The following is a 144,179-nucleotide window of genomic DNA, read 5'->3' on the forward strand; positions in this document are numbered from 1 at the left end:
TATCGGGTGAAATTACAAGATTTTTGGGTTTACAATTTTTGGGAAAATTGAGGGTTTTGGGTATCATCTCTGTTTCTGTTGGAAAATTATATATATGATTAAATTATAATATAGATATGACCGTACCTTTAATTATGTTAAACTGTATTTTCAGAGTATCTAATTTGAGATTATTTGTTTATCCAAATAAGTGTGGTATGAGCTGGTAAATTGAAATGAGTTGAGTTATGAAATCGTGAAATGAGATATAGGAACGGTGGTTCCAAAATTGTTTTCAGGAATCTGTGGAAAACAAATACTGGTTAAATACTGAGGATTCTATGTGGTGATTGTTATTATGTGGTGAGCATCCGGTTTAATTATCGACGAGCTGAGCATTCGATTTAATTACCGAGGAGCTAGGGCATCCGGTTTGCTATCGATGGGCCGAGACATCCAGTTAAATTTCAATGGGTCTAAAATCCGATTTTAATTCTGATGAGTCGCTCATCTGGGTTGTTACCTATGAGTTGGACATCCGATTTAATTCCAATGTGAATGTGTGTTATGAAATGTATAGTAATGACCTGAAGAATAATGATATTTAAACAATAGAGAAGAAGGGAAATGGAAATACAAACAGAAGGAGGCAGTAGACTTTACGTTCGTTGACGACGTTGCACTTTGGGATGCAATTACCAAGAAAATTTATCATGTCCTTGTCGAAGAACACAGGGAATTTGTCAACAAGGGTATAAGAGGGTCTCATCGACGAAGACAAGTTTCATTGACAAGAAGATACCGAGAGAGGATTTTGGGGAAATCTGAAATTCATCGACGAATGTGCAGGTTCATCGATGAATTTTCTACAGGATTCGTCGACAAGGTGACGTGTCTCGTCGACGAATCTAGCCCTATAAATAACCCAAAACTCAGATTTAAACGCAAAAATTAAGAAAAATCACTCCCTTTCTCTCTCTCTCTCTCTCTCTCTCTCTCTCTCTCTCTCTTTTTCTCCCTTTAGTTTATCTCTCATCTCTCTTTGATTTCGGCTCTGTCATTCGCCAGATCGACGATTTGAGACCACCACGACGCTCCTGGGGAAGTTCTCTCCAAATTTTCCAGAGCGGATCGTTGGTGGAAGTAAGTTGAAATTCATCCTTGAGTTGAGGTAAGACATTTTATTCAGAATTTGGTCTTTTCACAGTTGAAGGAAATGATATACTCGAATAAATACCGAAGTTTAGTTCTGCGAGTTATTGTTTTCAGGGAGTTGAACAGGGAACCCTGCGAGTACAGGACTGAAAATTTAGAGGGTTTCTTTCAGTGTGAGGTAAGGGAATAAACTAAAGCAGTTATTTTCCATGCAACTTATTATTATTTATCAGTAAATTTATTTTTAGGAAAGCATGTATTATATCTGTATATTATGAAGGAAATGCACATTTGAAGAAAATACTGCTATTATGTTGAAATGTATACATATGTATGAGATACCAGAAATTATGATTTTAGAATATAATGTATGATTTTATACAGCAAATGTGTGGCATGAATATTACTTTACATGAGAAGTGTTATGATATGACAATGCTATGGATGAAGTATGTTTTTTAGAGATTATGAATGAGTATTTGGAGCAAGGCCGTGATTGATAGCCGGCGTGAGGCCTCATTTTACATATGATTTCAACGCGAGGCCGTATTTATGAAATGTTCGGCACGAGACCGTATTTATGAAATGTTCAGCACGAGGTCGTATTTATGAAATATTCGGCGTAAGGCCGTATTTATGAAATTATAGAAATGCTATCAATCTATTTATCTTAAATGTTATATTATCATGTACTATATGTTATCAAAACCTCGATGTTAGTTTAGTTCTGTTTCAGGAGCACGGTATTGTAGCTTATAGATCAGATATCTTTGTTCATATTGGAGCTAACCACCCCACGAGGGGGAGGGAGATGGATAGTCGACGTGGCTTTCAGTGTAGAGTTGTAGACGTCCACCTGGTAGTCCGGACCAGGGTGTGGTGGGCCCATCATACTTACAGACATTTTTGACTCGGTAATGGTCGACCATCCATTGTCGAGTCCCGTCTTTGGGCTGCACAACCCGTCATGGGGGGTAATACATGACATCAGCTAGTTATTCATCATAGGTATGCTTTCAGTATTATTAGCTATACCAGACAGTTATGATTAGTATGATGTATTAGAAATATGAAAGTATATGTTTTTGCAATTATTAAATGATGAATGTTTTCTGGTATGAAGTTTATACTGTATATCTATATTATCATTAAGTATTCATGTTGCCACACAACTTTATTTAGTTTATTTTCCTTTACTAAGAAATGTCTCACCACCGAACATTAAATGATTTTCAGGAAACCTAGAGAGACCAGCAGGTCAGGGCCATCGCTGAGTGAGTTGAGCTTCCTTGTTAGAAGGGTAAGTGTTGATCTAGGATCAAGAGATTTTTGTTGTATGATCCTAGGTTTATTTTGATGTTATGGAGATTGTATATAAACACAGTATTTTGGTGATATAGTAGACTCTGATATTATGTAATTATTGGTTGATAATGGTGATTTACATTTACTGCTGCCTAGGTTCTGTTGTGTATGACAGGTGTCCCCGCTACCCACGGGTTCGAGTTGACTATTTTATTTATTATGTTTTATTATATGTTAAGATAAGCAGGTCGTTACAGTTTGGTATCAGAGCAAATGGGTAGTTACCCTCGATCCTCGAGATCTCTCACTTATGAATGATTGTGGCCAAGTAAGACTCTCCGCCCGGGGGCTTGCTGAATTGAGGGATGGCGATACATAACGCCTCAATCTCAGTGAGTGCTCTAATAGGTACTTGTTGTTGCCACAGGCGCAAGGCCCATAAGGAAAGTGACAACGTCCGAAAAGGGGACGTTACATGTACTATGTGTTGTGAATTCACTGTGTTGTGAACTATACTAGAACTGTGTTGTGAACTATACTGGAACTGTGTTTTGAAAACACTGGAATTGTGAAGTATTATGTTTTACTGCTGAAATAACACTCATGTACCCACACAATGATATAACCCGATTCTCCCTTACTGAGAGGTGTCTCACCCCTATCATACAAATGTTTTTCAGGTCCTTTGAGTAGCCGACTCTAGCGTTCTAGCTTTTCAGGAGCGTGGGTGTTGGTTAGCACTGTTTAGGCACTGGAGTAAGTACTGAACTGTGGCCGGGGTGTCATTTTGGGTTATGTAGATAGCCAGGGATTATGTTTTGTATTTTGGGACTAGATCCTGATGTTGTATAGACTCTGGTACGGTGTTATGAATGTATTAGGTTAAATTATTCTACGACATATATATATTATGTATGTGATGATGTACAAGGTATACGTGAACCCTAAGAGGTTGGACCCTTATATTGTGTAGTATCATGAATGGTTGTATGATACAGGGACAAATTAGGTTACTAAATCACACCCTAGGTCCCGTTTTTGGGTTCGGGGCATGACAGCTTGGTATCAGTGCTAACCAGGTTGTTAGGTCTTGTAGACTTGATTAGGCATGATTATGTGAACATACCAGAGTATAGGATGTACGGAATGGGTAGAGTACGTCAAGGGTTGTCTTGTAGCTAGACAAGGACTCATTGACGGTGTTCTGTGTTTTTCCTAGAATGACAATTTCAGTAAAATCACAGCAAGCCATTGACGGTTTCATGTTTGTGCGGTAAGGCAGACCTAGACTTGAGAGTCTAGAAGTTTACATGATTATCCTGCAATGATTGTATTAATTGTGCAATGATATAGGTATGCTAATTTATTCCTATAGTATTTTTGGAATGGAGCCCAAGGATATCAACTGGGATAGTAGCTCAGAGGGGACTATGAGTGAAGGGTCTCCTTCTGTGCTTCAGGGTTTGACCAAACATATTATGCAAAAGAATAGGCGAAGTGTTAGGGGACGGGAGCTTCCACCTACGGCTGTGGGTTGCACCATTGAGAAGTTCACTCGCATGCATCCTCCAACGTTTACTAGAGGATCTGACTCGATTGTGGAGGAGAATTGGGTGCAGAAGACAGAAAAGATACTAAAGGTTTTGAACTGCACCGATGAGCAGAAAGTTCTCTATGCTACGTTTCAACTGGTAGGAGAAGCTGAGAGATGGTGGATGGTTGTAAGTATGCTTGAGGAGCATAGGTGTAATGACCTGAATTAAAAATGAAATTTTAATGATAAAAGAAAGGGAAATTGGAAAAAGAAACAGAAGGAAGCTGCCAAACTTCATCAACGAACACAGGGTTTCGTCGACGAAGGCTTAAGAGAATTCGTCGACGAACACAGGGCTTCGTCGACAAGAAAATACCGAGAGGGGTTCTGAGGTAGCCTGAATTTCATCAACGAATACAGGGTCTCGTCGACGAAATTTGTGAAGGACTCGTCGACAAAGGTCGGGCTTGTCAATGAATCCTGCTGTCTATATATATGAAAAATCCGATTTTTATTTCATTTGAAGCTTCCTCTCTACTCTCTCTCTCTCTCTCTCTCCTCTTCAGCTCTCTCACTCTCTCTCTTTGATTTTGGGCTAGTTTTATGTCGGATCGAAGATTTGAGGCTACCACGACGCTCCTGACGGAGTTCTTTACAAGTTTTTTGGAGCGGATCATTGGGAAAACGAAGTTGGAAATCATCCCAAAGTTGAGGTAAGGCTTTTTAAGTCAAATTAGACTTTATGGTAGTTATAAAAATTGATGTACGCATGAAAATATTGATGTTTAGTACTGGGGGTTTTGAGTTTCAGGGTGTTGATCAGAAAGTCATACGGGGGTTAACCTAGGATATTTTGGGGGCTTTCTCAGTAGTCAGGTAAGACAATAAACTAAAGCAATTATTTTCCATGCATGTTATTATTAATTATGAGCACATTTATTTTTAGAAAAGCCTATGCTATCTTTGTATATTACATATGAAATGTGTGTTTGGAAAATACTGCTATTATGATGAAAATGTATATGTATGTATGAGATGCCAGGAATGATGATTTTAGAATATGAAGCATGACTTTAAACGGCATATGTGTGGAATGAACATTATTTTTATGTGAAGTGAATCATGATATGAAGGATTTTACAATCAAAGCATATTTTCAGGTATTTTGAAAGACGAGTTATGCTATACTGAGTTTGACGAATAAATGATAAATGAGTTATTTTCAGAATGTAAATACCTGAAACGTATCTGGTGCGAGGCCATATTTATATTATCGGCACGAGGCCGTATTTACGATTTTGGCGCGAGGCCATGTATTTATGCTATCAGCACAAGGCCGTATTTATGATTTCGGCTCGAGGCCGTATCTATGTTTTCGGAACGAGGCCGTGATGGTGTTATGTATGTTCATGTATTATATGTTATTACAACCAGGATGTTAGTTTAGTTCAGTTAAGGGCTCGGTACCGTAGCTATATGTGTAGATCAGATATCTACGTCAGATTAGTGCTAACCATCCTACGAGGGGATGGGAGATGGATAGTCGATGTGGCTTTCAGTGGAGTGTGGACGTCCACCTGACAGTCCAGACCAGGGTGTAGCGGGCCCATCGTACTTACAAACATATTTGATTCGGTAGTGGTCGGCCGGCCATTGTCGGGTCCCGCCTTCGGGCTGCACAACCCATCATGGGGGGTAATACATGACATTAGCTAACTATTCATCCTAGGTAAGTTTTCAGTATTTTCAGTATTACGGTTATAACAGATGGTTATGTATGTTATGATTTATTAACAAATATGGAAGTACATGATTATCTAGTATGATATTATGATTATTTCCAGAGTTATGAAATGTACTGTATATGTATAAGCACTTTAAATGTTCATGTTGCCACACAACTGTATTTATTTTATTTTCCCTTACTGAGAAGTGTCTTACCCCCAACATTAAATGATTTTCAAGAAACCCAGAGAGACCGGCGGGTCAGGGCCGCCGTTGAGTGATTGGTGCTTCCCTAATAGAAGGGTAAGCTATGTATTAGGATCAGTAGATTTTTGTTATATGGTCCTAGTGTCATTTTGATATTTTGAGGGTTGTATATGTATGTACAATATTGGGAGATGTAGTAAACTCTGGTATTATGTTTCTAGCATTATGTTTTATTATGGATGTTTGGATCTTATGTTTACTACTGCGTAGATTTCCGCTGCGTTTGACAGGTGTCCCCGTTACCCACGGGTTTGGGACCAGTTTTGATTTATTATGTTATATTTTATTGAGGGTCGCTACATTTGGTATCAGAGCCTAGGATACTAGGTTCTGTAGACTCTAGAGTGCAGTAGTAATAATACTAGAGTATAGGATAAGTGAATTTGAGGTCTGGTTTTGTAGGCTAGATGCAGGACTTCCATGGTGGTTTGTATGGTTTTCCTGGGGTGACGATTTCAGGAAAGTCATTGTAAACTATCGTCGGGTTAGGTATCTTGGTTGTATGATTGAGCCTTGAATAAAAATCAGGAATGACGAGTTAATTAGGAGAAAAATATTATATGAGTTGAGTGATAAGTATATAGAAGGAGGTTTTGAGTTAAGTTACTTGTTTTCAGGATGGACCCTAGTGGCAATAGTGCCCACGCCAGTGGGAATGAGGGTGCTGGACCCTCAGGCACTGTGGGTAGTGATTCAGATGCCGTTTTATGCAGCGTAGCACAGCAAGTGATGGCAGAGATTGCCAGAAGTTCGAGGGAACAGGGTGGTCTATCTGTAGGCCACTGTAGTACAATTGATAAATTTCTAAAGATGAGTCCTCCAGCTTTCTCAGGAGGGACGAATCTTGAAGTCACTGAAAATTAGGTGCAGGAGATGGAAAAGATATTTGCAGTACTGCAGTGTTCAGAGGAGCAAAAGGTGTTGTTTGCCACCTACAGACTGACTGGAAAGGCTGAGAGATGGTGGTCAGCAGTGAGATTGTTAGAGCAGCAAAGGACTATACCTGTAGAGATGATGTGGGAATGATTTAAAGAGATATTCTTCGACAAGTATTTTGCCGCCTCTTCTAGGGAGGCTAAGATTGCGGAGTTCCTGAATCTGAAGCAGGGACAGTTGTCAGTACAGCAGTACGCGGCGAGGTTCATTGAGCTATCTCGCTTCGCCCCGTACATCATTCCAAATGAGGTAAAGAAGGTACGATAGTTTGAGAAGGGAGATATACAAGCAGGTATCGATACTGAAGTTGCAGGACTTTGCTGAGCTGGTTGACCGAGCCACTATAATAGAGATTGGTGAGCAGTCGGAAGCTGAGGAACAAAGACAGAAGAAGAGATTCGCACCTTTCGGTTCCCAGCAGGGAGTTGGTCGCACTGCGTGGAAGAGAGGTGGCTATTACAAGGACCGGAGATAGGAGACCGGGAATTGTGGTTTCCAGGGTGCATAGCCATCTCCAGCTTGCCCATCTTGTAGGAAGAGACACCTAGGGGAGTGTCATGCCGGGCAAGGTGTCTGCTACAGGTGCGGGGAGCCAGGACATATGATGAGAGAGAGTCCGACACAAATTGGCACGGCTCTTGCTCCTAGACCTACACGAAGAGGTCACTAGGCACCATGAGGAGGCCAGCAGAGGAATACGGCCCCAGCTAGAGTTTTCGCTTTGACGCCTGGCGACGCTGAGGCGGCCGGCGATGTGGTGACAGGTACTATTAGTATGTTTTCATTTAAAGTTAATGCACTTTTTGATTCTGGTGCTACACATTCGTTTGTATCCTTGGAGTGTATTAAAGTATGTAGGGCAGAAACGCAATCATTAGATGTCGAGCTATTAGTGGCTACACCGACCGGGTCAGTGGTGAGATGTAGAAGGGTACTTTATGGTTTCCCAGTTGATGTCCAGGGGAAGATTTTATCTTCTAATTTGGTGGTATTAGATATGCACAGGTTTGACATTATTTTTGGCATGGATTGGCTAGCGGCTAATTCTGCTATTATAGACTGTCGTACTAGGGAAGTGATATTCAGACCTCTAGGGAAACCAGAATTTAGTTTTATAGGGTCACGAGTGCAATCCTTACCTCAGATGGTCTCAGCAGTTTAGACAAGGAGGCTGCTTCAGAATGGCTGCCTGGGATTTGTGGCTTTTGTGAAAGAAATGTCAGAAAATGAATTGAAACTTATCAATACGCCTGTGGTGAAAGAATTTACAGACGTGTTTCCAGACGAATTACTAGGTTTGCCGCCTGATCGTGAAGTAGATTTTTCCATTGATCTACTTCCAGGTATAGCGCCTATTTCTAAAGCACCATACCGAATGACGCTGGCAGAGTTGGCGGAATTGAAAGACCAATTGCAGGATTTATTAGATAAAAGCTTTATACGACCTAGTGTATCACCGTGGGGAGCTCAAGTGCTGTTTGTAAAGAAGAAAGACGGGACCATGAGAATGTGTATAGACTACAGAGAGATTAATAAAGTGACTATCAAGAACAAGTATCCTCTACCTAGTATAGATGACTTGTTTGATCAGCTCCAGGGTACACGGGTGTATTCGAAGATCGATCTCAGATTAGGTTACCATCAGGTGAAAGTAAGAGCAGAAGATGTATCGAAGACTGCTTTTAGGACTAGGTATGGGCATTACAAGTTTCTTGTTATGCCATTTGATCTGACGAATGCTCCTGGGGTATTTATGGACTTAATGAATAGAGTCTTCCACCAATACCTAGACTAGTTAGTGGTTGTTTTTATTGATGATGTACTGGTTTATTCGAGGAGCTATAAGAAGCATGAGATGCATTTGAGGCGGGTTTTATAGATGCTTAGGGAGAAGAAGCTGTATGCCAAATTCAGTAAATGTGAGTTTTGGCTTGAGAAAGTTGTATTTTTGGGGCATGTCATCTGAGGAGATGGAATTTCCATGGATCCCAGTAAGATTGAGGTGGTGGTGAACTGGGCTAGACCGAGGAACGTCCAGGAGATTAGAAGTTTCTTGGGTTTAGCCGATTATTATCGTCGTTTTGTCTAGGGGTTCTTAGCTTTATTAGGGCCTCTAACACGATTGACGAAGAAAAATGCCAAATTTGAATGGGACGACAGCTGTGAGCAGAGTTTTCAAGAGTTGAAGCGGAGATTAGTCACAGCGCTAGTATTGATCATCCCATCTGGGGGTGAGGGGTATACTATTTACAGTAATGCGTCCTTGAAGGGACTTGGCTGTGTGTTGATGCAGCATGACAGGATAGTGGCATATGCATCTAGACAGTTGAAGGAATACGAAAAGACCTACCCTATCCACGATCTTGAGTTGGCTGCAGTAGTACACGCACTAAAAATTTGGAGGCATTATCTATACGGCGAACAATGCGAGATTTTCTCTGACCACAAGAGTTTGAAATATTTCTTCACCCAAAAGGAATTAAATATGAGACAGAGAAGGTGGTTAGAGTTAATTAAAGATTTTGATTGTACTATCAGTTACCACACAGGGAAAGCAAACGTGGTAGCTGATGCACTGAGCAGGAAGTCTGGAGTATCAACGTTGGCAGCTATGGAGATCCAACATCCAATCATGATGGATCTGGTGAGACTCGGCATAGAGTTACTAGAGAGTGATCTCCCAGTATGTATTTCCAGCCTTGTGGTACAGCTTACTCTACAGGAGAGAATTAAAGCTGCCCAGAAGGAAGATCCAGAGTTAGTAGAGGTGATAGACAGAGTACAGAGTAGGCAGGGGGAGGAGTTCAGTATGGCAGATGATGGAGCTTTGCGGTTCTGTTCCAGACTGTGTGTTCCTGCTGATGTTGACATTAGGAAGACTATTCTAGATGAGGCTCACATATCTTTGTATACGATTCATCCCGGTAGTACAAAAATGTACAGGGATCTGATAGAGTTTTACTAGTGGAGCGGAATGAAGAGGGAGATTGCTGAGTATGTAGCCTAGTGTTTGACGTGCCAGCAGGTAAAAGCTGAGCACTAGAGGCCGGCAGGGCAGTTGCAGCCGTTATTTATCCCAGAGTGGAAGTGGGATCATATTTCGACGGACTTTGTGTCAAGACTACCGATGGCGTTACATGGACGGAATGTCATCTGGGTGATTGTTGATCAGTTGACGAAGACTGCCCACTTTATACCTATCAAGATTAGCTATTCCCTCAGTCGATTAGCAGAGATTTACGTCTAGGAGATAGTTCGTTCTCATGGGGTGCCTGTATCTATTGTGTCAGATCGAGACCCATAATTTACATCACGATTTTGGAGGAGCTTGCAGGAGGCTCTGGGGTCTCAGTTATCGTTTAGTACGGCATTCCATCCTCAGTCAGACGGTCAGACTGAGAGGACGATCCAGACACTAGAAGATATGCTCCGTGCATGTGTTCTAGATTTTGGGGGTAGTTGGACTCAGTTCATGCCATTAGTAGAGTTTGCGTATAATAACAGTTATCAGTCCAACATTGGCATGGCACCGTTTGAAGCCTTATACAGTAGGAGATGTCGTTCTCCTTTATATTGGGATGAAGTGGGTGAGCGGTGAGTTGTGGGTCCAGAGTTGGTACAGCAGGCATACGATAAGGTTCGGCTTATTAGGGACAGGATCAGTGCAGCTTAGAGCCGACAGAAGAGTTATGCCGACAATCGTCATAGGAATTTAGAGTTTGACATGGGTGATCACGTATTTTTGAAGATAGCTCCATTAAAAGGAGTCATGAGGTTTGATAGGAAGGGTAAACTTAGCCCTACGTTCATCGGTCCATTTGAGATTTTAGAGAAAGTGGGACGAGTGGCCTACAGGTTAGCTTTACTACCTTCATTATCCCGCATTCATGATGTATTCCACGTATCGATGTTGAGAAAATACGTCTTAGATCCTTCTCATATCATTAGTTATGGTGAGTTGGAGCTCAGTGATTCACTGGGGTATGAGGAGGTACCAGTGCAGATTCTGGATAGGAGAGAGCGGGAACTACGCAGTATGAAAAATCCGATTTTTATTTCATTTGAAGCTTCCTCTCCACTCTCTCTCTCTCCTCTTCGACTTTCTCACTCTCTCTCTTCGATTTTGGGCTAGTTTTATGCCGGATCGAAGATTTGAGGCTACCACGACGCTCTTGGCGGAGTTCTTTACAAGTTTGCTGGAGCGGATCGTTGGGAAGACGAAGTTGGAAATCATCCCAAAGTTGAGGTAAGACTTTTTAAGTCAAATTGGACTTTATGGTAGTTATAAAAATTGATGTACGCATGAAAATATTGATGTTTAGTACTGGGGGTTTTGAGTTTCAGGGTGTTGATCAGGAAGTCATACGGGGGTTAACCTAGGATATTTTGGGGGCTTTCTCAGTAGTTAGGTAAGGCAATAAACTAAAGCAGTTATTTTCCATGCATGTTATTATTAATTATGAGCACATTTATTTTGATAAATGCCTATGCTATCTTTGTATATTACATATGAAATGTGTGTTTGGAAAATACTGCTATTATGATGAAAATGTATATGTATGTATGAGATGCCAGGAATGATGATTTTAGAATATGAAGCATGCGACATATGTGTGACATGAACATTATTTTTATGTGAAGTGAATCATGATATGAAAGATTTAACAATCAAAGCATATTTTCAAGTATTTTGAAAGACGAGTTATGCTATACTGAGTTTGACGAATAAATGATAAATGAGTTATTTTCAGAATGTAAATACCTGAAACGTATCTGGTGCGAGGCCATATTTATATTATCGGCACGAGGCCGTATTTACGATTTTGGCGCGAGGCCATGTATTTATGCTATCCACACGAGGTCGTATTTATGATTTCGGCTCGAGGCCGTATCTATTTTTTTAGCACGAGGCTGTGATGGTGTTATGTATGTTCATGTATTATATGTTATTACAACCAGGATGTTAGTTTAGTTCAGTTAAGGGCTCGGTACCGTAGCTATATGTGTAGATTAGATATCTACGTCAGATTAGTGCTAACCATCCTACAAGAGGATGGGAGATGGATAGTCGATGTGGCTTTCAGTAGAGTGTGGACGTCCACCTGACAGTCTGGACCAGGGCCCATCGTACTTACAAACATATTTGATTCGGCAGTGGTCAGCCGGCCATTGTTGGGTCCCGCCTTCGGGCTGCACAATCCATCATGGGGGGTAATACCTGACATTAGCTAACTATTCATCTTAGGTAAGTTTTCAGTATTTTCAGTATTACGGTTATAACAGATGGTTATGTATGTTATGATTTATTAACAAATATGGAAGTACATGATTATCCAGTATGATATTATGATTATTTCTAGAGTTATGAAATGTATTGTATATGTATAAGCACTTTAAATGTTCATGTTGCCACACAACTGTATTTATTTTATTTTCCCTTACTGAGAAGTGTCTCACCCCCAACATTAAATGATTTTCAGGAAACCCAGAGAGACCGGCGGGTCAGGGCTGCTGTTGAGTGATTGGTGCTTCCCTAATAGAAGGGTAAGCTATGTACTAGGATCAGTAGATTTTTGTTATATGGTCCTAGTGTCATTTTGATATTTTGAGGGTTGTATATGTATGTACAATATTGGGAGATGTAGTAAACTCTAGTATTATGTTTCTAGCATTATGTTTTATTATGGATGTTTGGATCTTATGTTTACTGCTGTGTAGATTTCCGCTGCATTTGACAGGTGTCCCCGTTATCCACGGGTTCGGGACCATTTTTGATTTATTATGTTATATTTTATTGAGGGTCGCTACAAGAGGGCCAACCCATCTGGGATGATGTGGAGTCATTTTAAGGAGGTATTCTTCGAGAGATACTTCCCAGCTTCTACCCGTGACGCAAAGACAGACGAATTCTTGAGTCTGACTTATGGGACCCTAATGGTGCAGATATATGCAGCTAGATATATTGAGCTATCTCACTTTGTTCCATGTTTGATCTCAAACGAGTACGAGAAGAATAGAAGGTTCGAGAAGGGTCTAAAGAAGGATATTCGTAGGCTACTAGGAATGCTACGAATTCGGGAGTTTTCTGTTCTGGTGGATAAGGCCGCCGTGATTGAGGCTGGTCTCTGGGAGGACGAGATGGTGTAGGAATTGAAGAAGAGGCCAGTACCTTCTGGTTCTTAGATTGGTTCTCGTCAGGGATAATGGAAGAAGAGGAACTACGGTATGGGTAATCGCTAGGGTGCAAAACCACGGGGTCCACAGGGGGATCAACCTCACGAGCGTTGTACCTAGTGCTACAGGTGGCATAACGATGAGTGCCAGCTCACGGGTAACTATGACCGATGTGGCATACTGGGCCATGTATCCTGAAACTATTGTACGCTGATGAATGACGCTCCTACACCGAGTTAGAATCGGGGAAAGAACTAGGTGCCTCGGGGAAAATTTTAGGGAAACACAGCTCAGGCGAGGGTGTACTTACTTACTCCAACCAATGTAGAGCATGTTGGCAACGTCGTGATAGGTACCATGTTACTGCTTTCAAATAGAGTTGTTGTCTTATTTGATTCAGGAGCAACCCACTCCTTTATATCTGCAAATTTTGTGAAACTGTGTGGGGTTGAAACCTAAGTGATGAATGAGGGGTTGTTTGTGGCTACACCGTGTGGAAGTGTGGTGATCTATAGGAAAATTTTAGGAGACTACTTAGTGGTAATTCAGGGAAGATTGCTACCGATGAATATGGTAGTATACGACATGTACGGGTTTGATGTTATATTGGGGATGGATTGGTTATCCTCCAGTTTTGCTGTGATTGATTGTCATAGGAAAGTGGTGGTGTTCAGACCTCCTAGAGAACGAGAGTATGAGTTCATAGGATCGTGTATGTGTTTGACGCCATAGATTCTGTCACCAATGCAGGCGAGAAGGTTACTCTTGGACGGTTGTCAGGGGTACCTAGCTTGTGTGAAGGAACCACCTCTAGATGATCTGAAGCATGAGGATATTTGAGTGGTTAACTAATTTCTGAATGTATTCCCGGAAGACTTACCTAGTTTACCTCATAATCGTGAGGTGGAGTTAGCTATTGATTGCTACTAGGCAAGGCGCTGATTTCTAAAGCTCCATACTGGATGACTCTAACTGAACTTAAAGAATTGAAGGAGCAATTGCAATAACTACTGGATAAATGCTTTATCAGACCTAGTGTTTCATCTTGGGGAGCTCTAGTATTGTTTGTGAAGAAGAAGAATGACGGGTCAATGAGAATGTGCATTGACTATCGTGAGATTAACAAAAGGTAACAGTGAAGAACCGATACCCGTTGCCACGTATAGATGATTTGTTTGACCAGCTATAGGGAATGCAGGTCTTTTCGAAGATCGATTTACGGTCAGGGTATCATCAGGTGAAAGTTAAGATTAAGGATATGGCGAAGACTGTTTTCCAAACCAGATATGGTCACTACGAGTTTCTGGTCATGCCTTTTGGGTTGACTAACGCTCCAGTGGTATTTATGGACCTAATGAACAAGGTTTTCCATGAATACTTGAACCAGCTCATAGTGGTATTCATTGACAATATTCTTGTATACTCTAGGAGTCCAAAAAAGCATGAAAACCATATGAGGTTGGTGCTTCAGGCACTACGGGAAAAGAAGTTGTGTGCCAAGTTGGAAAAATGTGAGTTGTGGTTGAAGCAGGTTGCATTTCTTGGTTATGTCGTGTCAGGAGGTGGTATCTTAGTTGATCTAGGTAAGATAGAAGCAGTGGTTAACTAGGTAAACTTGAAGAGCATACAAGATGTTTGGAGTTTCCTAGGACTGCTTGGGTACTACCAGCGGTTCGTGGAGGGATTCTCTAAGTTGTCTGGCCCTTTAACATGGTTAACAAGGAAGGATGTGAGATTTGATTGGACCAACGAGTGTGAGCAGAGTTTTTTCTAGGAGTGTGAGTAGTCGCCTGCCTAAAATACCACAAACTCTTCTATAAACCTTAGATATGGAGAGAGAGAGAGAGAGAGAGAGAGAGAGAGAGAGAGAGAGAGAGAGAGAGAGAGAGAGAGAGAGAGAGAGAGAGAGAGAGAGAGAAACTCTATAGAAAATTAGGGAAATTCAGAGAAAAATTAGTAGAAAATATAGGAAATTTTCAGAAGGAAACTTAAACCTAGTTTGAAGAAGCTGAAAATCAAGGTAGGTGTTATTAATTTTCATTTGTTCATCTAGGCATTTTGGGTATTCAAAGGAAATAGAGGTGGAAGCTTGCATGGAACTAAATCCTAATAAGGAAGATTTAAGCTTGCTGTTTCTAATTACTTGATATGGCAGCATATATGTTCTCTTTGGTTGTCATAGCTGCATATTTAATTTAGTTGGAAACTTTTCGAGGGATGATGGTTTTATTTGGCATGGCATAGCTTGTGTATGCATATGTTGAATTGCTATTGTGTGAAATAGTTGGCGTTGTTTGTTTTTTGTGGATGTGATATTGTGGAATTTGAGTAAGTAGGGATTGTCTCCTATGGGTGAAAGGCCCAAAATCTCCATAGGGTATTTCCACATTAAGTAGTGGTTGGGTAAGCTACAATTTGGCACTTTTTCAAGATAAAAATTGCATTTGTTTAAGATAACACTGCTATGTCGGAAAAAACATCAAAATTCATGCGATTTGAATGTTTTGTGATGGTACCTTTGGATGAAGAGATTGCTTACGATAAGGGTGTGTTCATGCACATGGCTTAGAATAAAGAGAGTATTCATGCACCATAAGATTATGCATGCATATAAGAAATCATTTATTAAAATATGGAAATCCTTATTTGAATGAGGATTAAGAATGTCTACTAGGCTTGTGGTTGCTCACCCTACTCCATAACAATTTTAGGTTCAAACTGAATAAGAACCCCACCAGTTAAGTTTTCCAAGAAATTGCCATTTTGACATGTACTGTAGGCTGGCAAGAAGATATTATAGATATTAAGCATGTATTTTGTTGGCAGACATATATTTAGTCTAGGCTGTGTAAAAAATGATGTATGTAAAGAACAACCCAATGTAAAGAGCTTGTCAACGAAGGAAAAACTTTTTGGTTGCTTCATCAAATATATATATTTGTGTGTGTGTGTGTGTCCAAGTGTAGGCATAAAATGATTCATGTAACCAATCCTACCTAGTGGGACTTAAATTTTATTGTTTTTGTAGACTTTGTATGTGGTACACATGCTTACCAAATCTAGCAATGTTAAATTGAATTAGGACAAAATATAATAGAAAATTATATTAATTTTATCTAAATTCAGACAAATTTAAATCCAAAACATGAAATCTTCGAACAAAAATAGCAATGCATGTAGTTTAATCTTTTATGTAATTAGATGAACTGACACTCACATCCTTATCAGCTGCCTGTAATATTAGATCGAGCTTGTCTTGTATAGGAAAATTATATCTTATGTCATAAAGTTTGAACTTTAGTTTAATAGATGATACTTCTAGACTGCATGTTTGGATTGATATATCTTGTGAACTGCATGCTGGTAGTGGACATTAGGACTGCATGCTTGATTGGAACGCCACCTACATGGCTGATGCAGTGATGTGTATTGCCTGCTAGTAGATACTTTTAGGTTGTTGCATGTCTTAATCTAAATGGTATTTGTATGATGCAAAAATATTGTGAATTGCATGCTTTTGTGATTTGCAGGTTTGGGAAATGTTCTATTTATAAATGGCATACTGCCAAAAATTTGTTGGCGTTTTCCCAAAATAATCATGGTCATATACCATATGCTCATATGGTTATAGTGTGCTGAATATTAAAACATTTTTGAAAGAATGAGTGAACTTCAAATGAACTTTGAACTTCATCTCTAAATTTACTTCTACATATTATGCTAAGTGAAAACTCTATCAATCATGGACTCATTTGCATTATTTGTTATTATAGTTGTTTTAGAGTCCTATGGAAGTCATGTAAACCATAAATATCACATTCTATTTTTTCATAGAACTATATTCTGATATATATTGTTTATGGGATGCATGAACACGTTACATTATTTAATACTTATTATATGAAGCTCTTGTGCACTCGTAAAATCCATTACTGGTTGGATTATTGTGAACTGTTTATTGTAAACACCTAGGTTTGGAGCATATTTTTATGGAAAATGTCATATTTACAGGAGAAATGTTGCCAAAATTTTTCAAAAAGTGTATACTAATTTTTTTAACTTTCTTAATTTATAAGGTTTGTAACTATCATAACATTAGCACGATGCCATGCACTACAGATGCAGGTTTTTTTTTTTTTTTTTGTTATCTAAACAGATGAAATTTCTATATTTGAATTTGAATTTGAATTTGTATAATGTATTTGTATTTAAATTTGAATTCATATAATATATTTGTATTTGAATTCGAATTTGTATAATATATTTGTATTTGTATTTCAATTTGAATTTTGAATTAGAATTAGAATTTTAAATAATTTATGAATTTTTTTAGCAATTATGGTGTAATGTTATGTATACGAAAATGTAATTACAGATTTTTACAGGAATTAATAATTGGGGAAAAATTAATTTAACATTATTAGTGACGATTTTAAAATCGTCACTACTAATTGTCCAATTAAGTATTAGTGAAGGTTTTAAAACCGTCACTAATAGTATGGTAGTGACGCTTTTATTCGTTACTAAAGCCTTATTATTAGTGATGGTTTCAAAACCGTCATTAATAATTGCCTTTTTAAAAAGTTTTAGTGAAGGTTTTCAAACTGCCACTAATAATAAGGCTTTAGTGACGTTTTTAAAACTGTCATTAAAGTCATACTATTAGTGGCGGTTCCTGTGAGCAATAGTGACAATTTTAAAACCGTCACTAATAATAGAGCATTAGTGATGGTTCCTTTAAGCAATAGTGACGATTTTCAAATCGTCACTAATAATAGAGCATTAGTGACGAATTTAAAACTGTCACTAATACTATGGCTTTAGCGATGATTGTTTATCAAGCCGGAGTAGAATCTATAGTGACGGGGCTTAGGTTTTTAGTGACAATTTTAATCCATCACTCATACTCTATTATTAGTGACGGTTTGAAAATTCGTCACTAATAAGTATTAGTAGCGGCAAATATAGCGACTAATTCAAAACCATCACTAATAACCTTATTTTTTGTAGTGCAACTTTGGCACTGTCGTTTAGGTCATTTGTCAAATAAAAATTTGTCTTTTCTTTCCAATAAATTCCCAAAAATTTGTAGTTCCAATTCGGATCCATGTTTAATTTGTCCATTGGCAAAATAAACCCATGCACCTTTTCCATCTAGTTCTATTTCTTATCTTAAACCTTTTGACTTGTTGCATGTTGACATTTGGGGGAGCATCGTGTCCCTTCCACTAGTGGTGCACACTATTTTCTCACCATTGTTGATGACTATACCCATTGTACCTGGGTTTACTTAATGCTCCACAAATCTAACACACGCCCTATTTTGCAATCCTTTATCCACCTTATCGAAAATCAATTTTCCACCACCATAAAAATCATTCGAAGTGATAATAGGCCTGAGTTTGACATGCCTTCATTCTATGCTCCCAAAGGTATTATGTATCAAACCAGTTGTGTCAACACTCCCTAACAAAATGGAGTAGTTGAACGCAAACATCGTCACCTTCTTAATGTTGCCCGTGCATTAATTTTTCAAGCTCATATGCCTAAACACTTTTGAGGGGATGTCGTTCTTAACGCAACTTATCTCATTAACCAAAATCCTTCTCCTATTTTAGGTGGTTTGTTTCCTTAAGAAAGATTGTATAATATCAAACCAACATATAGCCATCTGCGAGTCTTTGGATGCCTATGTTTTTCTTCCACTCACTCGCAAAATCCATCTAAATTTGATCCTAGAGCGACACGATGTGGTTTTCTTGGTTTTCCATATGGCCAAAAAAGCTACCGACTTTATAACCTTGCAACACATAATATCTTTGTGTCTCAAGACGTTCTCTTTCATGAAGATTCCTTCCCTTTTGCTTCATCTACTCTTGACCTCGTTTTACCCTGTCTTATTTCTTCTCTTGACATCACTAAAGTTCCACCTTCATCACCATCTTCACCACCAAACTCTCCTCTATCCCCATCTAATATTTTACCCTCTTCTCCACCTCCCCTACGATCTAGTCGTCCTACTTAGCCACCGACATACTTGTAAGATTTTCATGTGGAACAAATTTTACCATCTCGGCCCGCTCAATCATTTTAATCTACAAAGGTTTGTTCGTCAAGTAGCCCTTATTGTCTGACTGAATTTTTTTTAATCTTATTCCCGCTTATCTCCCTCTCATCAAGTTTTCACCACAACTCTCTCTTTTGCTAAAGAGCCACAGTCATTTTTACAAGCCATGACAGATCCCAACTGCCGTACTGCCATGCGTACTAAAATTGATGCTTTCGAGTTCAACAACACTTGACACCTTACTCCTCTTCCTCCTGGCAAGAAACCCATTGGCTGCAAATGGGTATACAAGATCAAATACAACCCTGATGAATCCATCGAACGATACAAATCTTGCCTAGTTGCCAAGGGTCGCAGTCAACATGAAGGCATTGACTACACCAAGACATTTGCTCTAATTGCTAAAATGACCATCACCCGTACCATTTTGACTCTTGCTTCCGCTCGCAATTGGCATATCCATCAACCTGATGTCAATACTGTCTTTCTCTATGGCGACCTTGATGAAGAAGTCTATATGCAGCTTCCTCCAAGATTCCAATGAAAGGGGGAGACTAGAGTTTGCAAGCTTATTAAGTCTTTGTATGGTCTAAAACAAGTTTCAAGGCAATGGCATGCCAAACTTTCATCTACTCTCATTGATGCAAGATACAAACAATCTAAGGAAGATTATTCACTATTCGTCTGATCCCATGAGGGTAATTTCACTATCATTCTAGTCTATGTGGATGACATTATTGTTGTAGGAAATAGCTTGGAGTAGGTCAATGAGATCAAGAAATATCTAAGCTATCATTTCAAACTCAAAAATCTTGGAATTCTCAAATACTTTCTGGGAATTGAAGTGACTCGTTCAGTCAAAGGAATATTTTTATCCCAAAGGAAGTATGCACTCGAGATATTAAAAGATACGGGCTTCCTTGGAGCTAAACATGGAAACTTTCCCATGGATCAAAATCTGGCACTTAACGAAAGTGATGACGAACTTGTCTCAGATCCTTCGTCATATAGGCGACTTGTTGGATAATTAATTTATCTAACCATCACAAGACCCGACTTAGCCAATTCAATGCATGTGCTAAGTCAGTTTTTGGACAAGCCACGAATACCACACTTGGATGCAACACACAAAGTCTTACGATACCTTAAGAAAACCCCAGGTCAAGGAATTCTCTTATCTACTTCTAGCAAAATGCAGCTCTATGCATACTGTGATGTAGATTGGGCATGATGCAGGGATACCGGATGATCAGTCATCGAGTATTGCATCCTACTCGGAAAATCACCCATTTCCTGGAAGACCAAAAAACAAAAAATAGTTTCACGCTCCTCAGCCGAAGCAGAATATAGGTCTATAGCCTCCACATGTTGTGAGGTCACTTGACTAAAGTCTCTACTCTTAGACCTTGAAGTAATGCATTCTCAACCAATCAGTTTATGCTGTGACAACAAGGCCACTATACATATAGCTTCAAATCCAATGTTTCATGAACGAACCAAGCATATTGATATAGACTGTAATGTTGTTCAAGTGAAACTTCAGAGTGGCATCATCCAAATGGTCTACATGCATACAAGCCAACAACCTACTGACCTTTTTACCAAAGCTCTTAGATTCGCACAATTTAATTATTTACTAAACAAGTTGGGTGTTATAAATATCCATGCCAACTTGGGGGGGAGTGTTAAGGAATGCCGCATTTCACGACATAAATCGAGTGTTGAGAAATGTCACAATCTGCGGCATGAATCAAGAAATCAAATCATGACTAAAATCACGTAAGAAGAAAAGTCGGCAAATCTTGGTGAGCTGAATGTTCTTTTGCTTTCTTTTGCGTGTTTTCTTGCTAGAAACTTAGATTTGACCGATTGATTGAATAGAACTTAGGGAACAGGTCGCTGGAAATTGCAAGCACTGTTCATCTGAAACTTACCCAGAAAATTACAGTCATGCTCCTAATTTCTAAACCCTAATTTCAAGGCATCATTTCACAACAACTCCTTCATCATCACAGATAGACCCTACCAAAACCCTCTTCCCTGCAATTTCACCTTCACCCCAATTAAGGGTGTTCCAGCCGACCTCCTTCTGAAAGCTCAAATCTGCCAGTATTCTCTCAACACATGACCGCCGCTATTCAACTCCCCAACCCTTGATCTACTGCCTGCCAGTGTTTCATCACTGGAGGAGCCTTGCTGGTGGTGCATGCTCCCCATGTGCCAGCAACCTGCGAGTGGGAATATCCAGACTGTTTTCTTGCTTCCAAAATCGCGAGAAATCGCCTCCAGGCACCACAAATTGGGTTTTCCTTTGAGATTTTGAAGCAAAATTGAGGAATATTTAAGTGCTAGTGCAAGTTATTTCGAGGATAATTTCAGCTTCAACACTGTATTCTGACTTCATTTTGCTGCATTTTGTAGGTTTTTATTTTGTGGAGACTTGAGAAATTGCGGAGTTGGCTTGAGATATTGGACTACCAACACAAATTTCAGGGTTTTGAGGCCATGCCAGCATTCAGATTGACGCCCAGCTACTGTGCTGTTTCTTGAGGATCTGAGAATGGGAAGTTGAGAAATCGCTTGACTTACCTTGAGAATTTGATGGTCAACTCAATTTGTGCTCAAAATCTTTGGCGAGGTAACCAAACTCTCACATTTTCTTGACTAATGTTTGCATGATTAGGGAAAATCTGTGATTGTATAATTCCAAGTTTCTTGTTACCATTTTTTTTTTAAAAGAAATTTTCCCTTTATTTTGTAAATTCCCCTAGTTATATCATTATTGTTCGAATCCTTGTTCATACCTATACCTAGTCATACCTTGTTGTCATGTCATGCGAGACCATGTCAATTCCACATGCACTATGTTCGATAGCTTCATGTTTGTGCATCCTAGTAATGTTAGGATTTATATCACTTGTAGTAGTCCAGTCTTTCTCAACATCATTGTACCATATTGCATTACCCATGGTTACCAACAAAAATGTTGAAACTACTCCCACTGAACTTGCATTGAAATAATACCCAATCTTTGTCTATCCAATTAGACACTCTTCATGAGTTAATGAATGGAAATTTTGAGCACTTTGCACAATAGTTTGACCAAGCCATGAAGTTGTTAGGTAAATGCCCTGTTAAAAGATATAGAGCCACCAGTTAGGCACCCTAATGAGTCCACATATTAAGTAGGGTCGACCTAAGGTATTCTCCAAAAAGACTAGTAGACAAATTTAGCCCCTCTAGCCTCAAGTCAATCTAGGGTCTAGGCTTGAGGAAGATTACCTCAAGAAGTTTAATGATGTAGGGTATCAACCTAACCCTAGGCAGGCTCCGTATTCCCCTAGGAAAAATTGGGAGGACTATGGAGATGCTTCGAAAAGGGTCAAGGTAGACATGCGTGCCAATGATGAAAAATTAGATCCAAGCTCCTTTAAGATTGGATGGTAGAGATAAATGATTTCTTTAATGGTACTATCTATGGGGTGAGAACAAAGTTTGGTTTGCCAAGATGAAACTAGTAGGACCAGCAAAGAAGTATTTTCAAACTGTGCAAAAAAACACTAGAATAGTTAGGTGAACCTCCTATTACCTAGTGGGAACTGGGAAGTGATAAGACAATGATTGAAAGAAAAGTATATCCCTCCTTCCTTTAAGGTCTAATTGTTCAATGAACTTTTAAACCATAAATAAACCACTATTGTAGCCGGCTATATTGATCATTTTAAGGAGTTGATGCTTAAAAGTGATATTGTTGACGTCGTACCTTATAGTATGGTTAGGTTTGTGAATGGTAATAAGGAAGATATTGGCAAGAGGTTGAATTGTTCTCTCCAGAGTCTTTAGAGGTAGCTTATCAAAAAGCTCTTGCCATTGAACAGTACCTCAAAAACTCTTGTAGGTATTTATCTCAGGTGAGTGAGTCTCGTCATTCCAAATCCTTTTTTCAATCTAAGTCTACCATTCCTCAATCTACCCCTAGAGAGAGTTCTGCAAATCAAATAGATTCACGTCATGTTGTTTGCTTTAGTGGACCTAGTATTCCTCAACCTAGTTGCTTATATGTGCAATGTCATCATTGCCACACTAGAGGTTACATAGTTGCCTGTTGTCTCCAATGAGCCTTAGCTTTAGAGCATGAAACTAATAACCTACTTGCCTGATTATAAGGATCAGGTTGTAGATGCTATTAAGTACTCGGGAGATGAGGGTGAGCTTGTTGATTATTTTGAGGAGTATGATTACCATGTTATTGTGGTTATGTGTGTCTTATCTGCTGCCATGGATAGTGAGATGTGGAAACTAACCACTATTTTCCACACTTTCATTCGTTGTGGAGATAGTACATATAAGTTAGTTATTGATGGGGGGTAGTAGCATGATATGGTCTTAAAGGCTACTCTAGGAAGATTGAACTTTGGGGAGAGCCAAACCCTCATCCTTTTAAGGTGAATTGGGTAAACAAGATAAATCTACTAGTTACCGAGAGGTGTCTTGTACCCATCTAAATGGAAGATTATAAGGATGGGGTCTATTATGGTGTATTACCAATGAATGGAGCCTATCCTATTAGGGTGACCATGGTTATTTAATCACGACGTAACCAATCATGGCAGGGAGAGCACTTATATGTTTAGGCACATTGATAAGAATATCATTTACACCCCTACCAAGCCAACTAAGTTATGGAACAAGACAACCCTTTAAGTCTCAATTCAAAGAAGCATTCACTTGCTTGATCTATTGATCATAGGGCTTTTGAGCGAGAGAGTTTAGAAAACAAGTATATTTTAGCAATCATTTCTCGAGAGGTTCCTTCAAAGGATCGAGAGTTTTCATGTGATTACCCACCTAAGGTAGGAGAGTTGTTGGTTAAGTTCTTTGATGTTGTGCCCAACGAGTTACCTACTGAGCTATCATTTATGCGAGATATTCAGCATGCCAGAGGTCTCATTCCAGGTTCACAATTACTTAACTTGCCTCATTATAGGATGAACCCTAAAAAGCGTGCTGAATTGAATAAGCAGCTAGGAGAACACCTTGATAATGGCTTTGTGAGACATAGCCTTAGTCCTTGTGCAATACTAGCTTCTTTAACTCCAAAAAAAGGATGGATCTTGGAGGATGTGTGCGGAATATAGATTCATCAACAAAATCACCATCAAGTATTGGTTCCCTATCCCTGGACTTGAGAACATGCTTAGCATGCAAGTTGGCTCTAGTTGGTACTCCTAGATTGACTTGTGCAGTGGGTATCCCACATTGGTTGCACATGGGAAGGGAATTAGTTTCCCTTCCTATAAATACCAACTCCACCCCCTCCTTTTCAGCCTTCAACTTTACAAGCTGGGCCCATGTTTTGGGCATGGGTTGTAGGCCCAAGGCTCAAAATTTTTTTATAATTTAAAATTTTAAAAACTAAAGTTTAACCAAATCAAATTAGAAAATCGGCAGTTTACGGTTCGGTATTGGTTTATGAAATTTTAAAATCGAAAATTTTGGCTCGGTGTTCAGTTTTGTTAATAATCGAACCGAATAAAAACGATTGCAACCCTATTGTCAATAAGCATGATTGTAGATATTGAACTTGTCGAATCTGAAAGTTTTGCCTCAACATATGATGAAGAAATGTCTAAATGTGGGCCTATCTTACCCCCAAGAGCTGACATGCAAATGCAGCCAATACTTAAAGAATCAACAAGTTGGTAGCAAAATGCAGACAACCAATAGGTGGCTAAGGCAAAATTTTCACTTAAGGCTTTCTCTTCAGCAAGTTCTCCCAACTCCTAGCTAGCTACATTTATAAGTGGGGACAAGCTAGATTATGAATCCTTTTTCACAATCTCGCTTGCTGAAAGCTCCTCTAAATCTTAACTAGCAAAATTTGGAAGGGTGGATGAGCTAAAAATTGAAGCGCCTTTGAAAGTGTCTCCAAAGTGATGCCCATTATGATAGGAGAGAGGTCCCTTTGCATTGACTTTTTGAGTCCGATCCCTGTTTTGATACTGACAAAGTACAAGTTACTTATGTGTGTATTTAGTGATTGAACAGGTTATAATTCAACACACACATAAGGTGATTGGCAATGGAAGTCTTGAAGGATGTAAAGACTATACTCTCAGACACATTCCACGATATCAAAAGAGCAAAGAAGAAGAATTATTTGATTTAATTTGTAATGCATTTAAGTTTTTATTATTTTGGTATGTAATAATGCATGCATTTGCATGGTATGGATTGAATGCTCAGATGGACATAGATTGACCTTAGGGACCTAACCACTCATATAAAACCTTTTTCCAAATTGCCTAAATCACACAAAAGGTTTTCAAATTAATTAAGATTCAAAATTAGGGCTTACTTCGGTCAACCGACTTTAGGTTTTCAGGCTTAATTAAAAGCCTTGGGAGACTGACCGATTTATGTGTTATAGCCCTCGGTCGACTGAACACACTTTTGGCCAAAAAGTTAAATAGTTGACTGAAGCCTTGAGCGACCAAACCAAAAATGAACGTAGCGTCGACAGTCGACCGAATCCTAGTAATTGATTTTTCCACTGTCCCCAGCCGCCCGAACTTATAGTTCAAAATCTCCCTGAGTGACCAAATTGTGAGGTTTGGCAAACAGAACTACTCACTAGGCGACTGAAAGCACAAACAATTGGGAAATCGCCTTGGCCTTAACCGACCGGTCGTTGCCCACATTCAACCAAACCCAAAAATTTCTTTTACTCTTTGTGAGTGTTCGGGTGACCGACCCCAAGGATCGAGCGACCGAACTTCTCGGGTTCATTAAAATTAATAGTGGTAATTAGGGTTAAATTTTAATTAAACTTTTTCATATTCCCCAATAGGTCCTCAACGGTCATATTTTTGAGAAAAACTATAAATACCCCCTCATTTGTTTTGATTAGCAACTTTGATTAGCAAATAATTTTCTCTCAAATATTTTTAATTCCTTGTTAATCAAAGTTCCCCCATACTGATTTCATTGCAAAAATTTTTTCCTTGGGGTAAATTTTTAAACTCTGCTACTCTCTTTCCTTTCATTCTTTTGACAAATCTTTTTGAAAGAAAATATTTTATTTGGACATTTATTTCATTGAAGTGTTTTTAACTCTCTCTTAACTTGCATTTTTTAAAAACATTTTTGAGAGCAAAGCATTAAGTTTCTCCCAACTATTCCTTTGATAAATATTGTTGGAGAAATATTTTATAGGGTTAAATCTTTGAAGTGTTTTATAATATATATCATCTTTCAAAGATTGGAAATCTATTTTAAGAAAAACACTCTTACTCTACTGAGCACATATTTCATATCATATTAGAGTGTGCATTTTATGAGCTTAAATGTGTACATCCCAATTTATTGTTTGAAGCATGTAATATGTACAAAAATGATTTTTATTGTATCGGTTGGGTTCAACCTATAATTGAACTAGAAAGTTTCAACCTCGTAAGTGAGATCGGTTGGGTTCAGCTCGGGAAATTAAATTGGAGAGTCTCAGCCCTATAAGTGAGACAAGTTGAGCTTAGTCTTATAATTGAGTTGGGGTTTTCCTCGCCCCATAAGGAGAGGATGTAAATGGCTTCTACTTCGTCCGTTTAAGTAAGTAGGGATAATGTAATCCTTGAGGGATAAGTCCAAGGCGGGAACGTAGGCTGGTTTGGCTGAACGTCGATAACAAATCTGTCTGTGTGTGTGTGTGTGTGTGTGTGTGTGTCTCTCTCTCTCTCTCTCTCTCTCTCTCTCTTAAATTCGCGCACTTTAATTTCCGCATGTGTATGATTTCATTTTTCGTTATAATTATTTGCATGCACACCTTTATTTTAAATGAGATGTGTTTCACATGTATGCTTTTTTTTTTTTATTGTTTTATTAATTTACTTCCACACGTGAAAATGGGATATGATCTGTGGTGAATTGGCGTAATTTTTTAATTTAGCCAAAATATTTTTAAAACCCAATTCACCCTCTCACACCAATTCTAACACTTTGCAAATTTCTCAAACAAAATTATGCAAGATAGACCTTTAAGTCCTCGATTTGATTTAGCTGTGGATAATTCACTAGCAATTGTGAATGACACAGAAGATGAACAACCTGCATGTATTCACCAAGAATCTGAAAATGATGAATTAATGGCAAGCCATCATGACGAAGAAGTTGCTGAGCAAAGATTAAGTTGATCATAAGGTGCTTATCTTGTTCTCTAATTGGGGGTTATGCAGTGTTTATTTGCATCTTATTGATGTCTACCTACATGCGTGTGTATATTTTGTTAGAATTTGGAAGAGGCATGTAATAAAGCAAGTGGATTTGTGTAAGCAAAGACAGTCAGCTGCAAATCCTGCTCTTAATTTCCTATCATTGGGCCCACCTATTCAAAAGGATAAATATGTAAGTACTTCTTCTTCTTTCTTCTTTTTTCCTTTGATTCTCTTCTTTTGTAATAACGTGATTAGCATCCCTTGTGGATCTTGTTTATTGCTCTCTGGCTTTGTTTGAACACAAAGATGAAAAAAAAAAAAAATCGTATTAAACTAAAACAAGTGAACCTTTTTTTTGACCTCATCTTCTTCTCCTCTTTTAACAACAACAATGACGACGACGATGACAAAAAGCCTTATGTTCCACTAGGTGGGGTCTGCTACATGAATCCTTCCCCGCCAATTCACCCGATCTCAAGTGTTTTTCTCTTTTAGACTAAGGACTATTAAATCTTTCTTCACTACCTCATTGCAAGTTATTTTAGGCCTACCCGTACCCCTTTTCATGTTAGAAATAATGACTAACTCACTCCTCCTTACAAGTGCTCTACTAGGCCTGCGTTTCAAATGCCCAAACCATCTAAGCCGCCCCTCTTTTATTTTATTTTCAACTGGTTCTATACCTAAAAATGTTAAACCACTCATCCACCTTAACATACGCATCTCAACAACTTTCATTTTTTGTACATATTGTTTCTTAGTTGCCCAACATACTTAACGATAAAGCATAATTGACTTTATAGTTGTCTTATAAAATTTCCTTTTAATTTTAAGGGTATTCTACGATCATACAACACACCTGACGCACTCCTCCATTTTAACCAGCCTATCTTAATTCTATGTACTACATCTTTTTCAATTTCCCCTTTAGCTTGCATAATGGATCCAAGATATCTAAATCTAGCAATGCTATTAATCTCTTGATTATCTAGTTTAATCTTCTCTCTATTGCTACTCCTTACATTACTGAAATTACATTTCATATATTCTGCTTTATTACTACTTATCCTAAACCCTTTAAACTATAATTTGGCTCTCCAAAGTTCTAGCTTAGATTCCACTCTACTTCTACTATCATCAATCAACACGATATTATCTGCAAACAACATACACCATGGGATCTCATTTTGGATATTCCTGGTCAATTCATCAATTACTAAAGTAAATAGATAAGGACTCAAAGTAGAACCTTGATGTACACCTATTATGATTGGAAACTCTTTAGAATTGCGTCTTATGGTCCTAACACTAGTCACTACTCTATTATACATATCCTTAATAACCTCTGTATATCTACAGCAAACTTCCTTCTTTTCTAATACCACCAAAGAACTTCCCTAAGTACTATGTCATAAGCTTTCTCCAGGTCAATAAAAATCATATGCAAGTCCTTTTTATTTTCCCTAAACTATTTCATTAAACTTCTTAAAAGATAAATAGCTTTTGTTGTTGATCTTTCAGACATAAAATCAAACTGATTTTATGAAATCTTCATTTCTAATCTTATTCTATGTTCAATTACCTTTTCCCATAATATCATTGTATGACTCATAATTTTAATTCCACAATAGTTATTATAGTTTTGAATACCGCCTTTGTTTTTATATAAATACTTTTCCTCCATTTTTCTGGCATTTTCTTAGTTTTTCTAATAATGTTGAATCGATTAGTTAACCAAATAATTAATTTATCCCTGAAAATTTCCAAACTTCTATTGGTATTTTATTTGGTCCTATATATTTGCTACTTTTCATCTTTTTTAATATCATCTTAACTTCAAGGACTCTAATTTTGTGTGTAAATCTCCTATTTTTAGTCTTCTCCTCATTTGTCATTTCCAAGTTCAATCTTTCATTTTGGTTTTTATTAAACAACTTATCAAAGTATCTCCACCACCTCTCTTTTATGTCTTCTTCTCTAATTAAGACTTTATCATTCTTGTCCTTTATACATTTTACATCACTTAAATCTTTACATTTTCTTTCTCTAGCTCTCATAAGTCTATAAATGTCTCGTTTTCCTTTTTTTGTTTCTAGTTTTATTATATAAAGTATCATAAGCTTTTTGACTTCATTGATAGTCTTTTCTCCTTTTTTTTTTTTTTGTATTTTTTCTTGCTTCTTTATATTTTTCAAGATTTTCTATATTTATACAAGTTTTCCATATTTTATACCAATTTGTTTTTGTCTTAAAAACTTTTTGGACTTCTTGATCCCACCACCAACTTTCTTTACTACCATAGTCTCTTCCTTTGGACTCACCTAAGAAAAAACTCTTTTGCTATCCTTACAATAGAATTTGCCTTTTATTTCAAATAGTATTTGTATCAACCTTATTCCCTACTGTCCAATCACACTCTTTGTTCATTTTATCTTTAAATTTTACTATATTATCTCCCTTCAAGTTCCACCATCTAGTCATCTTTTTCTTCCACCAACAGTCGCTTTGGCCAAGTGGTTGAGGCATATGCCTACTAAGTACATGGGGTTTTCTCGCGCGAGTTTGAATCTCTCAGGCATCGCCTTTTATTTTAAACTCTGCCTGTGATGCACTTAATGTGCAATTTTTTTCACACATAACTGGTCCCAAGCCTGGGTAAAGGAGGAGGATTGCGTTAGGTAGTTGACAACTAGCATAAAATTTGTCAGATCACTATGATATAAATCCTTACCAAATATTTGTTGGGGTGTCCCTTACGAGTGACGTGTTGTACTTCTACCATCCGGGTGTAGAGAAAAGTGTGTGAGGGTGGGCTAGGTCGTTGACTTGAAACAACGCACCGTGTTGGCGCCCGGGTATGGTGTCAAATATGTTAAGGTTCCTACATCATTCTAGACGTGGCAGGTAAATACGTTAGTTCAGGAAACTAGGATTAGATTAGCAACTTGGAATATAGGGACACTTATGGGTAAAAGCATGGAATTGTGGACACAATGATCAGAAGAAGAATTAATATAATTTGCCTTCAAGAAACTAAGTGAGTGGGAAAGAAAGCTAGATAAATTGGTAAATCGGGATTTAAACTTTGGTACACTGGAAAAGAAAAACATGAGAATGGAGTAGGAATTATTATAGACAAAAAATTAAAAGATAGCGTTGTTGATGTAAATAAAGTAGGGGATAGAATTATAAAAATCAAGATGGTATTAGGACAAGAGCTAATAAATATCATTAGTGCTTATGCTCCTCATGTCGGCTTAGCAGATCTTAAAAGACAATTTTGGGAAGATATGGATAGGATTATACAAGGCATACCCGGGACTGAGAAAATATTTACAAGAGGAGATCTGAATGGACATGTTGGAAGGGATAATAAAAATTATGAGATGATACATAGAGCATATGGATATGGAGACAAAAATGAGTCTGGGGAGATGATCTTAGACTTCGCTATGTTATATGATTTTAGTATAATGAATACTTGCTTTAAGAAGAGAGATAACACTTAATAACCTAAAAAGTGGACAAAGTAGAAGTCAAATAGTTTTTTTTTTTTTTTAACTAGGAGGGTAGATTGTTTATCATGCAAGGATTGTAAAGTTATTCTAGGTGAAAGCCTAACCACAACATCAAGTCTTAGTGTTAAATATATGTATTAAAAAATGGAAGAAAAATGATAAAATAAACCATTGTAAGAGAACTAGGTGGTGGAACCTAAAAGGAGAAAATATAATAAAATTTAAAAATAAATTGATCAAAGATGGAGATTGAACTATAGAGGATGGGATAAATACAAATACTCTTTAGAGTAGATTAGCTAGCTCTATTAAAAAGATAGCAAAAAAGATTTTAGGTGAATCAAAGGGAAGATTCTTGAAAAACAAAGAAAGTTGGTGGTGGGATAAAGATGTACAAAAAGTCATAAAGACAAAAAGAATTTGGTATAAAACGTGGCAAAAATGTAAAAACAGGGATAACTTTGAAAAGTATAAGGATGCGAAAAAAGATGCAAAAAATGTCGTTAGTGAAGCTAAATACATATCATTTAATAGTTTGTGTGATAGATTAGATACAAAAGAAGGGGAAAGAGATATTTTTAAACTTACTAAAGCTAGAGAAAGGAAGAGTAAAGACTTAGGAAATGTAAAATGTATAAAAAGTGAGGATGATATTGTCTTGGTTAAGGGTGAAGACATTAAAGAAAGATGGCAAAATTACTTTAGTAAGTTGTTTAATAAAAACCAAATAGAAGGCCAAATGAGAAAAAAGACTAAAAATATGAGATTTATTCGTAAAATTAGAGTAAATGAAGTTAAGTTTGCACTAAAAAAGATGAAAAATGGAAAAGGTATGGGACCAAATAACATCCCAATTGAAGTTTGGAAATGTTTAGGTGATAACGGAATTATATAGTTAACTAATTTATTTAATACAATTATAAAAACTAAGAAAATGTTAGATGAATGGAGGAAAAACACTTTAATACCTATATACAAAGATAAAGGAGATATTCAAAATTATAATAACTATTGTGGAATTAAACTTATGAGTCATACAATGAAACTATGGGAAAGGATCGTTGAACAAAGATTAAGATTAGAAATAAAGGTTTCAGAAAATCAATTTGGTTTTATGCCTAGGAGATCTACCACAGAGGTTATATCTTTTAAGAAGATTAATGGAAAAGTTTAGGGAAAAGAAGAGGGACTTGCATATGATATTTATTAATCTTGAGAAAACATATGATAGGATACTTAGGGAAGTTCTATGGTGGGTTTTAGAAAAAAAAAAAAAGGTGTATGTAGTAGGTATACTGATGTCATTAAGGATGTGTAAGATGGAGTAATGACTAGCATAATGATTATAGATGGAGAAACTAGAGAATTTCCAATTATCATAGGTGTACATCAAGGATCTGCTTTGAGTCCTTATCTTTTTGTTTTAGTGATGGACTAACTGACTAAGAGTGTTCAAAAGGAGGTTCCATGGTGTATGTTATTTGTAGATGATATTGTATTAATTGATGAAATTAGAAACGGAGTAGAGGCTGAGTTATAATTATGGAGAGATGCTTTGGAATCTAGAGTCTTTAAGATAAATAGAAATAAGATAGAATACATGAAATGTAATTTTAGTAATGATATGAGGAATATTGGAGATAAAGTTAAACTTGATGATGAAGAAATAAATAGCACTTGTAGATTTTGATACCTTTGATCTATTATGCAAGCTGAAGGAGAAATTGAAGATGATGTAATGCATAGAGTTAAAGCATGTATGGTAAAATGGAGAAGTACTTCAAGTGTGCTCTGTGATTGTAGGATACCCTTAAAATTAAAAGGGAAGTTTTATAGGATAGCTATAAGACCAGTTATACTATATGGATCGGAATGTTGGGCGACAAAGAAACATAATATCCAAAAAGTAAAAGTTGCTGAGATGAAAATGTTTAGATGGATGAGTGGTATAACATTAAAAGATAAATTAAGGAATGAACATATTCGTAGTAAGTTAGGTGTAGCTCCTATAGAAGATAAGATAAGGGAGGGACGACTCAGATGGTATGGACTGTAATAACCTGAAAAAGAATATATATATATATATATATATATTAAATTTAAAAAAAATAAAATTATTAATCAATTAATTAATTAAACATTATTAAATTAATTAATTAAATAAACAAATAAAAGGAATAGTATGGAAAAGAAAAAAAATTGAAATAAAGATATATATATATATATATATAATACTAAAATAATATAATGAATGTATTAAATGTAATAGGATGGATTGGATTACAATTTGAAATCCATTTCCATCTTCTTCAAGAGTTGTCTCTCTGCATTTTATTTCATTTTACTTTTCTCTCTCAGTTTCTTATTTCTTTCCTCGTCTCCGTCTCCCTTTCACCTCGATTTTCTTAGCCAAATGTGCATCAATCGGAAAAAGGAAGGTACTGTTGGGTTCCATTCTCTGCCACCTTCGATTTAACCAAAGCGGATTTTTCATAAGAACATCATAAGCACCACTCCTGTGGTAAGGTAACATTTCTCTATTTTCTCAATTTCTTCTTAAATTTGCAACTAAACCGACAATCAGGCACTACCAGAGGGTCCTGATCTCGATCGTCATCATTTTGACCAAAGTAAATTTTTAATTTAGATTTCCTAGGCATTACTCCAAAGTGAGAGTGAGATTTAAAGAATTAAGTAAATTAATTATATTTGAGGGTATAATTATTTATTTGAAATTTATGAGCTTAGGAAATGTTAAAATAGTATTTTATTTAAGATTGGTTTAATGGAATTAGGATTTTTGAACTAGGGTTCGGGTGAGTGTTACATACGTCTTTTGGGGATTCGTGTTGGCGTAGTTCAAGAAAACAGGTAAGGGGGAATACATATTAAAATAGATTTTTATGAATTAATTAGAAAAATGAAATATGTTATAAATATATGTGTATATGTTTTTGTATGGGTTTAAAATGTTAATTGTTTAAATTATATTTTCTGAGTTTAGGACTGTTTTATTAGTTACGTACATGTGAAAAATGGAATGAGGAAAGTGAAATATTTTTTAGGATAATTATGTCAGAAATGAAAAGTATATTTTCAACATATAAATATTAAATGTAGGTTGGCATATTTTACGGGATATATATATATATATATATATAAATTTTACTGCTAAATAGTGTGACATGAGTTAAATAGAATTTTGTGTGGAATTATGTTATATGTATGAGACACAGGATATACAGGAAATGAACTGAGTATGAAAATGATATATGAAATATGTTGCATGTGAGTGTTAATGCAACCATGGAAACAAAAACAATTAAAAGATGCTAGGGACTAATACAAAAACAGCTGAAAGATGCTAGAACTAACATAAAAACAGCTTAAAGATGTTGGGTATATTATGAAATGAAATGAAAATGAGAATGAAATGGAAATGAAATGTGAAATGTGAACAATGAGAAATGTGAAAGAGTCATGTAAAGTAAAATGTTATAAAATGACAAAGCTGAGAACATGAACAGATGAGAATTACAGAATAATGACATACAAAATAATGTATTATGGTGGTATCATTATTTATATTTGTAGAACATGTTACATTTGGGTGGGGCAAACTCTTCGCCCGACGGCTTGCTGAGAAAGGCGAGTGCCCTAGTTAGTATCAGGTGTAACAGTAGGCTACATAACACACTAGGATAAAGGGAACTACTTGTATGAGTGGGTAGATTTCCTTATTCTTGGGAGCCTTTTCTGGTAAACCTTTGGATGAATTGTATGAGTACGAGACTACTTCTTCACCTGAGGGCTTACTGAGTAAGGTGAGTGCTCTGGTAGGCTTTAGTTGTGACCTTCGGGTTGCCTAAAGTTTCATAGTAGAGGGGTGTTACTTGTATGGGCAAGTAATCACCCAAATCCGTAGGTATTCTCATTGGTAAAATATCTTGCATGTGATTGATTAGGTTCAGAAAATGATTTTAGAAATTATGTTAAAGATCTGCAAATTTTGAATATTATGTTGATTATAATCTCATGTTGGTCACACGCCGATTTAATATATTGTTTCTTCCCTTACTGAGATGTGTATCACCCGAATACAAATTTATCTTTTTTAGGACCTCCACGAGATCGAGCTTAGAGAGCTTGGGGCTGTTATATTATTTTTGAGTTAGAAAGAAATGGTATAAGCTTGATGATATTTTTAAACTGTATTAAGTTTTTATGTTTTATGTTTTATGTTTTAAGTTTTCTAAATTATGGATGGTTATGAATATTAGATGTTGGAGACATGTATATATATATGTAGATGCAGGTTGATGGATGGATTATTTGGGATGTTATAGTTAGAAATTATGGTATTTTATTGTTGGAAGATTGTATTTATGTTTTTCACTGCGTAAATGATAATAGAATTTCAGGTATCAAGTAAATGAAAAGATGACATGGCACCCGGGTCCCACCAGGCGAGTTTGGGGTGCCACAAAGCACGGTTTATTCAGGTATAACGTACCAAACTGGGTTTACGGGTTCGGGGCATTACATTTTGGTATCAGAGCATTAGGTTTTGGGTTTTGTAGACTTTAGAATGGATTAATACCAGAGTATATAGGGATGGGTAGATTAAGATACCGTTAGGAATTTTGAATTATGTTTCATAAGCTTGAGGGCAGAAATCCCTTGATGGTCTTCTGTGTTTTTCTGAAAAAGTAGCTAACTTCAGAAAATCATAGTAAATTGATCGATGGTGATGTTTCCGAGCAGAGAAATTAGAACTTGGGATTTGAACTCGAAGATTAAGTTGGTTGATTTGTGAAGAAAAAAAAAAAAAAATCTTTGAATGAGAATAATTTAGGTGATGTGATTTAATGTTTGTGGTCAAGTTGGGTGTTTAATATTTAAATTGAAGTATATGGAAATGTGTGATATGAGGTTGGGTAGTTGATTTCAGAGGTTATGGTATCGAGAAAAACCAACAAGTACCTTTTGGTAGAGGTGGACCAGCACAAGTGTACTCGTTGATTCCGAATGAGGCAGATATTGCCAAGGGCGTAGGTATGAGTTTGTGATTAAGATAATAATGATTTAATTTAGTTATGGATGAATGGAAAGTTTATATGATGATTTTATTTAATTATGTATAATGTAGGAATTTATATAATGATATGTATTAGATTGTGTGAGATAGTTAGTTAATAATTTTTTTTTTTTTTTAAATGTGAACAATGATCGGGTAGCGAATTTCGAAAACAAAATTCTTTTAAGGAGTGAAGAATGTAATAACCCAGAAATGAAATATATATATATATATATATATGTATGTATATATATTAAATTAAAACAAAATTAAATTTATTAATCAATTAATTAATTAAATAAACAATAAAAGGAATTGTGTGGAAAAGAAAAAAAAAATTGAAATATATATATATATATATAATACTAAAATAATATAATGAATGTATTAAATGTAATATGATGGATTGGATTACAATTTGAAATCCATTTCCATCTTTTACAGAAGCCGCCTTTCTGCATTTTATTTCATTTTACTTTTCTTAGTTTCTTATTTCTTTCCTCGTCTCCCTCTCTCTTTCACCTTGATTTTCTTGGCCAAACATGCGCCGATTGGAAAACGGAAGGTACCGTTGGGTTCAATTCTTCGCCACCTTTGATTCAACCGGAGTGGATTTTTCATACAAGTGTCGTTGGCACCACTATTGGGGTAAGGTAACATTTCCCTATTTTCTCAATTTTTGCTCAAATCTGCCGCTAAATTGACGATCGGGCACCACCATGGGATCCTAGTCTCGATCGTTGTCATTTTGATCAGAGTAAATTATCAATTTGGGTTTCCTAAGAACCACTCCAAAGCGAGAGTGGGATTTAGGAAATTAAGTAAATTGATTATATTTGAGGGTATAATTATTTATTTGAAATTTATGGGCCTAGAAAATGTTAAAATAGTATTTCATTTAGGATTGATTTAATGGAACTGAGATTTTTGAACTAGGGTCCGGATGAGCGTCATAGGTATCTTTTGGGGCTTACTATTAGTCTAATTCAAAAAAGCAGGTAAGGGGGAATATATATTAAACCATATTTTTATGAATTAATTGGAAAAATGAAATATGTTATGAATTTATGTGTATATGTTTTTGTATGGGTTTAAAATTTCAACCTTTTAAATTACGTTTTCTGAGTCTATGGCTGTTTTATTAGTTATGTATATATGAAAAATGGACTGAAGAAAGCGAAATAATTTTCAAGATAATTATGTAAAAAATGAAAGGTATATTTTCAGCATATAAATGTTAAATATAAGTTGGCTTATTTTCATGAAGTTTACTGCTAAATAGTGTGGTATGAGTAAAATAGAATTCTGTGCGAAATTATGTTATATGTATAAGATGCGGGATATACAGGAAATGAATTGAGTATGAAAATAATATATGAAATATGTTGGATGTGAGTGTTAATGCAACGATGGAAACAAAAACAGCTGAAAGATGCTGGGTAGCAGATTAGCGCATTTCTACGTGGACTAACACAAAAACAGCTGAAAGATGCTGGGACTAACACAAAAACAGTTGAAAGATGCTAGGTATATTATGAAATAAAATGGAAATGAATGAAATATGAAATGTGAACGATGAGAAATGGGAAAGAGTCACGTAAAGTGAAATGTTATGAAATGACAAAGTTGAGAATATGAACAAATGAGAGTTACAAAATAATGACAGACAAAATAATGTATTATGGTAGTGTCATTATTTATGTTTATAGAACATGTTACATTTGGACAAGGCAAACTCTTCGCCCGAGGGCTTGCTGAGAAAGGCGAGTGTTGTTGAGATTACAGGTGTGGAGTCGTCGGCAGCAGCACCTCCCTTGCAGCTTACATTGAAATAGAGACTTGCAATAAATGGAGACCAACAGCCCTTAACCAACCTTGCGTACCATGGCTGACATTAAGCCACTATGTTTGAATTTTTTGCTAACCACTCCCCCTCCCCATGTCTTTATATAGCAGTGTGCTGTGTTGTAGTGTGTGTAGTGTGTGAAGTGATGTGTGTTGTGTTGTGTGCAGAGTGTGTGTGCAGAGCAGAGAGTTGTGGTGTGAAAGAGAGCAAAGAGTTATGGTGAGAGAGAGAGAGAGAGTTGAGTTGAAGGCAGTAGCCTCTTCCTCCCTGTATTGTTCTCCCGGTTATAGTGAAATTGGTGTGTGCTCCGTGGACGTAGTTCGATTCGACCGAATCACGATTTGGTAGTCCATTGTGGTTGTTTATTTTTCTCGTGTGTGATTATTGCATCTAAATTCACCCCCAACAATTGGTATCAGAGCGAGGTTGGAGCAAAATCGCCGGATCGGAGAAAAATTCCTAGATTGGAGCCTCTGTCCAGTAGGCCAAAACTCAGTTTTGAGGCCACTGTCGTGTTCCTCTCGTCAAGACGAAGCCAATGGTGGCAACCGGAGCTTGAAATGAGCTCATACGACACTGCACTCGCCTGCACTTCCACGCACCGCCAACGTCCAGACGACGTTTCCACGCGCTCCCATGTGCCTTCACATCCCGGTAGACAGTCAGCAGGTCATCCCACGCACGTCCACGTGTCGACAAACGAATGGCGAATGAACGGAAGGTAGAAGACGGTCCACGTCAGTGACATATCATCAAACATGTTAGTGGGGCCCGTGCCGCATCAGCGCCCAGTCAGTGCAAAGTCAGTTTGCTGCGTCAACGCCCAGTCAGTCGCCACGTCACCACGAGCCCCACAACATGTCAACTGACACGTCATCAACTGGGACCCACAGTGGGCACCACAATAACACGCCAGTAGGTGGGCCCCATAAAGCCATGTCAGTAAGGGGTCCCACACTACCACGTCAGCAAACAAAGTCAGTTAACGGTGTCATTAACATCGTTAGGAATATTCCGTTAAGTTTGACTAGAGTTTGACCGAAAGTTTGATCGGGCATTGCGAAGCCATTTCGGTCCGTTTCTTAAACAACTTGAACCATTTCAAAGGTTTTCAGTTGTTTCAGATCCAATTGTGTTGTCCATTTAAGCAAATTTCATCTTTATATTAGTGAATCGAGATGTTGAATGAAAAGAGCTGACAGATCGAGATGTTTAATGGCACAACTTTTGGTTTCTGGAAAATGCAGATTGAAGACTACTTGTTTGGTAAAGAGTTACACTTACGATTGAAGAAGAAGCCAAAATCCATGAGGGAGAACGAGTGGGGGTTGCTTGACCAAAAGGCTCTCGGAGCTATCAGAATGACATTGGCAAAGTCTGTTGCCTTCAACATCGAGCAGTTAACAACCACCAAATCCCTTACGGATGCGCTATCCAATATGTACAAGCAGTCATCAGTCGCAAATAAGGTACATCTAATGAAAATATTGTTTACCATGAGCATGTCTGTAGGTGAAAGTTTTAGGAGACACTTGAATAATTTCAACAAGTTGTCGGATCAACTCGCCTCTGTTGGAATTACATTTGACAGTAAGATTCGTGCCCTACTGATTCTTAGTCAGCTGTCTGAGAGTTGGAAAGGTATTGTTATTGCGATCAGTAGCTCCGCAGGAAAATCGAAGTTAAAGTACGATGAGGTCATCAACATGATTTTGACGGAAGAGATCATAATGCAGTCGAGCAATGCCTCCACTTCAAGTTCAGCCTTGAATGTGGAAAGCTGAGGAAAAGGAAGCAGACATGGACAATCAAACAGTCGCGGCAGATCTAGGACTAGGCGGTCTAGATTCAGAAATCCCAGAGGTTCCTAAGGCACAAAGAACATTGAGTGCTAGAATTGTGGAAAGGTCAGGCATTTCAGAAACTAGTGCAAAAGTCTAAGAAAGGAATCTGAGGCGAAGGCAAAAGCAAATCTCGCCTCTTCCTCAGGAGAAAAAGATGCATTGATATGCTCTCTAGAGAGCAAGCAAGAGTCTTGGGTCTTAGACTCCGGAGCCTTATTTCATGCCACTTGCAGCAAAGGTTGCCTAGAGGAGTACACACTAGATAATTTCGGTAAGGTGTACCTTGGCAACGATCAACCTTGCGACATAACTGGCAAGGGAGTTGTGAAGATCAATATAAACGGGTTAGTATGGAAGCTGAAGGATGTCAGATGTATTCCAAACCTGAGAAAGAATTTGATCTCAGTTGGTCAGCTGGCAAATGAGGGATACACAACGACATTCATTGGCGATGAATGGAAAGCTTCAAATGGTGTACTAACGATTGTGCGAGGTAAGAAAAGCGGAACACTTTATCTTAACTCCAATGCCTCCATGTCTATTTCAGTTGTTGCAAGAAATGACAACAACAGCATCTGGCACCAACGACTCGGTCACATGAGCGAGAAAGGACTCAGGGTGATGCACTCAAAGGGAAAATTGAGTGGTCTACAGTCAGTGCAGATTGACATGTGTGAGGATTGCATATTTGGGAAACATAAGAGGGTCAATTTTTAGACAAACACTCATGCCCCAAAGAAGGAGAGACTAGAACTAGTCCACTCAGATGTATAGGGACCGACGCCCGTCTCATCCATATACAAAGGGAATTACTTCGTCACGTTCATTGGCGATCATTCTCGGAAGGTATGGATTTACTTTTTGAAGTATAAATCGAAAGTATTTGATGCTTTCAGGGTATGGAAAGTTATGGTTGAAAACGAAACTGGTTTGAAAATTAAGGAGCTGAGAACAAACAATGGTGGTGAGTATCAAGACACCGGGTTCAAAAAATTCTACTATGAGCATGGTATTAGGATGAAAAGAACTACGTCAAGTACGCCTCAACACAACGGCGTAGCAGAGCGGATAAACCAAACGTTGACAGCTAGGCACATGCGTATACAGATAGGCTTACCATTGCAGTTATGAGCAAAAGTCGTTGGCATAGCAGCGTACTTGATTAATAGGGGTCCATCAGTAAATTTGGACCATTATATACCAGAAGAGGTATGGAGCGAAAAAGAGGTGAGACTTTCACATTTGAATGTTTTTGGTTGTGTTGCATATGTACATATCAGTGATCATGTCAGTAACAAGCTTGATCCTAAGTCCCGGAAATGCACCTTCGTCGGTTACGGTGAAGAAAAATATGGCTATCGCATTTGGGATGATGAAAACAAGAAGTTAATTAGAAGTGAAGACATGATTTTCAACGAAAAGGTGATGTACAAAGACAGGCACACAACAAAATCCACCGAACCAGTTCAGAGAGAGTCAACCTATGTAGATATGGATGATGTCCCAGAATGTGTCGAGACGCAACAACGGAATGTCGAGAATCCTCCGGTGGAGGAACCAGTGGAGCAGATTGTCGCACCATCCCCTCCTACTCCAGCTCCAGAGCTTAGGAGATCTTCTCGGCCCCATATACCAAATAGAAGGTATATAGATTACTTACTTCTTACATATGGAGGAGGGCCCGAATGCTATGATGAAGCATGTCAAGTGACAGATACGAGCAAGTGGGAGCGTGCGATGAAGGAAGAGATGAAGTCCTTAACCTCCAAAAAACACGTGGGAACTAGCTAGGTTGTCCAAAGGTAAGAAGGCCTTTCACAACAAGTGGGTGTATAGTATCAAAGAGGAGCATGATGACTCCAGAAGGTACAAGCCTCGACTGGTAGTCAAAGGTTTTGAATAGAATGAAGGGATTGACTACACCAACATCTTTGCACCAATCGTGAAGCTGACAACCATCATATTAGTTCGCAGGAATCTAACAGACAGGAAGGTGGTGACTATAGAGAATCTGAAGTTGTGCTCAACTTTAGTTGGTTTTCATGCTTGAAGATAGACATGAGCACATCATTTGCCTATACACTGGTTAAGATGCTGCCTCCGTCTCCAAGTGGGAGATTATTGAGATTGTAGGTGTGGAGTCGTCGGCAGCAGCACCTCCCCCACAGCTTACGTTGAAATGGAAACCTGCAATAAATGGAGACCAACAGCCCTCCACCAACCTTGCCTACCATGGCTGACATTAAGTCACCGTGTTTGAATTTTTCGCTAACCACTCCACCTCCCCATGGCTATATATAGCAGTATGTTGTGTTGTAATGTGTGCAATGTGTGAAGTGGTGTGTGTTGTGTTGTGCACAGAGTGTGTGTGTGTAGAGCAAAGACTTATGGTGTGTGATAGAGAGAGAGCAGAGAGTTAACGAAAAGGTGATGTACAAAGACAGGCACACAACAAAATCCACCGAACCAGTTCAGAGAGAGTCAACCTATGTAGATATGGATGATGTCTCAGAATGTGTCGAGACGCAACAACGGAATGTCGAGAATCCTCCGGTGGAGGAACCAGTGGAGCAGATTGTCGCACCATCGCCTCCTACTCCAGCTCCAGAGCTTAGGAGATCTTCTCGGCCCCATATACCAAATAGAAGGTATATAGATTACTTACTTCTTACATATGGAGGAGGGCCCGAATGCTATGATGAAGCATGTCAAGTGACAGATACGAGCAAGTGGGAGCGTGCGATGAAGGAAGAGATGAAGTCCTTAGCCTCCAAAAAACACGTGGGAACTAGTTGGGTTGCCCAAAGGTAAGAAGGCCTTTCACAACAAATGGGTGTATAGTATCAAAGAGGAGCATGATGACTCTAGAAGGTACAAGCCTCAACTGGTAGTCAAAGGTTTCGAATAGAATGAAGGGATTGACTACACCAACATCTTTGCACCAATTGTGAAGCTGACAACCATCATATTAGTTCGCAGGAATCTAACAGACAGGAAGGTGGTGACTATAGAGAATTTGAAGTTGTGCTCAACTTTAGTTGGTCTTCATGCTTGAAGATAGACATGAGCACATCATTTGCCTATACACTGGTTAAGATGCTGCCTCCGTCTCCAAGTGGGAGATTGTTGAGATTGCAGGTGTGGAGTCGTCGGCAGCAGCACCTCCCCCACAGCTTACGTTGAAATGGAAACCTGCAATAAATGGAGACCAACAGCCCTCCACCAACCTTGCCTACCATGGCTGACATTAAGTCACCATGTTTGAATTTTTCGCTAACCACTCCACCTCCCCATGGCTATATATAGCAGTATGTTGTGTTGTAATGTGTGCAATGTGTGAAGTGTTGTGTGTTGTGTTGTGCACAGAGTGTGTGTGTGTGTAGAGCAAAGACTTATGGTGTGTGAGAGAGAGAGCAGAGAGTTATGGTGTGTGTGTGAGAGAGAGAGAGAGAGAGAGAGAGAGAGAGAGAGAGAAAGAGTTGAATTGAAGGCAGTAGCTTCCTCCTCCCTGTATTGTTCTCCCGGTTATAGTGAAATTGGTGTGTGCTCCATGGACGTAGGTCGATTTGACCAAACCACGTAAAATCTGTTGTTCCATTGTGGTTGTTTATTTTTTTCGTGTGCGATTGTTGCTTGTAGATCCACCCCCAACAAGTGCCCTGGCTAGTATCAAGTGTAGTAATAGGCTGCATAACGCACTAGGGCAGAGGGAAACTACTTGTATGAGCGGGTAGATTTCCCTATTCTAGGGAGCCTTTGATGGTAAACCTTTGGATGAACTGTGTGAGTACAAGATTACTTCTTCACCTGAAGGCTTACTGAGTAAGGTGAGTGCCCTGGTATGCTTCAGTTGTGACCTTCGGGTTGCCTAAAGTATCAGAGTAGAGGGGTACTACTTGTATGGACGGGTAATCACCCTAATCCTTAGGTATTCTCGTTGGTAAAATATCTTACATGTGATTGATTAGGTTCAAAAAAATGATTTCAGAAATTATGTTAAAGATCTACAAATTTTGAATATTATGTTGATTATAATCTTATGTTGATCATATGCTGATTTAATATATTGTTTCTTCCCTTACTGAGATGTGTCTCACCCGAATACAAATTTATCTTTTTCTGAACCTCCGCGAGATCGAGCTTAGAGAGCTCGGGGCTATTATAGTATTTTTTGCGTTAGAAAGAAATGGTATAAGCTTGATGATATTTTTTAGAGGTATTAAGTTTTTATGTTTTATGTTTTAAGTTTTCTGAGTTATGGATGGTTGTGAATACTGAATGTTGGAGATATGTATTAGATGCAGGTTGATGGATGGATTATTTAGGATGATATAGTTAGAAACTCTGGTATTTTATTGTTGGAGGATTATATTTATGTTTTTCGCTGCATAAATGATAATAGAATGTCAGGTATCAGGTAAATGAAATGATGACGTGGCACCCGGGTCCCACCAAGTAAGTTTGGGGCACCACGAAGCACAGTTTATTCAGGTATAATGCACCGGACTGAGTTTACAGGTTCGGTGCGTTACATGGATACTTGCAACGTAGGCCACATAGTGTACCAGTGAGGAAGAGTGAGTTAGTTACTGTGAGGGGCAGTAGAAGGGCTAGGGATAGACCTAAAATAACTTGGGAGGAGAGAGTGAATAGAGATTTAAATCTCTGAATCTGTCAAAGAAATGGTCCATGATCGCATAAATTGGTGGAAAATGATTCAAATAGTCTACCCCACCTAGTGGGAATTAAGGCTTGGTTTTGTTGTTGTATCTAGTACCAAGATTATGTTGTGTAGCCAAACTTTCACCTGGAATAACTTTACAATTCTTACAAGATAGACGATCCCCGTTCTTAGTTAGGAAGAAATCTATTCGGTTTTTATTATACCCACTCTTGAAAGTTATTAAGTGTTCTTCTCTTTTTATAAAGCAAGTATTCAATATAACCAAATTGTAAGATATGACAAAATCTAAGATTATATCACCGACCTTATTTTTATTTTCATATCTATGATTTCCATGTATCTTTTAATATCCTATATTATACTTACTAATGCGACCTTTCAAATAAGCTCCTATGAATGTCTTTTTAGACATAGGTGTCTCTTGGAAACAATACTATCCATATCTTTCCAAAATTATCTTTTCAAATTTTCTGCTAAGCCTATTTGGGGAGCATACGCACTAATGACATTCACTATCTCCTGACCTAAAGCTATCCTGATTTTAATACCTTCTTAACTCTCTATAAAAATTACACTTTCTAGATATTTATTTAAGAAGACTCTAGAAATTATAATAATTACATATGATAATTGCACCTTCTTGATCTTTTTTTAAGAAGACTCTTAGAGATAAAATCCACTCAAGTGTCCACATAATATTCACATAAGCACCACACCACTTATGAATTGACTAATGTACACCTAGACATTGGTGAAGAAGGATAGAAATTAATTTAGGAAATGGACAAAGAGCCCCCTTATATTCTCTCATAATTTACAATATTGCATAATGCTAATGACTAAATTAAGAATTTGCAAAGAAATATTACCAGCATTGTTCTTATTTTATGTTAATATAATGGCTAAATATGGAATACTATATTATTTTAATATATTTTTAAAATAAAAATAACAAAAAGCAAAACATTATGTAAAGAAATCATATTAAAACATCTTTTTCATTTGAGCAAAGGAGCATAAGGTAAGTCAAAATGTCGAAGGGCTCTATAAATGTCAATCACACATTTGCAAATATCTGACAGCAATTATGAATAATAATAATAAATTCTGATGACCCTATAATAATAATTATTATTATTATTTATCAAATCGATCTCTACTGCTTTAGGAGACAAATATCATATAAATAGAGGTAGAAATCTCATTTACAAGTATCCAAAAAAATTAATTTCTACTATTTTTCTTATTTCTTTCATTTATAAGCAAAGGAAATCAATGGTGAGCATCAAATTTTAGTAGATATAAAAATAAGTGAGAATCAACATTGGAGGACTAGTTTTAAATGATTCAAAGATTTACTCAAGTAGATTCTAATTCCATGATATGCTTTTATAGATTTAGCTTTAGAGTCTAAGAGTCCACTTGTCTAAAATCAAACCTTTAACGAACCCACTAAAATCGATTTAGAACTAACCTACTAACCCAAATTGATCCAAGCCTTCTTTTAAATTTCAGTATATATATATATATATATATATATATATATATATATATATATATATATGTTGATTTATAAAATGTATGTTTTCCATCTGAAGAGTTGCATAATGCTGTTAATTGGGAATAATTGAAACGCTGGCTAAAATATGCATCAGAAATATTAATTCTATTTATTATTTAGTGTTATTATTAACATTATTTAAAATTTCAACGAGCACAATTGAACATAATTAAAATTAAAGTGGTAATTAATTTATTAATCGGATGATATTAAAATGTCAATAAAAAATTCAATTAACATAAATATTAATTAGTTTGTTAAATTAGAAAATATAAAAATATTAATTATAAATATCAATGTGAATTATTAATTAAAAATACTAACATAATTTAATAATTAAATGTTCTTTTGTTTTATATTATAATATATTAATTACTTATTGAAATATAATAATATTATTCAAATGATAATAATACAAATTTAAACAGAAAACTTATAATAAAGGTGGTATTCAAATACTATTTATTTTGTTGCATTTTAAGATAATCAATTAGTACTTACAATTTTTAGTATTTTCTCATTTCAGTATTTTTTTTTAAAAAAGGAGGACGATACCTCTTATCTTTATTAGAAAACCTCTCACTTATGGCGAATGAATACCGTGGTTCCAACCTTAAGATTTGGCAAAAACAAAATCAAGCACCAAGAATTTAAAACTGACTTTACCAACTTATTCAAAACCATTAAACCAATTACCAACAACAAAACAAATAATAAGAACTAAACAACCCTTAAGTGGAAAACAAAAAAAACTCCAAAAGATCTCGAGGAATAAACCAATCACTCCAATAACCCCTTAATTGATAATTATTTGGAAATATATGATAGAGAATTACGTAATTGGGATGCTAGTGATAGTAATAGCTTTTGAGAAGGGTTGGATTGCCTAGTGAGACGATATTTAGAATATGCTAGAAAAAAAGCATATTGTAGCCTCAACTCATTCACACTAATCTATCGGATGCTGAAGATCTTCCTTCAAATATCCTCTCCCTTGCCAGTGCTGCCTGAAATATCAACACACCCAATGAAGAAACAGTGTTATTTGCATTATTACATTTGTAGCTCTTGGGAAAAGAGATATAAATGGTGCTGTATGCGTAAAGGAATGGCCAAAAGGCCAAGTGTTAGGGAGTGACAATATAAAGGGGTAAATGGGGAAGAGAGAGACTGTTCTAATTGTATTCTCCAGGGATGTATAATGAATCTTTGATTGCCTTTGTTAACGTTTGTAGGGTTATTCTCTTGGATGTGAATGATATAAGTAGTCCTTTTCATTATGGTATTTTGTTGTCTTGAATTGTGATATATCTTATTGCTTAGTACTATTCCGTATATAAATGTCTTTGCTTGTGTGACATCCTATCATTTCTAGTTTTTCATGGATATTGAGACTTATCTGGTGCTCGTGCTTGAAAGCGTGAATGTGCGACTATTGGCTAACTTGTCGGACTAGAACTCTCCACAAGTGCCACACGGCCCTTGAGTCCTATTTTGGGGTCAGTGACACTAAGCAAAATCTTATAAAGAACCCATTAATGTATAAAATGATATGTACGTAATTCCTTATTAACCTTCCCAGGGACTCTACTTTGTGTCCATTTATTGAGTGCTTCATTCAGTAGCCAATAAAAATAAGAGGAGAGAGACAGCATTTCAATCATGGAATCATTCTGCATTAAACTATTCATAATAAGATCAAATTTTTTTCATTCCTCTGCCTGTCTTTACAGCAATCAAGCAAGCAAATGGGAGTTGGGTCAAGACTAAAAGTTTGGAAACACAAGAAAACAGAGTAAAGAATGGGGGGAGAACCTGTGTTTCCCAATCTGTACAACTTGTTATGGTGCAGAGCATAATTGTTTGCAGAAGAGCACCAGCTTGTATTCCAATCCAGAGGCCCTTTCCTCTTAAATGTGCCCAGAAACCCAGTATGGCAGCAAATGGAATTCCGAAGAGATAAAACGCCCCAAGATTGACATAAGCACCTATATGCTGCCACCCACATCCCCTAGCAATACCTGTTTTGAAGAAATGCTGAATAGCTTTAGCAAATGTTTTATCTTGGAGAGATCGCACATTCACGTGATTTTTGGTGGGTGGGGGGAAAGGACAACCAACCTGAGAGGACACCTTGTAAGCTGTCCAGTACAACAGACAGACAAAGCAGCGGGGCAATGTCTGTGACATAGTCCACAACTTCCCTCACATTGCTGAAAGTGTAACCAAAAACATGCCGGCTTGCATAGAGGGTTGAGCTAACCAGAATTGTCTCTATGATTGCAAGAAACATCACAGAATAAACAGCCACGCGAGCTGCTTGAGGGTTCCCCGCCCCTAATTCATTTGAAACTCTAGTGCTGCTCCAAATACACAAATGAGGAATAAATCTTCACCAAGAAAGAGAAAATAAAAGCATGTTTAAGCAAATTAGTAATGAGCATCTATGAACATGCATATTTAGACAAACCTTACAGCGGCACTGAGCCCATATGGTATTGCATAGAGTGTTGTAATGGTTGTTAGACTGTTCAGATAAATCAATAATTGATAAGTCATTATCTTCCTCCGAAACATAGATCTTATTTATTTGGATTGGGTTCAAGAAGAAGAAAATTCAAAAGACAACAGCCATTAATTTATATATGAGCTAACAAATCTGAATATAGAAAAACACTAAGGGCCATACCATACAGATAGTACTGAGGTTTCAAGCTCTGGATTTGGTAAAAGCCCAGAAAACAAGATGATCAGCTCAAATGACCACCACTCAAGGCTGCACTCATCAAGATTAATAAATAAATAAAGTGTCTTAGGAGTAACACTTGAAAGCTACACATTGATAAAAGAGAACCATACGTTGTTTGAGAGAGAATACCATATCATTACAGCAGAAGGAATAGCAAAGCGAAAGAACTCTCCAATCCCATGGAAAATCTCTGTAGATACCATGACACGCGTTTTTGCACAGGCTGGGGAGTAGCTCATGTACAAGGTGAGGAATATCACATTCAGCCAATTTGAAATGCTTAATGCTAGGGCTGCTCCAAGTTTCCCTAGTCCAGACTTAAATACTAAGACCCAGCAGAGAGGCACATGTAAAGCGAGAGTGAGACATGAGCTTATGAGCATGGGAGTGACAAAACTCTGCGTTTGGAAGTATCGGAAAAGTGGTTGAAGAACTGCATAAGCAAAGAGTGCAGGAACAAGCCATGTTGTGAATTTTCCGGCTTCAAGTGAAATCAAAGGATCTTGACCGACAAAAATGAGCAATTTTCCCATGTAAATCCATATGAGAGAGAGAGGAAAACAGACTAAGATGAGGGAGAAAACAGCAGTGGAGGTTTGAACCCCAAGTTTTCGATACTGATGTGCTCCATAGGCCTGCCCACATAGAGTTTCCAATCCACTAGCCATTCCCAACTGTTTAGCACACACAAATAACAAAACCCATTAGCTATCCAAAAATGAACAAATCAAAACCAACTCAGGCTCATCTTTATGTATGTGTGGATGTACACACGCACACGGTACAGAAGCAGCCATATGGTGCCCATAATTTTTTTAAGATTTTTGATTACTTGGCCAAAACTCGGAAGAAAGCTGTAAGCAACTACACTGGGTTCTCAAAAGTATCATCCCCATGTATCAGCCTCATTTTTTGTTTTGCAGAAAATGGTTATTATTCAAAACTGCAGCTCAACTTGCTTTGTGTTTAGGTGCTTATTGTTTCGGTGCTGGTGGTGAGCATGCTAGGCAGAATAGAGATATCAAATTATATATTTAATTCTTTCAAGCTATTAGAAACGAAGGGAGTTTGCAGTAGATATACACATGTCATTAAGGATATGTATGATAGAGTAGTGACTAATTTTAGGAATAGTGACAAGTGTTAAGACTGTAGGAGGAGATTTTAGAGAGTTTCCAATCATAATAGGTGTTCATGCATCAAGGTTCTACTTTGAGTCCTTACCTTTTTACTGTTGGGTTTTTGTGGAGCCTAGTTATGTTTTGATTTGGATGACGACCCGACCTCTATTTAATTAGAGATTTCTATCCTAAGGCTTAGTCCATGGAGCGAAGGCTTGGGCCGTAGCGCTCATGGACTAAGCGGTACAAGCCGTACTCGTTGCCCCCGGGGAAAATTTTTTGGAGCCCATTCGGAACGGAACCCTAGGCGCAACATATAAAAGGGTGCTTTCGGGTGATTAGGGTTTCGGTGGTTGTATCCGCGAGAGAGAACGAGAGCGAGAGAATTGTATCGCCACACTCTCTGTGATTTCTTCCTGATAATATTGAAATCCCTGCAACTCCGTGGACGTAGGCAAAATTGCCGAACCACGTAAATATTGTCTTGTGCGTGTGATTGAATTTTTCTTTGGCGTTATTCTTTCTCTATTTGTTTCTCACAGGTTTCGGAATTTGATCGTATATTCCTAACATTTACTTTAGTAATTGAAGAACTAATTAGGAATTTCCAAAATGAGACCTCTTGGTGTATGTTAATTGCAGATGGTATCGTGTTGATTGATGATAGTAGAAGTGGAGTGATATTAAGCTAGAACTTTGGAGAGTCACGTAAGAGTCTAAAGGGTTTAGGATAATTATGAATAAGACAGAATATATGAAATGTAATTTTAATAATATAAAAAGTAGTAATAAAGAGAAGATTAAACTAGATAAGCAAAAGAATAATAGCATTGATAGATTTAGGTATCTTAAATTTATTATGCAAGTTGAAGGAGAAATTGAAGATGTAGTAGATAGAATTAAGACAACGTGGTTAAAATAGAGGAGTGCATCAAGTGTCTTGTGTTCATAGAATACCATTCAAATTAAAAAAAAAATGTTTTATAAGAAGATTGTAAGGCCAACTATGTTTAATGGTTCAGAATATTAGGCAACTAAGAAATTTGTACAAAAAATGAAAGTTAATGAGATGCGTATGTTAAGGTAGATGGGTGGTTCAATATTAAAAGATAAAAAAACAAATGAGTAATAATTTATATATAACACTGATTGAAAATGAGATAAGAAAGGGGCAATTTAAATGATTTGAGCATTTGAAACACAGACCTAGTGAAAACCTGTGAGCACAAGTGAGTTAGCATATATATATATATATATATATATATATATATTTCAAAAACATATTTTACCTGCTTCCTCAGGCCCTCTACTGTTTTAAATTCAATGATTTTTTAAAGTGACAGATGCAATTCCTCTCATGCAACTAGGCCTCATTTGGAATTTGAAAAAGTAATTAAAAAAAAAAGGACCCTTTATTTAATGAATCTCGACGAAAATAAAATGTATATTATATGTTATAATTTTTAATTTTCCTAACTGTTTAATGCTGTCTACAGAAATTTTCTTTCCTAACAATATATGAGTTGGTGAGATCGCACCCACATGTGACCTACTGTGATTTGATTTCTCCATCATCGAACTGTAAATGCAAAGCAGATTTAAGGGGGAAAAAAAACTGAATTTCTTCACTGAATTAAATGATTATAAAATCAAAATTTGCACAATCTGACGAAAGCAAAAAGGGCGTATGCTAATAAATTCGGTTTGATTTATAGAATAAATGGGTTGGTAAGAAAAGAGAAGAGTATTACGAGAAGGCTGAAGCCGGAGACGTTGGCGAGGGAGAGGGCAATGGCGGTGCTGGAGAGGGCGAGCTCGCCGAGATGCCCAACCATCATCATGGAAAAAACTTGGGTCAGGTACTGCGACATACTCACCGCCACCAACGGCGCCGCTATCAATCCCAATCTCTTCACCTCCCCACTCACCGCCCCCCATCTCTCTATTATTCTGATTCCCACACTAGAAATTCCACCATCGTCGTCTTCTTCATCTTCCTCCCTCTTCTTTCCTCTCCGCTCCACCTTTGAATTCGATAACAGACCTTCCATTAATGATCTCGCTGAACCCCCGCCCGCCTCTGCAAATTGGATAATGTAGAAGAATTCAGAGACCTCTGTCCATTTCTCTCTCTCTCTCTCTCTTTCACTCTCTCTCCTGTGTGGAATTTTGGGTACAATGGCAGTAGTTTTTTCCTTTTTTTTATTATATTTTATATTACAGTAGTGCGGTGAAACTTTATTTCTCCGTTCGGAATGATTCAATTTTTAAACAAAACTTGCAACATATTTTAAAATAGGAGGACTGCTGATTGACGCGCAGCAGTCAAATCATGCAGCGAATACTTCAGCAATTCCTTCACACTTTTTTTCCAATTTATTATTAATTTGTAATAATATATTAAATAAAATTTTGTTCAAAAAAATTATTTTCGAAAATAATCTCTTTACTTAGTATTGTTTAACGTGTGGCACCCAAATCTCACCGACGATTCAAGCGACTTTGGCATGTGACGAATTATGCTTCTCTCAAATCCTTCACCTTCTTCCCCCTCTGTCACGCTTCGAACCCAGAAACAGGAATCATGGATGAAAATGTAACCTAACATGTCTCTGTATCGTACAAATCATTCACAGATACAGTACAAAGAATGAGAGTTTGATCTCATGAGAATCTCAAGCACCCTAAACAGCATCCAAACACAACAGAATATATGAAGCGGAAAAATGTCATTCTATATATACATATGCAGTACCATACCAGAGTCTATACCAGAACAGACACAGACTCTACCAAAAACGTACAAACGGGTGCCCAAATACTTCTCAAAATGACAACTCGCCAAAACAGTCCTACCACTTACCCAAGCGTTAACCGCAGTACACCGGCCACTACGCTCCCTACACCAGGACGCTAGTTCCAGTTACTCGAAAGACTTGTAAAAATGTACATACAGCAGGGGTGAGACACCTCTCAGTAAGGAAGAACACAAGTTATATCGATGTGTGACATTCGAGTGTTATCATGACATCCTAGCATGCATAGTTCGATAGTTAAAACAATCAAAATCAGTTCCAATATTTTTATAAAATAAGCAATACAATCTGGTGTCATCACACCCTTCGACTCGAAGCCAGATTGTCTGGTGGTATTTCACACCCTTCGGTAAAAATCGGCAATCTGGTGATATTTCACACTCTTCGGCAAACGCCAATAGTCTGGTGATATTTCACACCCTTCAGCAAATGTCGATGCCCCCAATAACCTGGCATAGCATCAGCATTGAACCAAAGCAGATATGGTGTTCACACATCCTTCGGCTCGAAAGCGGGCCAATCTAGTGGTTGTTAGAATTGGTGTATTCCCAAGAGGGAGGGGGGTGAATTGGAATTTTAAACTTTTATCTCCTATGTTAAATGAGATAGTCGTATAATACAACCTAGGGTCTTTCTATGTAGTTCCAAATGCGCCAATAAATATAATATGCTGAAATTTCAATAATGCGCATCATTCACACCATAATATACATGTGCGATAAATATAAAGTGTAGAAGTGTAGACAAGGCACACAATATGTTATCGGGGTTTGGCCAACTGTGCCTACATCCCCGCCTCTAACTCCCAAGCCCAAGGATTCCACTAATAGCTCGCTTAAGGGTGGAGCGACATCGATTACAACCAGGTCAATTAGCACAGGGCTGACCTTAACCTTAACCAGGTCAATTAGCGGGGTTGACCTTAACCTACACGCTTTAACAGGATGATGCACATAACTTTTCTAACCAGGTCTAAGCCAATCTAAGACTATTCCAGGGCTAGTCTCCCTCTTCAGGCCTGTTCCTAGAAATACAACAGTATTTGTATCACAATCAAATGGTATAGTGATTATACTTTCATATAAAGCAGATGTATACCCAGTTACGTTCAATCACATACACCACAATATGATTCAATATGTAAGTTCAGTGTGGTCTAGATAGTTCAACTCTCAAAGGTATTTTCTATCAGTGTAATGCGTACGTGAGAGTGTCAAACAAACAATCTTTGTTTCACAATATATTCAGCCAATAAGCTCACACAAAGATGTCAGGTCTCAAGTATTTCAATCAGCGGGATATCTCAAGCATGTAAGTATCAAATGAAGTATATGCTTGGTTTGCAAAAGATGTGTAATATTTGTATTCAGCAAGTAATATGTGAGAGAGAATATTGCAACAAAGTTCACAATCACACAACCAAATATTTCTTCAAATATTTTTCAAGATAAAGCACACTAGATATTTGAAAGTATTTGAAAATATTTTGCAACCAAAAACAAATACAATCTTCTCAAGATATTGTAATAAAGGTGCAAGCTTAGAAGATCTATCAAAGTCTTCTTAGGATAGACTTATCAACAAAGTCCCCTAAGAATCCTTAGGTTTGGCTCTCAAGAAAATCGTGTCAATCAAATAGAACAAGGAGAGTAAATCTTTCCATTACAGATGATGTAGGCACTAATAGAGGGTAAGCATGAGTGAATGAAGCTAAAAAATGAGTAGTATAGGCTTTTGAATTTTCAGAGAATTCTCCCATAATAAAAGTAGCTAATCCCTACCTAATTTTCACAAATGATCTCATATATATAGACATGGGAGGAAATATGATCGTTGGGGACCCATTGGGTATTATTAAGAAAGTTTAATGATGTTTCAAATATTTTAACCTTGTTTAAAAAATGTTTAACTGTGGTAAAAATCTGGGCAACCCGAGAGGTTCGGTCGACCAGAAAGGTTTCGTTCGACCAGGATTTATATGGTTCGGTCGACTAGGAGGTTTTGTGCCTTTCCAAAGGCGATTTTCCATTTTTATCAAGGTTCGATCAATCGGACCAATTTGAACTGGCTGGTTTGGTTGACCAGACCGTTGGAATTTTTCCCGAGGACCCTCGGTCGACCAGATAGTTGGAGTTCATTTTTGTCTCGGTCGACCAGATGGTTAAACATTTGACCCCAAGGGGTTTCGGTTGACTGGGGCTTTTTGAACTACCTGGTTTGGTCGACCAGGGCCTTGGTCAATTGTTTGACCCAAGCCTGTTTCGATTGACCAGGGCAAAATGAACTGTCTGGTTCGGTTGACCAAAAGTGCACAATGTATGCATTTTGATCTTGTTATGCATCACACAAACCCTAATTGAGTGTCTATCAAACATAGGTACAAATGTGTGTGTCTTAGGGTCATTTATGTTTTATTTTGAAGACATCGAAAAAGTTTAGTGTTGGTCGACCGAACCCTAAGGTCTTTTTATGGTCAATTTTAGTTTGTATTTGGTTTAAGCTTACATAATAAACCATGCATGTGTTGTGTGTGCTTATTACAAACCAAATATCCTAATTATTATTATAGACCAAATTTGCAAATGAAATATATATATATATATATATATATATATATATATATATATTACAACATTGGATATAATATTGGTCTTCAGTTCTTCATTTTCTCCATGTGCATGTGCATTATGATTTTGACAGTTTTGGTTCCTGCACATAATCTCAAACACCTAGTAGATATATAATGAGTATTTGTCATAATCAAAATAGGGCGTGACCTATAAGGTCAACAGTGGTATTGCGCACTCTTCGGCTAAAGCCAAATTTTCAAACTTGGAACAATTCGGAACGTCGTTCCTATTTCACCAAGATACAACATATGCATGCTCATATAACCAAACATACCACACTCATTTGGTAATCTAAAATCACGGTTTTCCAAACACATACAGTTTAAACAGGTCAAGGCATGACCATCCCTATAACACAGTATAAATCAACATATATATTTGGTTTTCAACAAAACCAAGGATACGGCCCCTCGCCTCCTTTTTCCCAAAATTGTAATTATGAAAAACCCATAGTTTTTCCCATTAGATCCCCCTAAAATGAGTAACCAAAACACACACAGGACTGTAAACCACAGTTCTAACAAGTCCGATTTAAAAAATAACTGATATAAGCACAGTTCCCCTTACCTTTATCCCCGAATAACAAATCCCGAACTCCAAGGCCCCTAAATAGCGAATCGAGTTCCAAAACCTAAAATTCATTTTATAGAATATACTCACAAGACAGTTCACTACAAAACTACTGGATCATAAATGAAAACCGAGCCTTACCTCGATTTTTTGTCAAAACCCAAAAATCTCCGAAACGGGATTCCAATCTATAGAACTTGTAGAGAATCCTTCCACGATCCTCATGGTAACTTTAGATTCAAAATTCTAGCAATGAATAACGAATAAATCTAGAGAGAGGAAGTGTAAGGAGAGTTCTAGAGAGAGAGATATTTGAGTTTTCTTAGTTGAGAAGTAAATAAATTTCTATTTATAGCCCCTTTGACCCGGGCAAACTCGTCGACAAGATGGTGTACACGTCGACGAGGCTCTATAGTCCTCTCGTCACTGATACGGAGGATTCGTCGATGAATCCTGATATCACCAGTCCCGAAACTCCTCGATTTCTCCTCGTCGATGAGCCTCTGAACTTCGTCAATGAGAGATGCATGGCCTTCGTCGACGAACTCTGGCTTCGTCGACAAAGCTTATTCAAATACCAATTTTACCCCTCTCTTATTTATTTAAACCCACTTATCACGGTTCGAGTTTTATTAATTTATTGTAATTATTTTTATTAATTTCCCATAGCTGTTCGTGAGGGAGCTCCTGAGCAATGCCAACCTTGACAACTCCTACACGCTGAGATGGACTCTGTGGAACTAAAACGGAGGAAAGCAGAGAGATGTATGATATCCACTATTTTTATGAGTGTTGGAACTGAATACTAATGCTCTTTTTGTTTAAGCAGTTGCTGCAGTTGTTGCAATTGTTGATGGCTTAAAGGCATAGGAGACACTGAAAGGGAGACCTCATGACATAGACCTTATATTAGTAGAAGTGGAGTTGCCATTGATATCGCGATTTGCAATTCTTTCCTTAGTTACAGAGCATGAAATTTGCAAAAAAAATCCTATTTCTATCAGCCAACTGGCGATCATTATGTGTTATTTGCGGCTCTTATGCTTCTGTTTTGATAAGAAAAGAAGGAAGGAGGAAAAGCATGAAGGGGCTAGCACAGCAAGACTCGTTGATGAGGAGCCTATGCTTGTCGATGAGGGAACTGTAGAGGTTCATCGACGAAGGTTCTGAAGCTCGTTAATGAATAATTATCGAGAGTAGGAAATTTTTAGACGTATGGTATCGTCGGCGAGAGGCTTGTATTCGTTGACGAAGGGTTTTCTTGGTCTCGTCGACGAGGCTTTGTGTTCATTAACGAGAGACGCCTAGGCTGCAATAGTTTTTCTGAATTTTGAATTTTTGAACGTTGTGTGGTTGGGAAAACGGGGGGAAACCTCTGAGGAAACTCTATATATGTCATCTGGGCATATTTTGAGAGTGAGAGTGATCATTATTGAAGTGTATTGTGTATAGTAAAATTTGTGTGCCTTTTTGCTTCTATGGATGTAGGCTTTGTTGAACCACGTAAATCTTTGTGTTGATCTTGTTCTGGTTGTGTGTGTTATTTAAATTCACTTGTTGTTGTTTATTCCACTGTGAATCTTCATTATACAATCCATATCACAACAAATTGGTATCAGAGTTAGGTGATTATGGCATCAAGAGCATCTTCTGCAAGATTTGACATTGTCAAATTTGATGGAACCAAAAACTTTGGTTTATGGCAGAGGAGAGTGAAGGATATTCTAGTGCAACAAGGAATGGATAGAGTATTGCTTGATACTCAACCGGAAGGAATGGATGAGGCAACATGGTTAGATTTGAAAGCAAAGGCAGCATCGACAATACGCTTGTGTTTGGTCGACAAAATTCTCTATCGGGTAATGAAGGAGGATTCTCCAGCAGCTATTTGGTGAAAGTTAGAAAGTTGGTACATGTCTAAATCCCTCAATAACAAATTTTTTCTTAAGCAGCATTTATATTAGCTTAAGATGGTAGAAGGATTTAGTCTAGATCAACACATCAATGCATTTAATCCAATCATAAGTGATCTTATCAAAGTTGATGTGAATTTTGATAAGGATGATAAGACTTTGATGCTATTAAATTCTTTGCCCTCAACTCATACCTATGAAAATATTGTGAATACTCTTACGTGGGGAAAAGAAACACTTGATTTGGAAGAAGTAACAAGTGCTTTGTTAAATTTTCATCAAAGGTTGAAAATATGTGATGAAAGAGAAGGACTTGTGGTAAACAGTCGTAATAAGCAAAGCAAAGGAAAGTTTTAAAATGGGTCTAATGAAAAATCTTGAAGTCAATCCAAGAAGAAAAAAGAAATATGGTGTTATAAATGCGGTAAAAAGGGGCATATGAAACCAAAGGGTCTGGATTAGAAGAAGGGAAATGTTAATAAGCATAAGGGGATTTTCTAAATCTGTGAATGTTGTTCAAGAAGAGGATTTAGCGGATGGTGATGTTCTATCAGTTTTAGCGGAGTCGGATAATCTAACGGACTTTTGGATGTTGGACTCATCATGTTCTTATCACATGACTCCAAACAAGGAGTGGTTTAGCACTTATAGGTTAGTAAATTCTAGAATAGTTCTTATGGGTAATGATGCTTCTTGCAAGATCGTTGGCATAGGAAATGTAAAGATAAAAATATTTGATGGTGCTGTAAGAACATTGTGTAATGTACGACATATACCTGAGTTGAGAAAGAGTTTAATATCTCTTGGCACTTTGGATTGTAATAGCTATAATTACAAGTCCAAAGGTGAAGTCTTGATGGTATGGAAAGTAATCCAACTGTGATGAAAGGGCAGAAAATGGATGAGAATATTTACACGTTGCTGGGAACTATCATTGTAATGACCCAAAGAATAATGGTATTTAAATAACAAAGAGAGAGGGAAATGGAAATAGAAATAGAAGGAGGCAGCAGACTTCATCGACGAACATGAGCGTTGCACTGTGGGCTCGTCGACGAGGGCGTCCTTCATCGACTAGTTGCCTTGTTGACCTCGTCGACGAGGTGACGTGGCACGTCGACCACAGTAGAAATAGTGTTAAATGAGGATTTTTACGTAGAAATTCAGCAGAACTCTCTCTCTCTCTCTCTCTCTCTCTCTCTCTCTCTCTACAGTTCCTCTTCCCTTTTCCTTTGATTTTGGTCCTATCGTTCACCAGATCGGCAATCTGAGGCCACCACAAAGATCTTGGGAAAGTTCTCCCTAAGTTTGCTGAAGTGAATCGTCGATGGGATGAAATTGAATTTCATCCCAGATTCAAGGTAAGGTTTTTTTGTCAAAGTTTGGCTTTCCTGCAGTTGTAAGAAATGTAGTACGCAGGGAAATAGTGATATTTTGTTCTGAGATATTTGATTTTCAGGGTGTTGAGTAAGGAGCCCTGTGGGTGTATGACCCGTCACAGTAGGGAATTTTAGCAGGAATCAGGTAAAGGAAATATTCTATGCTAGGCAAACCTATTATGATTTAGTATAAATTATGTATTTTTAAAAAATTATTATTCAGATTATTTATGCAGTTTCGGAGCCTGATAATGTTGATATTTAATTGTGTGGCGTGACTTAGTATTAGCTCAGTATAAGGTTTCCATAATTTTCAGAATACCATGATTTTCAGCATACGTGCATAAACTTGTATTCGGCAGTAATTTCATAATATTATGATATACCTATTTCAAAATCATAACATTCACTTCATACAGTAAATCAGATATTTCAGTTATACAGATACGCATATATCTCATAAACTCAGTTATTACAGTTTACTTAGCAATTTATATGATGTTATGGTTATTTCAGATGTAATAGAATCGTGGTAAAAATAGTATTTTTTTAGAAATATCAGTTACATATGTAGTATCATACCCTGATGGACCTTATTCAACAGCAGAGTATGGTATCATAGCTATATTCAGTTCAGAGTGCAACCCCTATTCAGATAATAAGTGGTATTCGGAAGTTGATCGTGCCTATGTTGTGGACAGGCTCCCCATCAGATATGGGTTGAGGGGGTCGATATGACTGTCAGAGTTCAGTTAACTTACCTTGGTCAGCTAGCCAGGTTAGGTCCCGCCTTCCGGTCGCACAACCTTGTCATAAGGGGTTAATTCATGACTTCAGTTATCCATCCGGGGAATTTTCACAGTTATTATTTATATATATTATGAACAGATTTACAGACGACAGTTATACTTATAAGTATTATCCGTATTACGAATAGAACATTTTGACTATTCAGTTCATGTTAAGCTACGTAAGCATGTTTTATATGATAACAGGTATACAGGTTTCCTTAGTTTTGTTATATATGGTATTTCTTGTTTAGATCAGATTTTCCAAGTATATGACTCACTTGCTACACCCTATTAATAGCACGTTCCTTCTTCCTGAGCGTCGCCTCATCCCATTTAATTGATATTTTTTAGGTGATCCATCTAGGCGAGCAGATCAAGCTTGCAGGTAGAGGGGCTACAGTGCTACCCTACTAAGAGGGTGAGCATTTTGGGAAAGAGGGCATTTTTTTGTAGCCCTAATTCAGTTATGTAATTATATTTTTGAAGTATTTAGCACTCTGGTATTGTATTGTATATGGATATGGTTGTGGATGCTTGACTTCAACCTCTCGCTACTTAGGTTGATGTTTTATTCCATCAAGAGTTATCAGTGCAGTTTAACTTAATATATCGCTACTTAGGTTGATGTTACAATTTGGTATCAGAGCCTAGGTTGCTAGGTTTTGTAGACTTTAGAGTGCAACTGAAGCAATACTAGAGTATAGGAAATGATTTGAGGTTTGTTTTATAGTCTGGGTATGGGATTTTCCATGGTGGTTTATGTGTTTGTCCTAGGGTGAAGATTTTAGGAAATCCATAGTAAACTATCATCAGGTCGTGTGCCTAGGTTGTAGAACTAGATTCTAAATTAAGATCAGGGAAGGTAGTTAGTTATGAATATGGGATTTGAGTGGAATAAAATAGATTAGGTCTGTGCAGGAGAGAAGATTCTTAAAGTATGTTCTTTGTTTTCAGGATGGACTCAGGAAGCAGTGGCACAAGTGCTGGGGGAGACAGGCCAAGACCTTCCAGCATGGGTGGTGGTGATATAGATGCAGTATGATGCAGCGTCACCCAGCAGGTGATGGCTGAGATGGCCAGGAGCTCAGGGGAGCGTAGCTGCATGATTGAGCAGTTTACACGGATGAAACCCCTATCCTTTACTAGAGGAGATGACCTGTTGGCTGTGCTTCCTTGTATGGATGATGAACAGAGGGTGGTATTTGCAGCATTTATACCGACAGGAGAGGCGAAGCGCTGGTGGAGATTGGCGCGATTGATAGAGGAGTAGAGTTCGGTTTTGGTGCCAGTGACTTAGGATTGATTTAAGGAGTTGTTCTTCAAGCAATATTTTCCCTCGATAGTTTGGAGAGCAGAGGCGGCAAAGTTTATGCACCTGGTACAGGGGAAAATGACCGTATCTCAGTACGCGGTTCAGTTTATCGAGTTGTCGCATTTTGCTCCACATATAGCACCTGATGAAGAGAAAAAGGTAAGGAAGTTTGAAGAGGGACTGAGACAGAACTTGTTTGAGCAGGTGATTGGTTTCAGGGCTCAGACATTTACAGAGGTTATAAATTAAGCTGCGATCATTGAGAGTGGTATAGAGAGGGGTATAGCGGCCTAGAGTCAAAGGAAGAGGTATGCGCCTCAAGGTTTTCAGGCTGGCTCCAGTAAGGGTTCATGGAGAGGAGGTCATGATAAAGGAGATCAGAGGCAGACGATAGGACCTCGGAGAATAAGGGTGCGCAGATGTGATACCCCATGGATGAAAGATTTAAAAGGATTAGATATTACTACCCATATCAACAAGGTGCACCTTTTTTTTGTCGGAGCTTTCTCAAAAAAACTCCATAGTTAAGCGTACTTGGCTTGGAGCAATCTTGGGATGGGTGACCTATTGGGAAGTTTTCTCAGGAAGTGTGTGAGTGAGGACAAAACATACTGAAAAGGACACGTGTTGATCTATGGGGCAAGTCATTTGTCTGATAAGACCCGCCCCTATTGTCTGGTCCAGGTGGAGGAGGAAAGACGCAGTGCTCCCTACAGACCCAGGTTGGGGTGTTACAAATGGTATCAAAGCCAACACCCAGCCGGAAGTGTGATAAGATTCACATCACTTGGGTTTGGGAATATGGGTTCACAACGAGGACATTGCGTTCTATAAGTGAGGGAGAATGTGATGCCCCATGTATGAAAGACTTAAAAGATTATATGTTACTACCCATATCAACAAGGTGCATCTTTCTTTTCGAGTGCTTTCCCATAAAAACTCCATAGTTAAGCATGCTTGGCTTTGAGCAATCTTGGGATGGGTGACAACCTAGGAAGTTTTCTCAGGAAGTGTGTGAGTAAGGACAAAACACACTGAAAAATACATGTGTTCATTTATGGGGCCAGTCATTAGTCTGATAAGGCCCACCCCACAATTTTTTGGTCCAGGTGGAGGAGGAGAGATGCAGTGTTCCCTGGCAGACTCAGGTTGGAGCATTACATCAAACCTTCCCAGTGTGTCAGACATGCAGATAACATCATTTGGGAGTGTACCGAGCAAAGAGAGATGTATGCTATCATTGTGGGAGACCTGGCTACATGGCACGTGCATGCCCAGGTCCACTAGACCAGGTCCTAGCTTCCAGGCCCTATCGAGGAGGATATCAGGCTCCTTGTGGAGACCAGCAGAGGAATGTGGCCCCAGTCAGGGTTTAAGCTTTGACGCCAGGTGATGCTGAGGCTGCTGTGGATGTGGTGATAGGTACTTTTACTGTATTATCATATTCCATTATTGTTTTATTTGATTCAGGTGCTACTCATTTCTTTGTCTCTGCATCATATGTTAAATTATCTGGAAGTGAAACCCAATCATTAGATATAGAATTATCAGTAGCTATACCATCAGGGTCAGTAATGCGGTGTCAGAGGGTGCTCAGGGTCTATCCAATAGAAATTTAGGGGAAAGTGCTACCAGTAGATCTGATTGTGTTTGATATGTGCGGGTTTGATGTAATACTGGGTATAAATTGGTTGGCAATAAATCATGCCAATATTGATTGTCATCATGAGGAAGCAATTTTCAAACCCCCTGGTAAGCAGGAATTTAGATTTGTTGGCTCACGCGTACGTGCTCCATCGCAGCTAGTGTCAGCCATGCAGGCAAGTAGATTGCTCCGAGATGGAAGTCAAGGGTTTGTGGATTTTATAAAAGAAGCGTCAAAGAATGAATCAAAGCTCGACAGTACCCCGATCGTATGAGAATTTCCAGATGTTTTTCCAGAGGAGCTACTAGGGTTGCCTCCCGAATATGAGGTGGATTTTGCCGTAGATTTACCTCCAAGAGCAGCACCGATCTCTAAGATTCCTTACCATATGGCTCCAGTTGAATTAGGAGAATTAAAGGATCAATTTCAAGACTTATTGGATAAGGGATTTATTCCAGGATCGACCTCAGATCAGGTTATCATCAAGTAAGAGTAAAGGCAAAGGATATTGCGATGACAGCCTTCAAGACTAGGTACACTATGAATTGCTCGTTATGCCTTTTGGTTTGATGAATTCCCTAACTATGTTCATGGAGTTGATGAATAGAGTTTTTCATCAGTATCTAGATCAGTTTGTGGTGGTTTTTATTGATGATATATTGGTGTACTCGAAGAATTTTGAAGATCATGGGATACATTTGGGGCTAGTACTACAGACACTCAGGGAGGAAAAGCTTCACACCAAATTTAGTAAGTGTGAGTTCAGGCTTGAGAAGGTTGCATTTTTGGGTTATGTGATCTCAGAAGATGCTATTTCAGTGGATCCTAACAAGATTGATGCAGTGGTGAATTAGGCCAGGGCAAAGAACGTGTAGGAAGTTAGAAGTTTCTTGGGACTGGCAGGTTATTACCATCGATTTGTTGAGGGGTTTTCAGCTTTGTCAGAGCCTCTCACACGTTTGACCAGGAAAAATTCCAGGTTTGTGTGGGATGAAGAATGCGAGCAGAGTTTCCAAGAATTAAAGCAGTGGCTTATCACTGCACCAGTACTGACGATTCCATCAAGAGGTGATGGGTATGTGATTTATAGTGACGCGTCTTTGAAAGGGCTCGGTTGTGTACTGACACAGCATGGTAGGGCGATAGCTTATGCTTCCACATAATTGAAAGAGTATGAAAAGACTACCCTACTCACGATCTGGAATTGGTTGCAGTGATCCACACTCTGAAGATTTGAAGGCATTATCTATATGGTGAGAAATGTGAAATATTTTCTAATCACAAAAGCCTAAATTACTTCTTTACACACAAAAAATTGAATATGCAGTAAAAGAGGTGGTTAGAACTCATTAAGGATTACGATTGTACCATTAGTTACCACCCAGGTAAAGCAAATGTGGTGGCTGATGCTTTGAGCCGTATATCAGAAGATACAGCACAGTTAGCAGTAGTAGTCCGGCACCCAATCCAGATGGACTTGGAAAGGCTTAGCGTGGAGCTAGTGGAAAATGATCCTCAAGCACTTATTGTTAGTCTGGTTGTACAGCCTACACTTTATGAAATGATTAAAGCTGCTCAGGGGAATGATCCAATATTAGTATAGGTGATAGTTAGAATACAAGATGGTCATGGAGAGGAATTCAACATTTCTGACAATGGAGCTCTGAGATTTCGCACTAGATTGTGCTTACCTGTAGATGGTAGTATTAGGAGAACGATTCTAGAGGAGGCTCATAAATCTCTATATATTGTTCATCTTAGCAGTACAAAAAAATATAGGGATCTATGAAAATATTTTTGGTGGAGCGGCATGAAGAGAGAGATTGCAGAATTTGTACAATAGTGTTTGACGTGCCAGCAAGTTAAGGCTGAGCACCAGAAGTTGGCTGGTCAGTTGCAGCCACTTTTCATTCCTGAGTGGAAGTGGGACCATGTGTCCATGCATTTTGTTATTAGGCTACCGCCGATGCCGCATGCTCAGAATGTCATCTGGATGATTATTAACAGGCTGACAAAGACGGTGCATTTTCTGCCCATTAAAGTTAGCTACACTTTGAACAGGTTAGTAGAGATTTACATACAGAAGATTGTTCGAACCCATGGAGTGCCAGTATCCATAGTCTTGGATTGTGATCCACATTTTACATCGATATTTTGGAGGAGCTTGCAGGAGGCATTGGGGACTCAGCTAGCATTCAGCACCGCTTTCCGTCCTCAAACAAACGGTCAGACAGAGAGAACGATTCAGGTACTTGAGGATATGTTGCGAGTGTGTGTATTGGATTTTGGGGGTAGTTGGACTCAGTATATGCCATTGGTGGAATTTTCCTACAACAACAGCTACCAGGCTAGCATTGGCATGGCTCCTTATGAAGCACTCTATAGGAGGTGTTGTTCCCCTTTATACTGGAGTGAGTTGGGTGAGATGCGAGTTTTGGGACTAGAAATAATACAGTAGGCGTACGATAAAGTTCGATTCATTCGAAATAGAATCAATGCAGCGTAGAGTCGGTAGAAAAGCTACGCGAATGCTCGCCGTCGGGAACTAGAATTTGAAGTGGGTGATCATGTATTTCTAAAAATAGCACCATTGAAGGGGATCATGAGATTTGGGAAGAAAGGTAAGTTGAGCTGTAGGTTTATTGGCCCATTTGAGATACTCGAGAGGATTGGGTCAATGGCTTATCGGCTAACTTTACCACCATAATTATTCAAGATTCACGACGTGTTTCATGTTTCTATGTTAAGAAAATATGTCCCAGATCCTACCCATATTATTAGTTACACAGAATTAGAGCTCAGTGATGTTCTGGCATATGAGGAAGCTCTAGTACAGATCCTAAATAGAAAAGAACATGAATTGTGCAATAAAAAAATACCTCTAATAAAAGTCCTGTAGAACAATCACATGATAGAAGAAGCCTCGTGGGAGCTTGAAGATAAGATCGGACAAAAATATCCCCATTTGTTTAGTGGATACAGCAGTGATATATAATTAAGATAATAGTAATTTTATTTTGTTTAGCACAGTGGAGTTGTAATGTAATATATAGGATAGGTAGTATTTTAGTTTTGGGGGAATTTTCTTTTATAGTTGTAATCTTCCAGAGCTACCTATGTAACCATGGTATTCCTCCGCCATAAGTGAGGGTAGGTAATAAAATAAGTTGACCATTTTGCCCTTAAGGGATGACGAGTTATATGAATAGTAAATTTCAAGGACGAAATTTTATAAGAAGGGGAGAATGTAATGACCCAATGAATAATGGTATTTAAATAATAAAGAGGGGGGGGGGGGAGGGGAATGAAAACAGAAACAGAAGGAGGCAGCAGACTTCGTTGACAAACGTGACGATGTTGCACTTTGGGCTCGTCGACGAGGGCGTCCTTTGTCGATGAGTAGATATTGAGAATATATATGGGCGACTCTGAATTTCATTGACGAGGGGGGAAGCTTGTTGATGAGTTGCCTTCTTGACCTCGTCGACGAGGTAACGTGGCTCGTCGATGAAGGCCACAACATAAATAGTGTTAAACGAGGATTTTTACGTAGAAATTCAGCGAGACTCTCTCTCTTCTCTCTCTCTCTATAGTTCCTCTTCCCTTTTTCTTTGATTTCGGCCCCATCGTTCACTGGATTGACAATCTGAGGCCACCACGATGCTTATAGGGAAGTTCTCCCTAAGCCTGTCAGAGCGGATCGTTGGTAGGACAGAGTTGAATTTCATCCCAGATTCAGGGTAAGGTATTTTTGTCAAAGTTTGGTTTTCTAGCAATTTTAGGAAATGTAGTATGCAAGGAAATAGTGATATTTTTTTTTCTGGGATATTTGATTTTTAGGGTGTTGAGTGGGGAGCCCTGCGGGTGTAGGACCCATCCACAGTAGGGGATTTTAGTACGAATCGGGTAAGGGAAATATGCTATGCTAGGCAAACCTATTATGATTTAGTATAAATTATATATTTTCAGCAAATTATTATTCAGATTATTTATGCAGTTTCAAAGCCTGATAATGTTGATATTTAATTGTGTGGCATGAGTTAGTATTAGTTCAGTACAAGGTTTCCATAATTTTCAGAATACCATGATTTTCAGCATATGCGCAGAAACTTGTATGTTGCAATATTTTCAGAATATTATGATATACCTATTTCAAAACCATAACATTTAGTGCATACAGTAAATCATATATTTCAGTTATGCAGATACACAGATATCTCTGAAACTCAATTATTACAGTTTATTCAGCAATTTATATGATGTTATGGTTATTTCATATGTTGCAGAATCATGGTAAAAACAGTATTTTTTTAGAAATATCAGTTACGTATATAGTATTAGACCCTGATGGACCTTATTCAGCAGCAAAGCACGGTAGCGTAGCTATATTCAGTTCAAAGTGCAACCCTTATTCAGATAATAGGTGGTGTTCAAAAGTCGATCGTGCCTATGTTATAGACAGGCTCCCCATTAGATATGGGTTGAGGGGCTTGATCTGACTGTCAGAGTTCAATTGAGTTACCTTGGTCAGCCAACTAGGTTAGGTCCCGCGTTCCGGCCGCACAACCCTGTCATGAGGGGTTAATTCATGACTTAAGTTATCCATCTAGTAAATTTTCACATTTATTATTTATACATATTATGATCAGATTTACAGACATTAATTAGACTTATAAGTATTATCAGTATTATGAATAGAACATTCTAAATAATCAGTTCATGTTAAGCTACGTAAGCATGTTTGATATGATAATAGGTATACAGGTTTCCTTAGTTTTGTTCTATATGGTATTTCTTGTTTAGATCAGATTTTCCACGTATATGACTCACTTGCTACACCCTAGTAATAGCATGTTTCTTCTTATGGAGCGTCGCCTCATCCCATTTAATTGATATTTTTTAGGTGATCCAATTAGGTGAGCAGATCAAGCTCACAGGTAGAGAGGCTACAGTGCTACCCTGCCAAGAGGGTGAGCGTTTTGGGAAAGAGAGTATTTTTTTGTAGCCCTAGTTCAATTATGTATTTATATTTTGGAAGTATTTAGCACTATGGTATTGTATTGAATATGGATATGGTTGTGGATACTTGACTTCAGCCTCTCGCTACTTAGGTTGATGTTTTATGCCATTAGGAGATATCAACATAGTTTAACTTTATATATATATATATATATATATATATATATATATATATAGAATTTTTAGCAGGTCGTTACAACCGTTGTAGGTGGAGTTGCAATCATGGATGCTGAATCAGATAAGACCATCTTGTGGCATAAGCACCTTGGACATATGATAGAACATGACATGAAAGAACTACACAAGAGAAAATTTTTGAAAGGTTTAAAATCATGTCAGTTAGCATTTTGCAGATATTGTGTTCTTGGAAAATAGAATAGGGAAAAATTCAGTTCAGCTACTCAAAAGATGAAAGGAATTCTTGACTATGTACATTCAGATGTTTGGGGCCCAGTAAAAGTTGCATCAAAGGATGGACATGTGTACTATGTGAGTTTCATTGATGATTACTCACAGAAGGTTTGGGTTTACTTCATCCGTCACAAATCTAGTACATTTGCCAAGTTTAAGATTTGGAAGGGTGAAGTGGAAAACCTGATAGGAAGGAGAATCAAATACTTAAGGTTGGATAATGGGATCGAGTACGATGATTCTCGGTTTATGGAGTTTTGTATGGAAGCAAGGCATTAAGAGACATTTTACAGTTCATCGGACACCTCAGCAAAATGATGTGGCAGAACGGATGAACCAGACTCTTGTTGATGGGGCTTGGTGTCTTAGATTGAATGCAGGGCTACCAAAGAACTTCTGGGCCGAGGCGGTTAGTATGGCTTATTTTCTGGTTAACCGATCACCAAGGGCTTCACTAGCGGGTAAAGTGGCAAAAGAGGCTTGGACGGGAAATGCAGTAGATTACTCCAAATTAAAGGTATTTGGGTGTCCAGCCTATGTTCACATGTCTAGTGAGGAGAGGTCTAAGCTTGACCCGAAGTCTCATCGTTGCATCTTTTTGGGATATCTAGAGGGTGTGAAGGGGTATAAGTTGTGGGACCCAATGGCAAACAAGGTGGTGATCAAAAGAGATGTAGTCTTTGATGAGAAAGCTATGGTGAAGCGTACTCAAGAGTTTGATGAACAGAAACAGGAGCCAGAAAACTGGGGGCGGTGATGAACATATCGTGCAGATGGAGTTGGAAGCTCAAGGCAATGGAAATAATCATGGTCCCATGGTTGAAGGAAGCTCTAGCTTGGAAAGCCCACAAGTCGACGATATTCTATTAATAAGATCCAGATGCACTATTCGGCCTTCGCTAAGGTATGGTTTTGATGAGTTACTATCTTATGCTTTCCTTACTTATTGCAACGATCTAACTTCTTTTCAAAAGGTAGTGCATGACCAGGAGAAAGATAGGTGGATGGGAGCAACGATTGAGGAAATGGAATCACTGCATAAGAACAAAACTTGGGGAGTTGGTGGAGCTTCCAGGTGGGAAGAAACCGATTGGGTGCAAATGGGTGTACAGGATGAAGGAGACAATATTAGAAAAGGAAAGTAAGAAGTTCAAGGCACAGTTGGTGGAAAAAGGATACTCACAGAAAAATGGGATAGATTATGATGAGATCTTTTCTCCAATGGTCTGATATACTTCTATCAGAGTTGTGTTGGGGTTGGTAGCCTATTTCGATCTTCATTTTGAACAAATAAACGTGAAGACAGCATTTCTTCACGGTGACTTGGAGGAACAAATTTACATGGTATAGCCGGAGGGTTTCATTGAACCAGGGAAAGATAATTTTGTTTGCAGATTGAAGAAATCTTTTTATGGGCTAAAATAGTCTCCAAGGCAATGGTATAAATGGTTTGATTCCTATATGATGAAGATTGGCAACAAACGGTGTGAGTATGACTATTGCGTATATGTGAATAAACTTGATGATGACTCACTTATTTTCTTGTTATTGTATGTCTATGATATGTTGATAGCTACAAGAGATTTAACTAAGGTGAATCAGTTAAAGGACCTGTTGCATAAGGAATTTGACATGAAGGATCTTGGTTTAGCCAAGAAAATACTTGGGATGGTGATTTGCCGAGATAGGACTACAAGGAGATTATAGCTATCTCAAGGCGGTTATGTTCAGAAGGTGTTGGAGAGGTTTAGCATGGCTGATGCAAGACCAGTGTGTACACCTCTAGAGAATCATTTTAAGTTGTCTACTACAGATTGACCAAGTCCAGATGAGGAAATTCGGGACATGTCAAAGGTCCCCTATGCTAGTGCTATGGGGAGTTTAATGTATGTCATGGTATGTACGAGGCCAAATTTGGCTCATGTGATAAGCGTGGTGAGCAAGTTCCTCTCTAATCTAGGAAGGTAGCATTGAGAAGCCGTCAATTTGATACTTAGATACTTGCGGGGTACATCGAGATATGACATCATGTTCGACAAGCTATAGGGTTGTCCTTTAGTTATGGGGTTTGTTGATGCAGATTATGTTGGAGATATGGATGACAGAAGGTCTACCACGAGATATGTGTTCACCCTTGTAGGAGGACCAATATGTTGGAGATATACGGTATAGTCTTTGGTTACACTGTCCACGACTGAGGTGGAATATATGGTAGTTGCCAAAGCTACAAAGGAAGCCTTATGGCTTACTAGTTTAGTCAAAGAGCTGAAGTTACAGCAAGATGGTGTGGTGCTGCATTGTGATAGTTAGAGTGTCATTTACTTGGCGACGAATCGAGTATACCATGTTAGGAGCAAGCACATTGATGTGAGGTTCCACAGAGTACGGGAATTGATTGCTTTAGGTGAACTTATGCTGGAGAAAGTTCACACATCTGATAATGCAGTAGATATTTTGATCAAATCAGTCACTTCAAATAAGTTCAAGCATTGCTTAGACTTACTCAATGTCTCCAAGTGTTAGAAGGGAGACATACCCAACCCAGCGTTTTCAAGTTCAAAGTGAAGCAGCTCATGTTTTTGAGATTCTCCAAAGGGGCGTATAATCGCCAAGGTGGAAATTTTTATTTGTGACTCTTATACTTCTATTTTGATAAGAAAAGAAGGAAGGACGAAAACATAAAGGGGGCAGCACAGTAGGACTTGTTGACGAGGAGCCTATGCTTGTCGACGAGGGAACGACAGAGGTTCGTCGACGAACGTTCTGAAGCTTGTCGACGAACAATTACCGAGAGCAGAAAATTTTTAGAATTTTGGCATCGTTGACGAGAGCCCTTTATTCTTCGACGAAGGGTCTTCTTGGTATCGTCAACGAGCCTCTGTGTTCGTTGACAAGAGTTGCCTAGGTTGCGGAGTTTTTCTGAATTTTGAATTTTTGAACGTTGGGTGGTTAGGAAAACGAGGGGAAACCTTTGAGGAAACTCTGTATATGTCATATGGGCATATTTTGAGAGTGAGGGTGATCATTATTGAAGTGTATTGTGTACATTGTGATTTCCATCATGAAATTTGTGTGCCTTTTTGCTTTCGTAGATGTAGGCTTTGCTGAACCATGTAAATCTTTGTGTTGATCTTGTTTTGGTTATGTGTGTTATTTACATTCACTTGTTGTTTATTACGCTGTGCATCTTCATTATATGATCCATATCACAGCATTATACTTGTCAAAAGTTAATTGCTGCTCAAGATGGAGTTGATGCCACTTATGAAAATGACGCTACAAGCAATCATCGAGTGATTGTGTCGGAGTCATCAAGGTTGGCATTGCTCAAGAGCTCCCTCCTGAACAGCTGTGGGAAATTAATAAAAATATTTACAATAAATTAATTAAACTAATTAATTCAGTTACATGATCATTCACATTTCTCCAGCGACCCTTGCGTGCCTAGTCGTGACGAATGGCATCACTGCATTCCTGACCAATCTCTAGTGCCTCTCGCCTCACATCGTGGTGTTCGTGGATGGCGAAAGGTGGGCGGATGCAGGCTGGTGCACATGAAGAAGAAAAAGAAAAGGGGCGGGTTAGTGCAAAAATCGCTACTTCAGACATGGAGTCTCTCACCGGCGTTGATTTGCCCCATTGGGGTATGGAATACAAAGTATGGGTCGTAATGCTTCAATCAAGGAAAATAGGAATGGGTTGTCATCGATTCAGTCCATTTTCATGTACGCCGATCACATTTATTTTCTATTGATGGCTCTTGGTTTCCTTGAGGCCATCAGGGATGGGTTCTCTATGCTAGTGGTGTTGGTGTTCACGGGCAAAATAATGAACAATTTTGGCGGTGGTGGCAATGGCGGTGCCTCCATCGCCTACACCTTCAAACATAAAATCAACAAGGTCCTCTCTCTCTCTCTCTCTCTCTCTCTCTCTCTCTCTCTCTCTCACTCTCTCTCTCTCTGTGATAAAGTTGATGCGTGACTGAGTTTGTTCATGTGGGGACATAGAATTCAATGACTCTACTGTACATAGCTCTTGGGACGTGGTTTTTCTGTTTCCTTGGTGGGTCTTGCTTTGAACTTTTCTGATTTGATTCATATTTTTTCAGATATTGAAAGATTTTGATGTCTCTCTCTCATACCATTGTCCTCTGTTGCTTGAGGAGTTTCACTACTGTCCACCATCTCTTGGCCTCTCCAATCAGTTTATACGTAATGAATAGCACCCTTTGCTCCTTAGTACACTGTAGCACTGCAAATACTTTTTCAATCTCCTACACCCACTTTTCAGCGACTACAAGATCAGTTCCTCCTAAGAAAATCAGAGGATTCATCTTAATAAACTTCTCAATCGAACTTTCATAGCCTGCAGATGGACTACTCTGCTCTCTCGAATTCCTAGCAATTTCATTCATGACTTACTATGCCACGTTGCGTAGTACTGCATCTGAATCACAACCCACAGCGCCTGAGGACCCAGCACCATCATTACCACTAGCATGCGCGCCACTACCTCCAAGGTCCATCCTGAAAATACAATGAACTTAGCTTAGGACCCTATCATCGTAACATATCATCTAACTAGTATATTATATCCTTAGCTAATTCATCATCCCTAATCTTAATTCAAGGCTCAATCCTGCAACGTAGATACCCAACCAAATAATAGTTTACCATGGCTTTCCTGAAATCGTCACCCCAGGAAAAACACCCAAACCATTAGGGAAGTCCTGCATCTAGACTACAAAACTAGACCTCAAATTCCCTTTTCCGATACTTTGGTATTATTACTGCTGCATTCTAGAGTCTACAGAACCTAGCATTCTCGGCTCTGATACCAAACTGCAACGACCTACTTAACTTACCACATAATATATCATATTTACCACCCTGATACCATTAATTAGTCATATAATAAAATCAACCCAAACCTATGGGTAATGGGGATACACCTGTCATTCACAATGAAAACCTAAGCAGTAGTAAAAATAAATTACATAACCATCTCCAAACCATAAAGTGCATAATACCAGAGTTATCTACACCACCATAATACTGTATATGTACCGTTCTCTAAACATCAAAAGATACATCAAGGATCTTTTAGTAAAAACCTACTAATCCTAGCTCAAAAACTTACCCTCCTACCGGGGTAGTACAAACTGCCTCAATAGCGGCCTCGGTCCACTGGTCTTTCTGGGTTCCCTGAAATGGTTTAAGCTAGGGTGAAACACCTCTCAATAAGGGAAACAAACTAAATACAATTGTGTGGCAACATGAATATTTAGTATTATAATAGATATACAGTACATGTCACATACTTGAAAACACTGTAAAAAGCATAATTGAGTAAACATATAGTTTCATAATTCTACTAGATCATACTATTCATAAATTATCTGATATAACTAGTAGTTCTGAAATTTACCCAGGATGAATAGCTAGTTGATATCATGTATTACTCGCATGACCGATTGTGCAGCCCGAAGGCGAGACCCGACAATGGCTGGCCGACCAATGCCAAGTAAAAAATGTATGTAAGTACGATGGGCCCCCTGCACCCTGGTCTGGACGGCCAAGTGGACGTCTACAACTTTACACTGAAAGTCACATCGACCATCCATCTCACACCCCCACAACTAGTAGGGGCGGTTAGCACAAGTCTAAACTGAACTGAACTATATAGCTATGGTATCGTAATCCTGAAACTGATCTAAACTATCATCTGGGTTCTGATAACATATAATACATGATAATATACTGTTTAACGTAAATAGATTAATAGCATTTTTTATTTTTGTAATAACATAAATAAATGCGGCCATGCGCTGATTACATTCGTAACTATGGTCTTGTGCTGAAAACATTAATAATTGCAGCCTTGTGCCGAATACATACATAATCCACGGCCTTGCACCAGCTATCAATCACAGTCTTACGCTGAGCATAACTTACATATTGATCTGTATAAATGTATTATTTATCATATATTCTAAAATTATAATGTATTGCATTATCCTGTTATTTCTGAAAATCACTGAAACATGCTTTATTTATAAAATTGACTTAACATAATACAATGTGCGTAAAATTAATATTCATGCGACACAATACTAAATAAAGTCATACATTCTATTTTGAAATAATATTTCCTGTATAACAGCAGTATTTTCCCAAATATACATTTTCTCAATAATTCTCATATATAATACATGCATTCTGAACATAAATCTAGTAAAAAATAATAATAATTTTCGTGGAAAATTACTACTTTAGTGACTTCTGAAAAGCTCCTATAATAACTAATCTTACATCCATAGGGTTCTCCGTTCAATACCCTAAAAACAACATCTCTTAAAACAAAACTTCAGTATTTCTCTGTGTACCACATTTCTTATAACTATGAAAAAGTCAAATATTGAATAAAAGTCTTACCTTGAATTTGGGATGAAATCCAAGGCAGGCCCACCAACGATTTACTCCAGCAAACTTGAAGAGAACTTTCCCCAGGAGTGTTGTGGTGGCCTCGGATCATTGAATCAGCAAGAATTCGGCTTGAAATCCTAAAGAGGAGAGGGAAGGGACGAATAGAAGAGAGGAGAGAGAGAGAGAGAGAGAGAGAGAGAGAGAGAGAGAGAGAGAGAGAGAGAGAGAGAGAGAGGAGGGTTTGTGCGTGAGAATTCTGCTGAAAAATCAAGTTTAGGTTATTTATACACTAGCCTTCATTGATAAGACACATCACTTCGTCGATGAACACTTATTCCTTATTGATGAAATTCATAACTGAAAAATAGCCTCTCGGTATCTCTTCGTCGACGAGACACATCCCTGTCGACGATCCCCTTAAGCACGCTCGTCAACGAACTCACTATGTTCGTCGACGAGTCCCTATTTAAATTTATTCTTTTCTCTCCTCCTCTTATTATTAAATTACGATAATTATTCGGGTCTCCACATTCTCCACTCCTTATAAAAATTTCATTCTCGAAATTTACTATCCATATGATTCATTATCCCTTAAAGGTAAATAGTCTACTCATTTTATTACTTACCCTCACTTATAGCGGAGGAATACCGTGGTTACATTCCAAGTTCAGGGAGATTACATATATAAAATAAAATTTCCCCAAAACTAAAATATTACTTACTATCTAAACTACTATATGTACCTGTAAAAGAAACATTACATAAATATTTACACTTTACCCAGTTAAAACTAAACTTCTTAGAACAATTGCGGGTATTTCTTCCTTATCTGTTCCTTGAGCTCCTAAGAAGCTTGTTCTATTGCATGATTTCTCCACAAAATCTTTACTAGAGTAATCTTTTTACTACGTAATTCATGCTCTTTTTTGTCCAGAATCTATACTGGTCCCTCCTCATAAACTAGAGAATCACTGAGCTCTAATTCACCATAACTGATCACATGAAAAGGATTTGGGATGTATTTCCTCAACATGGAAACATGGAATACGCCATGTATCCTAGACAACACAGGTGGTAAAGCTAACCTATAGGCAACTGGCCCCACTTTCTCTAGAATCTAAAACAGGCCAATGAACCTAGGACTAGGTTTACCTTTCCTTCCAAATCTCATAATCCCTTTTAACGGTGCTATTTTCAAAAACACATGATTACCAATATCAAACTCCAACTTCCTGTGATGGTTATCAGCATAACTCTTTTGTCGGCTCTGAGCTGCATTGATTCTATCTCTCATGAGACGAACCTTATCATACGCTTACTATACTAATTCTAGTCCCACAACTCGCCGCTTATTGATCTCATCCCAATATAAAGGAGAACGACATCTCCTACCGTAAAGTGCCTCAAATAGTGTCATACCAATGCTGGTATGATAACTGTTTTTGTACGCAAACTCCACCAGCGGCATGAACTGAGTCCAACTACACCCAAAATCCAACACGCATGTTCGAAACATATCTTCTAATATATGTATCATCCTCTCAGTCTGCCCGTACTAGTGAGGATGGAATGTCGTGCTAAAAGATAACTGAGACCTTAGAGCTTCCTGCAAGCTCCTCCAAAATTGAGACATGAAACGCGGGTCTCGATCTGACACTATAGACACTGGCACTCCTTGAGAATGGACTATCTCCTAAATATAAATCTCTTTCAAATGGTTAAGGGAGTAGCTAATCTTTATAGGAAGGAAATGGGCAGTCTTAGTCAAATGATCTACAATCACCCAAATCGCATTCTGGCTATGCAATGCTGACAGCATCCCTAAAACAAAATCCATGGATATATGATCCTATTTCCACTCTGGATGAAAAGTGGCTGCAACTGACTTGTAGACCTCTGGTGCTTAGTTTTTACCTGCTAGCACGTCAAACACTGCGTTACATACTCGACAATCTTATTCTTTATACCACTCCACCAATAAGACTCTCGCAGATCCCTATACATTTTTGTACTGCTGGAATGAACTGTGCATAAAGATCTGTGAGCCTCCTCTAGGATGGTATTTTTTATATCAGCATGAGCAGGAACACACAATCTAGAACGGAACCACAAAGCTCTGTCATCTATAATGCATAATTCCTCTCCCTGACCATTCTGTACTCTGACCATTACCTTTGCTAATTCTAGATATTACTTTTGAGCAACTTTAATCCTTTCTTACAGAGTAAGCTGCACCACTGAATAGGAAATACACACCTGAGGATCACACTCGACCAACTCTATGTTGAGTCTCTCCAGATCCATCGTGATCGGATACTGAATCTCCATAACTGCCAACACTGGTCCCACAGGTTTACTGCTCAACGCATCAGCTACCATATTTTCTTTTTTTGGGTGGTAAGTGATAGTACAATAAAAATATTTAATAAGATCCCACCATCTTCTCTGTATCATGTTTAGTTCCTTCTGAGTGAAAAAATACTTTAGACTCTTATGATCGGAGAAGATTTCACATCGCTCTCAATACAGGTAATGTCTCTAAATCTTCAGTGCATGTACTACTGCATCCAATTTAAGATCATGGGTAGGGTAGTTCTTTTCATATTCTTTCAACTACCTGGAAGCATGCACTACCACCTTGCCATGCTGCCTCAACACACAGCCAAGTCCCTTCAAGGACGAATCACTATAAATAACATAACCCTTACCCCCTGACGGGATGATCAACATTGGTGTCGTGACAAGCCTTTACTTCAATTCCTGAAAACTCTGCTCACAGCTATCGTCCTATTCAAATCTGATGTTTTTTCTATTCAATCGTGTTAGAGGCCCTGAAAACACTAAGAATCCCTCAACAAAATGACGGTAATACCTAGCTAGCCCTAAGAAACTCTGTTGGCCTAACTGTGCTTTTCAATCTTGTTTTGATGATAACAAAATGAGGGAGGCTTTAACATGTGGTGTTGAATGACGTGTTTTAGGTAAAATGACTCTCAAGGTTGATAAGATGAAGTTCAATGTTAATCTAGTGGAAGCTCCTTAGAATATTGAAGTCAATGAACAACAAATGAAGAAGTTAAAAGGGCTAGCAAATCTTAAAGTCAAAAGTGAACCTCGAGAGGCTGAAGGAGGTTGAAGGACCTAATGCTTAAAGAAGATCATGATTAGAAGGATTGTTGAAAGTACTTCAAAGTCAAATGCTATTTAGATATGTGAAGCTCTCATAAATCAAAAGAAATTAAGAAGCACCTTGTTAAAAGAGCTTAAAATATGTTTTTTTTTTTTTTTTCATTTTGAAGTTCATTAGCCAAAGAGACTTAGAGACCTTAGTTTAAGTCTTGGAACACATTTTTCAAAGTTAAACAAGTTAATATTTCAAGATTAATTAAGCAAAGAAGAGTTTAATTCAATAATTTAATTAAATGAGGAAATTGTTCTTTGGAAAAATTTGAATTTCAAAATTAATTCAACAATTTAATTCAATGAGGAAATTGTTCTTTGGAAAAATTTTGAATTTCAAATATAATTCAATAATTTAATTAAATGAGGAAATTGTTCTTTGGAAAAATTTTGAATTTCAAAATTAATTCAATAATTTAATTAAATGAGGAAATTGTTCTTTGAAAAAATTTTTAATTTCAAAATTAATTCAATAATTTAATGGTACCTAATTAAATAAGAAAATTATTTTTTGAAAAATTTTGAATTTCAAAATTAATTTAATAATTTAATGCTACCTAATTTAATGAGGACATTGTTCTTTGAAAAAACCTATAAATACCTCTTTGGGTAATGAAAAATAAGACATAGAATACACAAGAAAAGTGATCAAACAGTCAATATGCTGAAGTTTTTCCTGCGCTGAAGTTCTCCTTGAGTTTCATTTGCTCACATCTTTCGTTGAAGAGAAATTCTACAATTTTGGTAGATTGAAAATATCAAAGCTTGGTTCCAGGTTTCAATTCATTTTTTTTTAAAGAACCATCGGTGACTTCTAAAACTTTAGAGCTTCACATGTTTTATATTGCTTTGGTTTTTTGAAATACAATTTAGAACTCAAATTTGTACAACCTGCTCTAAATTTTGAGAGTATTTTTTGTACGCAGATCTACTTCCATCTTCTTGTACTTTGAACGATTCAAAAGGTTGATTGGATCATTAGACCAAGCATAGGCTGGTGCTTGGGGAGGTTTTTCTCTTCCTGAAAAAGAGGGTAAATTGTGTAAGGTTTTTGTTCCACCTAGAAGGAACAAGATTTAGTAAATTCCTTAGGTGGTTGACCTAAGGCGAGGATGTAGGCTGGGGTAAGCTAAACCTCGTAAAAAGTGGTGGTGTCACTCTCTTCTCCTTACTCCTTTTTTAATTGTGGCAATGATATAATCTACGTGAATGTTTTAATACTTGTAATCATAAAGTAATACATATTGGAATTTAAGTAAACCCAAAAAGCATAATTTGTCTTGGGCTTGCAGAAACCAAAAGAGAGTACTTTGGTTAATTGATCTTTTGTAGAAACTGAAAGGAAGTACGTTGATTGGTTAACACCCAAAACCTATTAGTTGAAAGTTTAATTAAGTTCTGATATTGAAAAGGTGTTTGGATTTATAAGTAAACAACAAGAATTGTATATTCATATACAAGACCTCTAAATATTCCAAATTGATTTCTTGTTATGTGGTTGTTGTGTTTGAATGGTAAATTAATTGATTGTGTTTGTTGATTGTGGATTGATTAGAAGAAATAGAAGTTAGTGTGGATTGCCTAATTAACAGAAATACAAGAAAACCTTAAGAGATTGTAAAAAGGAATAAGAGCTCTTAAAAGGGATCAAAGAAATTTTTAATAAACCCAATTCACCCCCCCCCTCCCTTCTTGGGACTACACCTTAGGTTTCAATTGGTATCAGAGCCCAGTTATAGCAAAACCTAACAAGTAGCTATATAAAGATCAAAATGGCACAAATAGGAGTAACTCCCTTTGGTGATAGTCAATCCTCGACTAGGCCACCCATTTTTTGTGGATTAAATTACACCTTTTGGAAGCAAGGAATGAGAATTTACCTTCATACAATGGACTAGAAGGCATGGAATGTTGTCACAAATGGAAATTTAATCCCCACTAAGCTAGTTGATGGAAAAGAAGTACCTAAACAAGATAAAGAACTAAATGACTAAGATTACAAAATGTTGCAAATTAACTCAAGTGCAATAAACGCCTTATACTGTGTACTTGATGCAAATAAATTTAATAGAGTAATGACGTGTAAAATAGCCAAAGAGATTTGGGATAAATTGGAAGTAACCTATGAAAGCACGCTAGATGTTAGGGAAAGTAGAATCGATATGTTAACTAGTGAATATGAAGCTTTTAGGATGAACTCCGATGAAAGTATAACAAGCATGTACACTAGGTTCACCCATATCATAAACTCACTAAGTGCCGTAGGAAAAACTTATTCCACCCATGAGATGATCCGTAAAATTCTAAGAGCACTTCCACCTATTTGGAAACCAAAAGCCACAGTCATTATGGAAGGAAGAATTCTTAAAACAACTTCCTTAGATAAACTCGTAGGGTCTCTTCTAACCTATGAAATAATGTTAAAAGAAAGAAGCATTGAAAACAAAAATAATAAGTCCATAGCTCTGAAAGCTTTGAAAGAATATTCAAGTGAGGAAGATAATGAATCTAGTGAATTAGAAGATGAGGACTTAGCTCTCATAACTAAAAGACTTGGAAAATTCTTAAGAAGAAACAAAAAATTCGCTAGAAAATTTAATGGATCAAAAGCTGAAAAAGGAGAAAGCAATAAAAAAAGAATACAAAAACAAATATGATCCTCCCACTTGCTATCATTGTAAAAAGGTCGGGCACATCAAACCAGAATGCCCACAGCTCAAGAAGGAAAATAAGAAAAAGAAGCCTACAATGAAGGCAACTTGGGATGACACTAGTTCGAGTGAATAAGATAGTGAGTTAAGTGATCGAGAAGTAGCAAACATGTGCTTCATGACGCATAACGAAGAGGTAAACTCTTATTATTCTCTCTCTAAAGATTCGTGTAATGAATCTTGTAGTAATTCATGTAAGATTATGCCTTCTTACAAAGAGCTTCAAGCTGAATTACTCTTTCTACGTAACAAGTTTATTAAAATCTCAAAGAGGAACACAAGCTTGAAACAACAAAATGAAGCACTTAGAAATCAACTTGAATCTTCAAAACTGGTTGAAGAAGAAAAAGAATTAAAGATTGAAGAACTTGAGAAGAAAGTAGATAACTTATCTCAAGAATTAGCTAAGTCTCAAGTAAATGAAGATTGTAAGAAAGTGCACGAAATAAATGATCTTAAAATCAAATTCAAGAGAAATAAAAGATCATCTACAACTTTACCAAAGGTAAGGATAACTTAGAAAAGATGGTAGGACAACAAAGAATGGCAAACAACAAAGAAGGAGTTGGTTATAATGGAGCACCAAACAAAAGAAAGAAAAACTTGTTTATGGGATATTTTGTAAATCAATCTAGACATTATGCAAGCACTTTATCAACAAATATTCATGAGCACACCACTTGCTACATGTGTAAAAATAAAGGACACATAATGTTTAATTGTCCACTTAGGAAAAAGTACATTAAAGTAAAAGATGAGTGGATGATAAATGCCAAAACTAGACAAGATTTAAAGAAAGCTAAGAAGGTTTGGGTTTCAAAAGTAACAACTTAAATCCTTTCTTGTAGGTTTGCTTTAGGACCACACTGTTTAAGGATAAATGGTACTTGGACAGCGGATGTTCAAGGCATATGACGGGAGATAAATCTAAGTTCACCTCTCTTATACAAAAGGATGGAGGATTTGTTACCTTCGGTGACAATGCAAAAGGCAAGATCATTGGAATAGGTAAAATCGGTAAAGACTCTTCACTTACTATAGATGATGTCTTATTGGTAGATGGTCTAAAGCATAATTTGCTAGGCATTAGTCAACTTAGCGACAAAGGATTTGAAATAATATTTAAGAAAGAAAAATGTGTAATTCAAGATTCTAAGGATCAAAAGACACTATTCACCGCACTTAGAATGAACAATGTATATTGCATAAACCTTGATAGCTTAATCTTTCAAGACATAACTTCCTTAGCAGCCATGAGCAAGAATAGTTGACTTTGGAATAGGAGGTTAGGACATGCAAGCATGGATCTTATATCCAAGTTCTCTAAAAAGAATTTAGTTAAAGGCTTGCTGAACACCAAATTTGTTAAAGATAAAGTGTGTGATGCTTGACAATTAGGAAAACAAATCAAGAAAAACTTCAAAAAGAAGAATCATATATCAACTAGTAGACTCTTAGAACTCATACACTTAGACACTACAAAAAAAACTGGTTTTTAGTGACGAAATTGAATCTGTCACTAATAGTTCGTCACTAAAAACCCAAAAAAAAAACGCGCGAAAATATTTTCGGCGCAGAATTTATCCCGAGAAAATATTAGTAGCGATTTTTGTGATATTAGTGACGAATTAAATCCGTCACTAAAAGGTAAACTTTAGTGATGATTAAATAATCGTGACTACTATTATTTTAAATAAATAAAGAAATTTTACTTCAGAGTAGTAGTGACGAATTTCTCAATTCGTCACTACTGGCCCATTTTTAGTGACAGATTTTGTAATCGTCACTAATACTTCTACTTTTTTAAATATATATATATATATTTACTTCACAGTATTAGTGACGAATTTAGAAATTCGTCACTATTAACCATTATTAGTGACGGATTTGTTGATCGTCACTAATACTTCCATTTAAAAAAAAAAAATTTTACTTCGCAGTATTAGTGACGAATGTTTAAATTTGTCACTATTCCCTTTTATTAGTGACAGATTTGACAACCGTCACTAATACTTCCATTTTTGAAAAAAATAAAAAAATATTTAGTTTATATTATTAGTGACGAATATTTAAATATTCGTCACTATTGGCCGGTTATTAGTGACGGATTTGAACCGTCACTAATGTTATTTTCTTTTTTAAAATATAAACAAGAAATAGTAGTGACGGTTTTGAAACCGTCACTAATGCCCAAAAACCCTATTAATGTTGTCCGTGCGCGGGATGTTTTCCCTCCTCCTGCTTCTTCCCCTTCCCTATCGCCTGCTTCCGCTAACAACTCCCACTCGATCTCCCTCTGCTCTCCGCCGCCAGCCACTACGCCAGCTCTTTCTCTTCCCCTCCTGCTCCGGCGATTGTCTCTCCTAGTCTCCCCTATGCTCTCCATCGATCGCAAGTCCCCTCTAGCTCTTCATCCTGCTCCGGCGATCAATCCTCTCTCCCAGTCTCCCCTTGCTCTCGGCCGGAAGCCTAGGTATTTCTTTCCCTTTATATTTTTACTTTCAAACATATACTGAATATTTAAAAAAAAATTTGAATTTACTGAATATTGAAAAAAAATTTGAATTTATTTTGTTATTTTTCAATGTTTGAACAATTCGCATTTGATATCCTCAAGGCTTCCAATTTACTTACTACCTGTAAATTGTTTCCCATGCTCTGGAACCTTCTTCAAAGTTGTATAATTAGATTAAAAAAAAGGTACCTTGTCTTGCAAACTCTAAATTTGAGTCATTGTCCTTAAAAATAGTGTTGTCTGGATGAGTTAGTTTGGTTGGTTTATAGAGTGGAATGGAGCTGGGAAGAGAGTATAGAAAAGCTTGAGTAAGGTTGTGTGACTTATATGCCAATTTTACTTTTCAGTAGACAGAACGAATAAGAATATGATTTCTTGCTACTAGATGGAGGAAGTGTGGTTGGAGATGGAATGGATGAAAAATTATCTTTTACGTGAATCATTAATGGTAGGTTTCTTTTTTGCAACTTCTATAACCAAATATAGTGATTGTTTGTGCATATTATTTGTTTTAAATGTTGTTTGAGTTTCAATATAGGTTTTTAAGGGTTAACCGCCAAAGCTATTTTGTTGCAACTTTTTTAGTCGGTCATTTGGGAGGAAATAGTGCAATTGAAAATTGTTTTAGCACTTTTTCAGACAGAAGGAAAAAAAAATTGTTTTAGATGCATATGAAACTCAAAATTAAAGGATGAAATAATCTAAAAGAGTCGTTCTCATCTCAAACATGATTTATTATTATTATTTTTACCATCTCAAATTCATTCCACTTAGGTAAGATCTCACGGGGAAAATAAAATATACAGCATAATTAGTCTCATTTTTCTCTGTAACCAAACAGAGAAGTGATTTTCATTAAGTTATTTTCTATTCTAGTTCATAAGTCCAAACAATACAGATATTCATCTAAAGTATTAAGTGGGGATAATAACCACCTGATTCGTCAATAACAAATAGCTCACTTCATGCCAAGCCAAACCCTTTTGGCCACCATTGTGACTCCTTAACTTACCCTTATGCTGAATACAAGTACAAAAAAAAAGCCCAAAAAAAATTAAAAAAAAAAAGGCACATAGATACGAACTTCCCTTTAAGGTTTTAAAATTTTCATGATCTTCCTTAAGGGTGTAGAAAAAAGATGCAGTTAGGGGTGATAAAATGGATCAATATGTCATTTTGGATAGAATAATAAAACAGGTTGGGTTTGAGTTGACCCACTTACAAATGAGTGGATAATGGATCATCCATTGGGTGGCAATCCGTTTTGCCACCTCCAAACGGGGCCTAACTATTTAGTTAAATAGTGCAACACAATGAATCAAAAGACAGAAAATAACGAAAAAAAATACATAAATAAATTGCATTAAGAATGCAAGGAACAAATCTCACAAGTCAAATGAGTAAGAGCAAGAAGAACAATTGAAGAAAATGCTTCATATCATCATAATATGAAAAAATAGGGTGGTAAATGGAAATAATAATGTAACTTTGCACGGTATTAATGGGGATATTTCTCAAAATTTATGGTTGGTTTGATTCAGCAGAATAATTATTCATTAGAATAAGATAGAATATAATTTAAATTTTGAAAACTAAGGAAATAGTTATTCCTCATATATCTCCTAATTACTTTATTTAATATATAATGGGAAAGGAATAGACACCCATGACAAAATTTATGAATAATTATTCATTGTCTACTCCTTATAATAAACTCATAAAATATTTCACATTCTTATTTGTTTTATAACAATAATTTAATTTATTATGTAACTAGTTATAATTAATTTACTAAAACTAATCTATTCTTGCGAATAAGCATTTCATAAACCAAACATAATCTTAAAGACCAAACCAAAGTACGACAATCTCCTTTACAATAGTACTAGAGATAATAAATAACATTCTTCATCTTCTGTAGACTTGACAAAATAGATAAAATCCATTAATTTGAACTAAATTCATTAATCAACACTTGTTAAAAGAATTGGATATAGATTATAGTTTAGTCAATTGATTATTGCCTAATCCGTCATGGATTATAACTATCATAACTAAATTCATTAATCAACACTTGTTAAAAGAATTGGATATAGATTACAGTTCGGTCAACACTTCTTCCATGATGCAAGAACTCTATCCTTAGTATAACTATTTGTTCATAACTATCTTGAGATGTTCCAAAGATTTAGCTCGTGCATTAATTAAATAAACTGATATAAGCCCCATTCATATTAAAGGATTAAAGTTAGAAAGCTCAGCAAGATGAATACCACAAAAAACAAAATAAAATAAAATATACTAGTTAGGGTTCAAGTATTTTTCTATTTGGTGTTCTATCAATTGCAAAATTTGGCCATGGCTTTGATGTCACTTCTATCATAATAAAAACAATACAAGAGAATCTATACTAAACAACTAACTGTAACTCGTATGACTCATCTGAATGTCATTTAATTACTTTATGTAGAAATTCTGAACTCTCTAAATCAGGATGATTTTAATGCATACGTAAAAATAAAAAATCCTCTCATATGATAGTTCTCACCTACAATTGTATTTTATTTTTGCTACAAAATCAGATATCAAAACAACTAAAAACAAAATAGGATTTCTTTTCAATTCTCCTATACAAATTCAAACAAAATAGGAAAGCAAGATGTGTCTTTTTTGTAATTGCTTGTAAAATTATAACTATAAAATTAAACAATAAATGAGACAAACTTCCAATGAAATTGTAGTATTTTGCTTCAAGGTGATGGAATAATGCTATTTTATTGTGTTTACACTTTGAAAAAAATGTCATTTTAAGTCATCCATTGCATTAGATAAAATTGATCGTCCTTACACATATTATTAAAAAAAAAAATGCTTACATACAATGAATAGATAAAGTCTTATATTCCTCAAAACCAAAGTCTGAAATCGTAGCCCCTTGCATGTTTGTTTCTTTTTTTTTTTTTTTTTCAACTTCATGTATTCATTGAAGCTTAGACCCGTCCAAGAACGGTTACTATACATTCATTCCTAATCATACATGTGAGACAAATCAATTGTTATATTTCAGTTGATTATTAGTCATACTATGTTGACTAATAATCATTTGAACATGTTAATTATTTGTTTCACTTACGATTAGTAATGTGAGTATTTCAATCATTCTTGGATTGTCCAATGTAGACAGTTCAGGAAGTTGTATTTACATTGTTGTCATCGTTCACGCTTTGTCAATTGTCATTATATATTTCGAGTGCATCTCTAGTTGTGTTCTCTGGGTGCATAGTGGGGTGTCGTGACAATTTGTTAATGATGGAAAACTAGCCAAATTTTCACTTCCCTCATATCGTGTACTTGGAGAGCCATGGGGAGATACTGCCAAAATTTATGACGACTACGACGAAGGAATTTGAGCGATTGATCGCAATGTAAATGCAACATTCCTAAATGGGATAGGATTTGTACCCTTTAGAGTATGATGGTTGATTATAGGATTCATGATGCATGCATGATAAACATTATGAGAATATAATGAACACCATTTACTTGAACATGTTATAGGGTAATTAATGAACATGGATAAGAGTTGGATGAACACTCAAGGTAGGTTTTTGCCAGAATACATGAAAGGGGTACATGATTTCATAGGGTTCGCGCGTCCTCATGCAGACAGAGCTAGTAGAATAAGGCGTCCATGCAAGAAATGCCAAAACATAACATTCAAACACATTGAGCTAGTCCATTCACATTTGTTAGACTTTGGAATGGAGAAAAGGTACACAAGATGGGTGTTCCATGGTGAAGATTACGTAGTTCAGAGCGATAATTTAAATAACACTGAAGATGAGGGGGAAAATATAGTAGGTGGTGATACACATTCGGAAGGGTTAATTGAAATGTTAGGTGAATTGCAAAGGGGGATTGCAGTGGACACGGGTGATGTCAATGTGTCACGTACTGGTGATGAAACTACTTCAGCGTGTACCATACCTTGCGATCCTAGTACGTTGAATCGACTTGGTAAACCATTTGATAATCTCATGAGGGATGCATGGGTGCCCCTATATCCAAACTGTAAAAAGTTATCAAGTTTAGAGTTTCTGATAAAGTTGCTTCATGCAAGGACAATGCATGGGTTATCTCAGAGTGCATTCAACATGCATTTAAGCCTCATTAAGGTAGCACTGATGGAGGGTGAAACACTTCCCAAGTCTATTTATGAAGCGAAGACATACATGCGTGAATTGGGTCTCGATTACACTCTAATACATGTGTATAGGTATGATTGTGCACTCTTTTATGGTGAACATGAAAATGCGAACGAATGCCCAGAATATAGTGAACCGAGGTATAGAACTAATCAGAAGAAGGGTAAAAAGATTCCCAAAAACATATTGCGATATTGTCGATTAATCTCATGGCTGCAACGATTGTATAAGTGCAAAAAAATTGCTATAGATATGAGATGGCATCAAGAGAAATGTCTTAAAGATGGAAACACCCTTAGCCATCCAGCGGACTCCGAAGCTTGGGCCGAATTTGATAAAATGCATCCGTGGTTTACTAGTGATCCTCGCAACATCAGACTTGCCCTTACTTTAGATGGGTTCAATCCTTTTGGTAACATGACCAACCCATATAGCATGTGGCCAGCTAGCTATGATGATGCCATACAATATGCCACCATGGTGATGTATGAAAGAACCTTTCATTTATATATCTCTGCTGATTCTCGGAACGAAAACACCTGGTAATGATATTGATGTTTACCTGCATCCATTAATTGACGAGTTGAAAGAATTATGGGGAAAAGGAGTGGAGACATTCGATGTGCAAACCGGGACAACATTTTGGATGCATGCTGCAGTCTTGTGGACAATTAATGATTTCCCCGCAATACAGCAACCTATCCGGTTGGAGTACAAAAGGTTACTTAGCATGCCCAGTATGTAATAAGGATGTTGGGTCCTTATCCTTGAAGCATGACCGCAAGTTATGTTTTATGTGTCATCGCCATTTTCTACGAATTGGACATCCTTGGAGGACTCGTGGCGTCAGAAGCTTCAATGGAAAACCTGAACGAAGGTCGCTGCCAAAGCAGCTAAGTGGGGAAGAGATATTAAACCAGCTAAGGTTGATCGGAGATGTGAAATTTGGGAAACCACCGACCAGTAGAAAAAGAAAACGCACTGAGTGGGAGTTTAATTGGACAAAGAGAAGCATCTTCTTCGAGTTTCCATATTGGAAAGATCTTCTACTATGCCACAACTTGGATGTCAGGCACATCGAAAAGAACATTTGTGAGAATGTCATTGGTACATTGCTTGATATAAATGGAAAGATAAAGGACACCACAAATGCTCGCCGAGATATGGAAGACATGGGAATACGACTTGAGTTGCACCTGTTTCGTGATGGGGACAAAATTTTGATGTCATCAGCTTGTTACACATTTTCAAAGGATAAAAAGAACAAATTCTTCGACTGGTTGAAATCAATGAAGTTCCCCGATGGATATGCATCGAACATAGTTCGATGCATAAACATGAAGGAAGGGAAGATGCTAGGAATGAAAATTCATAACTGTCATGTCCTTCTACAGCAGGTTCTACCCGTTTTCCTTCGTGGACACTTGACTAAAGATGTTTGCTCAGTATTGATTGAGCTAGGAATCTTTTTTCGGTAGTTGTGCTCAAAAAAATTGAGTGTAAACGTACTTGAATGGTTAGAGGATGACATTGTGATCATACTATGCAAGCTAGAGAAAATTTTTCCACCAGCATTCTTCGATGTGATGGTCCACCTAGCAGTCCATTTACCAAGGGAGGCCATAATTGGAGGACCGATTCAATATCGTTGGATGTATCCTATTGAGAGGTAAAGTATAAAGTCCTTGTATAATGGTCACGTGATTTCTGTATTTGAAATTTTTTTTCCTCATTGTGTCTGCAAGTCTATAATGCTACGTAAAATGCACAGGTTCTTATTAACTTTGAAGGGGTACGTGTGCAATAAGGCACGACTGGAAGGTTCAATCATTAAGGCGTGAATTGATAGTGAATGTCTTGCATTTTGCTCAATGTATCTATATGATATTGACACAATGTTCACTCGTGATGAGCGAAATGTAGACGTTCATGCTATTAACGCTGAAGTTGAAGAACCCAGGAGCTCTATATTTTGAGAAAATGTTTGGCCTCTCGGTGCACGAGTTTACAATTTCATTGACATGGATGACCTAGAAAAGACTCATTTTTACATCCTCAACAATTGTGATGAAATTGTTCCATATATCGAGTACGATGTTCCAAACTTTTTACTTTGCATTGTATTTACATATGCATAATTATATACTTACTTGACATTAACATGTACTACTATTGCATATAGTGAACATAAAGCCGAACTCCTGGCCTAAAATGAACGGAGTGTTGACAAAAGACATAAGAAGGAGTTTATCAATTGGTTTGGGAGTCATGTAAGTAACAAAAACTACTTCAGTTAGAAGCAATGTATGGTTTCACTATTGACGATATTCTTCTAAAATCCTGTTTATTTCATAGATGAAAGTCATGTTTTACAATAAGGAACCAACGGCAAGTAAAGATTTTTACGCGTTGGCATGTGGCCCCGATCAACGAGTTAACTGCTACAGCGGTTGCATTGTTAATGGGTTATGATTTCATACAAAGTCCCTCGGACTGCATAAAAGAACCCAAAATTGTGGGGTTGCGATGCTAGGCATAGAAGGAGATGAAGATATTGACTACTTTGGTGTGTTGGATGACATTATAGAGCTTAGCTATGGAGCAAACAGAGTTGTCCACCTGTTCAAGTGTACCTAGTGGGACATTGGCAATAAAAAGACTAGGATAAAAACCGATGCCTACTTCAGTAGTGTCAATTTTAGCAAAACCTGGTATCAAAATGACCCTTTCAGCCTTGCGACGCAGGCAGAACAAGTGTTTTACCTTAAAGACACCAAATTGAAGGATGAATGGCATGTGGCCCAAATGATTCCTCCCCGAAGTTTGTACACAATTATAGAAATGGCAGATAGTGAGATGAGTTCCAGTGAGACTGCATTCTAAGAAGATGAGGCATATGTCCACACAACAGCGCAATCTTAAACAGATATTGTGGAAGAAGGCGCTGATCCTATACCATTGCATAGGGATCGTGCTAGGGTAGAACACGTAGGAGCTACTGACATTACAATTGAACCTTTCGTAGACGTTCACTTCATTGAAAATGAGGAAAATGATGGGGAAGATGAAACAGGGATCGAGTACTGTAGTGAAGAGGAAGACACTTTAGAAAGTGAGGATGATATAGATATTGAGGATGTATAGGGGGTAAGCATGTTATTTTTGTCACTATGTATCTGACATGTGTAAATAACTTAAAAATAGATGTCTACTGCATCCATCTAATATTCGTACTTCATATATGTACTTGTCTATTTTTGTCACTATGTATCTGACATGTGTAAATAACTTAAAAATTCGTTCTTCTTATATTGACTTGTATAATTATTTGCAAATATGGCACCAGGAGGTCGACGTTGGAGACTTCCTTTCAAGCCCACTACTACATCGTATGAGGATGATCCAACATCCTCGAGACTGACGGAGCCCGTTGGTACTAATATGGCGGCACCATTGTCTAAGCCATCGCCACCTCGGCCAGACATGGATACCACTTATGCGACTGACCCACAGGGTGAGTTGCCGACCGTCATAAGTAGTGTTAGTATGGATATGGTTCATTTATTTACATGTCAACTGTTGATGATAGTTATTCACGTGTATGATTATAATGTTGTTTTTAAATTAACTCTACTTTCAGCATCTACGTCCATGGTTAGGTCAGGCCATGGTGCAGCAAAGAACATGTCGCTGAAGAAGCACTAGGATAGGACTAAACAGCGGATTCGGATCGACATTCCTCTAGGATACACCGTACCACTAAACGATTGGTGCACTGCGTGGATGCGGGAGCTGAGCATTATATGCCGACAATATGCTCCAGTCACCACATTCAACGAGCCCCAGGTGGCTCAGGAGCAGCGCATGGTCCTTTACATGCACATTTTGGTAAGTTCCCTAACCTTATATAGTTTTTTTAATTTAAATGTTTTTTTACTTTTAATATACTAGCCAATTAACAACTATCTAACATTGTAATTGTATTACCTATATATGCAGGAGGAGTTTGATATGGACATCCTCGAGGATGACCATGTAAGAAGGGCCGTCGACGTCCAATTTTGTAATAAATTTAAGAGCTATCGCTCGAAAATACGTACCCATTTTCGAGCAATGGGAGATGAAGCAGAAGCGTGGCCATACGATAAGATATCCCAAGAAGATTGGGACGTGGTGTGTCGCCATTTCCGTGACCCGCGCTATCAGGTGATGTGTTTGTATTCTAATCACTAATTTTTCACAATGATGTCACTAATATGTCATCATGACATCTTCCTTGCAGGCCATATGTGAAACAAATGCTGCGAACCGCAGCAAACTCCCTACGACGCATTGCGGTGGAGCGAAGCTATTTGTAAATCATCGCCAGGTAATTACTATATATAAAATTATCTGACCATTCCATGACATAATAGTAATGATGACTTATATGATAATGTAGCGTGATCCCGAGACTAGCACAGAGGAGCCGCTACCGGATCTGTATCAGAGAACACAAAGATTTAGTTTATTACTTTATTCAAAACATCAAAGTTGTAGTCTTACTTATTCCTTAATTTCTTTCATTTTCATGATTGAAATTAGGCACAGATGGTCGAGTTAAGGGATGCACTTGTTTTAGAGGGGAGTCCGCACATAATAGATTTTGAGATAACTTCCCTGGTGCTTAGGCAATGAGCAGGGGGCTGGGTGAAAGGTCTTTGAAGTGGATACATCACCCCAACAACATCATCATCCATGGGTGCGGTGGCTCATGTAGAGATCGAACGACAGCATCGAGAGGCCGAGTGTGATAAGCAGGAGATGGCTCGGCAGATGTAGAGGATCTCTATGGAGAACGCGGAACTAAGATCGGACCTCTCCACTGTTTGAGCCTAGATGCAAGTCATGATGGATAGGCAGGCGTGGTTAGAGGAAAGGATGTGCTGATCTAGACAATATGATGCGGGTGGCTCCTCTGATTGATTATAAGGTATTATGATCACAAATTGAGTTTCATGTTAAATCATGCTAGTCTAGAATGCCTCCTACATGGTGGATGCAGTTGATGTGTATTGCATGCTAGTAGTGGATATAGGTTCTTATGTGCCTTCAACTTCTTATAAATGCTCTATTTGAACCTTTCAACTCATTGTATGCTATGCTTATTTGGCATCCACTCAGGTGGCATGAAATTTGAAGAGGTTTAAGTTTCCATTTGTTGGATGAGGAGAAGATAAGGCAGTGTAATCAATGGGGAAAGAGAGAATGCAGTGGAATTGGACTAGTGGGTAAATGGGTATGTCTAAAATTGTGACATGTTTGAACTCAACTTATGTAAAAATGTCTGTTTTTGTCAACTTATGATATGCTATGCTCATTTGGTAGCCACTCAAGTGGGAAATTTCATGAAGTTTGAAGAAGCATCCGAAACATCTTCGAGACATGGTGGGATGACAATTGTAGGGGCAATTCCTGTCCATTAGTTGCCAAAATTACAAGAAAATGTGTGCAACTTCATGTTCTTCTGTTGAATGGCTTGGACAAACTTCTTTTGGGGTGGGGGGGGGGGGCGAGAGGGGAGGGGTGGGGGGTTAAAATGACTGAGCACAGCATGTATGACTTCTGTATAGTTTCTAGATTTTGTTTCATGTGTTGGACAACTTGAATCTTTAGAAGTAATAGTCGAGGTAGTAGTGGTCATAAGCAGTAAAATATTAGTTACTGTCAGTTGTTTTGGAAAAATTGAACATAATTAGGATTTTACTGCTTATCACAACTACTACTTCGACTATTACTTCTAAAGATTCAAGTTGTCCAACACATGGAACAAAATCCAAAAACTATACAGAAGCCATGCATGTTGTGCTCAATCATTTTAACCCCCCTCCCCCCCAAAAAAAGAAATTTGTCCAAGCCATTCAACAGAAGAACATGAAGTTGCACACATTTTCTTGTAATTTTGGAAACTAAGGGACAGGAATTGCACCTACAGTTGTCATCCCACCATGTCTCGAAGATGTTTCAGATGCTTATTCAAACTTCATGAATTGTCCCACCTAAGTGGCTGCCAAATGAGCATAATATATCATGAGTTGACAAAAACAGACGTTTTTACATAAGCTGAGTTCAAACATGTCACATTTTCAGAAATACCCATCAACCTACAAGTCCAATTCCACTTCATTCTTTCCTTCCCCAATGATTACACTGTCTTATCTTCTCCTCGTCCAAAAAATGGAAACTTAAGCATCTTCTCTGCTATTTATATTCTAAATTTAAGATATGGTTGGCATGTATTACTGTCGTGAATATGATACATGATTGCATGCTAGTCTAGAATGCCTCCTGCATGGCGGATGCAATTGATGTGTATTGCATGCTAGTAGTGGATATAGGTTCTCGTGTGCCTTCAAATTCTTATAAATGCTCTATTTGAACCTATTAGGTGTAGGTTTTATGGGAAAATGTCCAATTTACAGACGGTATGTTGCCGAAATTGCGTTAAAATTTTACCAAACAAAAAGAAAAGATAGGCTTAGTTGTTTAATGTTAAAATATTTTTAAAAGGATGAGTGAAACTTAGGAATCATAATAAATAAGGCAATGTAGACTTAGTTAATTTAGAACAGACATTCATTTATATGTTTTTGGTCCGGTAAGCTTAAAGCATTCATTGCCGTGCTGAAATCATTGAAAATATTATATACACTAGGCTGAGGATTTGAAAATTTGAAAAAGTGGTACGTTAAATATATACATAACTCATAGGGAGCATCAGTTTCATAATTATTTAAATTAAATGCTCTCATCATCTCTTAACAATCATGTCCAAATGCCTGGAAGAATAACAATACTACAATGAACCAAATATTATCCACTATTCTCTACTATTTATATTCTCAATTTAAGATATGGTTACATGTATTACTGTCGTGATTATGCTACATGATTGCATGCTCGTCTAGAATGCCTCCTGCATGGCGGATGTAGTTGATGTGTATTGCATGTTGGTAGTGGATATAGGTTCCCGTGTGCCTTCAACTTCTTATAAATGCTCTATTTGAACCTATCAGGTGCAGGTTTTATGGGAAAACGTCCAATTTATAGACGGCATGCTGCCGAAATTCCGTTAAAATTTTCCTAAAAAAAAAAAAGAAGATAGGATTAGTCATTTAATGTTAAAATATTTTTGAAATGATGAGTAAAAACATTTTCCATGTCTGACCAAGTAAAATTGTAGTGTTTTCTAGTTCTTATAAAGCTTGGATCAAAAATTGAAAAAGCCACTTTTGTTTAATTTTCAATATTTTCATATAAATGTTAAAAAATTAAAAAATAATTTTGAAAATAAAATTTATTAATTACATTTAGTTTGTTATTAGAAGCAGATGGGAAACTAGGAACCCTTTTCGAGTTCGTCAAACAGTCAAAATATGATTTGGGACACAAGCGGACCTTCTTTTAAGGATTGGCTAGTTGAGTTGTTTTCTATACTAGTTTTTCTTGAGTTTAAAGATTATCCATATTGGTGGTTCACATATGTTTAGGGTGAGTTGTTTTCTATATTATTTTTGCTTGATTTTATAGAATCCAATCCATATTGGTGGTTCACAAAGGCATTAGATAAATAGCCCCCTATCCAATTCCTCCACGTAACACCTAACCCCTTCCTTAAAGGCACTTTATCCAAGAACTCCCAACTAGCTCAATCGCACGCCTTCTCAAAATCAGAAAATCTAATTTGAACACAATGCCCTTTTTCTCTGTATGACGAACATCTTACCACTTAAATGTCTACTAAAAATAACATACACAATCTGCCTCTCTCCCGTAAAAAACACTTTGTGCAAAAGAAATAGTATTACTAAGGAGGAGGTTAGACTTCACGTTCAGAGTCTAGTACTCAAAACTTCAAGGTAATATGAACAATATAGGAATAATTTGGATTTGGATGAGATTTGGAAACAATATAGGAATAATTGGGAGTTGTATCATAAATTTTGAAAGTAATATGAACTTTGCAATTTTATAACTTTCTCTTGGCTTTATTTACTTAATGAATTTAAGTTAGTATTTTGAATGACTAAAAAATAGTTTAAAAAGTATATTTATTTTTTACATTGGATTTATAATTATGAAGGTTTTTCTTTAGATTTTGCCATCATTGAGAAGGGTTTGTTAATTAACTTTTAGGTCTACTTTTGATAACTTCTATTTTTGATAGTGGTCATATCATTTGCAGTGTGTATACAATGAATGGAGGGGCTTTATCTAGTTTACCCGGAGTTTCTTTTCAAAATTGATTTGAATTGCGATAAGCCTGCCCATGTAGACAAAATGAATTTTAACCTTTCATCTGATTGGTTGTCGCTTATAGTTAAGGTATGATTTAAATATTAATTTTATTTTACTTGAATCTTGATGCCCTTCTTGCGGTCATTGCATCCACGAGGCAAGATTCAAGAGAAATAAAATTAATATTTAAATCATACCTTAACTATAAGCGACAACCTATCAGATGAAAGACTAAAATTCATTTTGTCTACATGGGCAGGCTTATCGCATTTCAAATCAATTGTGAAAAGAAACTCCAGGTAAACTAGATAAAGAATCGTTGATGCAACCACCACCATCCACGGCCTCGTCATCCTTCTTTATCATCCATAACCTCATTGCAGCTAAAGATGGGTATATATCTAACTTCAGTTTAATACATGATTTAACTTCTGGACTACATGCTTGGATTGGCATATCTTGTGAACTGCATGTTGGTAGTGGACATTAGGACTGCATGCTTGATTGGAATGCCACACATACCCTAGCTAATGCAATGATGTGTATTGCTTGCTAGTAGATACTTTTAAGTTGTTGCATGTCTTAATCTAAATGACATATGTATGATGGAAAAATATTGTGAATTGCATGCTTTTGTGACTTGCAGGTTTGGGAAATGTTCTATTTATAGATGGCATGCTACTGAAAATTTGTTGAAAATTTTAGGGAAAGGAAAGAAAAATTCATGAGACCAATTTTGGACTATGTGATATAATTTTTCATTGATTTCTTGCTTGCTTGGTGGTTATGCCAATTTTGGTTGGAGTCTATTATTTATATTTCAAGGTTTAAGTTTAATTTATGTACAACCAAAAATTTATTGTTAATTGCCAAAAAAGGAGATTAAAAGTAATATAGGGTCCATCAGAATGGATGGAACATTAGAGGAAGTGGCATTGTTTCCCATGCAAGTCTGTAGAAATTTGTTTCCCATTTTGCTTGTTGGTTCCTTCCTCCCACTCATTTTAGAGTAGCTAATGGCAACAGGGTTTGATTTTGGGAGGATGCTTGGCCTGGTTACAGTCGTTGGAGTGGATGATACTTCATCTTCTTAAGATTTCGACTCTTCACAATGCACGTATCATCTCTTTCTTTTCTTTGGAGAGAAGCTCTCTTTCTTGGGATTTTCATTTTATAGTGAATCTCATACCAACTGTGTCTACTCTATGAAATATCATTTATGGGGATAATCCACTATATTCTGATATATGTTTTTTATGGGATGCATGAACACGTTATATTATTTAATGCTTATTATATGAAGCTCCTGTGCACTCGCAAAATTAATTACTAGTTAGATTATTGTGAACTGTTTATCGTAAACACCTAGGTTTGGAGTATCTCTATGGAAAATGTCATATTTACAGGAGAAATGCTGCCAAAATTTTTCAAAAAGCATATACCAATTTTTTTAACTTTCCTAATTAATTTGTAGGGTTTACAACCGTGACAACGTCAGGACGATGTCATGCACTACGAATGTAGCTTTTCACTTTCTTTGTTATTTGAACAGATGAAATGTATTTGAATTTGAATTTATATAATGTATTTGTATTTAAATTTGAATTTGTATAATATATTTGTATTTGAATTTGTATAACATATTTGTAATTTAATTTGAATTAAAATTTTTAATAATTTATGAATTTTATTGCAATTATGAATGTATAAGAAAATGTAATTTAATTACATATTTTTACAGAAATTAATAATTGGAAACAAAATTAATTTCACTAATAATTATCCAATTTAAGTATTAGTGACAGTTTCAAAATCGTCACTAATACCCCTTTTAAAAAGTTTTAGTGAAGGAATTCAAATCATCACTAATAATAACTCTGCAGAGCAATAGTGACGATTCTAAAATCGTCACTAATACTAGAGCATTACTGACGGCTTAACAATCGTCACTGATAATAGAGTAATAGTGAAGGTTTTAAAACCGTCACTAATAATAGAGCAATAGTGACAGTTTTAAAACTGTCACTAATAATAGAGCATTAGTGACGGTTTCACGACCATCACTAATAATAGAGCAATAGTGACGATTTTAAAATCGTCACTAATACTATGACTTTAGTGACGATTCTTTGTCGATCCGGTGTAGAAACTATAGTGACGGGCTTAGGTTTTTAGTAACGGTTTTAATTCGTCACTAATACTTTATTATTAGTGACGGTTTGAAATACTCATCACTAATAAGTATTAGTAACGACTGGTATAGCGACTAATATAAATCCGTCACTAATAATCTTTTTTTTTTTTGTAGTGAGATTTGTTTGGTCCTACTAGAACCCAAAGTTTAGAAGGAAAACAATATGCCTTCGTAATTGATGATGATTACTCACGATACACATGGGTGTTGTTCCTAGCTAACAAAGAAGAAACTTGCAACTCATTAATCACTTAATGTAAAAAGCTTCAAAATAAGAAAGGGTATAATGTCTCAAATATTAGAAGTGACCAAGGAAGAGAATTTAAGAATCAAAGTGTTGAAAATTTTTGTAATGAACATAGTATAAATAACAATTTTTCAGCACCTTGAACCCCACAACAAAATGGAGTTGTGGAAAGGAAAAATAGAACCCTCCAAGAAATGGCAAGGACTATGCTTAATGAAAATGACCTACCCAAATATTTTTGGGCTGAAGCTATAAATACAGCTACCTATATAATTAATAGGGTTTCCATTAGATCAAATCTAAACAAGACACCCTATGAATTGTGGAAAGGAAGAAGGCCTAACATAAATTACTTTCATGTCTTTGGATGTAAGTGTTTTGTCCTAAATAACAAAGACAACTTAGGAAAATTTGATGCCAAATCAGATGAAGGCATTTTCCTAGGATACTCCACAAATAATAAAGCCTATAGAGTCTACAACAAAAGAACACTCACCATTGTCGAATCAATTCACATAGACTTTGATGAATCTAACCCTTTTTCAAGAGAAGTCAAAAATGAAGAAAAAGATGATATGTTCAATAAGGAAGATGAGATAGAAATCAATGAGGAAAAAGAAATAAACGAAGAAAAGTCAAAAGATGAACTCATAGAAAAAATGGAATTACCAAGAGAATGGAAGTATAAGAAAGATCACCCTCGAGAACTAATTATAGGTGAACCATTTAGATGTGGACTACTAGATCTTCACTAAAGAACCTTTGCAATCATTATGCATTCCTATCCCAAAATAAGCCTAAAGATGTTGAAGAAGCCCTTAAGGATGAATTTTAGATAGTTGCAATGCAAGAAGAATTAAACCAATTTGAAAGAAGCCAAGTATGGAAATTAGTACCTAAACCGGAAAATCATTCGATCATAGGAACTAAATGGGTATTTAGAAATAAAAAGGATGAAAATAGTATAATCACCAGAAACAAAGCTAGACTTTTAGAAAAGGGGTACAATCAAGAAGAAGGAATAGACTATGATGAAACCTTTGCTCCCATAGCTAGAATGGAAGCTATTAGAATGTTGTTAGCCTATGCTTCCTACAAAGAATTTAAGTTATACCAAATGGATGTCAAAAGTGCATTCTTGAATGGGTATATTAATGAAGAGGTATATGTTGAACAAACCCCTGGTTTTGAGGATATTGAAAATCCTAACCATGTATTTAGACTAACTAAGGCTTTATATGAACTAAAATAGGCCCCTAGGGCTTGGTATGAAAGACTTTATGGATTTCTAATTGAGGAGGGATTTTCAAGAGGAAAAATTGATAGTACCTTGTTCATTAAAAATAAGGAAGATGACATACTTTTAGATCAAATCTACATAGATGATATAATATTTGGTGCTACAAATGAACATCTATGTAAAGAGTTTGCAAAATGTATGCAAGAAGAATTTGAAATGAGCATGACGGGAGAGTTAAACTATTTTCTTGGACTGCAAATTAAACAAGTAAAGAATGATACTTTTATAAGTCAATCCAAATACATAAAAGATATGATACAAAAATTTGGTATGGAAAATAGTAAACCCATAGACACGCCTATGAGTACCACCATCAACCAAAACAAAGATGAAAAGGGAAAATCCATAGACACAAAGCACTATAGAGACATGATTGGAAGTTTACTATATCTAACAGCTAGTAGACCCGATATAATGTTTAGTGTGTGTATGTGTACACGTTTTCAATAAGCACCTAAGGAATCACACCAACTAGCTATTAAAAGAATCCTAAGATACTTAATAGGCACAATGGACTTAGGACTATGGTACCCTAAAGACACCGGTTTTAAAATGATAAGCTATTCAGATGCGGACTATGTCGATTGTAAGATAGATAGAAAAAGCACAAGTGGCACATGCCACTTCTTAGGAAGATCTTTAGTTTCTTGGTTTTCTAAGAAACAAAATTTCATGCCTTTATCTATTGCTAAGGCTGAATATGTGGCAGCTGGTAGTTGTTGTGCACAAACTCTTTACATGAAACAACAATTAAGAGATTTCAATTTAAAATACACAACTGTACCAATTAAGTGTGATAATACAAGTGCGATTAACATATCTAAAAATCCAATTTCACACTCAAGAACAAAGCACATTGACATAAGACACCACTTCCTAAGATATCAGGTTCAAAAAGAAGACATCAACCTAGAATTCATCAATACAAATGACCAATGTGCTGATATCTTTACTAAACCACTCTCAGAAGATAGATTTATAACCATTAGAAGAGAGCTTGGGCTACTACATAGCAGAGAAGCAAACTAAAAGAACAAGGCTTAAAGAAAAATCTACAGTCAGCCAACTAACCCTAAGGTCAGCCAACTAACTGAAGTGTTTTTCTTATGGAATAGAGGCCAATCTACTTACTGACTGATAGAGCAACCCTAGACTTGTTTGTGAAACTTAAAAGTGTTAGTTAACTGACCTAGGGTTTGTTTCTTTGAGTGATCAAAATTTTTACTTTGATGTGTTGTATAATACAACACTTAGCTTAGATTGCTTTCCTTGTTTCTTGGAAAATAGGTTCATGATATGTGATATGCAGCATGCTACATGTAGATGTTTGAAAAAATTGGTATCTTGAAATTGGTATTTTTGAAAATCTAATCATAAAATTACAAAGTACGAAACATTTTCTAAAATTGAGCAACATGTGTGATTGAAAATTCAAAGATGTCACAACACATATGAAACAAGAATGCCCAATTTGAAATATGTTGTTGAATCTTGGCATGATTAAGGAATGTGTGATCATATGTTCATTTGAATGTTTACCCTTTTTGATTGATGTCAAAAGGGGGAGTAGTATTTGAGCAAAAATATCTTGGCATGATTATGAGATTGAGAGCATGATATTGAAACTTGAGCATGTTGAGCATGATAGTGAAAAATAATATTTAAGCATAATTAGAATGAAAAATTGAGCAATGAGCATGATTGGTCTTGAATCTACAAATTGTTAAAGTAATGCTTACTGTAAGGGGGAGTAGAATAATGCTAGTTGTAAGGGGAGATCTATTTTTTTTAACGCTTATTCATATTTTTTTGCTCCTTATTTGTCATCATCAAAAAGTGGGAAATTGTTGGCCTAACTCGGCTTTTCAATCTTGTTTTGATGATTACAAAATGAAGGAGACTTTAACATGTGGTGTTGAGTGATGTGTTTTAGGTAAAAGGACTCTCAAGGTTGATAAGATGAAGTTCAATGTTAATCTAGTGGAAGCTCCTCAAAATATTGAAGTCAATGAACAACAAATGAAGAAGTTAAAAGGGCAAGCAAACCTTAAAGTCAAAAGTGAACCTCGAGAGGCTGAAGGAGGCTGAAGGATCTAGTGCTTAAAGAAGACCATGATTAGAAGGACTGTTGTAAGTACTTCAAAGCCAAATGCTATTTAAACATGTGAAGCTCTCATAAATAAAAAGAAACTAAGAAATACCTTGTTAAAAGAGCTTAAATATATATATATATATATATATATATATATTTTTTCATTTTGAAGCTCATTAGGTAAAGAGACTTAGAGACCTTAGTTTAAGTCTTGGAACACAATTTTCAACGTTAAACAAGTTAATAATCCAAGATTAATTAAGCAAAGAAGAGTTTAATTCAATAATTTAATTAAATGAGGAAATTGTTCTTTGGAAAAATTTTGAATTTCAAAAGAAATTCAATAATTTAATTAAATGAGAAAATTGTTCTTTGGAAAAATTTTGAATTTCAAAATTAATTCAATAATTTAATTAAATGAGGAAATTATTCTTTGGGAAAATTTTGATTTTCAAAATTAATTCAATAATTAAATGCTACCTAATTTAATGAGGACATTATTCTTTGAAAAAAACTATAAATACCTCTTTGGGTAATGAAAAATAAGACATAGAATACACAAGAAAAGTGATCAAATAGTCAATACGCTGAAGTTCTTCCTGCGCTGAAGTTCTCTTTGAGTTCCATTTGCTCACATCTTTTGCTGGAAAGAAATTCTATAATTTTGGTAGATTAAAAATATCAAAGCTTGATTCCAGGTTGCAATTCAATTTTTTTTAAAGAACCATCAGTGACTTATAAAACTTCAGAGCTTCACATGTTTTATATTGCTTTGGTTTTTTGAAGTACAATTTAGAACTCAAATTTGTACAACCTGCTCTAAATTTTGAGAGTATTTTTTATATGCAAATCTACTTCTATCTTCTTGTACTTTGAACGATTGAAAGGGTTGATTGGATCGTTGGACCAAGCACAAGCTGGTGCTTGGAGAGATTTTTCTCTTCCTGAAAAAGAGGGTAAATTGTGTAAGGTTTTTGTTCCACCAAGAAGGAACAAGATTTAGTAAATTCCTTAGGTGGTTGACCTAAGGTGAGGACGTAGGCTGGGGTAAGCCGAACCTTGTAAAAAGTGGTGGTGTCACTCTCTTCTCCTTACTCCTTTTTTAATTTCAACAATGATATAACCTGCTTGAATGTTTTAATACTTGTAATCATAAAGTAATACATATTCGAATTTAAGTAAACCCAAAAAGCTTAATTTGTTCTTGGACTTGCAGAAACCGAAAGGGAGTACGTTAGTTAATTGATCTTTTGCGAAAACCGAAAGGAAGTACATTGATTGGTTAACACCCAAAACCTATTCGCTGAAGGTTTAATTAAGTTCTGATATTGAAAAGGTGTTTGGATTCATAAGTCAACAACAGGAATTGTACATTCATATACATGACCTCTAAATATTCCAAATTGATTTCTTGTTATGTGGTTGTTGTGTTTGAATGGTAAATTAATTGATTGTGTTTGTTGATTGTGGATTGATTAAAAGAAATAGGAGTTAGTGTGGATTTCCTAATTAACGAAAATACAAGAAAACCTTAAGATATTGTAAAAAAGAACAAGAGCTCTAAAAAGTGAACAAAGAAATTTTTAATAAACCCAATTCACCCACCCCCCCCCCCCTTAGGACTATACCTTAGGTTTCAAACTCCTGATCTCCTGAATATTCCTCGGTCTAATCCAAGATCCATAGAAATTCTATCCCCTGATATAACATGCCCCAAAAACACAATCTTCTCAAGCCATAATTTATATTTGTTGAACATGGCGTATGACTTCTTTTCCCTGAACATTTGTAAAACCTGCCTCAAGTGTGTCTCATGCTCCTCATAGCTCCTCAAATAGACCAGTACATCATCAATAAAAACAACAACAAATTGATCTAAATATTGCAGGAGCATTCGCCAGACCAAACGACATAACGAGGAATTCATAATGCTCATATCTGCTCCTGAAAGCTGTCTTCGAGACGTCTTCTGCTTTCACTTTCGCCTGATCATAGCTTGATCTAAGGTCAATTTTAAAATACACCCGTGTACCTTGGAGCTGGTCAAATAAATCATCTATATGGGGTAGAGGATACTTGTTCTTGATTGTCACTTTATTAATTTCCCTATAATCTATACACATCCTTATAGTTTCGTCTTTCTTCTTCACAAATAATACTAGAACTCCCAACAGAGATACACTAGGTCGTATAAAACCCTTATCAAGCAAATCTTACAACTGATTCTTTAATTCCACTAACTCTATTGGCACTATTTAGTAAGGTGCTTTAGAGATCAGCGCTGTACTTGGAAGCAAATCAATAGGAAAATCTATCTCACGATTAGGTGGTGAACTTGGTAGCTTATCTGGAAATACATTCGTAAATTCTTTTACTATTGGTGTATTGGTGAGCTTCAATTCATTCCCTATTATTTCCTTCACAAATGCCACAAATCCTTGACAACCACTCAGGAGCAGTCTTCTCGCTTGAATGGCTAAAACCAACTAAGGCAGAGATTGCACTTGCAACCCTATAAACTTGAATTCTGATCTTCCTAGAGGTCTGAATATCACTTCTCTTGAATGGCAATCTATACTAGCATAATTAGCTGCTAACCAATCCATGCTGAATATGACATCAAATCCGTGCATGTCCAACACTATCAAATCAGTAGATAAAATTCTTCCCTGAATATCAACTAGACAGCCACGGAACACCCTACTACACCTCACTGCTAACCCAGTTGGTGTGGTCACTAGCAAGTCAGTGTCTAATAACTGTGTTTCTGCCCAACATAATTTAATACACCCCATAGACATGAACGAGTGTGTGACCCCTGAGTCAAATAATGCAATAACTTACGAAAACATGCTTACCACAACTGTCACCATGTCGCCGGCAGTCTTAGCATCACCCGACATCAAAGTGAAAACTCTAGCTGGAGCCATATTTCTCTACTGGCCTCCACATGGTGCCTAATAGCCTCCCCGAGCAAGTCTAGAAGCAGGACAACACCAAAATGAGCCTACCAATCTCTTATCACATGCCCTGGCTCCCCACATCGGTAACAAATACCTCGACCGGCACGACACTCGCTCAGGTGTCTCTTCCCACAAGTTGGGCAAGCTAAAAGTGCCTAGATACCTTAAAACCCACAATTCCCTGTCTCCTGCCTCCAGTCTCTGTAGTGGCCACCTCTCTTCCATGAACCACGACCGAACCCTTGCTGGGAACTGGAAGGTGTGGATCTCTTCTTCTGTCTCTGCTCCCCAGCCTCCAATCACTCTCTAGCTTCTGCTATAGTTGCTTTATCTACGAACTCAGAAAAATCTTGCAATTTTAGTATCGACACTTGCTTATACAATTCTCTCCTCATACCTCTTTCAAATTGTCGTACCTTCTTCGTCTCGTTTGGAATGATGTACGGGACAAAGTGAGATAACTCAATGAACCTTGCCGTGTATTGCTGCAATGTCTTCTATCCCAACTTTAGATTCGGGAACTCCTTAATCTTGGCTTCCCTAAATGAGGCCAGAAAGTACCTATCAAAAAATATCTCCTTAAATCGCTCATATGTCATATCTATAGGCGCTGTCCTTTTCTACACAAGGAGTTTCATTACCGTCCACCATCTCTCGGCCTCTCTAGTTAGTTTATACGTAGGGAATAGCACCCTCTACTCCTCAGTACACTGTAGCACTGCAAATACTTTTTCAATCTCCTCCGCCTAGTTTTCAGTGACTACAAGATCAGTTTCTTCTAAGAAAATCAGAGGATTCATCTTAATAAACTTCTCAATCAAATTGTCGTGCCCTGCAAATGGACCACCCTACTTTCTAGAATTCCTGGGAATTTCAGTCATGACTTGTTGTGCCATGTTGCGCAGTACTGCACCTGAATCAACACCCACAGCACTTGAGGGCCCAGCACCCTCATTACCACTAGCATGCGCGCCACTACCTCCAGGGTCCATCCTGAAAAGACAATGAACTTAGCTTAGGACCCTATCATCATAACATATCATCTAACTAATATATTATATCCTTAACTTATTCATTATCCCTAATCTTAATTCAAGGCTCAATCTTGCAACCTAGATACCCAACTTGACAATAGTTTACCATGACTTTCCTGAAATCGTCACCCTAGGAAAGACACCCAAATCATCAGGGAAGTCCTGCATCTAGACTACAAAACCAAACCTCAAATTCCCTTATCCTATACTCTGGTATTATTATTACTGTTGCATTCTAGAGTCTACAAAACCTAGCATCCTAGGCTCTGATACCAAACTATAATGACCTGCTTAACTTACCACATAATTTATCACATTACCACCTTGATACCATTAATTAGTCATATAATATAATCAACCCGAACCCGTGAGTAATAGAGATACATCTGTCATTCACAGTAGAAACCTAAGCAGCAGTAAAAATAAATTACATAACCATCTCCAAACCATAAAGTGCATAATACTAGAGTTATCTACAATCAACCATAATACTGTATATGTACCGTTCTCTAAACATCAAAAGATACATCAAGGATCTTTCAGTAAAAAGCTACTGATCCTAGCTCAAAAACTTATCCTCCTACTGGGCTAGTACAAACTGCCTCAACGGTGGCCGCGGTCTGCTGGTCTTTCTGGGTTCCCTGAAATGGTTTAAGCTAAGGTGAGACACCTTTCAGTAAAGGAAATAAACTAAATATAGCTGTGTAGCAACATGAATATTTAGTATTATAATAGACATACCGTACATGTCACATACTTGAAAACACTGTAAAAAGCATAATTGAGTAAACATATAGTTTCATAATTCTACTAGATCATACTGTTCATAAATCATTTGATATAACTAGTAGTTCTGAAATTTACCCACGATGAATAGCTAGTTGATGTCATGTATTATGCCCCCACGACAGGTTGTGCAGCCCTAAGGTCGGACCTGACATTAACTGGACGACCATTGTTGAGTCAAAAATTTATGTAAGTAGGGTGGGCCCACCACACCCTGGTTCGAACTACCAGGTGGACATCTACAACTCTACACTGAAAGTCATATCGACTATCCATCTCCCACCCCCTCTACTAGTAGGAGCAGTTAGAACAATTCTGAACTAAATCGAACTGTATAGCTATGGTACCATGCTCCTGAAACTTATCTAAACTATCATCCGGGTTCTGATAACAAATAATACATAATAATATACTATTCAATGTAAATAGATTGATAGCATTTCTGATTTTTGTAATAACATAAATAAATGTGGCCTTGCGCCAATTACATTCATAACTACGGCGCAAACATTCATAATTGCGGCCTTACGCCGAATACATACATAATCCACGGCCTTGCACCGGCTATTAAACACGGCCTTGTGCCAAACATAACATACATACTGATATGTAAAAATGAATTATTTATCATGAATTCTAAAATTATAATGTGCTGCATTATCCTATTATTTCTGAAAATCATTGAAAAATGCTTTATCTATAAAATTGACTTAACATAATACAATGTGCGTAAAATTAATATTCATGCCACACAATACTAAATAAAGTCATACATTCTATTCTGAAATCATATTTCCTGTATAATAGCAGTATTTTTCCAAATATACATTTTCTCAATAATTCTCATATATAATACATGCATTATGAACATAAATCTGGTAATAAAGAATAATAATTTTCATGAAAAATTACTGTTTTAGTTTACTCCCTTACCTGCCTTTTGAAAAGCCCTTATAATAACTAGTCTTACACCCGTAGGGTTCCCCATTCAACACCCTGAAAACAACATCTCCCAAAACAAAACTTCAGTATTTCTCTATGTACCACATTTCTTATAACTATGGAAAAGCAAAATATTGAATAAAAAGTCTTACCTTGAATTTGGGATGAAATCCAAGGCAGCTTTGCCAACGATCCACTCTAGCAGGCTTGAAGAGAACTTTACCAAGAGTATCATGGTGGCCTCGTATCGTCGAACTGGCAAGAATCCAGCTCAAAATCCTAGAGAGAATAGGGAAAGGACGAATAGGAGAGAGAGAGAGAGAGAGAGAGAGAGAGAGAGAGAGAGAGAGAGAGAGAGAGAGGAGGGTTTGTGCATGAGAATTCTACTGAAAAATCAAGTTTAGACTATTTATACACTGGCTTTCATCAACGAGACACGTCACTTTGTCGACGAGGGCATGAAGGAAATTCGTTGACGAACACTTATTCCTTGTCGATGAAATTCAGATTTGAAAAATAGTCTCTCACTATCTTCTCGTCAATGAGACACATCCCCGTCGACGATCCCCTTAAGCACGCTCGCCGATGAACTCCCTGTGTTCGTTGACGAGACCCTGTTTAAATTTCTTCTTTTCTCTCCTCCTCCTATTAATAAATTACGATAATTATTTGGGTCTCCACATAACTAAGAATAATTCTAAGCTTGAATGGAATAATGATTGTAAGCAAAGCTTTCAAGAGTTGAAACAATGACTTGTCACTACACCAATTTTGACCATTCCATCAACGAATGGAGATTTTGTGATCTATAGTGACACGTCACTGAAAGGACTTGGGTGTGTATTGATGCAATAAGGAAGAGTTGTGGCATACACTTCTCAGCAACTCAACGAATATGAAAAGAATTATTTGACGCATGATTTAGAGTTAGTCATAGTGGTGTACACTTTAAAGATTTGGAGGCATTATCTATATGGTGGGAAATGTGAAATCTTTATAGATTATAAGAGTTTGGAGTATTCTTCATACAGAAGAAATTGAATATGAGTCAGAGAATGTGGCTCTAGCTGATTAAAGACTATGATTGCACCATCAGTTACCACCCAGGAAAAATAAATGTGGTAGCTAATGCGTTGAGTTGTAAATCAAGGAGCGCATCTGTATCAGCAATAATAATTGCGCATCATAATAGAATGGATTTTGAAAGACTCGGGGTGGACCTTGTAAATGGTATTCATCAGGAATTTATCACTAATTTGGTTGCACAACCCATATTACAAGAAAGAATTAAAGTTACACAGATGAAAGATGTGGAGTTGATGAAGATTATGGATAAGGTGTGAAGTGATCAGGAGGCGGATGTTGGCTTTTTGAGTCCGATCTCTATTTTGATGTTGACAAACCACCAGTATCTTATGTGTGCATTTAGAGTGTGAACAAGTTTCCAATTCAGCACAAACATAAGATACTAATAAATAGATGCTAAAAGAACGTAAAGAGTGATATTATCTAGCATATTTCATAAGGAGCAGAGAGCAAAGAAGAAGAAGAAGACATTTGTTTCAATTTGTATATGCATTTTAATTTTTATTATTCTGATCTATAATGATGCTTGCATATGCATGAAATGATTTGAATGCTCAAACAGAATTGCAGATAGACCTTAGGGCTGACTTCGGTCGATTGAAGGTCAACCAATGCTAGGTTTTTAGTGTAAATTAAAATTCCTAGACCTTAGATTGACCCTAGGTCCTTACACATAATCTTGCTAAAAATTAGGACAAAATATTAAGTGTGAAAGGGCTTTGGGCGACCGGACTGTGTGCATTGAAAACACCTCGTCGACCGAATGTTTGACTTGGTTCGGGCAACTGAACCAAATTGAACTGAGTGTCCCCGAGCAACCAAACCTTTGAGTGGTCACTTTTCACCTTCCCCAGGCGCCTGAACATCACGTTCAAATTTGCCTTGGGATACCGAACACATGCGTTCAGCAGACCAAACTCAAGACCGAGCAACCAAACCGTGGTTTTTAAAATCGCCTTCAATTCAGCAAATCGAGCCCATTTTCAAGCACCCAAACCTCAAAAACTCGCTTTTTCTTTTGTGTCTGTTCGGGTTACCGAACTCAAGTTTAGTCGACCAAAACGCTTGGGTTGCTCATTTTTAACTACTGTAATTAAGGTTAAAACTTAATTAAACTTTTCTAAAAATTCCCAATACGTCCCTAACGTTCATAATTTTTAGAAAAACTATAAATACCCCTTCATTTTTCAAAATTAGTAACTTTGATTAGCCAATTTTTCTCTCTAATTTTCTCCTAATCAAAGTTCCCTTAAAACATGTTTTTAGTGTAAAAATCTTTTATGGAGTAAATCTTATACTCTCCAAGTCTCTCTATTATTCTTTGAAATACTTTTTAAAGAGAGTATTTTAGTTGGTCATTTGTGTTTAAGTGTGTTTTCATTGAAAAAATATTTTGAGTTAAAAACCCTAGTTTTCCATGAACTTATTTGTAACATCTTTACTTGGAAAAATATCTTGAGGGTTTAAAGATTTTTGAAAAATACTTATTGCATATTTCATTTTTGAAATCAAAGATCATATAAATCTTTGATGTGATTTTCATATAAATCATTTTCAAAGATTGCAAACTTTATTTGGAAAAAAACTCTTACTCTACTGAGCTTACATTTCATATCATACTAGAGTGTTTGCATTTGAGCTTAAATGTATACATTTCTGCTTGTATTTAGAAGCACTGTATTATGTACAAAAATGGTTTTTATTGTACTCTTTGGGTTCAACCCGAAAATTGAATTAGGGAGTCTCAGCCCTGTAAGTGAAACTAGTTCAGCTCAACCTAGTAATTGAGCTGGGATTTTTCTTGCCCTGTAAGGAGAGGATGTAAACAGCTTCTGCTCCACCCGGTTAAGTGAGCAGGGTTAATGTAATCATTGGGAGGTAAAGGTGGGGACATAGGCTGGTTTGGCCGAACCTCGATAACAAATATCGTGTGTTCCTCTCTCTCTCTACCTTATTTACTTTCCGCACTGTAATTTCCATAGGTATGTGTTTGTCCATTTACAGTTATAATTATTTGCATACACACATTCATTTAAATGAGATATGCACACGTTTATGTATGCACACATTGTTTACTTACTTTACATACATGTTTTATTTCGAATGGGATCTGAGATGTGGTGAATCGATGTAATTGTTTAAATTAGCGAAAAAGTTTTAAATGTCCAATGCACTCCCCCCCCCCCCTTGGGAATACACCAAAATCAACAACGGAGTTCAGTGTTTTAGATGACGGAGCTTTGAGGTTCTGTACCAGACTTTGTGTGCCAACTAATTCTGAAATTAAAAAAGTTATCCTGAAAGAAGCGCACCGATCCCTGTATACTGTCCACCCTGGTAGCACTAAAATGTGAAGGGATCTTCAAGAATCTTTTTGGTGGAGCAATATGAAAAGAGAGATCGCTGAATTTGTGAATCAGTGTTTTACGTGTTAGTAGGTGAAAGCTGAGTGTCAAAGACTGGCGGGATCATTGCAGCCACTTCATATTCCCGAATGGAAGTGGAAGTATATTTCTATGGATTTTGTATTAGGGTTGCCGTCGACGTTGCATGGACAAGACGTCATTTGGGTGGTCATTGATAAACTGATGAAGACCGCTCATTTTCTTCCTATAACGACCTGCTTATTTTACCATAAATTTTTTTTTCATAATAATATCTAATATAATAACCCTGGCAAATCATAATCAACTTGGACCCATAGGTACCAGGGATATACCTAAAATATAACACGGATACCTAAGCAGCAGGAAACGTAAAATCATATACATATCAAATTATCCAACCAATACAATACCAGAGTTTTACTACAACTATCATATACATATACGTATCCCAAAATATCTAAAAGTGGCCTCGGGCCACCACCCATAAATCTGTTAGACCCAAGCAAAATGACTTACCCTTTAGATAGGGTATAATAGCTGAACCCTAATGCTACGAAGCTCTATCAGCTCTTCTATCTGGGGCTCCTGAAATGTTTATATAGCTAGGGTGAGACACCTCTCAGTAAAAGAAATAAACTAATATCAGTATGTGGCAACATGAGTATTTCGTGTTATACATATAACAGTACATAAATCATACTTACTAAAACTATCTGTAACATATCTGGGAAAAACATATTTTACCATAACATGGTATAACATACTGAATTTCTATACACATAAATCATCTCATATGACTGTGCATGGAAAACACCCTAGATGGATAGCTGGCTGGTGTCATGTCTTACCCCCACATGACTGGTTTGTGCAACCCAAAGACGGCACCTAGCAATGGTTGGCCGACCACGCTAGATCAACATAAGTTTGTAAGTATGATGGGTCTTCCCCTCCTAGTCCGGACACCAGAGGGACGCCTGCACTACAATAAACCACATCAACTGCTGATCTCCCACTGCCCCTTATGGCAAGCAGTAGCACTGACATAAACATGATCATGATCATATAGCTACAGTACCGTGTTTTGTGAAAGCCTAAACCAAGCCAACTAGGTTATGATAACATATAATATATTTCCAAATAATGATACCTGACTATTTTATAATAATATTAGTCATGTTAATATCTTCATAAAACTTTGCATAACATATCATATAAAATTTACGACCCTTACGCCGACATTTTGTATCTTGTAAATCACGGTCCTTACGCCGGTATAGCATATCATAAAAACCTTTGGCCCTTACGCTGGTATTTCATATATATAACCTCGGCCTTTACGCTGGCATATCGTATAAAATTTTTGGCCTTTACGCTGACATATTATATAAATTCCTTAGTTTGAAAAATCCATGTATCATTTTAACATTTTCCTGAAAGCAGTAATAACATACTTATTTTGAAAACATATATTTCATCATCATAATTTCCATGGTAAATATTTCTCATGCCATACAAAAGAGATAATAATTTTATTCTTGATATTATACATGAAATCCATATTTCTAATCAACAGCATTGTTTCCAACATAATTCTACAATATACATTATTATCTGAAATTAAATTCTATAAAAAAATAAATATATTTTCATGAAATCCTGACTTAGTTTATCCTCTTAACCGACTTCTAGAAAGCTCCTAAAATGACCAGTCATGCACCCACAGGGTTCCCCGTTCAACACCCTGTAAACAACATTATCCTAAACAAAACTTCAGTATTTCTTCAAATACTATCTTTCCTACAACTGTAGGAAAACCAAATACTAAATAAAAAGCCTTGCCTTGAACTTTGGATGGAGTCTAAGTGAGCCCCACCAACAATCTACTCCAACAGACTTGGAGAGAACTTCCCCAGGAGTAGCATGGCGGCTTTAGATCGTCAATCCGGCAAAGAATGGACCCATAAACTTAAAGAGTGGGGAGGAAATATGAAGAGGAGAGAGAGAGAGAGAGAGAGAGAGAGAGAGAGAGAGAGAGAGAGAGAGAGGGAAGTTATTCATGTGATTTCTGCTACAAAAACCGAGTTTAGGCTATTTGTACACCTACACTTGTCAATGAGACACGTCACCTCGTCGACGAAATTTAGAACTAAAAATAGCCTCTCGGTAACTTCTCATCGACGAGACACGTGTCCCTGTCGACGATCCCATCAAGCGTGTTCGTCGACGAACGTGCTGCGTTTGTCAACAAGACCCTGTTTCAATTCCAAATTCAGTTTCTTTTTCTCTCCTTCTTCTATTATTTAATTAATATAATTCATCGGGTCTCTACACTTCCCATCAGAGTTAACTACTCCATGGGTAGATTGGCAGAACTATATGTACAAGAAATAGTTAGATTGCATGGAGTGCCTATATCCATCGTTTCTGACCGGGATCCACATTTCACGTCTCAGTTCTGAAAAAGCTTACATGAAGCTTTGGGGTCCCAATTGGCTTTTAGCACGGCCTTTCATCCTCAGACCGATGGGCAGACTAAGAGGACTATTCAGATATTGGAAGATATAATGTGCGCCTGTGTGTTAGATTTTGGGGGTAGCTGGATTCAGTTCCTACCATTGGTGGAGGTTTCTTACAATAACAACTATTAGGCTAGTATTAGGATGGCCCCGTATAAGGCATTGTATGGACGGAGGTGTCGATTTACGTTATATTGGGATGAAATTGGAGAAAAGCAGATATTGGGGCTAGAGATGGTACAATGGGCTTCTGAGAAAATCAAGCTTATCTAGGAGGGAATTAAGACAGCTCAGAGCTGACAAAAAAGCTATGCAGATACCCTCTAACGAGCACTGGAATTTGATGAGGGTAATAATGTGTTCTTAAAAATCGTGCCAATGAAGGAGTAATGAGATTCGAGAAGGGTAAGCTTAGCCTTAAGTATATTTGACCGTTTAAGATATTGGAAGGAGTTGACTCAGTTGCCTACAGGTTAGGGTTGCTCCCAGCGCTATCCAGAATCCATGAGAAATACATCCCAAATCCATCTCACATAATAAGTTATGAAACACTGGAGATTAGTGAGACCTTATCATATGAAGAAATACCAGTTTAGATCTTAGATTATAAAGAACAAGAATTACGTACTAAGAAAATTTCACTCATGAAAGTACTCTGGAGGAACCATGCAGTGGAGGAAGCCTCATGGAAGTTAAAGGAGGAGAAGCATCAGAAGTACCCACATCTGTTTTAGTGGAATCCAGCATTAGCCAGAGAAAGGTAAGGGTTAGGTAAGAAATCATGTAAGTAGATTTTTGTGCAGGTTAATCAGTTGTATGTAATAGTTTTCTATTTTAATAGTTTTGGTAGAGTTTTTTTGGTTATTGTAATCTCCCAGGACCGTAAATGTAACAACGGTATTCATCCGCCATAAGTTAGGATAATTAATAAAATTGCAACATTTTCCTTAAGAATGGAAAGGTGATAAATAGCAAATTTTGAGGATGAAATTTATAAGGAGGGGAGAATGTAGAGACTCGAAAAATAGAAATAATAATAAAAAAAAAAAGGAAAATGGTTTGGTAAGGACCAAACCGGTGATGATTTTATGGAGTACTAAGAAAATCATCGACAGTTTTTTCGACAATGCTAAAATTTAAGAAGTCCCGCGAGCCATTTTGTTAAATAAAAACAAATTAATCTCTCTCTCTCTCTCTCTCTCTCTCTCTCTCTCTCTCTCTCTCTCTCTCAAACCCTACAGCCCTAACTCCTTCTCTCTTCGATTTCGACTCAGTTATAGCCCGAATTGATGATCTGAAGCTACCACGAGGTTCATGGGGGTCATTCTCTGCAAATTAACTGGAGCGGATCTGTAACGAATCAGGAATTTTTAACTATTTAAAATAATAATAAAGGTAATAAAAGGAAAAGGGGAAATAGAAGAAAGGGAAAAGAAATTGAAAAAGGGTACCAAGCAGGTGCACGTTGACAAGCAGGATTTTCTCATCAATGAGAGATCTTGTGAGCCTCGTCGCCAAGTTTGCATGTCTCATCAATGAGGATTAACCGTGAGGGTTTGAGATGTTCTGAAACTCGTCGACAAGCTCATGGCCTTGTCGACGAGTATTCTTCAATGGTTCGTCGATGAGTCCTATCTTCTTATCGATGAGTCCACGTGGCAAAAAATGAGTATAAGAAGGTTTAGGGTAGCTTCCATGCGAAGGAAATCATCTCTTTAAGAATCTAGTCTAGATTCATCCTGAATTGACAATCGGAGGTCGTTACGGTGTTCTAGGGAAGATTCTCTACACATCTAGTGGAGCAGTTTTCTAAACTGGGCTTTTTCAGGAAACGCTCCTAAGTTGAGGTAAAGATTAAAATTTGTATTTTTGGGTTTTTATAAGTTTATTTAAGGTTTATAAGTTGAGAAAATGCAGAAATAGTAGTTTATTTGGGGATTATTTAATTAAACTAGGGTTTTTGAACCAGGGTCTGGGTGAGCTTTACAGGCATCAGTTTGGGATACCTGTTGGTGTAGTTCAAAAAGTCAGGTAAGGTGGAAATATATATATATATATATATATATATATTAAATTAGGTTTTCATGAATTAAATAAAAATGGACTATGTTATGTGTATGTATATATGTTTTCATGTGGGTATAAAATGGCAACCATGTAAATTATGTTTTCTGAGCTTAGGGCTATTTATTAGATACGTATATGCAAAAATGAACTAATGAAAGTGAAAGATTTTTTAGGATAATTATGTAAGAAATGAAGGTATATTTCCAGTATGTAAACGTTAAATGTTGGTTGACTTATTTTACAGGCAATATATGGATTTTATTGCAAAATTATGTGGCATGAGTGCATGGTAATGCAGCGTAAATATATGTTATATCTATGAGAAGCATGCTATGTAAGAAATGCATTGATAATGAAATGTTATAAGGAGTGTTGATTGTGTTTGATAATGCAACAATGTATACAATGACAGCTAAAAGGAGTTGTAGACTAATTGATGACAGCTAAAAGGAGTTATGTTAGAAGATTTTAGTGCATATCTATGTGGACTAACTGATGTACAGCTAAAAGAAGCTATAGTACGAATGAATGAAATGAAAATGAAATGAAATGGATATGAAATATGAAATGTGAACAATGTAAAATGTGAATGGTTACGTAAAGTGAAATGTTATGAAAAGCTAAAGTTATGAACATGAACAGTTATGGATGGTTTAATAACGACAGATAGAATAATGTATTATGGTATTATCAAGTATTTATGTTAGTAGAACGTATTACGTTAGGGAGGGGCAAACTTTTCTCCTGAGGGCTTGCTGAGAAAGGCGAGTGCACTAGTAGTACCAGATGTAGCAATAGGCTATATAACACACTAAGGCAGAGGGAAACTATTTGTATGGGCGGGTAGATTTCCCTATTCTCGGGGGCCTTCACCAGTAAACTTTTGTATGAACTGTGTGAGTATGAGATTAATCTATCACTTGAGGGCTTACTAAGTAAGGTGAGTACTTTGGTATGCTTTAGTTGTGACCTTTGGGTTACCTAATGTATCAGAGCAAAGGGGTGCTACTTGTATGGGCAGGTAATCACCCCTATTCTTGGGTAGTCTCGTGGGTAAATACTTTGCATGTGTTTGAATAGAATCAAAAAATGGTTTTAAGAATTTATGTTAATGGTTTGCAAATGATATTAAAATATTGATTATAATATCTTGTTGACCACATGTTGTTTTAATATATATTGCTTCTTCCCTTATTGAGAAGTGTCTCACCTGAATACGAATTTATCTATTTCAGGACCTCTACGAGATCGGGCTTAGAGAGCTCAAGTTGGATATAGCATTTTGGGGGTTAATGATAGAGAAAGGGTATAAACATTTTGATGATACTTTGGGATGTGTATATTTATGTTTTATGTTTTATGTCTTAAGTCTTCTGGATAATGGATCGTTTTGGAACATATTGGTGTTTGTGAATACTGAATGTTATTGAAGATATGTGTATAATGAGATTACAAGAGAATAGATGGTGTATTTTTGGTGTATAGATAAATGTAGAAAACTCTGATATTTTATGGATGAAAGATATGTTTATGTTTTCGGCTATGTACATGGTATTTATTTATGGAATAACATGATTTTCAGGAATAACACACCAAACCGAGTTTAGGGGTTTGGGGCGTTATAGGATTGTTGAGTTGGAGTTATGGGGTACCACTCCAAAACTAGGATAAGTAAGATATTTTAACGTTTAATTGTTAATTTGGAGTATATGAGGCCTATGAAATGCTAAATAAGAAATATTATGGGGGTTAAATTGATTAATGTGGGGAAAATGTAATTTCTGAGTTTTAAGTTTCAAACGCCACGGAGCATGAAATTAGGGTTATCAACAAGTTTCTCAGGAAATAGGTAAGGGAATAGATTAAGTCAAGAATTTTCAAAAAACTTAACATTTATTATCTAGTATTTGATTCATAAATTATATGTATGAAATAATGTAGTTTTGGGAATACCAATGTTTGAACTGAGAAAAAACCCTAGAAACATATTTAATGTTATTTTTTAGCCAAATATGATTTTTCCAAACAGATGATTTAATACAAAGTACTCACTTGTATGGCATGAGTATAAATTTTATTGTAAATGATAGGATGTCAGAATACTTAAAGAATTCATAGTACAAGCATGAATTAACGACAATTTTTAGAAAACCTATAAACAGTACATAAATTATACTTTTCACTATATTATGATATTTAGCCGGTGCAGATGTCATGATTATTTAGCCGGTACAGATGTCATGATTTTCAGTCGGCGCAGATGCCATGATTACTCAACCGGCCCAGATGCCGTGAACAGATTTATATCTATATAACAGTTTATCTAGAAATTATGATATGACAGATTTTATGCAAAAATATGAAATGTACCATATGATATCAGAATCCTTGATGGACCAAAACCGATTACAGAGCACGGTACCGTAGCTGACTAACCAGATCAGACAATGTAACCCCTGTGTGCTGACCTAAGAAGTGTTTTGGAGAGTAGGATGGGTGAACCAAGTTGGTGTTAGCCGACAGTGCAACCACACTATTCAATAAGTGTTGAGTCGGAGGCCAAATAGCCCCAAAGTGTTGCGGAGAGCAGGATACCCACTGTGTGTCGACCCAAGAAGTGTTGCGAAGAGAATGATGGGTGGACCATGTTGGGTGGGCAATCATGCGTTGTTATGTTAAGTTTGAATTAACCTGGTAAGCCAGCCAAAGTTAATTCCAAACCACGGGCCGCACAACTCGAATCATGCGGGGTTAATTCATGATATACAGTTATCCATACAGGGCATAATTTCAATAATATACAGATATAGCAGATGTTTTATATGTATACAAAAATTTAATATGATATAGTATGTTAAGTTGATTTATGATTTATTCAGAATAACACAGAGGAATATGTTATGTTATGTATAGATTTTCATTACTTAGCAGTTTTAGTTTATCACGAACAATATATGTTTATAATACAATTATACTCATGTTGCCACACATTGATACTAGTCTATTTCCCTTACTAAGAGGTGTCTCACCCCAACAATACAAAAATTTCAAGAAACCTTGATAGACGAGTGGATTGAGCTCTAAAATAAAGGAGGCTAATAATGCTACCCTGGCTGAAGGGTTAGTACTTGGGTTGAACTCAGGATGGATTTTTGGGGGTATGACCCAGGATATTTATGGTTCTTCTTGGGATGTATATGTGTATTTTTGTTGTAGTAAAACTCTAGTATTGTATATAAGGTCGAATGAATCATGGTTTCTGCTGCATAGTTGTCATGTATGTATGGACAAGCATATCCTCGGTTTCCTTTGGGGTTCGAGTTGATTAGGGCATGTTTTATGGTATCAGAGATATTATTATTATTATGTGGAAAAAAATATAGCAAAGATTTTGGGGCGTTACATTAAGGGTGAGTATAACCAGCTTAGAGTGATAATTTTGTAATGACCTTTAGACATTATACCAATTACAATGCTAATACAATCGGCCTAATACAACTTTATCGTTTCCTCTATCTCTCTCGCTTAATGTATTTCCTTCTATTTTTTTTCTTGTATCTTCTAATATAAATCTATTCGCTGCCTTCCTTTCTCCCTCTTATGAATTTTTACCATTTCTATGACTCTAACCTCCTATTCCACAAGGTACCCTTGTGTTGTAGAACAGTTTTCCATACAATCTTGATAAGGCTACCATAACAATCTCATTACCATCAATCATAACATATATTCCATTTACCACCCCAAATTCCACATTTTATTAATTGATTTACAATCAAAACAGACAAACACCCTCCTAGGAAAAAGCACCTTAACAAGTCAAGTCAACATGTCTAGCAGTGCATGACTCATAACAACATGGACTTTTTGAGACTGTCAATTTGGAAAACGATATGGAGCACTTTTTCTACAATTTTCCAAAAATTAAAAGGAGGGAAATGAAAACCTACTTCTACTGAGATAATTTGGTTAAAGTGGTTGTTTAAAATCTTAGAACATTTTAATACAAGTGACAAGTTGTGATGACTCGAAAATTCTACTATATATATGTATTTTTTTTTTTTACATAAAACCCTGATACCATATATAAACCACCCAACCCCAATTGAATAACCGAATACAACAGTCCATAAGTTATACTACAACACAGCAAAAGCATGAGATACACACATCTCATATACAATTCCAGAGTACTACCATCTACGAAATACATACACAAATCCCAAAACATAATACATCCATAATCCATTCCAAAAAATAACATAGAATACATCCTTACACACCGTGAGATCATACTAGAACTCACCCTCAGCAACACAGTCTATCCCTTCCCTGGAGCGCTCAAGTCTCCCTCGGCAACACAGTTTATCCCTTCCCTAGAGCGCTCAAGTCTGGTTTCCTGAATTCCTTGAACTATTGGAATTTATAGGGGTAAGACACCTCTCGGTAAGGGAATAAATTATTATTAGTGTGTGGAAAATGAGTTTTAGGGTTCTAGAAACACATTCATTAAATACTTAAATTCAACTGATAAATCATAAAAACGGTGCTCATATCCATATACATATATATATATATATATATGAATTTGCAACCATATATTTTTCTCAAAAATATGTACTTGCTCAATATGTTTTCCTAGGTCCAAAACTCAACACGTCTATAAACGTAGATTTATCATGTCTGTAATGAGAAACCATCCTGAGGACAAACATACATGACCAGGTTGTACAGCCCAAAGGCGGCACTTAAACCATGGCAAGCCTATCGGGCTAAGTCAAAACTGTAACAACCCAAAAAATGTTGACTATCTAAAATGATATAGAAGGATAATAAAGAGCAATGGAAAATAGAAGAAAAGGGAAAAAGAACTATTAAAAGGAAATAAACAGGCGCTTGTTGACGAGTTGGAATTTCTCATTGACAAGCAACCTACAGATCCTCATCATCAAGTATGCTTGTCTTGTCCATGAGGGTTTACCGAGACAGGGTTTTGAATGCCTAAATTTCATAAACGAGCTCCCAATATTGTCCAAGAGTGGTGTTCTCGGGCTCGTCGACGAGTCCAAACATCTTGTCGACGAGGCCACGTGGCAAGTTGCTTATAAATAGGGAGAAATCAAAATTTCTACTAGATCTTTACTTTTTCCTTCTATTTCTCTCTCTACCTTCGGCTCCTTTGCCTTCTCTCTTCGATTCTGGGCTGGATTTAGCTCCGTTTGACGATCGTAAGCTACCACAAAACTTCTGGGAAGATTTTCTATAATATAGGCGGAGCGGATTCTCGATTTGAGAAGTTTGGGAAACATCCCAAAACCAGGGTAAGTGTGTTATTTTGGAACTTTCTTAACAAATATTGTTACTTGAAGCCTACAAAGTATTATATGGGTATTTTTTTGAGATTTGAGATGTTGGGATTTTTGGAATACAGGGTCTCGTTTTGTTTGGATTTGAGTAGGAATTCTGAGGAGCAGGTAAGGGGAAATATTTTATAATAGCTTTCTAATAATTTTACATGGCCAATTTCGGGTATAATTTCTACATATTCAAGTATAATTTTCTGAAACCTTTTGGTATTGAAAATACTGATTATATATATATTATATAGGGAAAAATCGTGTGGTTGAAACCATTCTTGTTAATTAAATAATTGTGAGCATTGTGAAATGATTAATCATTGAGAATGTGAGTAATGTTTGGTTGTGGCTTCTGCCTGGTTGATTATACTAGTTGAATGCAGATACTGATGTTGTGTATACTGTGGTAAAAATGTGGATGTGTGGAATGATTGGTTGATGTTGACTTGGTTGTGGTTCACGTAAATTACGATATAGCTATGGCAGTGGTATGAGGAGGTCGCTATATCGTACCTGGTATAACCATCAGATAACATTGGTAGTGGTATGAGGAGGTCGTTATATGGGCATTTACATTGGGAGTAAACATTGGCAGTGGTATGAGGAGGTTGTTTACCTATTTACCATGAACGGATTGTTTATTTTGTTGTTTGTGTGGTTTGATTAGTCTTGTGTGGACCAGTCCTGTGTAGACCATGTAATCTGTATGATTGGTTTGTCCTATGTGTATCAGTCCTATGTGGATGTGTATGACGTGTGTGTTAGAAGTCATGGGTGGACGAATACATATTGTGTGGATATCAACCCTGTGCGGATATGATTGAAGAATGTATGATTATCATGTGTGGGTTGATTGTGATATGCATATATGTGTGGGGTTCTGTGAAACCAATATTGTTGGGCAATTGTGACTTTAAATAATTAAGAATTTTTGGTAAAGTAGATTACTCCACTCGAGGGCTTGCTGAGGAAGGCAAGTACTCTAGTAATTATTTGTGGATACTAAAGTAGAGGGAAGCCATTTGTATGGGCGGGTGACCTTATGTTGGCCTTAAAAGGCTTAACATCTTGTTTTGATGCTAACAAACAAGTAGAATTTAACATGCTTTGTTTAAGTAATGTATTTTCAGGACTCGATGATGAGTGCAAGGATAAAGAATTCATGAAAGCTTGTACTTCAAAGAAGGATGATTATATCAAAGCTTGAGCCGTGGAATAAAACTTGAAGATCATGAGAGCATTGATATTAAATAAAAAGGTTAAAGAATGAAAGTCCAAGTGATCAACATTTAAAGCTCAAAGAAATATGAAGCAAGCATAAAGACCTCAAGGAATTCAAGGATTGAAAATTTGAAAGAGTTTATAGGAAATTTCATGTAAGTATTTCAAAGAATTTCAATATGGATACATGAAGCTCTTAGGTTAACTTATTGGACCTAGATATCTTTTAACATACTTGGAAAATATTTTTATTAGGTAAAAAATTATTTCAAAAAGGTTTGAATTATTTTTGGAATGAAAAGCATCAAAAAGAGGATTTTCAAAATGCTAATAATTTTTCTACATCTACATTGAGGTGTATTTTTCTCTATCAAAAACCATTTATTTTAAAAAGTGTATAACATGAAAGTTGTAGGATTGTCTATTAGCTTTAATTTGACATCAAGATCATCAAATTTAGAGTTACACAAGAAAAGTTATGACCAAAAAATAGAAGGGTGCTTGAAGCTAACAACAACCAGTAGACTGCTTGAACCAGGACAGACGCCTGGGTGGCCGTGGCAGGCGACTGCCAAGCTACTACCCCTACTACTCCTTTAAAAATAACATGGTAGGTGACTAGTGGATTAGGGCAGGCGACTGCCACGCGACTGTTTTGATTTTTCCCATAACGGTCAAATTTTTAAATAGGGTTGTTTGTGGCTCAAAATTTATGGAAACTTGGGGGATATTTCAAGCCACTTGGGGACCAAGTTACATACCTTTTAAAATCTATAAATAGGGCTCAAATATAATTGAATCAATACACCAAGAATTAAAATTCAACCAAAATTCAGCATCTCTCTCAAATTGCTCTCAAACTCTCAGGGCTCTCTCTTGCTCTCAAGCTCACATATTTTGCATGAATTCAACTGAGTTTTTGTTGATCTTTTTCCACCAATCTTGTGATACAAATTCTCAATCTTTCAATCATTGAAAGAATTAATCGGTGATATACTTCATTGAGCTTCAAGCTAAATTCCATATTGTTATTTACTTTGAAGTATATTGGTTTCTAAATTGTTGTACTAATCAGCTCTTTGTGTGAGCAAGTTCTTGTACACAAATATTTGATTTGTATCTTGTAGATTGATGATTCCAAGGGTTGTTTGGATCAATGGCTAAGCAAGGGGATATTGCTTAGAGAGGTGGGCTCTAGCCTATGTAAGGAGTGATCGGACGAGGGGATATCGTTTGGAGAAGGTAGGCTCTAGCATTAACCAAGGAGTGTTGTAAAGGTTTTTTCCACCCGTCAACGAAACAGGTTTAGTGAATCCTTTGGTGGTTTTTCCAAAGGCAAGGATGTAGGTTGTGTTGAAGTCGAATCTCGTAAAATCCCTGTCTCACTCTCTATTCCCTTCTTCTTTATTTTTAGTTCATATACAACTGCGTGGATGTTTTAAATATGTAAATTATACATACTACGTATATTTGGAAATCAAGTAAACTTAAAGTCCAATTTTGATTTGGTTTGCGAAAACTGAAAAGGAGTACGTTGGTTGCACCATATATTGTGGAAACCATACGAGAGTACGTTACTTAGTTAACATCTTAAAGATAAATTACCAAGAGTTTATTTGAGTTCGAAATATTTGGAAAGGGTGATTGGATTCATTTATATAGGGCTTTACATCAGCAAGCATAAATTTTCATTCACTACAAGGCTTGGTTCAAATTTGGCTAATATCAACAAACAATCATTGTGAGTTTTTATATTACATAAGTGTTGTGTATTGGCTTGGTTGTTTGCTTTCTAATTATAGTTGATTGGTTTGATTGAATAATTGGATGTTTGTATGGTTAAGGATTAAATAAAAAAACTAAGTTCTTGAGTGCTTAACAAATTAAACAAATAAGTTTAAGATTTCTACAAAAGAATTAAAAGAAATTTTTAAAAGCCGATTCACCCCCCTCTTGGGAAGCTATTCCTAATTTCACCTTCCCTATTCTCATAGACTTTTCCTGGATACATAACCCGGTGGCTTGCTAAGAAAGGTGAGTGCCCTGGTGTTAGCACTAGAGCAAAGGGAATCTACTTGTATAGGCAAGTAGACTTCCCTATTCTCGGGAATTATCAGTAAAATATTTGTGTATGTGGGCATATGATTGGATAAAAAATACGTTGACCATGGTGTGATTATGACTGTGTTATCTTGGCTACTAATTGATTATGAATGCTATTGTATGGATATTTTAATTTTATATTAAACACCTCAACCACACACTGTTATAAATTATTTCTTCCTTATTGAGAGGTATCTCGCCCCGTCGATGATTTAATCTTTTCAGGTTATCCAAGTGATCGAACTTAGATATATAATTATAGAACTCTGGTATATTTTGTTAAGGTTATTTTAATATTTTTTCTACGTGAATGGTGTTAGAGATGCGTGTCAATCTCATAACACCTCGGGCCCCACGTAGGGGGTCCGGGGCGTTACAATTGGTATCAGAGCATAACGATTTTGTGCACTTTAGGAGGATTAATACCAGAGTATAGGTTTGAGTTAAATGAGGGTAGGAATGGGTATATTAGGTTGTTGATAGGAGTTTAAGTTTGTTTCGTAGCTGGGAGGCAGAAATCTCTTGACGAACTTTTGTGATTTTCTAAATCAGTTGACGGTTTTAGAAAACCACGGTAAATCCATTGACGATGATGTTTCCAAGTTGTGAGACTGAAATTTGGAATTTGAATTTGAAAGTTAAGATGATTGTGGATAAATGGATGTTGGATATTTAATTAAGAATTTGATATTAATTTGGTTTCATGTTTTGTGATTATATCAAATATACAAAGATGTGGAGATTCCAAATTGCCTTAGTTGTATATTTATATTATAGGATGGATCCTAAAGGCAAAGGCGTGAATGAAGGAGGAGGAAGCAAAATGGGAGCTTCTAGCGGGGACAAGATTGAAACCTCTCGACCGTTACAAGGAATAGCTCGTCAGGTTAGGGAATAAATGAGACAAGATTTTGGGGGAACAAGCTATCTACCAGTACACTAGGGTTGCCCTATTGACCAAGTTACTCATATGAAACCCTCGTCTTTTGAGGGCGGCACTGACCCGATTAAGGCTGAGATGTGGATAAAAGAGATGGAAAAGATACTGGTGGTATTGAACTGCACCGAAGAGCCGAAGGTTCTTTTTGCCACTTTCAAATTGGCTAGAGAAGCTAAACGGTGGTGGCATGCGATGAAACTGTTGGAGGAATAGCGAGCAGTAACAATAGCAATGACCTGGGGTCGCTTCAAGTAGGTCTTCTACGACTAATATTTTCTTGCCACCACTAGGAATGCAAAGGCGGAGGAATTTTTCAGTTTGACTCAAGGGCACCTCACTATTCAGCAGTATGCTACTAAATCTCTAGAGCTATCCCATTTTTCACCTTTCGTGGTTCTAGATAAATATCAAAAGGCGAGGCGGTTTTAGAGGGGCCTGGATTAGAGATTTCATGAGCATATGGCGTGTCTGCAGATTCAAGATTTCACAGAGTTGGTGGAGAAGGCTACTATTACAGAGTCAAGTCTGCAAAGAGGTACAGAGGTATCAGAACAAAGGAAAAAGGCTCCTCGTTCCCAAACGAATGTCATACAAGGGTCGTGGAGGGGAGACATAGATGCAATGGGCCAAGGGTCAGAAAGAAATGATCGAGGACGACAGGGCAATTCGTCACACCCCCACTGCTCTAGGTGTAATTAGCGACACTGGGGAGAATGCCAAAGTAGGAGTGTCATATGCTATTGATGCGGAAAATAGGGTCACATAGCTTGAGAATATCGAGAACCACTGAATAATGCATCAACTCTGAACCAAAACCAGAGAACAACCCGATGCTTCGCGACGACGGTGCCCCGGCACGTGTCTACCTGTTGGGTACACCTGAGGAGAGCAACACTAAAGGGCCAAGTAATATGTTTATGATAGTATGTGTGTTAATGTTGTTTGACTTCACATGATTTGATGCTGCATACGTTTGAATTGTTTAAAATTTATGAATGTATGTAGCTAACTTTATGGTGTGTAAATTGTAATTAAAGAATTTTGAGGAGGAAATTCTTTTAAGGTAGGAGAATCTAACGACACAGAAAATGTTGACTATTTAAAATAATAAAGAAGGATAATAAAGGAAAATGGAAAATAAAAGAAAATGGAAAAGAACTATTAAAAGGAAATAAACAGGCACTTGTCGACGAGTTAGACTTTCTCATTAACGAGCAACCTACAGATCCTTGTGGTCAAGTATGTTTGTCTCTTTGATAAGGGTTTACCGAGAGAGGGATTGAATACCTGAATTTCATCAATGAGCTCTTAGTATCGTCCACGAGTGGTGTTCTCAGGCTCATCAACGAGTCCAAACGTGACGTCGATGAGACCATGTGGCAAGTTGCTTATAAATAGGGAAAAATTATAATTTCATCAAGAACTTTACTTTTTCCTTCTTTTTCTCTCTCTACCTATGGCTCATATGCCTTCTCTCTTCGATTTTGGGCTGAATTTAGCTTGGTTCGACGATCGGAAGCTACCACGAGACTCCTAAGAAGATTCTCTACAATATAGGCAAAGCGGATTCTCGATTTGAGAAGTTTGGAAAACATCCCAAAACCAGGGTAAGTGTGTTATTTTGGAACTTTCTCAATAAATATTGTTATTTGGAGCCTAGCAAGTATTATATGGGTATTTTTCTAAGATTTGAGGAAGTTGGGATTTTTGGACTACCAGGTCTCGTTTTGTTTGGATTTGAGCAAGAATTCCGAGGAGCATGTAATGGGAAATATTTTATGATAGCTTTTTAATAATTTTAAATGGCTAATTTCGGGTATAATTTCTACATATTCAAGAATAATTTTCTCAAACATGTTGGTATTGAAAATACTGATTATATATATATATATATATATAATCGTGTGGTTGAAATCATTCTTGTTAATTAAATAATTGTGAGAATTGTGAAATGATGAATCATTGAGATTGTGAGTAATGTTTGGCTGTGACTTCTACCTGATTGATTATACTGGTTGAATGCAGGTACTGATGTTGTGTATACTGTGGTAGAAATATGGATGCGTGGAATGATTGGTTGTTGTTGATTTGTGTTGTGGTTCATGTAAATTATGATATAGTGTTGGCAGTGATATGAGGAGGTTGTTATATCGTACCTGGTATAACCATCAGATAATGTTGGTAGTGGCATGAGGAGGTTATTTACCTATTTACCATGAACGGAGTGTTTATTTTGTAACCTATGTGTGGTTTGATTAGTCATGTGTGGACTAGTCCTATGTGGACATATATGTTGTGTGATTGGTTTGTCCTATATGGACCATGTAATCTGTGTGATTAGTTAGTCATGTGTGGACATGTATGTTGTAACTGATAGTCCTGTGTGGACCAGTCCTGTGTGGACGTGTATGACGTGTGTGTTAGAATTCCTGTGTGGACAAATACATATTGTGTGGATGTAGACCTTGTGTGGGTATGATTGAAGAATGCAAGATTATCCTATGTGGGTTGATTGTGATATGCATATATGTGTTGGGTACTGTGAAATGAATATTGTTGGCCATATATGACTTTATATAATTAAGTATTTTGGGTAAAGTAGATTACTCCACCCAAGAGCTTGCTGAGAAAGGCGAGTACTCTGGTAATTATTTGTGGATACCAGAGTAGAGGGAAGCTACTTGTATGGGCGGGTGACCTTCCCTATTCTTTGAGACTTTACCTGGATACAAAACCCGAGGGTTTGCTGAGAAAGGTGAGTGCACTGGTGTTAGCACTAGAGTAGAGGGAATCTACTTGTATAAACGGGTAGACTTCCCTATTCTCAAGAATTATCAGTAAAATATTTGTTTATATGGCCATATGATTGGATGACAAATACGTTGACCATGGTGTGATTATGAGCGTGTTATTTTGGCTACTAATGAATTATGAACGCGATTGTATGGATATTTTAATTATATATTAAACGTTTCAGGCATACACTGTTATAAGCTATTTCTTCCTTACTGAGGGGTGTCTCACCCCGTCGATGATTTAATCTTTTCAGGTTATCCAGGTGATCGAGCATAAATAGCTCCAGGGTGGAGTAGTTTTTGTGAGTGGTACCAGAATGATTATGTTTTTAGTTTTTATTTTATGTATATTTTATTTAGGTTTTGTAATATATAGAGTGAGGTTGTAGTTATTGTGGATCTGCATGTATAATTGTAGAACTCAGGTATATTTTTTTTAGGTTATTTTAATATTTTCGTTGTGTGAATGGTATTAGAGATGCGTGTCGATCTCATAACACACTAAGTCCCATGGTGTCTGGGGCGTTACAAAAATAATTCTCATCTGTAGTACGATTGGCCCACTACAGTCTGATCTAGACCTAGGGGTGGTCAACATCTCTCCATAGGTCCAATCGACTGCCAATGCCAACACTCTCCCCGAGAAGTGTGGTTGCACTGACTCATATCCTAGCAACGGTACCGTGCTCTCATATATATCACTTGTTCATCAAGGTTCTCATTTCCACAATTCCATAGTAATTTCATTATAACAATTATCATTTATGTCATTTCATTCCTCAGTATCAAAAATCATGTTTGTATATATATATATATATATATATATATATATATATATATATCACATTTCTCAGTATCAAATTATCATATATGTATAAATCAAATTTCCAGTATCAAACTATCATATATGTATTTCCAATGTTTCAATAGACCGGTATATGTATCACATTTCATCATAAACTAGCATAAATTACATTTCTCATGCCACACAAATTTTAAATGATATTTCATAAAATAATGTTTACCCAGATAAATACATGATAATTCAAAGCAGTATTTTCAAATGCCTAATATGTCAAAAAATTATATATATATATATATATATATATATATATATAATTTTCTTGTGCTTATACTTTCAATTAATTGAGTTAATTTTCAAAGTACTTGACATAATTTATTCCTTCTTACCTAATTCATGGAGATATGCTTGTAGGGATCCTAAATAGTGCATACGGCGTTTGCACAAAATCCTGTATCCATGTACCCTAATTTAATCAACTCAAACCCCAAAATAATAACTGTCTAACATTCCTAGGCCCACACACTCCCAATAAATGATTAAATCCCAAAAACAACAACCATAATTCATTTTCTTACCTCAGCCTTGGAGTGGTGCCTAGATCCCCAAACAGCTAAACTCCTCCAGTTAAAATGAGGATGATCTAATTTAGGACTCTGTAGTGGTGTCTGATCATCAATTTGGATGAGATTTGAAGGAGAAAATGAAGAGAGGGAGAGAGAGAGAGAGAGAGAGAGAGAGAGAGAGAGAGAGAGAGAGAGAGAGAGAGTAAGGGAGAGGAAATGAAATTTTAACACAAATGAGCTAAGTCACATATTTATTCTAATGGCTGCCAGACGAAACCGTCGACGGTTTGACTTTTTAACCAAACCATTTTTATTGTTTCACCTTAACCGCTCCTTAGTTACTTAAATTTGTCAACGGTTCTCTCTAGGCTTACAAAATCGTCAACGTTTTGGCTTGTGCCAAACTAAATTTCCTCATTTCTTATTTATTTTTATTCCTATTATTTTTTGGGTTTTCTACATTCTCCCCTCCTCAAAATTTGTTACTCATCACTTATATCACCTACTGAAAAAAAAAAAAACCACTAAATCTTTATTAATTACCCTCACTTATGGCAAAGAAATATCGTGGTTACATCAAAGGCTTCTGGGAGATTATAATCAATCCCATAAAAAGAAAACTCTCCTCAAACAATTCTAACCTAAAATCAAAAACACTAAATTATAATCAATTACCTTACTCTATACACATCAAAAGTCAAAAACAATTATTTACCTTTACATTTACTAGTTCAATGATGAGCCCCGTTGAACAAGTGTGGATACCTCTGACACATCTTCTCTTCTAACTCCCATGAAGCTTCCTCGATTGTGTGGTTGCACCAAAGTACTTTTACCAATGGGATCCTTTTAGTACGTAACTCCTCTTCCTTTTGGTGTAGAATTTGAACAGGCACCTTTCCATATGACAGGGTATCTTTGAGTTCCAATATTTCATAACTAATCATGTGTGAAGGATCTGAGACGTACTTCCTCAATATGGATACATGGAATATGTCATGGATCCTAGATAGTATTAGAGGTAGAGCTAACATGTAAGCAACTGGACCAACTCTTTCTAATATCTCAAATGGTTTAATATACCTAGGGCTTAGCTTACCCTTTTTCCCAAATCTAATAATTCCATTCATCGGCGTAACTCTTAAAAACACGTGATCTCTTTTATCAAACTCCAACTCTCATCGGCATGTGTTTGCATAGTTTTTTTGTCGACTCTAGGTGGTCTTGATTCTTTCTCGGATGAGTCGGATTTTCTCATAAGTTTGTTGTATTATTTCTAGCCCCAAAATCTATTTTTCACCGATTTTATCCCAATATAACGGGGATCGACACCTCTAACTATACAACGTCTTATAAGGTGTCATCCCAATACTGGCCTGGTAACTATTATTATATGCAAACTCAATGAGTGGCATATACTAGTTCTAACTAACACCAAAATCTAATACATATGCCCACAACATATCTTCCAATATCTATATAGTCCTCTCTATCTGTCCATCAGTTTGCGGATAACATAATGTACTGAATGTCAGTTGAGAACCCAAGGCTCCTTGTAAACTCATCCAAAATTAAGATGTGAACCTTGGGTCTCGATCAGAAACGATGGACACTGGCATGCCATGCAGTCTGACTATATCTTGTATGTACTTCTCTGCCAATCTACTCATGGAATAGTTAACTATGATAGGAAGAAAATGGGCAGTCTTCATTAGTCAGCCAACGATTACCTAGATGGCATCCTATTTATGAAGTGTCGGCGGTAATCCTGTGACAAAATCTATAGAGATATGCTCCCACTTCCATTTGGGAATGTGAAGTGATTGCAATGGTCCTGCCGGTCTTTGATGCTCAACCTTCACCTGCTGACATGTCAAATACTACTCTACCTATTCAGCAATTTCTCTCTTCATATCGCTCCACCAAAAGGATACCCACAAATCCCTATACATTTTTGTGCTTCCTTGATATATCGTATACAAGGAACGATGTGCCTCTTCCAAAATTGTCTTTTTAATTTTAGCATCATGGAATACACACAACCTGCTACGAAACCTCAAAGCTGCTTCATCTGAAATATTAAAATTTGTCTTCAGCCCGCTCTGAACTTTATCTACAATCTTTACCAATTCTACATCTTTCATCTAAGCAACTTTAATTCTTTCCCCTAAATTGGGTTGAATTATCAAATTGGCGATGAATACCTAGCTATTTCCCTCTACTAACTCCACACCCAATCTTTCTAAATCCATACTGATCTGATGTGCAGTTAGTATTGCTGATACAGATATGCACCCTGACTTATGGCTCAATGCATCAGCTACCAAATTAGTCTTCCTTGGATGATAACTAATGGTATAGTCATAATCTTTAATCAGCTTGAACCACCTCCTCTTCCTTATATTTAGCTCCTTCTACGTGAACAAATACTTTAAACTTTTGTGATCGATAAATATCTCACACTTTCCACCATACAAATAATGTCTGCAAATCTTCATTGTATATACCACTACTTTTAATTCAAAATCATGTGTTGGTTAATTCTTCTCGTACTCCTTGAGCTGTCAAGAAGCATAGGCTACAACTTTCCCCTGTTGCATTAGCACACATCCAAGCCCCTTCTGCGTAGCACACTGTCATGTGCAGCTAAACAATGCGCCTGCTTCTAGACCATACCTAGGGAACAATCAAGCACCTCAAGGTGATCAGCAGAGGAATACCGCCCTCGGTATGGTCTAGAAGCAGGCGCATTGTTTAGCTACACACAACAGCCTCGTGCAACATAGCCGGGTCTATTGCATCAATAACATACCACCGCTCTCGCCCGACATTCCCTTAAATGTCTCTTATGGCATCGAGGGCAAGTACGGAACGCTAGATTACACTAAGGAACTTGGTGTCCCTCCACCTACTGATAACCCACATCATATCTCCTCCACTACCCTTGGCTCATACTCACCCGAAATCTAAGAGGCGTGGGCCTTTTCCTCTGACTCTGTCCTCTAGTACCCCTCTGTTGACTAGTACTACAGTGGCTTTATCCACTAGCTTTTAAAATTTTTGTATTTGCAGAACTGCCACCTACTCATATATTTCCTGTCTCAGCCCTCTCTCAAACCTCTGCGCTTTCCTAAATTCATAAAGAATAATAAAAGTGGCGAATCGAGACAGTTCCACAAACTTAGTGGTATACCGTGGCACTATCAAATGACCCTGAATCAAATTCAAAACTCCTCCATCTTAGCATCTCTGATGGAGGCTAGAAAGTAGTAGATGAAAAAGATCTCCTTAAAGCGTTCTAAGTCAATGCTACTAGTACTAGCCTCTGTTCCTCTAGGAGCTTCACCATTGACCACCATCGCTCAGCCTCTTTAGTTAGCTTAAATGTGGCATACTGAACTTTTTGCTTGTCAGTGCAATGCAGTACAGTCAAAATCTTCTCAATCTCTTCCATCCAATTCTCTGTCATAATCGGATCGGCACTTCCTAGAAAAGCCGGAGGTTTCATCTAGGTGAACTGCTCTATAGTGCAGCCTTGGTCCGATGGCAGACAACCCTTCTCCCTAGAACTCCGTGCTATCTCCACAATCACCTACTGAGCCACCCTACGAAGAACTTGATCTGAGTCATTGGCACCCAAGCTAGAAGCCCCCACATGACTACTACCTCTCACATTATTATTTTCAGGCTCCATCCTAAAAATATAATAGAACAATCTTAGAATTTCATTATCTTATTATAACGGGTACTATTATCTAATTCATAAAAAAATTTAACATTTCACACCCTCTATATAAACCTTAATACACAAATCAAATACAAAATTGTCGACGGTTTGCACCCACCTCACAAAACTATCGATGGTTTGGCCCCAAAATCCCTCTCCTATCATTTTCCTATTTATTTATATATATTCTTAACCATTTCAAGGTCCAAACCTCTAATCCACAAAATTCCATCCTATCCAACCAACTAACATCTCAAATTCAAGTCTCTCAACTTAGAAACAAAAACTGTCAATGGTTTGCCTACACTTTCTTGAGATCGTCGTCGCAGGAAAATCACAAAAGACCGTCGATGGATTCCTACTTCTAGGCTTTGAAACTAAAACCCAAGATTCTATGTACCTTCCACTAATGACTTGCTAGATTTCTAATCTACCCATTGATTACGCGCTTATACTGCGTAATTAGGTGGTTTAATTCATGCATTGGGGCTTATATTTTTAATTAAACACCTAATTACTCTCAATATTTTAACAAGGTGTCCCATTTGTAATAGTTGGGTTTTATTGAGCAACTTATGAATTTTTGGCATATTTTTATCATAAGAAAATTAGTGGGAGCTAAAATCGACATCAGTTCGTAATTCGCACATCTGTTTTCCATCCGAGTTTCAATCGAGACAATTTGAAATTTTGGAGAAAGATGAGAAGATTATCTACGACTTTCGTGTTTCAAGCTTTGAGAGATACAGGCTCTAGGATGATCGATTTTAGCCTTGTTTGCGAGAAAGTAAGAAGATGGAAACAAGAAGTAAAGAAGAAAAAAATAAAAATAAAAATAAAAAAAAAGAAGGTGATTTGACCCGGCCATGCAGTCGAGTCCACTCCAAACCATGCGTAGGGCATCTCTTCCCCCTCTCCCTATATAATTTTTTTTTTCTCTTTCAAAACCCAGCTCCCCTCTCACCCTTCTCTCTTCTCCTTACTCTCCTTTTCCCTTCCTTCTCTATACTCTCCCTTCCTCTCTGCACATCGGCTCCCATCCTCGCACCCTCACTCTCTGAAACTCTCCTCTCCATTCCTCCTTTTCTAACTCTCCCTCTTCTCTTCTCCTTTCTCTTTTCCCTCTCCTCTTTTCTCTCCCTTACCTCTCTCCCTTGCTACTACCTGCTTTACCCGAACCCCCTTGCTGCCCCTTCTTCTTCTTCTTCGTCTGCTGCCAAGCCATGAAAACCTCCTAGTCGAGCCTCTTCTATCTGCTCAGCTATGTGTGGTTGCTGCAACCAATAACCGAGTCCTCCCTTGCATTGTTGCTGCCCTGCTCTTCTCTCCCTTGCATTACTGCTGCTGTTTGGAGCAGAACTCGTAGCTACTACCTGCTGGATCTCCCTCACCTAAGAAGACCACTGCCACTAACCACTGCTGTTTTTGCTCCACCTGTGCCTTTTCTGCTACCAGCCGGAGAAGCCTATTGCTTCTTCTTCTTCTTCTTCTTCTTCTTCTTCTTCTTCTTCTTCTTGGTGCTGCTGTTGCTGCCTCCTATCTTCCCTCTGCTTCTGTGGCCTCAACACATGTCCAACCAACCCGAGAGCTTGCTACAGCTATGCTCCCCTACGGCCAGTCACCTGCAACACCACCAGCAGCTCTGCAGCCCCACACCCATGAGCTACTCTCTTTCTTTTCTTTTTCTTTTCTTTCCCCTCTTTCTTTTTAATTATTTCTTTTTATTTTTATTCTTATTACTTTAAAAGGATTGAATTATTGTTTTTAATTAATATTGTCTTCTACTGTAAATTTTATTTTTTAAGTTTTAGTTTCAAAAGTTTGTTTAGGTGTCATTGTTGTGGTAGAATCTTTATTAAAATTTCAATTTTTTTTATCTTGTTTGGGTATTTTTAAATAAAGTTAAGTCCTTTCTTGGTTTTTTGTATTTATTTAGCATTGGTTGAGTGATTGTGTCTAAGTTCATGTGATCTCCTAATACAAAAAAGAAAAAAAAATATTCTCTTAAGATTTATATTAATTGTTTACTTTAAAATTTAAATTCTGTTGAGTTCAGTTTAGTCTAAGTTTTAGTAAAGTTCGATTATTTTTTTTACCGTGCTCCATTTACTATTTAATTCTTAAATTATTGAATTTCTATTATGTTCTTGATTGCACTAAAATTAGTTATTTAAATTTGTGATTGGTTGAGTTTTTAGAATTGCGTGTTTTAATTACATAGGAAAATTATCGTCTTTAGTTTTTATTTTGAAGTGCAACGCGTTTTTCAATTTTTCCCTAGTTAATTATAGGATTTTTGTTTCTTGTTATTTAATTCCGTGCATGTTAGTTTTAGAATTTAAATTGCATGACTCGTTTAATTTGTCAAAAGAAATTTCAAACAATCTAAAGAACCCGAATCTGAACTGAGTTCAGCAACTTTTTATTTTTGATTGGAAATGAGTAAAATTTGATATTAAACTGCATTCCCTAAGAAGATGATCTGGCCTTTGAGCTAAATATTACATAACAGAACTCCTATACTTGGGATAACTTCCGAACTGCTCATTTTTTGAGTGGGTCAAGTTTTTTGCGTCGTTACTGGGGAATGTCGGTCTTAGTCTCAAATTAGTGTTTTTCCCATAATTTTAATTATTCTCATGAAAAAAAAAGAGAAAAAAAAAGGAAAAAAATTGAGTTTTGAAAAATAAATAAATAAATAAATATGGCTGCACACCACGAACGCTTATGGATTTTTTGCAGCTTACATACACCACTGCACCAACTTACACTATTTTACCTAATGACAAACTTTACTTTATGATGCAGCGCAGGAGGACGTCATTGATACCTCAAATCTACGGGGAAAAATCTGAGTGTTGTTATCGCCACCTAACGGAGTTCGAGTTGACTTGCAATATTTTTTTTCCTCGTGCTAGAATTGATGAATTTACTAGGTTTCGTTTATTTCTTACCTCTTTGAAGAATAGGGAAAATATGTGGTTTAATTCTTTGAGACCTCACTCTATCTCTAATGGGATGATATGGAACGTGAATTCCTGCATAGGTTTTGTCCCTCACAGAGAACTTAATTTTTGCAGGAACAGATCATTCAGTTTATGCAGAAGAGTGACGAGACTTTTCGAGCTTGCTGGGAGAGGTTCAAGGATCTACTAAGTACTTGTCTACATCACAGGTTTGAATTATGGAGGTTAGTTAATTGTCTCTATATAGCTCTTACTCCTTATTGCAAGCACTTTGTCCAAACCATGTGCAATGGAGAACTCTTTAGCAAGGAACTGGATCAGGCATATCATTCTTTGATTACCTAGCTGAAAGTGTCCAACAATGAAATACACAATACAATCAGGAACCCATGACAGTACAACCTATCAGTGCAATCAGTGGTGGAGATAAATATGAGCCAACATATTACCCAGACACTATTTCGCCTCAGTATCAGCCACAACAAATCCCTTAGAGCTGAGCGCCGTCAGGATTTCAATCTAATGCAGCACCTGCTCCACCAGGGATGTCTCTTGAGGATGCCTTCCTACAGTTCATGCAAATTCAAATCAATCAGTATACTGAGGCCATAAATGAATTGCAAGACATCGCTAATGCGATGAGCATGCAGTTGGATATCTTAGAAAAAGGGGAAATTTCTGGTGGAACCTCAGCCTAGTCGTCAAGAATTCCAGCAGTAACAACAACAACAAATACATAATGTTTCTCTTGAGACAGCGGAGGCCATCATTACTTCGAGAAGCAGGAAAGAAGTTTCCCAACCTGAGATGCTCATCGACAGACAACCAGTTGTCTCGACACCTGAAGTTATGGCTAAGACAGATGAATTCAAAGAAAAACTAGAGGAAGCGGGTCTAGAAGTGAAGCAGTTAGTTAATAAGGAGGCTGATACTAATAAGGAGTACCAACCTATGGTACCTTATCCTCAGAGCTTGGGAGTCATGGAACCATCACTCTCGGCTGGAATAAATGTCAAGAAGCCTAATGCTGAAGCAAATCCCGGCAGTGGTAAGATGATTGATACACCCGATAAAGAGGGTGAGCAGAATGGTGAATGTTTAACTTTCAAGGAACCAGGTAAAACTTTTAATGCTAATGCTTTTGAAGAACTAAAGGTAACTGTTCCAATAGATTTTTCTCAAAAACCAATTCGTAATGAAGTAAATTTTCTAGAAAATATGCTGAATAAAGATTCTTTCTTGTTAAAACAAGAAAGTCAATCTGCACACGTATTGTCTGGTATTTTGAAGAGTATTAATTTATTTGAGGCTAACTTTCGTGTAGGTACAAATACCGATTCATTGTGGTGGCCCAAATTTGGAGACCCGCTATTTCAATATATAGACCTACACCCACCAGACGAAATTCCTCCAGAGCCTCCGCCAGACAACTGTGATGTTTTTCTTTCCTTTCTTTTCATTTTGTTTAACCTTATTTTATTTTTAGTTAATTGTCAGGTACATTTTTTTGTAGTTTTAGTTTTTATTTTCCTTTACTTCTCCATCTAGGTATGCTCTACTTCTCCCATGCATATCTTCTCTATCTCCGTTGTGCTTTCACATTGAGGACAATGTTCCGCTTTAGTTGGGGGTGATAATTTGCATGTGACACTGTGCACGTCTACTTGCTGGGTTATATATTAATTTAAAAAATAATAATAAGAAATAAGGAAAGAGTATTGAGGAATTACACGATTATTCCATGATGAACACTGACTTATACCCTTCACATACTTGCATATAACCTAAGAATTACACACTTAAGTCATTTATGTGTAATTTCTCTTTATATGACTTTGTAACTCCATGAAGAATTGATTGGTAGTACACTCATGTTAATTTGGCTATATAAACTCTTGTATTTACATGACATCTCATGAGGCTGAATAGACACATTCACGTGATTCATTGCACTTAGGGTTCCTTGTGAGCACTGAGAGAACACCAATGGCGACTATGACACCTTGTGAGATATCCTTGAGCTATTTATCATCCTTTTGAGTGTTAACATCAAATTAGAGTTCAAGAAAATCAGTTCTCTTTTCTTCTAGACGATTCTTTGTACACTAGACTATGTTTTTGATTTGCTAGCCTAGAGGTGACATTTAGTGGGGAGATAGAAACCTATGTCTTGTATCCTACTTAAGATGTGAAGGTTGAACCACCCCTAGAAATAGACTTAGTTCATGGACCACTATTCTAGCTTAATTCCCATTAGTGGTATGAATATAATGAACGAAGTGTAATGATTGTCCTAATTGACCAAGAAAAGACAAAAATTGAACAATGAGCTGAAAAAAGAATAAGAAATAGGAATGCACACAAAATGAAATGCTAATGCCTGCTCCACTGAAATATCACAAAAATTCAAGGACATGACACATGTTCTCCACATATGAAGACTCTTCAACCACTTAATGCCTTAGATGTATTCACGCCTGGTTTATGAATAAGTTTATCTAGGGTGGTCATGGTTGGACATAGCGAGTAGGTGAGAAGATGCTAGGGTGAAGGACCTGAAACCTCACAAATAGGCTTAATCCTTTTCAGACTAGTCCACTCCATACATTTAGCGTTTGTTCCTTGCAATATGTAGGATGTTTCATCGTGACACACCTCTACACATATGATGAGTGAACCCATTCCTTTTGAGTGTTCTTGAGGGTATACCAGTTAGGCCAAGTCAAAATGACCATTCTGTAAGTGTCCACTAGTATCCTAGGTGTAACAAGTCATACACATACATTACACATACCTCGAGACTTTGCCTTGTTTATACTCGGATTTATATAACTACATTAACTCTGAATTGTACTGCTGGTTAACTTCATGTAAGTATATTGTTCTTAATTGTTATACAACAATGAAACTTGCATGAATGACTTACTTCGGAGATGTGTGCATTGCATATGATGAGCTTGTGTGAAATTCGGTTATATTCCTGTATGCGAAATGGTATGGTTGCGTCACATGTGCATTCATTCTATATTTGTTGGAGTTAGTATTTGTGGATACCGCGCTGAAATTTATTCACATTTTTTGTTAGAGACTAGAAAAACGTTAGTTGGGGGGGTGATTACGCACTTAAACTGCGTAATTAGGTGGTTTAATTCATGCATTAATGCTTATATTTTTAATTAAATACCTAATTACTCTCAATATTTTAACACGGTGTCCTATTTGTAATATTTGGGTTTTATTGAGTAATTTATGAATTTTTGGCAAATTTTTATCGTAGGAAAATTATCGGGAGCTAAAACTGGCATCAGTTCGTATATCGCGCAAAATTTTTCCATCTGAGCATCAATCAATATGATTCAAAATTTTAGAAAAATGATAAGATTATCTATAACTTTCATGTTTTGAGCTTTGAGAGATACAGGCTCTAGGATGGTCGATTTCAGCCATGCTCGCAGGAAAGTAAGAAGAAGGAAACAAGAAGCAAAGAAGAAAAAAAATGATAAAAAAATAAATAAAAGAAGGGTGATTTGACCAGGCCATGCAGTCGAGTCCTCTCCAAACCATGCGTAGGGCTTCTCTTCCCCCTCTCCCTGTATAAGTTTTTTTTTTCACTTTCCAAACCCAGCAGCCCCAGCTCCCCTATCACCCTTCTCTCTTCTCCTTACTCTCCCTTTCCCTTCCTTCTCTATTCTCTCCCTTCCTCTCTGCACATCAGCTCCCTTCCTTGCACCCTCACTCTCTCTCAACTCTCTAAAAATCTCCTCTTTATTCCTCCTTCTCTAACTCTCCCTCTTCTCTTGTCCTTTCTCTTTTCCCTTTCCTCTTTTCTCTCACTTACCTCTCTCTCTTACTGCTACCTGCTCTACCTGAACCCCCCTACTCCCCCTTCTTCTTCTTCTTCTTCTTCTTCTTCTTCTTCTTCTTCTTCTTCTTCTTCTTCTTCTTCTTCTTCTTCTTCTTCTTCTTCTTCTTCATCATCTACTACCAAGCCATGAAACCTCCTAGTCGAGCCTCCTCTACCTGTTCTTCTGCATGTGGCTGTTGCAACCAGCAACCGAGTCCTCCCTCGCTTTTTTATTGCCCTGCTCCTCTCCTTTGCATTGCTGCTGCTATGTTGAGCAGAACCCATAGCTACAGCCTTCTGGATCTCCCTTACCTGAGAAGACCCCTGCTACTGACCACTACTGTTCCTGCTCCACCTCTGCCTTTTCTGCTGCAAGCCGGTGAAGCCTGCTACTTCTTCTTCTTCTTCTTCGGCTGTTGGTGCTGCTGCTGCTGCCTTTTATCTTCCCTCTGCTGCTGTGGCTTCAGAACACGTCCAGCCAACCCAAAAGCCTACTACAGTCGTGCTCCCCTTCTGTCAGTCACCTACAACACCAGCAGCAGCTCTACAACTCCACACCCACAAGCTACTCTTTTTCTCTTTATTTTCTTTTCTTTCCCCTCTTTCTTTTTAATTGTTTCTTTATAATATTATTCTTATTACTTTAAAAGAATGGAGTTATTGTTTTAATTAATATTTTCTTCTATTGGTAAATTTTATTTTAAGTTTTAATTTCTAAAGTTTGTTTAAGTGTCCTTGTTGTGGTAGAATCTTAATTAAAATTTCAATTTCTTTTTATCTTGTTTGGGTATTTTTAAATAAAGTTAAGTCCTTTCCCGTTTCTTCGTGTTTATTTAGCATTGGTTGAGTGATTGTGTCTAAATTTGTGTTGATCCTCTAATACAAAAAGAAAAAAAATATATTCTCTTAGGATTTATATTAATTGTTTACTTTAAAATTTAAATTCGGTTAAATTCGGTTTAGTGTAAGTTTTAGTGAAGTCCGATTATTTTTTTTACTGTGCTCCATTCACGGTTTAATTCTTAAAGTTTTTAATTTCAATTAAGTTCTTGATTGCACTAAAATTAGTTGAAATTTACATTTGTGATTGGTTAAGTTTTTAGAATTGCGTGTTTTAATTACGTAGGAAAATTATCGTCTTTAGCTTTTATTCCGAAGTGCAACGTGTGTTTCAATTTTTCCCTGGTTAAATATAGGATTTCTGTTTCTTGTTATTTAATTCATTGTGTGTTAGGTTTAGAATTTAAATTACATGATTCGTTTAATTTGTCAAAAGAAATTTCAAACAATCCAGAGAACCCGAATCTAGACTGAGTTCAATAACTTTTTATTTTTGATTGGAAATACGTAAAATTTGAGATTAAACTACATTCCATGAGGAGACAATCTGGCCTTTGGGCTAAATATTACATGACAGAACTCCTATACTTGGGATAGCTTCCGAACTGCTCATTTTCAGAGTGAGTCACCCATATCCTACCCTCATCAAAATCCATTCCTATACTCTAGTATTGCTATCAACTGAAGTCTACAAAACCTAACAACCTAGGCTCTGATACCAAACTGTGACAACCCGAAAATTCTACTATATATATATACATAAAACCTTGATACCATATATAAACCACCTAACCCCCAAGTGGGTAACCGAATACAACAGTCCATAAATTATACTAAAATACAGCAGAAGCATAATATACATACATCCCATATACAATACCAAAGTACTAACATCTCCGAAATACATACACAAATCCCAAAACATAATACATCCATAATCCATTCCTAAAAAAAAAACACAGAATACATCCTTAGACATCCCAGGGTCACACTATAACTCACCTTGGGCAACACAGTCTATCCCTTCCCTGGACAGCTCAAGTCTGGTTTCCTAGATTCCTTGAAATGTTGGAATTTATAAGGGTGAGACACCTCTCAATAAAGGAATAAATTATTATCAGTGTGTGGCAAGTGAGTTTTAAGGTTCTAGAAACACATTCATTAAATAATTAAATTTAACGGAGAAATCATAAAAAAAATGTGCTCATATCCATATGCATATATATATATATATATATATATATATACATATGCAACCATATACTTTTCTCAAAAATATGTACTTGCTCAATACATTGTCCAGAGTCTGAAACCCAACATGTCTGTAAATGTAGATTTATCATGTCTGTAATGAGAAACCATCCTAAGGACAAACCTACATCACTGTCATGTAATCACCCCACATGGCCGGGTTGTGGGGCCCGAAGACAAGACTTAAACCATGGTAGGCCTACCAAGTTAAGTTAAAACAATTTTCTTCTGTAGTACGATTGGTCCACAACAGCCTGGTCCAAACCCAGGGGTGGCCAACATCTCTCCACAAGCCCAATCGACTACCAATACCAACACTCTCCCCAAGAAGTGTGGTTGTACTGACTCATATCCTAGCAAAGGTACCGTACTCTCATATACATCACTAGTCCATCAGGGTTCTCATTTCCACAATTTCACAGTAATTTCATTATAACAATTATCATTTTCATATACCTAATTATTCAAAAAATCATATATAACATTCTTGTAATCACATACTTCATTTTAATCGGTTAAATTTCAAAATAAAATAACATAATCTATTCCCCTTACCTATTCCTAAAAATCTGCCTATAACGTTCCTTGGAACAAACCCTAGCCTTTGCTTAAACTTGCTGAGGAGAGAGGAGTCAGCAAGTCGAGAGGATGGCCAGAGCGATTGGAGAGTGAGAGAGAGCTTGTAAGGGCTTTAGAGAGGGTGAGATATGAGAAAATGTAGAGAGAGAGAGAGAGAGTTATTTAAAAACAAATGAGTTGTTCACTTATTTATAGGCATGTTGGCCCGAAGGAAACCATCGATGGTTTTCCTGAGATTGCCAAAATCGCTGATGGTTTGGTCTCATACCAAATCGTGCTCACACAAAATCGTCGATAATTTTTCTGGGATTCCTTAAACCGTCAACATTTTGGTCATTGTACCAAATCATTTCCTTTATTTTCTTTTCCTATCTCTTTTCTTTTCTTTTCTTTTCTTTTTCTTTTTCTTTCTCTCGGTTTGGGTTCCTACATGATCAATCCATTTCTGATTACATTAGCAAGGTTCATCTCCTTGCTGACTCCATCGCTGCGATAGGCAATCCTCTCTCTGATGAAGATTGGTCACATACCTATTAAATGGGCCTAAATCATCGTACGAACACTTCATCACCTCCATCGCCACCAAACCCACATCAGTTTCCTTCCATGAGCTCTATCAGCTTTTTCTCATCCACGAATCTCTACTTGCCCTTGCAAACCAACCCATCACCCCTCCTCTCGAACCATCAGCCCATTTCTCTTTATCTGCAAGAGACCAGCGAGGTCGTGGCTTCAATCGGGGAGGATGCCAAGGTCGTGGCATAGGTCATTTCTCCCACAATGGCCATGGTGGCAGATCCTAGTCTCCCTCCCATTCTCCTCAGTACTATAATGCCCACCGACCAATTTGTTAGGTCTACAACAAGGCCAGCCATATTGCTCTTTAGTGCCAATAATGTTTCAACCACGTGTATCAATTTGAAGCTCCTAGAAATTTCTCTGCTCATTATACTACTCAGACTCCATTTACTAATTCGGTTTGGTACCCTGATTCTATAGCCACTCATCATATCACAAATGACCTCTCTAACTTGAACTTATCTTCTGAAGCATATGCAAGTAGTGAGGCCATATAGGTGGGTGATGGAAATGGACTTCCAATCGAAAACTTTGGTGATAGCTCACTCTCCTGCAACTCCTCTACATTTCTTCTCAAAAATATTCTACATGTTTCGTCATCTCCATCAACCCATATCAGTGAATGAACCTCCATGGATCAATGGCATCGAAGGCTTGGTCACCCTTCTTTAACCTTGGTCTCCCAAGTCCTGCGATTTAAGAACCTCCCATTATCTCCCACCGATTATGTGTTTCAATGTTTCGAATGTCCTCTAGCAAAATGTCATCAGTTTCGTTTTTCCTCAAAATAGGCCCATTATACTAGGCCCTTACAATTGTTATATGCTGATCTATGGGGTCCAGCCCACTATGTCTCAAGAAAAGGCTACAAATATTATCTTTCATTTGTTGACTCTTTCACACACTTCACTTGGATTTTTCCCATCAAGTCAAAGTTCAATGTCTTCCATATTTTCACCACCTTTTTAGCATTCTTTGAAATAATTTTTAACACCAAGCTCATCACTTTACAAATAGATGGGGGAGGTGAGTTTCAACCTCTCATCACATTTTGCAAACAACTTAGCATTACTCAAAGATCTTCATGCTCTCATACTCACCAACAAAATGGCCTCATAGAAAGAAAGCACTGTCACATTGTAGAAATAGGTCTTGCCCTCTTGGCCCACTCATCTCTCATGTTCTCATATTGGCTTGAAGCCTTTGAAACTACAGTTTTTCTAATCAATCTCTTGCCCACTCTAGTCCTAAAGAACAAATCTCCATACTCCTTATTCTATTATCAAGAACCCAACTACAAGTTTCTTAAAGTTTTGGGGTGTGAATATTGGCCCAATCTTCGACCATATTCCTCTCACAAGCTGAACTTCCAATCCACATCATGTCTTTTCTAAGGCTACAGTCCAATACACAAAGGCTACAAGTGTCTTGATCTAAAGACAAATCG

At 37.0% G+C, this 144,179-nt stretch overlaps 2 protein-coding genes across 8 annotated transcripts; one reads left to right on the forward strand and one right to left on the reverse strand.

The window, feature by feature from the left end:
- Positions 1-20,999: 20,999 nt before the first annotated feature.
- Positions 21,000-97,203, forward strand: LOC131153027 (uncharacterized). 6 transcript variants are annotated; one of them, XR_009136140.1, is made up of 10 exons: positions 21,022-21,780; positions 27,231-27,335; positions 27,425-27,539; positions 90,618-90,785; positions 90,912-91,159; positions 91,271-91,477; positions 91,554-91,640; positions 91,856-92,243; positions 95,496-95,941; positions 97,023-97,203. XR_009136140.1 is itself a non-coding variant. In XM_058105043.1 (8 exons), exons 5-8 carry the CDS (start codon positions 91,055-91,057, stop codon positions 91,946-91,948), a joined length of 492 nt encoding a protein of 163 aa, XP_057961026.1. In that variant the 5' UTR covers positions 21,000-21,780; positions 27,231-27,335; positions 27,425-27,539; positions 90,618-90,785; positions 90,912-91,054; the 3' UTR covers positions 91,949-92,378. The 6 variants fall into 6 exon arrangements, 1 of the variants encoding a protein (XP_057961026.1); XM_058105043.1 differs by lacking the exons at positions 95,496-95,941; positions 97,023-97,203 and having other exon boundaries at positions 21,000-21,780; positions 91,856-92,378; XR_009136141.1 differs by lacking the exons at positions 90,618-90,785; positions 90,912-91,159; positions 91,271-91,477; ... (2 more) ...; positions 95,496-95,941; positions 97,023-97,203 and adding an exon at positions 47,613-48,459.
- Positions 46,652-51,929, reverse strand: LOC131153026 (protein DETOXIFICATION 12-like). Of its 2 annotated transcripts, XM_058105042.1 has the most exons (7): positions 51,501-51,929; positions 48,758-49,302; positions 48,569-48,655; positions 48,350-48,406; positions 48,001-48,239; positions 47,695-47,900; positions 46,652-46,886 (listed from the first exon to the last, which is right to left on the reverse strand). In XM_058105042.1, the coding sequence occupies exons 1-7, from the start codon at positions 51,798-51,800 to the stop codon at positions 46,824-46,826; spliced, it is 1,497 nt and encodes a 498-aa protein (XP_057961025.1). In that variant the 5' UTR covers positions 51,801-51,929; the 3' UTR covers positions 46,652-46,823. The 2 variants fall into 2 exon arrangements, with proteins under 2 accessions (XP_057961025.1, XP_057961024.1); XM_058105041.1 differs by lacking the exon at positions 46,652-46,886 and having other exon boundaries at positions 47,537-47,900; positions 51,501-51,923.
- Positions 97,204-144,179: the final 46,976 nt, after the last annotated feature.

Source organism: Malania oleifera, chromosome 4 (genome assembly GCF_029873635.1).
Source record: "Malania oleifera isolate guangnan ecotype guangnan chromosome 4, ASM2987363v1, whole genome shotgun sequence".
Taxonomy (NCBI): Eukaryota; Viridiplantae; Streptophyta; class Magnoliopsida; order Santalales; family Ximeniaceae; genus Malania; species Malania oleifera.

Excerpts from the sequence above, each read along its gene's own strand:
- LOC131153027 (XM_058105043.1), top strand. The coding sequence starts at position 91,055 with ATGCGGGAGCTGAGCATTATATGCCGACAATATGCTCCAGTCACCACA. Across the intron at positions 91,160-91,270 it reads TCCTTTACATGCACATTTTG|GAGGAGTTTGATATGGACAT; the intron begins GTAAGTTCCCTA and ends CTATATATGCAG. Across the intron at positions 91,478-91,553 it reads TCCGTGACCCGCGCTATCAG|GCCATATGTGAAACAAATGC; the intron begins GTGATGTGTTTG and ends TCTTCCTTGCAG.
- LOC131153026 (XM_058105041.1), bottom strand. The coding sequence starts at position 51,800 with ATGGAAGGTCTGTTATCGAATTCAAAGGTGGAGCGGAGAGGAAAGAAG. Across the intron at positions 48,656-48,757 it reads CCTTCTGCTGTAATGATATG|CCTTGAGTGGTGGTCATTTG; the intron begins GTATTCTCTCTC and ends TGATGAGTGCAG. Across the intron at positions 47,901-48,000 it reads CTTACAAGGTGTCCTCTCAG|GTATTGCTAGGGGATGTGGG; the intron begins GTTGGTTGTCCT and ends TCTTCAAAACAG.